Here is a 122,213-nt window from a genome sequence, read left to right on the forward strand (position 1 = left end):
AATACCCGGCTTTTCTCTATTAATATGGATAAAATACCCGTCGAAGCCCACCACAGTATTAGTAAAGTCGAAAGATACCACGCCCCATTACGCAAAGCCTATACTATCATCAATAAAGAAGTAGGCGACCTATTAACAAGGGAATAGAAACTATAGCTAGCTATTAAAGCCATTAATGATTCTACTAGGCCTAACGGCCTTATACCCACGTTACTAGTCTTTAGAGCGTATCCCCAACTCACGGATAACTCACCCCCTAGCCTATCAGTATCACAATATGCCTTAACATTACGAAAGGCTACTAATAAAGCTAGAAAATGCCTCGCTAAGCGACAGGTTCGCAATGCCCTTACCTAATAAAACGGCCTAAATATATAGCCTATCCACCGATTACCCCTATAGTCCGATATATAGGTATAGAGAGAAAAGGGTGGATAGCACGGGCCGTACTAGCTAATCAGCCTTAAAGGTAAGACCTATATCATACAAATACCACATAGCCCGGTTAAGTTCCGGTCAACGGTCGTCAAGCCTTATAACCACAACCTTAACAGCAATCCCGCTACCAATAATCCTAAAGATATCGTCTATACCGAAGGACCGGCCCGCCCCAGCAGACTAGAGGTCAGGATACCGGCTACAGCCCCACCGCCAGCACGTATAATATCTAACGTCATAATCAATAAGGACCAAAAAGAGGCTCTCGTTAATACTATCGCTTCTAATACCGTTATTAACGCCTCTTTCCTAACCGCTAAAGAGCAAGCCGACCTATAGCTTACTAACTAATTACGCCGGGAAGGCAAGATTATAACCCCTAGAGACCCTTTTAAGCAGTCGGACCATACAGAGATTAAAGCATTACAAGCCTGTAATATATTCCGATTTATCACCTTTAATATCGGTCAATATAGAGCCTAACGCCTATTTAACTTATGTATAGTACGAGAAATCAAGGGCAAAGGCACGGATATGCCGTACGAGAAGTCTAGGCTTATTATTCAAGGATATAATAATAATGAAAAGCGATTGATATTGACTTAGTCCCCTATAATCTAACAGGCTAATTAATGGTTATTTATATCAATAGCCCCTTCATTATAATACTCTCACGGCCTATTTCTTTGCATATAGGATATTACGCAGGCTTATATGCAATCTTCTATAACCCTTAATCGTTCAATTATCGCCAAGCTACCTAAGCAAATAGCGTATTAATACCCCGATAATACGATTATAGAAGTGGTAAAGCCACTATACGGAATAGCTGAGGCAGGCACCTACTGGTAGGCAATATACTTCCGGCACTATCGCGAGAAGTTAGACATAACCATATTAACCTATGACCCCTATTTGCTGATATCTGCCGGTAATAACTGTCACGGGCTCGGGCTACGCCCGCGCCACAATGTGGCTAGGACTCGGGCTACGCCCGCGTCTAGCCTAAGAAGGGCAACAGACAGAGTCACGGGACTATACTAAGACTCCAATACGTATTATAATCGGGATATAAATAGACTAGATAGAAGGTTCCTACTTAGTTCCTTTTCTTTCCTCTTTAGTCTATTTAATATATATTATTAACGCCTATTTGCAGTCGCCCTAGGGCCAGTCCTTCATATTTAAATAGACTCTCTCAGCCTTACTATTATAACTCCGTGTTATAGAACTAATAATGCAAGCGTTATATAATATCGAAATAAGCGCGCCCAATAAGATATAGGCAGACGGCACAGGGCAGCAGCGCCCCTGATGTAATACACATACCCAAATGCAGCAACTTTCCAAGGGCATACAATAGATTCAATCGCAGATAAACTCTTTATAGGCTTATCTCGCAGAGCAGGCGAGCAAACCCTAACTAGAATACCAACCGGTCCCGGTAATACAATAGGGCGGACCTATCCCCCCTACCACTCTCGATGCGGCTTATACCTAATCTAAGCGTAAGCCGATCCCAATAAGGGACCCCTTTAATGGTAAAAAGACAATATTTACTGCTTAGCGAATCTTTATGCAATATAAGCTTAAGGTCGATAAGGACTTTATTAGGGATGAAAAGATATAGTAGATATTTATCTTCTAAAACCTATCTTCTACAGTCTAATTATAAGTTATAGCCTTTTTTGAGAATAGCGAGGCCTATGATTATAATATAGTGAAGTTCTTTGAATACCTCTAACGTCTCTTTAAGGACCTATATTAATAAGACCACGCGATTATTAAACTTAAGCACTCTTTATGCTAAGGCCCTAAAGAACTTTTTGCTACTTTTTTCGTCTAATTTAAAGAAAAACTAGCGCTTATAGGAGGAATTAGCTAGCCTAAAGAAGTGAAACTCGAATACCTCTATTCCGCATTAAATGCCAGGATGGCTAATAAAATTATCAGACTTAGGGTCTCCCGTAATAACTACTATATAGTAGTCGACCGCTATTATTAAATTACTATTAACCTTAAGATTAGCCTAACCACTAGGCGTTACCCTAATCCTCCTCGCGATCGATAAAATAATAACTAGGATATAGAGGGTAATACGCGAATAATGGGTATTAACTAGCTTACTTTAAAGAGTAAGTAATATATAGCCGAATAGGTCTTATAGGAGGTCCTTAATAAGCGACGGGAGAAGGACCTTTATCTTTATTATAGTGCTTCTACCTATTATATATAGAAATGCCGTTTATAAAGGGCCCGCAGACCGGGAATAGTTAAGGTAGCTATAGTAGACTCCTAGGCCGCTAAGGATAATAGTAGCAATAACTCTTAGGGAAAAGACTAGCCTTTAAGCTTAGTCTCGCGAGAGGGCTTAAAGTATACGCCTAGAACCCTAATTGATTATAAAAAAGACCCTATATAAAAGAGATAAAAGAGATTATAGAATATATAGATAGGCACCCCTTTTTAATACTAATATTATATAAATCTTATACTTTTATTAATACCTTAATCGACTCGGGTTATAATTACTATAGCGCTATAAGCGAAAAAATAGTGCAATAGTTAGGTCTTTAACCTATCTGCCTACTATAATATAGGAAAATCAAAACGGCAGTAGAAATTTAGAGCTATTTAGGGGAATATAAAAAAGCGACTTCCTCTATTATATATATTATTCATATAGATATTAATATTGATAGTTAGCCTTCTATAGTTATACTTTATATGATCCCAGGCCTTACCTATAATATTATCTTAGGTCTCCCTTAAATAGAATACTGCAATATTATATTATAAGCAAAACAACATTAGATATAGATCGGAGCGGCGGGTAATCTTATCGTCTAGGAATTAGTAGTATAATAGTCTGGCCCTACTGCAGTTAATATTTTCGGTTTAATCTTCTATAGTATATTCTAGTAGGCAAAGCGTTCTAAAGACCAATCGACCTCTTTTATTACTATAAGCCTATAAGAGATAATGTATATTCTCCGTATTACGCTTTTACTATATTAAGACCCTATATTATCTCCGTAGAAGCCGTAGGGACTACCCCTAGAGTTATAGGAATTTAGTAACCTATTTAATAAGGAAAAGGCCTTTAGCCTTCCTCTATACTAAAGTATATTAGACTATTATATTCAGCTTAAGAAGGCCCTAGATAGAAGTATATTAGACCTACCTTAGGGCCTATTATATAATATACTATAGGACTAGCTTCTTAAGGTTTGGAGATAGGTAACCAACCTTATAGATAAGGGATAGATTTAGGCGAGTTCTTTATTGGTAGTAGCTTTAGTCCTTTTAGCAAGGAAGGGGAATAAAGTGTGGCATTTTTATGTAGATTACTAAGCCTTAAATAAGGTTATAGCCTAAGACTAATACCCCCTTTTACTTATTAAGGAGACCTTACGATCTTTATCCTAAGTAAAGTGGTTTACTAAAGTCGATATATATATAGCATTCTATAAAATCTATATCGCAGAAGGCGATAAACACCTTACTGCATTCTACACGCGATTCGGCCTCTTTAAGTGGCTTATTATACCTTTTAGCCTTACTAGAGCCCCTATAATATTCTAACGATATATTAATAGGGCCTTAGGAAATATACTTAGGGATTTTGCGATTATATACCTTAATAATATCCTTATTTATACCTTAGGATTAAGGGAGGACTATATAGGATGCATTAAAGATATACTCTAACGACTTTAAGATGCCGGTCTTAACCTAGACTTAGAGAAGTATAATTTTACTATAATAGAGGTCCGGTATTTAGGTTATATTATAATAATAGGAAAAGAGATCCGCCTAGACCCCGAAAAGATTAAGGCTATCTAGAACTAAAAAGCCCCTATAAAACTAAAGGGGGTCTAAAGCTTCCTTAGCTTTATAAATTTTTACCGCGATTTTATCCTTAACTTCTCCCGATTTACTAAACCCCTAATTAAGTTAATAAAGAAGGGGGTTCCCTTTTAATAGTTAGATAAAAAAGAGGAGGCATTTTGGGCGCTTAAATATCGCTTTATTTTATACCTAGTTCTTACTTAATAGGACCCTAATAAAAAGACGATTCTTAAAGTAAATAGCTTTAGTACTGCTTTTAGTGGCTGCCTTTCTTAAATTAAGGAGGATAAAGTCCTCCACCCTATTATATATTATTCTGTATACCTAATAGATGCCAAATAGAACTATATAATTTACGATAAAGAGCTTTTTACTATTATCTCTTATCTTAAGGCGTGGTTAGCTAAACTCCGATTAGTAGCCTCCCTATTTACTATTCTTATAGACTATAAGAATCTAGAGTACTTTACTCGACCCTATAAGATATTAGAACGGTAGGCTAAATAGGCCGAAATACTAGCGCTCTTTAATTTCTATCTTTAGTATAAGCTAGGGTCGTAGGCTTAATACCCTAATGCGCTATCTTAATAGGAATAGGAAGCCGGCGGTACGACACTAAGGATTAACTAGATCTTAAAACTACTATTAATCTTAGTATTCTATTTAGATTCGACTACCGAACCGGTTCCTATAATTATACCTTTAGGATTTAGCTTACCTAATAGCTTGTATATTTTCGCCGACTCTTACCTTTAGGCACTTTAGGATCATACTATAGCTAAGGATAAAACGTATAGGGTATACTAGGTAGTAGTAGCGAAAGGCGAAAGATACTTTCTAACCGAGGCTTCGATAAGGGAATAGATTGCAGATTATACCCTAAATGCCTATAGCGCGCTTCTCTACTAGGGGCGGATATAGCTCCCTTCTTTTGAACCCCTAACTACTATAGTTATATAGCGATATTATAAATTACCTATTGCGGGCTATCTAAAGAAGAATACTATATTCTAGTTGTTATATTAAGACTACTACTTCGATAATATATCTTTAGCGGTAGTAAGATATATCCGGAATTGCTAATGCCGCGGGGTATATAAGAGCCGATAATTGCGCCAGGGCCTACTGCAGCTATTACCTATCCTAGACCGATTTTAGTTATAGATTTCCATCGATTTTATAATAGATCTTCCTATATGCAATATATCCGACCCGCGATTCCTTATAGTTATTACTAATTGCCTATCGAAGTATATTTAGCTTAAGGTAATGCACTCTATAAAAGCGGAAGACTATATAGAATAGTTTTAATAGTACTAGTAGCGTTTCTATAGGTTCCCTAAAGAAATTATTAGCAATTAAGGATCTAACTAGGTAGGATAATTTTGGACTATACTTTGCAATTTAGTCGGGACCGAATAACTCCTCTCGACTATATATCACCCCTAGACCGATAGCGGTATAGAATGGATGAACTAAAAGGTCTAGGCTATTTTATATATTATAGTCTCTTTTGACTAATATAATTAGCTAAAACACCTTACGGCATACTAATTAGCGTTAAATAACCGGATATTATTAGTAACCGGTTTTAGTCCTAATTGGCTCCTTAATGGATTTAATATTCTAATAGTTATATCGCCTTTAGATATAATACTAAGTTTAACGACCCTAAAAGGGCGGGCCGCCCTATTCTTAGCTACCCTCTATAAGGGATAGGAAGTAGCCTAGGCCGCCATCGCTTTTGCATAATAGCGGCAATAGGACGCAACTAACCGTTCGCGCTATCTAGCGGAATATTTTTAAGTCGGGGATTAGGTATAGCTTACCTTATGCAATATTAAGATAAACCAGCCTTATAAGAAGCTCGACTAGATCTCGGTAAAATATATAGTTATAGCTATACTATCTCTGCTTAATATTCGACTCGATATCTTATAGGGTATTTACCTAGTTTTTTATATTAATCTAGTCGAATAAGTGGCTTCTGATCTACTACTAAATTAGGAGGTAACTAATATATAACCCAGTCCCCTATTTATACTACCCTAGGACTCTAATCGGCTATATAAGGAATATAAAGTAGAAGAGATTTTCGCTATAAGGAATGCCTAAGGTCGGGGGCAGAACTATAATATGCTTATTAAATAGAAAGGATACGATTTACTAATATAGGAACCCCTAGAGAACTTCTTAGAGATAGCGGCATAAGAGGTATTTAAGGCTAAATAGGGGGATATTTAGATGCATAATAGATTTATACGGCCTTAGGATCGGATTTCAGACTTATAACCTTAATATTGTCTAATAATATAAAAAAAAAAAAAAAAAAAAAAAAACTAATCCTTTTCGTTTTTAGTAAAATAATCTAGCAAGTTTTAGTATTTATCTTTTATTTCTTAGTAACTCTAGCCCTACTTTTATATTTCTTAAGTCCTACTGCCCCTACTACCCTTACCCTTATTGGCATTCTCCTGCCTCCCTATAGGATTTAGTAGGGGGGTATATAGGGGAAGGGGAGGGACTATAAGATAGTAGGGTAGGAAAGGTAGTAGCGGCATTAGCGGCATAATTAGCGGATACCAACTAGGTATAGTATGGCTTGGGTACCTATAATAGGGCGTGATGGGTCCGGGGGGATATACTTATAATGCTGGGCCGGTAGTAATAAAATTGGCCTCGGCTTATAGCGCGGTCATCGGGATAGAGGCCTAAAGCGAGGCTATATTAGTATATAGGGAGGATGCTAACTAAGGGGAAGTAGGCGGAGCATAAGGCATAGGCATAGTAGGGGTGACCTAATATACGAAGCTAGTTATCGCCTCTGCTATAATCCGTGTATCTTATTATTGCTTCGCGAGCAGTTATATAATAGGAGCTATAGAGTTGCCGCCAGCCTATTGGGACCCGGTAGATAAAGTAGAGGGAATAATAGTCGTTATAGGCATAGCGGGAGTCGACCTGCTGATGTTAGCAGCCGAAGCGTATGCAGAAAGGGCTATTATAATATGCTTTTATACTGCAGCCTATAGTTTATCCTATTAACGATATAGTATATTAAACTTAAGGCGAAGACGGGCCTTTCGGCCTAGGATATCTCCTACCTTTAGATAGGCAGCCTCCTTAATGCTTTATTTCTTTTATACTATACGGACGATATGCTTCGTTACCTACTATAGTTAGGGGTTTATCGATATTATACGCTTATACTAGATATATATCTTATATTTCTAATAGCATTAAATATAAGCCTAAGAGCGATTAGACTATATACAGACGATATATTCTCTAGTGTCTATAGTATACTATATGCAGGCGATATAGGTATACTCTACCTCTTCGATATTATTGGCATTTGATCCCTTAGAATCCCTTTAGACGAGGAACTCTCCTATAGTACGCTTCTTTTATAATTACTAATATAACGATCTAATAGTAGGCGAGGGCGGTATTTTCCTTATATGTAAAGGTATCTAGGGTATAAGTATAGATGAAGAGGGAGCTAATAGTGCTCTAGATGGGGTCTTAAGCGTAATAGCCGTCGAAAAAGAAGTTTTTATTAGTATTACCCCTATTAATAATAAGACTCTTATATAAGAAGGGGCGGGAGAACGCAAAGGGGATGATAAGGCCCCTACATTAGGCAATAAGGGCTCTACCGAACTCTCGTTATTATTAAAAATAATAATAAGCTTAAAGCTAGGGAGGGAAATATGCGACTATCCTAAAGAGGGTATAGACCGTAGCAGCCGCAATAGCGTTTCTAGCTAGGAACCTCCTCCGCGCCTAGCACTTCTAAGGTCTCCGGTAGATACTAGGGATAGACCTAATAGGGTTATAAGAGGGCCTTAGGCGATAGGCGTATTCCTATCTACTAGTCCTCCGGACGATATAGCGATGAATCTAATATAATAGCAAATAGGGGGGGACTTAAATACCTATTAGTATTAGACGATTTACTATACGGACCCGATACGAACGATCTAAGAACTTTCGATAGCGCAATTCTATTAGTAGGGATAATTCTCACGATAGTAGTAATACTGTAGACTTACTATTAAGAATAATGGCCTTAATAACGGTAGGTATAGGGATAGAGAGAGAGAGAAAGAAGTATAAAAGAGAAATAAATAAAGGAAGAAGCCTTAGTGCAGATAGATTCCTAACCGATAGCTAGCGATAAAATTTTTCTACTCTATAATAGCTATAATACGGTTCCTTCTAGCTAATAGCACTACGACCGGCTTCAATAAGATTCCATCATATCTACCTAAAATATACCGACTCTAGTCCACGCTATATTTATATCGGTTATATATTGGCATATCTATGCGCCCGATTATTATCCTATATATCTAATTAAGGTTATTTTCGAAGGCTATAAGATATCTTAATTAGGGGGCAATATATAAAGGGGATAATTTCGGATGGTTTATTCTTCTGACTCTAAGGAGGAGGAGGGGGGTATATTATAGGCTCGGGCTACGCCCGCGCTACAATATAGCTAGGACTCGGGCTGTGCCTATATCTAGCCTAAGAAGGGCAATAGATAGAGTCATAGGACTATACTAGGACTCCGATACATATTATAATCGGGATATAAATAGACTAGATAGAAGGTTCCTACTTAGATCTTTTTCTTTCCTCTTTAGTCTATTTAATATATATTATTAACGCCTATTTGCAGTCGCCCTAGGGCTAGTCCTTCACAATAACGATACTAATTATACTAGCAATACTGACCGTACTAATGTTCCTAACCGCGATACTACTATATACTTCGGTATCGTAGGTATACAGACTAATAATACCCTTAGCCTAAGTGACGATGCTTTCTTCTAACGGGAAGAATTAGAGCTTACTAAGGCAGGCTTTAATGCCAAGCCTAAGACGAGGCTATTACTAACCGTGCCCCTGATATTTAACGGATGTATGCTAATAGTCACTACCGACGGCATAATAATGTTATACCAGAAAGGTTAAAGTATAAAGATCATAACTATTGATAAGAATACGCCTACGGCCTAGCGTAATTATATCGAGTAACGCGCTCGCGGTGCTTATATAGCTACGGTCTGCCAGCCCGAGGCGTCTTTTAACCTATCTGTCGCAGTATAATACTAGTAATTTGACCCTAAAGATATCGCGAGGTTAAATAAGCGCCTTTAATAGCAGCTTAATAACCAGGATCGCGGCCTACGGTACATCAATTTGGCCCTTAACATAGCTAAGATCTTTGTATTTATTGATGGATCTTTTGCCAATAATAAAGATTTAAGCTCCTAGATTGGTTATATAATTATGCTAGGGAATAAGGCAGATACTGCGAATAACGCCTTCCAGCTGACCGGTAACATCATTACTTACAGCTCTATAAAGAGTAAGCGGGTAACGTATAGCGCACTCGCTTCAGAGCTGTATAGTATAGTGCAAGGGGTCGATATCGCATATGCGATAGGCACGACCCTTAATATAATTACCAGTAGGCTGGGATTGCCGAAGATCCCTATAATTGTATATATGGATTCGTTTTTGCTATACGAATGCCTAATCAAGCTAGGCACTACGAAGGAAAAGAGGCTTATAATAGATATTATGGCCTTGCGATAGTCATACGAGCGCCGGGAAATCTATAAGATTCGCTGGATTAATGGGAATAATAACCTCGCCAATATAATAACTAAGGGAACGCCAAATAAAACCCTTAAGACTTTTGTCGACCAAAATAGGGCTATTATACGTGTAGAAGAGTGGGTAAAGAGGCCGGTCAATATCTGACTGCGTTTAGAAGGTATTGGTGATATTATGGGTGGTAAGTGTGTGGATTTTCCTATGTTTAATGTTGTGTGCAATACTGCCCCTTTTCTGCCCTTTTGTTTTAGCTGCGATATTCAATATACCGGCTGTACGGTATGAGCCTGTTAAAATCCTATAGTAGCCTACTAGGCTGCTGGCCTAATACCCTACTGGCTTACTGACCTTCTGGCCCTTATACCGCCTCTTAGACTTACGGTAGTCTTACCAACCTTAGGCCTTTGCCTTTTACCTTAGGATTTTCAGTGGATTATTTACTGTATATCAAGTAAGGTAGGCCTTGTTAAAAAGGTGTGGCATTGCTAAATTAGCGTGGTGGGCCTACTAGTGTGGTGGCGGCCTACTAGCGTAGTGGTTAGTCACTAGCGTGGTGGTTAGTCACTAGCGTGGTGGCTAATTACTAGTGCGGTGATTAGGGTGGTTGGAAAGGCTGGATATAGTGGGGCTGCTGACGTATTATATACGTGGCATAGCGAGCATTACGGGGAGCTTTCTTACTGGCTACCTTGGATGCTTGGGCCCACCCCTCCTTCGTGTATATATAGGATAGCTTTTCCCTTTCTTTCTAGATAGTAGAAGGGTAGCACAATCGAGTCTATTAATGCACTATATGCCTCTTAACTTCTTACCTTCCCTGCGTTTTCTGGTTATCTTATATTTGCCTTGCCTTTACACTTGCCCTGCTTTATAGCACTTGTATAGTCTTAGGACTTAGTAAAAAATCTAGTATTATACTAAGATTAGTTCACAGGTCGCAGACAGTCTTGTGCCATCTAGCTAGCTAGTAAGGCTTTGCTTTTATAGTGACCTTGAGAATTGCAATAGGTTATGAGCCCGGTTTTTACTTCTTTGTTTTTACCCTACCTTTTGTATTCACCCCTTGGTCTCTTTTGCTTATTAGTACTACTAATATAGCTATCTTTTAGTATCCTCGGCTTACCCTTATTACCTTTGGCTTACCCTTTGTTACCTACGGCATTACCCTGCGGCAATCAACGGCGTACCTAACGGCAACTTACGGTATAACCTCACGGCACTTTTAGCGTAACCTTACGTTATTTTTGGAGTAACCTACGGCACCTACGGATTTTATAGTGTAATATCTACCGCACTATACTACTGTATAACACCTTTGCACCTAGTGCACGACACCTACTGCACTGCACAGCACCTGTTATACTCTTCCACTTATAGCACTTTTAGTACGGTACTTACGGCACCTTTTTATATTACGGCACCTATAGCACCCACGGCACCCACGGCACCTACGGCGCTTACGGCACCTTTATATTACGGCACTATATAAGCACCTAAAACACCAACGCTATAATACGGACTTGCATAACGCCTTCGGCATCTGTGCTTTTATACTGAGACCTACCGCTATACTCTGCGGTTACCTTTTATAGTAGGCTACTAGCTACTATATTTACTAGCTGTCCAGCTAGTTACTCGACTATTTTGCTAGCTATTTAGCTAGTTATTCATCTGTTTATATAGCTATTGGCACCATTTTTAACGACTTTTAACCATTATAATAGCATAGTCTAGGCCTTCCACTTATAAGGCCACTTTAGATTCCAACTCTAAAGCTGATCTTACTGCACGACTACAGCTAGATATAGACTATATAAAGTCCCAGATGAATACCCTAACTACCCTTATATAAGGCTTAGTTAGTAGGCGAAATAGTAATATTCCTACTATTATAATTAGCAAGGAACTAGTAGAGGCTACTAACCCTACTATCTCCGGTCCTACTAATATAAACAGCAAGGACTCTGTAGAGGCTACTAGCCCTACTACTGCTAATACCGCTTCTACTACTAATAATAGCAAAAATAATTCTACTAATAATAGGAAAAAGAAGCAGCAACAGAAGAAGAAACAGGACTCTAGCAGCAATTAGCAAAATGTTGAGACCTTTATTATAGGCAACTATAATACTCAGGATACTAATATATCTTATTCTTCTTCTACTATATCCACTGATATAAGCTATAGTGCTAAATCAGGCGGTAGGACCCCTAAGGATGCCCTCCTTTACGATACAGGCTCTACTTATCATATTATTAATAATAAGAAGCATTTCACTACTTTTCACCACTTTAAAAAGGATGATAAGCCTATTATTACTACTAGTGGTGGCCCTATTTCCCCTACTGGTTGGGGCACAGCATAATTTACTATTCTATAGGGCGTTAATCCTACCAAATGGGGTATTATAGAGCTCAAGAATACACTATATATTCCTGCCTTAGATATTAACATCATTAGCGGTATAAAGCACTATACCGCTAAAGGGGTACTAATTAAAAATCAGCTTTAGTCAGCAAGCCGTAAATGCATCAGCATTTTTAACTTCGAAAAATACGGCTTTTTTTTTCCATAAAAAGGAATAGACATACCACTACTGCATCAACCTTGCAGCCACTATACTAATAGTATAGTAGTAGAGGTCCCTAGCCCTACTAACCCTGCTGATTATAGTGATCCTGAGGATACCACTATTACCCCCGTTCCTACTATTGCGATTAGTAAGGAACCCGTAGAGGCTACTAGCCCTACCACCTAACCTTCCGCTATTACGACTAGCGAAGACCCTATAGTGGCTACTAGCCCTACTCCTGCCCCTATAGCAGCTAATATAGAATATTAGAAGCTATTACAATTAGCCGGCATTTGGCATATACGGCTAGGGCATATAGGTATTCAGCTACTTAAAAAGACCTATGCTAATACCTACCTGGTTTACCCTTTAAAGAAGAAGGATATTACTAAAATAACCTTTATTACCTTTATCTATTAAAATAAAGGTATAGGCCCTATTTCTAGTGGCTTAGAAGGCGATTTTCACAGAAGGCAAAATATAGGTTTAGAGGGGGTATCTAGCAGTAAAGAACCTACTATTTTACTAGATGACCTAGAAAGTATGCCGGACCCTACTAACCTTACTAATATTACTAATACTAATATTATACTGGATGACCTGGAAAGTATACTAGACCCTATTAATTTTACTAGTATTACTAATGCTACCCCGGATGATATTACTAATACTAATATTACTATGGATTACCTTCTTAAGGCAGAAGGTATTATACTATAGTCCCCAGCTACTGTAAAGGATGACCTTATAGATATCCTTACTAGCTTTAATCCTACCGACCTTACCGGCCCTACTGGCCCTGTTGGCCCTATTAGCCCTGCTAGTCCTATTGGCTTTGCTGGCCCTACTGGCCCTACTAACCTTATTAGTCCTACCGACTTATTCCCTAATTATGATTTACACCACCTAATATAGGATTCCTGCTATAGAGCGAAGCGTAAGCTAGCTAAAAATGCTAATGGCACGTCAAATAGCTGGAAGGATATGCTATAAAGCCCTAAAAAAGACCCCTGGATAAAGGCGTTATTTAAGGAATTTAAGCAATTATTAGATACTAAAGTCTTCCAATTTATTCCTAAGTCTAGCGTTCCTATTAATAGGAAAATCATATGCAATAGGCCTGTTTTTCGGATTATACAGGATACTAAACCTTAGCTAATTCCACTTTAACTAGGGATTCTAAATGAATCTAGTGGAAAAGACTTTAGCCCTACTGATCAAAGCCTTTATTAGAGCCTTACTAGCACTATAATGTGGCTTATAATGATGTCTAGGCCCGACCTAGTATTTCCTATCTAATACCTTTCTCGGTTTATGTCGAAAGCAACTAATATGCATCTAAATGCTGCAAAAGGCAGCTTTAGTTACCTTAAAGGTACTGAGAACCTAGCTATTTGCTTTAGTACTACTAAAAGCAACCAACAGCCTATTATAGCCGCTTATTCTGATAGCGACTTTGCTGGATGTATAGAAACCTCTAAATCTACTAGAGGCTTCTTGATTACTATTAATAGTAGTCCTATTAGCTAGTGTTTTAAGCGAGCCTCTTTAGTAGTGCTATCTACTTTAGAAGCCGAATCTAATGCATTACTTAAGACTATCCATAAGCTACTACCGGGCCCTAAATTTACTAGGTTCCGCAAGTTACTAGGCCTTAGGGCCTGCTAACTTATACTAATATATTTTTACTAAGGTTTTTCCTATGTTTTTCCTTAGCACTTTTACTATATTTTCTTTCCCTATCCTTTATACGATTAGCTTGCTACTATAGTAGCTAATCAGAGGGGGTGTTAAAATCCTATAGTAGCCTACTAGGCTGCTGGCCTAATACCCTACTGGCTTACTGACCTTCTGGCCCTTATACCGCCTCTTAGACTTACGGTAGTCTTACCAACCTTAGGCCTTTGCCTTTTACCTTAGGATTTTTAGTGGATTATTTACTGTATATCAAGTAAGGTAGGCCTTGTTAAAAAGGTGTGGCATTGCTAAATTAGCGTGGTGGGCCTACTAGTGTGGTGGCAGCCTACTAGCGTAGTGGTTAGTCACTAGCGTGGTGGTTAGTCACTAGCGTGGTGGCTAATTACTAGTGCGGTGATTAGGGTGGTTAGAAAGGCTGGATATAGTGGGGCTGCTGACGTATTATATATGTGGCATAGCGAGTATTACGGGGAGCTTTCTTACTGGCTACTTTGGATGCTTGGGCCCACCCCTCCTTCGTGTATATATAGGATAGCTTTTCCCCTTCTTTCTAAATAGTAGAAAGGTAGCATAATCGAGTCTGTTAATGCACTATATACCTCTTAACTTTTTACCTTCCCTGCGTTTTCTGGTTATCTTATATTTGCCTTGCCTTTATACTTGCTATGCTTTATAGCACTTGTATAGTCTTAGGACTTAGTGAAAAATCTAGTATTATACTAAAATTAGTTTATAGGTCGCAGATAGTCTTGTGCCATCTAGCTAGCTAGTAAGGCTTTGCTTTTATAGTGACCTTGAGAATTGCAATAGAGCCTATATAAGCCGGCCGCGCGGCGCGATAGCGTTATCGGCGGCATAACCTGCTGAGACCGCGCCGCACTTTTCTTTCTATGTGTGCGCCTTATATCCTAGCGATTCTGATGTTTGCTTTTATAAAAAGAGAAGCTGCTAGTATTAGAATCGCTATCGTAAGGTGCCTAATTGGGTATATTGCGATAGATATGCCGCGTATACCTGATGCGTACGATATAGCTACTTTGGCCCCTTTTGCCCCTTTACCCCTAAGCCCGGTAGGGTATGCGGGCAGTCCGGCCCGACCGCGCCAAAGCATGTGACTACAGTACGCACAAAAAGGCTATATTGTATAATTACTCTTTTGCTTCCTTTCTTTCCTTTTAGTTAGTTAGTTATAATCAAAAAAGTAATTATACCTTTAACCGGTGACCTCACGGTACTTAATACCACGCGCGCAACCCTACGTACAACTGGGTACCCCTTAATGTGATACTAATAAAATTAAGATAGAAAATCTAGATAAAACTAAAAGAAAGCTGCGTTAAAGAATAACCTTAGAAAATCCTATTGCAAGGATGTATTGCAGCTTGGTATAGTAGCTAGGTTCCTAAATCTAGGATGATCAGTCCCTTATTAGTAGATTTCTAAAAGGTTAGCTGCTAAATGCATTAAAATCCTAAGTTAGTATAAAAAAGTCTTAAGCTGGAAGCCTTGAGACACCGGGCTTATAACCTATTGCAAAATGGTGATTCAGAACACTATTGGAAATGTACTAGATACCGATAGTAGCGTATAAGGCGTTGCAGAATAAAATAAAGAGCTGGTTAAAAATTTAAAGCGTATAAGAGGTTAACTAGAGCAAAAATGTTAGGGAAATCTAATTCTAATTATTGGTGACTATTCTAGTTAGAAAGAGGGAATTTTGGGTATATTTCTACCATTTTGAAAAAGTGGTTGAAAATAATGAAAAACCGTAAAAATAGCGAAAAACCTGACGAAAAGTCGGTCTGCCTAATCGTGCCCAGTCTGTGCCTAATATCCTACCTAGTGCATACCCAACTAAGCCTAGTGGCTTATAGCGGTGTGCCGGATGCCCTATAATAGCCTGCTGTATGGGCCGGAAGCCCTATATCGGTCTGCCGTAAATGACCGGTGTAGCGGGTGACTGTATGTAGAAGGCCGAAAGTGCTGGTATTAGCAAGGTTTGCCTATTTGGTAATCCCGTAGAAATGCGCCGCCTGTTGTGGGCCCTGTGGCCCACTGTGACCGGCCGCTGTGGCTGGCTGTGGGGCGCTGTGCCGGTGCCGTGACCGGCGCTGTGGCCTACTGTAATCGGCGTTTTGGGGCGCTATGCCCCACCATAGCGCCTGGTATAGCCACCGCGATATCTCAATGCAGAGACGTCGTACGGTAGCGAGACTAGTACCAAAATACAGCTAAAAAGGCGCTGATTTTAATAACAGTATAGTAGGTCGGGAAACTCTTAATGATAATACTAAATAAATATCGGTTAAGTTCTGCCTTTTAGCAGAAGGCGGGGTAGACTTAGGCTATATCTATAATATAATTTGCCTTTTCTTCTTTAAAGGTAACGATTATATTACTACTATAAAGCCTATAGGCTGTAACTACTACTCTTTTAGTAGTAGCCCTATTAATTATATTAACGATTTTAATTAGGGTATAATTTTAGAGGATTCTGCTAATAATATTTCCTTTAATAAGGGTATTGCAATTCTTAAGGTCACTATAAAAGCAGAGCCTTACTAGCTAGCTAGATGGCATAAGACTGTTTGCGACCTGTGAACTAATCTTAGTATAAATACTAGATTTTTTACTAAGTCCTAAGACTATACAAGTGCTATAAAGCAGGGCAAGTGTAAAGGCAAGGCAAATATAAGATAACTAAAAACGCAGGGAAGGTGGAAGTTAAGAGGCATGTAGTGCATTAATAGGTTCGATTGTGCTGCCCTTCTACTATCTAGAAAGAAGGGGAAAAGCTATCCTATATATACACGAAGGAGGGGTGGGCCCAGGCATCTAAGGTAGCCAGTAAGAAAGCTCCCTATAATGCTCGCTATGATACGTTAGCAACCCCGCTATATCCGACCTTTCCAACCACCCTAACCACCGTACTAGTAATTAGTCACCGCACTAGTAACTAACCACTACACTAGTGGACTAGCCACTACGCTAGTAGGCTACCACGCTAATTTAGTAATGCCATACCACGCTAGTAGGCCGCTACCACGCTAGTAGGCAACCACGCTAATTTAGCAATGCTATACCTTTTTAATAAGGCCTACCTTACTTGATATATAGTAAATAATCCACTGAAAATCCTTAAGGTAGAAGGCAAAGGCCTAAGGTAATACTACTATAAGTCCAAGAGGCGGTATAAGGGCTAGAAGGTTAGTAGGCCAGTAGGGTATAAGGCTAGCAGCCTAGTAGGCTATTATAGGATTTTAATACCCCCTCTGATTAGCTACTGTAGTAGCAAGCTAATCGTATAAAGGATAGGGAAAGAAAATGCAGTAAAAAGTGCTAAGGAAAAACATAAGAAAAACCTTAGTAAAAGTAAGTTAGTATAAGTTAGTAGGCCCTAAGATCTAGTAACTCGCGGAACCTAGTAAATTTAGGGCCCGGCAGTGGCTTTGTAAGACCGTCAGTAGGCATACTATTAGTAGGTAAATAGGTAATTTTAACCAAGCCTAGCTGGGCTTGCTCCCTAATATACCGGAATTTTAATAGCGTATGCTTAGTGCGAGCGTGCTGATTAGGGTCGTTAGAATTTGAAATGGAGCCCTGGTTATCGCAGTATAGCGGTATAGGGCGTAAAATATTAATTTCTAGCTCCTTATAAAGGTTAGAAAGCCACTATACCTCGCGGATAGTCTTAAGTAATACATTAGATTTAGCTTCTAAAGTAGATAGTATTACTAAAGAGGCTCGCTTAGAACGCCAGCTAATAGGACCACTATTAATAGTAGTTAGGAAGCCTCTAGTAGATTTAGAGGTTTCTTTATAGCCAGTAAAGTCGCTATCAGAATAAGCGGCTATAATAGGCTGTTGGTTGCTTTTAGTAGCACTAAAGTAAATAGCTAGGTTCTTAGTGCTTTTAAGGTAATTAAAGCTGCCTTTTGCAGCATTTAGATGCATATTAGTTGCTTTCGATATAATCCGAGAAAGGTATTGGATAGGAAATGCTAGGTCGGGCCTAGTTATTATTATAAGCCATATTATAGTGCCAGTAAGGCTCTGATAAAGGCTCTAATCAGTAGGGCTAAGATCTTTTCCACTAGATTTATTTAGAATCCCTAGTTGAAGTGGAATAAGCTAAGGTTTAGTATCCTATAAGCCGAATTTAGCTAAAACCTCTGCTATAAATTGGGCTTGGTATAGCCACAATAGACCTTCCTTCCTATTTCGTATAATCTATATACCTAGGAAGAAGGAAGCCGGACTGCGGTCTTCTATAGTATAGACCTTATGGAATTTCCTTTTTAGCTGGTTAATATAAGTTATATTTAGACTAATTAATAGGCAATCGTCAATATAGGTAACAATAAAGGTGCTGGTTTGCTTATTATAAAAGACGGCAGTATTAGAAGCTAAAGGTAAAAAACCTTTACTAGAAATTAGGTCTTTTAGCCGGTATTGCTATTCGCGGGGTGCTTGTTTTAGCCCGTATAGGGCCTTCTTTAGCAAGATAGCTTGCTTAATAGAAGGGTTAAATCCAGCTTCTTTAAGTAAAGTTAGTAGCCGTTGGCGCTATATATTAGACCAAAGCTTACTATCAGTTAGTAGACTTTTTGTAAATTTAAAAAATCCGTTAGGGATATCTATATAAATAGTCTTAGAAAGTTCGCTATTTAGGAAGGCGCCTATAAAGTCGATCTGCTCTATTTCCTAGTTATTACTAGCAGCTAAAGCTAGTATAACCCTCTAGGTGGGTGGGATAGAGGTAGAAGTATAAGTATGCTGGAAGTCCTTTCCTTCGACCTGCATAAAGCCTTTGATAACTAATCTAGCCTTATATTTTATAGGCTGATTATTAGCATCCTTTTTAACCCGAAAAATAGGCCTATTGCGTATAATTTTCCTATCAATAGGAACGCTAGACTTAGGAATAAACTGGAAAACTTTAGTATCTAAAAGCTGCTCGAATTCTTTAAATAGTACCTTTATCTAAAGGTCTTTTTCTTTTTTAGGGTATTGTAGCATATCCTTCCAGCTATTAGGCGTACCATTAGGGGCCTTTTTAGCTAGCTTACGCTTAGCTGTATAGCAGGAATCCCATATCAGGTGGTATAAATCCTGATTAGGGAATAAGTCGGTAGGGCTAATAGGGTCGGTAGGGCTAGTAGGTATAGCAGGGCCAGCAGGGCCAGTAGGGCCAGTAAGGTCGGCAGGAGTAAGGCTAGTAAGGATATCTATAAGGTCATCCTTTACAATAGCCGGGGACTGTAATATAGGACGGTTATCTAAGGTAGGACGGTTATCCAAAGTAGCATTAGTATTAATAACGCTAGTATTAGTAGGGTCCGGCATGCTTTCCAGGTCATCCGGTATAGTATTAGTATTAGTAATGCTAGTAAGGTTAGTAAAGTTAGTAGGGTTAGGAATGCTTTCTAGGTTATCTAGTAAAATAGCAGGTTCTCTGCTAAATACCCCCTCTGAACCTATATTTTGCCCTCTATGAAAGTCTCCTTCTAGGCTATTAGAAATAGGGCCTATACCTTTATTTTAATGAATAAAGGTAATAAAAGTTGTTTTAGTAATAACCTTCTTCTTTAGAAGGTAGACTAGGTAAGTATTATTACCTAGAGTAGCAAGGAGCCTACCAGGCTCGGTATAGGGCGCTAATTTGCGGCTTTTTACACGCTTTTCGTGTGGTATAAGTACTTCAATAGCTGCTCTAATGGCCCTAAGGTTAATAAGATCAGGGTAGTGCTCCGGCGTAATATGGTTATAATCCTTTAATAGCTCCTAATAGGGGCTAGAAGGTCTATTAGTAACAGCTGTTATATTTACTAGCATAATAACGCCAGTAATTACAGTAGACCAAAGGTTAGATGGAAGCCTTAACCAGGCTATAGTAGCATGTAGCCTATCAGCTATAACCCTAATGGACCGCTTAGCTAGGCCGTTTTATTCGTGAATATAAGGGCAAAATGTATTAAAAGTTATACCCTATTCGATAAGCCAATCACTAAGCATTTTGTTAATTTTATTTCTACTATTATAGTGGAATTCAATAGGCGTTTTACTATATCTGACCTGTAGGCTCTGTATAAAGCTCTGTAATGCTTTAAATATAATAGTGCCTTCCCTATTAGGCAGTAAGTATAGCTAATAAAATCGGGATTTTCTGTCTACTAATATAAGGGCAATAGGTCGTTTGTTATATGGTATAGGTAATATAGCAAAAGTATCACCTTCTATAATATCCAGGCATTTAGCTGGATTTGGAATCGCATCTTTAGAAGGTCTTCTAACCTTTTTAGCCTGTATATAGGCTAGGCAGCGAAAATCAGCATTTTTAACCTTATTAAGGTTAGGAAGACCAGGGGTATTAGCACAAGTCTTTTTAAGTAACTGAATACCTATATGCCCTAGCCGTATATACTAAATGCCGGCTAACTGTAATAACTTCTGATATTCTATATCAGCAGCTATAGGGGCAGGAGTAGGGCTAGTAGCCACTACGGGATTTTCGCTAGTCGTAATAGCGGGCTCTTCGCTAGTCGTAATAGCGGGAGAGTTGGTAGTAGGGCTAGTAGCCTCTACAGGTTCCTTACTAGTTGCAGTAGTAGGAATAGGGGTAATAGTGGTATCCTTAGGATCACTATAATCAGTAGGGTTAGTAGGGCTGGGGACCTCTATTATTATACTATTAGTAATAGTATAATGGCTGTAAGGTTGATGCAGTAGTGGTGTGTCTATTCCTTTCTGTGGAAGGAAAAAGCCGTATTTTTTAAAGTTAAAAATGCCGATGCATTTACGGCTTGCTGACTAAAGCTGATTTTTAATTAATACCCCTTTAGCGGTATAGTGCTTTACACCGCTAATAATATTAATATCTAAGGTAGGAATATATAGGGCATTCTTGAGCTCTATAATACCCTATTTGGTGGGATTAACGCCCTGTAGTACAGTAAATCGTGCCGTGCCCTAACTAGTAGGGGAAATAGGGCCACCACTAGTAGTAATAATAGGCTTATTATCCTTCTTAAAGTGGTGAAAAGTAGTGAAATGCTTCTTATTATTAATAATATGATAAGTGGAGCTTGTATTGTAAAGGAGGGCATCTTTAGGGGTCTTACCGCCTGATTTAGCACTATAGCTTATATTAGTGGATATAGATGAAGAAGAATAAGATATATTAATATCCTGAGTATTATAGTTGCCTATAATAAAAGCCTTAACATCTTGCTGTTTGCTGTAGTTCTGTTTCTTCTTCTGTTGCTGCTTCTTTTTCCTATTATTAGTAGAATTATTCTTGCTATTATTATTAGTAGAAGCGGCATTAGCAGACCCTTTATTCTTAGAGTCCTTGGAAGCTTTGAGCTGTTTGGGGTTATTATTAGCAGCTACTTTATTAGACCCTTTAGAACGCTGTTCTTCTAGTAGGTCAACTATAAAATACTGGAGGTTAAATTTGCTGCTGTTAATAATACCTTGGGCGCTATAAGCCCTAATTATAGAGCGTTGGCGTTTAGTCTAGCGGGTAAATACCCCCTCTATAGCCTAAAGATACTAGTTAACTTGGTTAAAAGAGTCGATCTTAGAACCTAGGATTCTGAGGCGAGATATATAGCTGTTAAATTCGCTGTTAAAAGCCTCTAAAGTGCCTTTATAACCGGTAAATGTAAGGGTGTGAAACGTAGGGTATAAGTGTGCCTGCTGTACTTCTGGTGAGTGGCAGTACTGGGCTATTAGTAAAAGGTAGGCTTCCTTTAGGTTATTACACCAGTCTATAGCCTCTACAGCTTCTTCACTATAGCTATTTTTTAGCATTAGTAGTAAAAGTGCCTGCTCAGACTCATTAAAGTGCCTTACTATAGAGGGGTCGTTGATAAAATTAGCTATTTTAAAGGCCCTGAGTTGTATTGTAAGGGCCTGCTTCTACTGGTCGAAATTATAGGGGCTTTTTAGCTTTTGGGACTCCTTAAAGCGGTTGGCAGTCTTAGCTAATTCCTTAATAGCCCTATCACTAATTTGGTTGGTGATAGTTGTTGGTGGCGTTGTATAAATAGGCTCTTTACCTTTATATTTTATAGGAGTAGAAGGTTGGTCGATTTCTATAATATCAGCTTCACTATTATTATCTTTAGTGGTAGTCTTAGTGGAAGGTCCAGCTTCAGTGGCTTTAGTAGGCTTCTTATTAGTAGCCTAGGTAGCCTGGGTGTCGTTATTTTGCCTACTAACTAGGCCCTATATAAGGTCAGTTAGTATATTTATCTGGGATTTCATATCGTCCATATCTAGCTGTAGCTGTGTATTAGTATTAATTTTAGTATCGGATTTAGGGACCTTATAGGATCCTGATTCTGCTATAGTGGGCAAAAAGGGTTTAAAAATCTGTTGAAAAATAGTGCCGATAGTTGTAAAAATAGAGGAATAACTAGCTAAATAGCTAGCAAAATAGTCGAATAACTGGTAAAATAACCGAGTAACTAGCTAGACAGCTAGTAAATATAGTGGCTAGTAGCCTACTATAAAAGGTAACCGCAGAATATAGCGGCAGGTCTCAATATAAAAAAGCACGGATGCCGTAGGCGTTGTGCAAGTCTATATTATAGCGTTGGTATTCAAGGTGCTTATATGGTGCCGTAATATAAAGGTGCCGTAAGTGCCGTAGGTGCCGTAGGTGCCGTGGGTGCCGTGGGTGCTATAGGTGCCGTAATATAAAAGGTGCCGTAAATGCTGTACTAAAAGTGCTATAAGTGGAAGAGTATAATAGGTGCCGTACAGTGCAGTAGGTGTCGTACACTAGGTGCAAAGGTGTTATATAGTGGTATAGTATGGTAGATATCACACTATAAAATCTGTAGGTGCCGTAGGTTACGCCGAAAATAACGTAAGGTTACGCTAAAAGTGCCGTGAGGTTATGCTGTAAGTTGCCGTTAGGTACGCCGTTAATTGCCGCAGGGTAATACCGTAGGTAATAAGGGTAAGCCAAAGGTGATAATAGGTAAGCCGAAGTTAATAAGGGTAAGCCGAAGTTAATAAGGGTAAGCCGAAGATACTAAAGGATAGCTATATTAGTAGTACTAATAAGCAAAAGAGACCAAGGGGTGAACACAAAAAGGTAGGGTTAAAATAAAGAAGTAAAACCCGGGCTTATAACCTATTGCAATTCTTAAGGTCACTATAAAAGTAGAGCCTTACTAGCTAGCTAGATGGCATAAGACTGTCTGCGACCTATGAACTAATCTTAGTATAAATACTAGATTTTTTACTAAGTCCTAAGACTATATAAGTGCTATAAAGCAGGGCAAGTGTAAAGGCAAGGCAAATATAAGATAACTAAAAACGCAGGGAAGGTGGAAGTTAAGAGGCATATAGTGCATTAATAGGTTCGATTGTGCTGCCCTTCTACTATCTAGAAAGAAGGGGAAAAGCTATCCTATATATACACGAAGGAGGGGTAGGCCTAGGCATCTAAGGTAGCCAGTAAGAAAGCTCCCCGTAATGCTCGCTATGATACGTCAGTAACCCCGCTATATCCGACCTTTCTAACCACCCTAACCACCGCACTAGTAATTAGTCACCGCACTAGTAACTAACCACTATACTAGTGGACTAGCCACCACGCTAGTAGGCCACCACGCTAATTTAGCAATGCCACACCACGCTAGTAGGCCGCTACCACGCTAGTAGGCAACCACGCTAATTTAGTAATGCCACACCTTTTCAATAAGGCCTACCTTACTTGATATACAGTAAATAATCTACTGAAAATCCTTAAGGTAGAAGGCAAAGGCCTAAGGTAATACTACCATAAGTCTAAGAGGCGGTATAAGGGCCAGAAGGTTAGTAGGCCAGTAGGGCATAAGGCCAGCAGCCTAGTAGGCTACTATAGGATTTTAACAAAGGGCTTTGCGGTAAATATAAGGGGGTACTACTAGGGGAGCTAGGCTATATTAGGGTGGTATAGCGGCGGTATATTCTTATATAGCGATAAATACCTATATAATAGGGGCTAACGCAGTCTTTAGGAGATTCTATATTGTCGGAATCGCTATCGCAAGGTGCCCAATTAGGCACATTGCGATAGATGTGCCGCGCACACCCGTTGCGCATAATGTGGCTACTTTTGCCCCTTTTGCCCCTATGCCCCTAAGCCCGGTAGGGCACGCGGGCAGCCCGGCCCGACCGCGCCAATACATGTGACTATAGCACGCATAAAAAGGCCACATTATGTAATTACCCTCTTTTGCTTCCTTTCTTTCCTCTTAGTTAAATAGTTATAATTAAAGAAGTAATCATACCTTTAACCGGTGACCTTACAGTACTTAATACCACGCGTGTAACCTTATGTATAACTAGGTACCCCTTAATGTAACACTAACACTAATTAGTGAAGTTAAAGTTCACTTTACAGATTAGCTAGGATTAGCAAGAAGAGACGGTTTGATTAAATCGTGCTAATAAGGAATATAATCTAGCCTATTTAGAGGAACGGCTATAGATGTCACGAACTAAGGGATAAACTAATTGTATCTAACCTTCCCTACTCGTCTATTACGAGGAACAATCGCTAAATATCACACTAATAGTGTAACAGCTAGTGAATATAATTAGTAGGCCAAAAAAAAAAAAAAAAAAAACGCGGGTTCTTACGTAAGCGACCCTGAACCGCAATAATATCTACGGTAAAGAACCTATTTACTGGTGCATTTAATAGTCAAATAAGTAACCGGAACGCCTATAATACCTTGCCTAACTATTGCTTCCTTTTTTACTTCCTTCCTTCTTTCTTCTTATTAATTACTTCCTTCTTTCTTCTATTAATTACTTCTTTCTAATACCTACGCTAAACGCTCCCTCTCTCTCTAATATATATGCCTACCCCTATTAACATCACAATAGAGGTATTACTACCCGAAAGGCTTAGGCCTTACGCCGATACTATTATAGAGGACTGGGCTAATTTAAAAGGGCAGATTGACCCTACTAATGCTACGGACGAGCAGTTACACAATCGTATCGCCTACCTTATCAATAACTATACAATAGGCAATAAGATGGATGACGATCTATGGGAATAATTCCGTAAGGATTATAATGAGTAGACTGAAGAGCTATTCAACTGTATCAATAAACGGCTCCTACGGGAATTCCGAACAACCCTATAGGAACGTAGGGTATATATTAGAAGCATAGGATTATTAGCAGTTAAGACCCTTACCTATTGTCTCTAGCAAGAGTATATACCTGAGTGGCCTTAAGAGGAAATAAATCTCCAATTTGTATGCAAAACCTTTATATCCTGGTTAAATCCAGATAGGGAATAATCAGTCCCTACTGCTTACACTAAATGGGAGATGCAAATAAACTAGAATGCCCCCTTTATCATAAGCTTAAGGAATTTACTTCCTACTATAATTATTCGAATACCCTTATAAATACTATTACGAATACCCTGATAAACACCCTCGCGATTACCTTCGCGAAGACCTTTATAAGCCCCTTCGACCCCTAGGGACTTTATAATACTAATGGCATAATAACCCCTTATCCCCCTATCTATATCAAAGAAGGCCCCTATTCCTACTTATTGAAATCAGCGCCTTTTTAGCTGTATTTTGGTACTAGTCTCGCTACCGTACGACGTCTCTACGTTAAGATATCGCGGTGGCTATACCAGGCGCTATGGTGGGGCACAGCGCCCCACAACGCCGATTACAGTAGGCCATAGCGCCGGTCACGGCACCGGCACAGCGCCCCACAGCCGGCCATAGCGGCCGGTCACAGCGGGCCACAGGGCCTACAACAGGCGGCGCATTTCTATAGGATTACCAAATAGGCAAACCAGCACTTTCGGCCTTCTATATATAGTCACCCGCTACACCGGTTATTTACGGCAGACCGATATAGGGCTTCCGGCCCATACGGCAGGCTGTTATAGGGCATCCAGCACACCGCTATAAGCCACTGGGCTTGGTTGGGTAGGCATTGGGTAGGCACTGGGTAGGATATTGGGCACAGACTGGGCACGGTTAGGCAGACCGACTTTTCGTCGGGTTTTTCGCTATTTTTGCGGTTTTTTATTATTTTTAACCACTTCTTTAAGATAGTAGAAATATGCCCAAAATTCCCTCTTTCTAGCTAGAATAGTCACCAATAATTAAAATCAGATTTCCCTGACATCTTTGCTCTGGTCAACCTCTTATGCGCTTTAAATCTTTAACCAGCTCTTTGTTTTATTCTGCAACGCCTTATACGCCACTATCGGTATCCAGTATATTTCCAATAGTGTTCTAAATCACCATTTTGCAATAGGTTATAAGCCCGGTGTCTCAAGGCTTCCAGCTTAAGACTTTTTTATGCCAACTTAGGATTTTAACGCATTTAGCAGCTAACCTTCTAGAAATCTACTAATAAGGGACTAATCATCCCAGATTTAGGAACCCAGCTACCACACCAAGCTGCAATACATCCTTACAATAGGATTTTCTAAGGTTATTCCTTAATGCAGCTTTCTTCTAGATTTTTTTATCTAAATTTTCAGTCTTAATTTTCTTTGCATTTTTAAGACTTTCTAGTACCTTTTCTCTTCCTATAATAGCTAATTAGAATATTCCTACCGCTAATAACCTAGGCTACCAAGTCCCTAATACAGTAGAGGTAGAAGAATCTAATAATAACTAGGAAATTGCCTAGCTTAGGGAAGACCAATAGGAAATAAGAAAAGAATTCAACTATAAATTTAATCGAATTAATTCTAAAATCGATTTTTTAGCTAATAAGGTAGGCACCTTAGTAGATAGACTAATTAAGCCTACTACTAGCCTACCATCCTAGGATATAATAGATATAGATACCTTCTAAACCCTTATAGGTAAAGGAAATAATCTACTATTACTACCTAAAGCCTAGCAGCAACCCCTGCCGGTTCCATCCAGTATTAGCAGCCAAGTCAGCGCTATAGCTATTAAAGAACTAGCCAAAACAGCCAACAGATTCCAAAAATCCTAAAAGCTAAAGGGGGCATCTAACTTTAACTAATAGAAATAGGCCCTTATGATTCAACTTAAGGCACTTAACATCGCCAAATTTATCGAAAATCCTTCTATTGCTAATAGTTTTAACGATTCAAAGTAAGCACTTTTACTATTACTTATTAAGAATAGTTGCATAAAAGGACCAGCTGCCGCTATTAACTAATACACTAACCTAAAGTCAGCCTTTATATTACTCACTAAATAGTATTCTCACTTATCAGACGTATAGCAGACCCACCTATACCCTGCCTTCTATCAACTAAATTTTATAGGCTATAAGGGTACCTTAGAATCTTTTAACGCCTCCTTTAATAGCTACCTATCCAGGCTGCAAATTTTAGGCTCCCACATATAACCTTTCGACTAAATCAGCCAGTATTTACATACTATAGAAGGGGTCTTTTTTTAGTAGGTAGAACGGCACTGCACAATAATGAGAATCGCCTATACTTAGGAAAATACATCAAATATTAACCTATAATTTTATATAGTTGATTTACTAGAAGAATAATATATTAAAGGATTATTAATAGTAAGGGCTACTACCCACCTCGCAAAAGTCAAAGGTGCCGCTACTAATAACAATAGTAGCAAGCCAGCTAGTAATAACACTAGTAAGGGTAGTAAAAACACTACCACTAATACTAATAAAAAGAAACAGGGGTCTTTTTCTACCTAATAATAAAGGTCTTCTTTAGCTATATAAGGCAAGCTAGAAAATAAAAAGAAGAAAAAAAAGAAAGATTTAGCTAATAAAATAGATACCCTACAAAAGACCGACGAAAAGACTATTAATTCCTTTATATTAGGGAATTATAACACTTTAAGTCTTACACCTAGTTAGACAGCCTATTCTTCCTTCTAGGACTGCAAATATATATAATTTTTAACTACCAGCTATAGTGCATAATCCGGGGGGAAAACGCTAATAGATTCTTTGCTCTACGATACTGGTTCTATAGTATATATCATCAACGATAAGAAGTATTTTACCTACTTCTAATACTATACTGGAAATAGACCAATCATTAGCACAGGTAGTGGCCCAATTAAGCCCAGTAGGTAAGGCATAACGCGTTTTACCGTGCTATAGGGCACCAACCCACCTTAGTAGGGCACCTTAGAGCTAACCAACGCCCTTTTCATACCAGCTTTTAATATTAATATCTTTAGCGGCGTTAAATACTATCTAAATCATAGCAGTATTTAGGGCTAAAGCCTAATTAATAGCAATAATAAGTGCATTAGGCTTCTTAATTTTAAGAAGTATAGCTTCTTTTTATAATAGAAAGGAGTAGATTCGCCGTTTTTATACTATTCCAGCTAAAATCACCTGGCTTTATATAGTATCTTAGTCGAATTACCTGCCCTAGCTAACCCAGAAGAATATAAGGAATATCCCCTACTAAAGGATTTACCTACCCTACTACCTGACTCAGACCTTCTACTTCCACTAGCTAACTTACCAGCTAACCTACTAGCTAATCCTAGTTTTTCGGTAGTACCAATAGAGGCTGCTATTCCTAATACAGCCTAACCACTATAGAGGGCCCCAGTCACCCTTAACCTAGCCCTAGTTATAATATTAGCTACTAATATAGAATATCAAAAGCTGCTATTACTAGCCGGACTTTAGTATATCCGGCTTAGGCATATCGGAATCTAACTTCTAAAGAAAACCTATATATCAACTATAGGGTTACCTGATCTTAGTAAGGTAAAGGATTCTGACTTTAACTATATCGCCTATAAAAAGGCAAAATCAGTTCGGTGTTTTACATTAAAAGCTATACTAGACCTAATGCACTATTTAGATATTATAGAGGGTGATATTTTCTAAATTAATCCTCTTCCATACAATAAACGCCCTATTTGCCTTATCTTAGTTAACCGAAAATCACGCTTCCATTAGGTGTATTTACTACCCAATAAGGAAGGGCCTATAGTATTCCCAGTATTATAGGGGTTCTTCTAAAGTCTTTAGAATAGCTACGGTAAATCAGCTATTAAATTCCACTATAATAATGGTAAGGAAATTAATAATATCATTATAGCCTAGCTAGCTCTTAAAGGCATAAATTTTTTAACCTCTTCCCCTTATATTTATAAGTAAAATGGGTTAGTAGAACGCTCTATATAGGTTATTATTGACCGACTTAAAGCTATTATACTTTGGTCTCGGTTACCTTCTTACCTTTAGTCTGTAGTGATTCTTAGTATTACTACTTTAGTAAATCTAATAGTAGTCTTAAACCATTCTTTATCACCTTTTGAGGAATTAAAAAAGGACTTTCCGGAAATTATATATTACCACCTACCCGACCTTACTAGCTTTAGGGCTATTAGTGCGGCTATAGAAGTGCTAATCCCTCTAGAAAAACGGGTCATTAGCTATAAGCTAGCCCCCCGGACCGAGTTAGGTAGGTTACTAGCTACGCTAGGTAATAGTACCTACCTTATCTATATTCTATATCGCTAGGTCGTCACTAAGACCTCTTTTATTACTTTCACCTACTAAAATAAAGGTATAGGCCCTATTTTAAGTAGCCTAGAGGGCAAATTTAACTTCCTACCGTCTTCTATTTTAAAGGGGGTAAATAATAACTAAATAGCTCTAGAAGAGCCTATTTAAAAGTCGCCTCGCCTAAATATGCCTATTTCGTCTAAGACCGATAATATAGGCCTAGTCGAAGGCATAGGCCTACTATAGGCCATAGATCCAATACAGCCTACAGGCCCACCACAACCAATAGGCCTAATATAGCATATGGATCCACTATAATCAGCAGGCCTACTACAACCAATAGGCCTGCTATAATTAGTAGGCCTACCAATTAGCCCGCTATAGCACTCTGCAATATTTCCTAGCAATTCGCTGTCTTTTAATTCTAAATCGCTTTAGCCTAACTTAGCTTTTCAGCTTAGGTAAGATGGTCCGCTTTCACCGGCTAAAGAAAATATACCTTTTTCCTATACAAAAAGGCTATAAATGCTAAGAAATATAGAAAGCTCTTATCACTAGGAATCTCAACTATAGAGATTTTCTAAATCTATCACAAAAGTAGGCATAACCCACATAAGTGAAAATTCTGACTTACCCTATATAATAAATTTTCAATAGTCCGAATCTTAAAGCCCCATATATACTGATTTTCTGCGACTTTCCGATATAATAGATTCTGCCTTTTCGCCCGGCTTTTTAATAAACGCGGCATTTCACTATAGTAAAACGCTACCTATACTAGAATATCTAAAATTCGAGAGTCTAGATATCGCCTTAAATAAGAGACTATAGGAGAAAATATTTCGAGTATTAGAAAAGGTGCCTATTTAGCTATACTAGGTTAGGGCTACTAAGGGTAGAATTCAAGGAAGAATACCATAGATACAAGATATACAAAATATCCTAAGTTATAGATACTATAGGTTACTTTTAGACCTATAGGCTGACTAATAGTCTGACCTATAGACTAACCAATAGGGTACTTTCCTACCCACCCAGCCGAAAAACGACTAGATTTTCGGATACCTAAATAGCCCCCTAGAGGCTTCTATATAGGATTTCCCCCCTTCTTATACTTTTTACAATATTTACTATATAGTAAAGATTAAGGCTGTAAAACAGGCCCTAGAAGGTATGCCTAATAGCTAGAAGGAAGTCTTATATAGTCTATAAAAAGATAGCTAGGTTAAGGCCTTATTTTCGGAATTTAAGCAATTAATCAACTTAAATATCTTCCAATTTATATTAAAGGCTAATATTCCTACTAATAAGAAGATATTATGCAATTGGCCTATTTTTTATATAAAGAAAGATACGAATAATAACCCGGTTAAATATAAGGCACAATTAGTTATTAAAGGCTTTATATAGGTATCTAGGCAAGACTTTACGGAGACCTATGCCTCTACTTCGATCCTACTAATATAGAGGATTATCCTTACTCTTACTGCTATAAATAACTAGGAAATAGAGCAGATCGACTTTATTAGTGCCTTTCTAAATAGTAAACTACTAGAGACGATTTATATAGAGATTCTAGCTAGTTTTCTAGAATTTATAGAAAGCCTACTCTTACCTAACCTAGCCTTATAGTCTGACTAATAGCATCATCGATTTCTAGCCTTACTTACTAAGGTTAGATATAACCCTTCTGTATTATAAGTCATACTATTAAAGAAAGCCTTATATAGGCTAAAATAAGGCCCTCGCGAGTAGCAATTACGGTTAAAAGACCTTCTAATGCAAAAGGGTTTTAAGCCGTTACTTTCTAATACTGCCGTTTTCTATAATAAAGGAACGCATACCTTTATTATAACCTATATGGATAACTGCTTGATTATTAGTCCGGATTTTAGCTATATTAACCAGCTTAAGACTAAATTCCATAAGGTTTACGCTATAGAAGACCAAGGACCTGCCTCCTTCTTTCTAGGAGTGCAAATTATTAGGGATAGAGAAAAAGGCCTATTATAGCTATACTAATCGCAATTTATTACGGAAGTCCTTAAGAAGTTTAACCTTAAGGACATACAACCGCATCTAATCCCGCTACAGCCCGGTATACTTACTAAGGCTAACGATACGCCGCTAGATGCTAGTAATCAACACTTATTCCAGCAGCTAGTAGGGATATCGATATAGTTAATAATAATATTAAGACCTGACCTTGCCTTTCCAACGCAATACCTATCACGATATATACAACAGGCTTCCACTATATAATTTAATGCTACTAAGGGCGCCTTTCGCTACTTAGCTAGTACGGCAAATATAGCCATTTATTACCAAGCTGCTAAAGCTACTGTAGTATTAGCTGCATTTTCTAACAGCGATTTTGCTAGGTACCGGCTGACTTTAAAGTCCACTAATGGTTATCTTACTACCTTAAATGGTAGGCCTATTAGCTAGAGGTTAAAACGGTCTTCAACTATAGTTTTATCAACGCTTAAAGCCAAGTCTGATATAATACTTAAGGCGATTCGCGAAGTAGAGTAAATATCTAATTTATTTAAAGAAATCTAGGTCGATATTTAACGCCCGATACCACTATACTGCGATAACTAAAGGTCTATTTCTAATGCAAATGACCTAAATTAGTATGCCCGCACTAAGCATACCTTACTTAAATTCCGGTATATACATAAGAAGGCCTACGGTGGCCTAATAAAAATATCTTATTTACCCACGATAGATATACCTGCAGATAGACTCACTAAACCACTTCTAAGCCCGAAATTCCCTATATTTCGGCAGCTATTAGGGCTGCAATCCCTATAGTATTATCATCTTTTTTTTCTAATTTTTTATAGGGTTTCTTTCTTTTATTCTAACGCTAGGATTAGCTATATTGCTAATTAGAGGGGGTGTTGAAATTAGCGCCTTTTTAGCTGTATTTTAGTATTAGTCTCGCTACCGTATAACGTCTCTATATTAAGATATCGCGGTAGCTATACCAGGCGCTATAGTGGGGCACAGCGCCCCATAACGCCGATTACAGTAGGCCATAGCGCCGGTCATAGCACCAGCATAGCGCCCCACAGCCGGCCACAGCGGCCGGTCACAGCGGGCCATAGGGCCCACAACAGGCGGCGCATTTCTACGGGATTACCAAATAGGCAAACCAGCACTTTCGGCCTTCTATATACAGTCACCCGCTATACCGGTTATTTACGGCAGACCGATATAGGGCTTCCGGCCCATACGGCAGGCTATTATAGGGCATCCGGCACACCGCTATAAGCCACTGGGCTTGGTTGGGTAGGCATTAGGTAGGCACTAGGTAGGATATTAGGCACAGATTAGGCATAGTTAGGCAGACCGACTTTTCGTCGGGTTTTTCGCTATTTTTGCGGTTTTTCATTATTTTCAACCACTTCTTTAAGATAGTAGAAATATGCCTAAAATTCCCTCTTTCTAGCTAGAATAGTTACTAATAATTAAAATTAGATTTCCCTAATATCTTTGCTCTAGTTAACCTCTTATGCACTTTAAATCTTTAACCAGCTCTTTATTTTATTCTGCAACGCCTTATACGCCACTATCGGTATCCAGTATATTTCCAATAGTATTCTAAATCACTATTTTGCAATAGGTTATAAGCCCGGTGTCTCAAGGCTTCCAGCTTAAGACTTTTTTATACTAACTTAGGATTTTAATGCATTTAATAGCTAACCTTCTAGAAATCTACTAATAAGGGACTAATCATCCCAGATTTAGGAACCTAGCTACTATACTAAGCTGCAATACATCCTTATTATTATTATTAAAATACGCTAGAGGCTATTTAGAACTAAATAACCTATCTAATACTTTTATAAAGATAATTCAGAAAGGAAAAACCCGGTAGCCGGGAGGAAAACCCTTCTTACGTTCTTAATTTCTACTTTTTGTTGCCCTGCAGTAGGGGCGGCGGGTATCCGGTGCATAAGAGAGTAGGGTGCGTAACCGCTTAGGACTATATCTGGCGGTATTATATGGGAAGAGTGCGAGTGAGAAGTCCCAGAATATCGGGTCCAAGTCGGTAGTCTTATCGGGTAAAAGGTAAGGGGAGGGTAAGGCCGGGGGGGGTAAGGCTAGTGGCGCGCTCGCGATAGGCGTATTCTCATCGGGCGTGTATTTATAGTAGCCCGGGCGCTTCTTGGTATGCATTAATTTTTGGTTAGAAGAGAAAGTAAGCCGACTCTAAAGGTTAAAGTAGGCGGCCTTAGGCACTATATTAGTATATAGGTTAGTAATACCCCCCGAATTTAGTGCCTTTTCTTCCTTTCTTCTTTTCCTCTATAGCGCTAATTTTAAAGTATATAATAACCTTTTTATCGCGGTATAGGGCCGGTGCTGACCCTATTAGCAGAACGGTAATAATAGCAGCGATAATAATAGTAGCAATAATAATAACAGTAAGAATAATAATAGTAAAAATAACGATGCTTAAGCGGTCGGCGATACTAGATAAGGGGGTAAGTATGGATCTTGCGTGCGGCGGAACTATAGCTAACCCTTATGTAGTAGCCCGGCGAACTATATATATAGCCTTGCGGGCTATATCTAACGCGCTCGGAAGATCCCGAGTATAGATGCTATAGCTAATAAGGTATAGATTAGGTTATATCTGCTCTCTAGCGAGGCTAATATAGGTAAGGACTAGTACGGCCTACTATCCTTATGCCTTAGCGGGCAAGATATATATACCTTTAGAAAGGACCCCTAGGAACTAGGTCTTAATATAAGAACTCTTAGATATATAGGAGACTATTGCCGGGGGGATAGAAGTATATTTTCGATTCGTATATAGCATAGGTTATTAGCTAACTATTTTTGCCTTTTAGGTAGACGACTATAAGGCCCTCTAGTAGAGGGCCAAATAGGCGTCTACCTTTTAGGGGTATAATTAGGCGGCGGTAGTAGCAGCGGTAGCGGCGGTAGGGGGCTTTAGCGCTCTTAGGGCAACCTAAGAGATACTAAACCTCAAAGAGAGGAAGGTCCTTACTTTAGAATAATAGGCCTATACCTAAAAGGATATTATTATATTATTATAGGTTTTCCTAGCCTAAGAGGGGGAGGAGGGGGCTTTAGAGGGGGGGCAGGATAGGGACGATAGGGATAAAGGGGGGGAGAATAATAAGGGGAATAAGGGGGGGGAGGGGAAAGAAGATACCCCTAATACTAAAATAATAATTATTAACTAGTTTTAGCCTATAGGGCCTAAGAGACTTACTTATTCCTAGGGCTCCTTATTCGCACTTTAGGATTACTATAAATATTATATAGGGGCTATACGGGGGTATTTAGTAGCGCCTTTAGCTATGCTATATTAGAGGGATTAGGCGAGCTGGAATTAGTTAAATTAGTTGATACTAAGCATCTAGTAAGCAATTGTTTGTATAAAGCATAGTTTATTAAGTGCAATAGATATACTATATTGGTCGCGAAGTAAGTTAGGGCTGGGATTAGACCTAAGGAGTATATATTTTTATTTACAGTACTTTAGATAGGAGAGGATAATATAGTAGAGGTCTTCCGGGCCTTCCCTATAACGGTAGAAAGGTAATAGCACTAAAGGAACTTATTAGAAGCAGAGGAAGGAGTTAAGGCTAATTTTTTCTATATAGAGTTGGGTAAGTATCGCCGATTTATACTTCTATAGACCTTTATATAATTAGGTTATTTTCGCTATAGATTAGAAGTCTAATGCCCTTTTGGCTGCTAGGGTCTTATGCTAAGGGCGTCTTGCTTTTACTACTACCTAATTACTCTATTATCGGTTATATTAATCTTTTACTAATCGCTTTTTGGCTAGAAGTTAGCTAAGGTTAGGATTAGGGAATAGTATATAGGCTAAGGGTCTTTAGTAACCCTTCCTTTATTGGCATTAGAGTATTACCGCTACTACTACTAATATATAGTTAATCCTATCGGTTATGCCTATTTTATCTATTCTTTTAAAGAATCGCTAGTAGATATAGTTAAGATAGAGGTTAATTAGGGGTATAGCTGCCTCAGTCTCGAGGGTATTTAGTGGTATAGCTTTAAAGGCCCTAATAATTATGCGGAGGTAGGCTGACTATTCTATAGCTAGGGATTTTGCAATGCCTTTTACTACCCCTCTAGGGGCGGTAGGGGTATACTATACCCTTACGCTAAAGGTAATAGAGGTCCGGATAACCTATATATAGACTAGGCATACTTTTCGGTATTAGCAGCCCTAAGTTAAGGCCGCTATTACTATAAGCGTGAGTTACTACTGCTTAAGTTTTTTTGCGATCTTAATATAGTATTCCCTTTATTTTAGCTTATAGTAGATTTTGACTCTTAGGAATCTGGTATACTACTTTAGCTAGATTATTACGGTTTTAAGCCGTATTATAGTCTCATCTGCCTTATGTATATAGGTGAAATAAATAAGCTTGCTTTTGCTAGGGTTGAAGTTAAGTCTGGCTTACTTAGACTAGCTATCGCAAATAAACTATGCTTTCTTAAGTAGCGCCTTTATTTTCCCTATATCTCTCCTATAGGCTATAATATTTATATTATCGGCGAAGCCTAGTATAATAATTAAGGCTACCTTTTATAGCCTTTTATAGAGCGGCATAATATAGACGAGGAAGAGGATAAGGGAGAAAAGAGACCCTTATAGTATTTTAGCGGTAATCAGCAATTTTTTTATAAGCTATCCCTTAAAGTAGATCTATATTATTTATAAATCGGTAAAGCTATATACTTACGCTGCGAGCTATAGTAGGAGCCCTTTATTAAGGAGTAGGTAGATAAGGCAGATATAGTTGATTATATCGAATACTATTAATATATTTAATTAAAGGAGCGAGGCGATCTTATTATAGTACTAGGTCGTACGAACGATCTCTACTAGTATATTTAATACTATATCGGTTAACCGGTTTGCCTTATTATTTATTTAAAGATCTAGAAGGAGGTTGCCCTTTTTAAGGATAATAGTAAGCCGCCTTATAACCGCGGCTTTTATAACCTTCCCTATTAGGTTAAATAATAATATTAGTCTCTATCCTCCTGCCTTTAAGTATTCCTTAGGCCTTTTCCTAGGCTTCCGTAATACTACTACTCTAGCCTCCTAAAACTAGGCCAGGTAGTACCTAATATAGTATATTTCGTTAAGGAGGTATATTAGGGTTTAAACGAGTAGAGGGCTATATACTTTAAGGAATCTTACTAAAAGCCTATCGGGGCTTAGTGCTTTCTAGCCTGCTATATTGCGTAATACAATACATACCTTTTTGTATGTAAAGGAGTCTATAGAGGGGAATATAGCAGTAGTAAGCTAGGGGAATATCGGGTTAGGGATATTATTATAAATAGCCTAAGAGGTAGGGAAGAACTATTAGGCGAGTATTTATGCTTTCTCTTTATATATTATTACCTTTAAACTTAGATTACTTTATTCTAGCGGGGGGATCTCTCTTAATTTAGGCGGGAGGCTACTATATAGGCAGGCCTATTTCTCTAGAGACTATAGGTCGGCATTCTATACGGTTGCTTTATTAAGGGCCTCTTATTATAATTAGCGCTATTCCTTTTGGATAATATAAGATTAAGTCGCTTCCGCTTTTTAGGCGGCACTAAGGTTCTCTAGGGTATAGCGGGCTGCCTATTTTCAGTAGGCCTTTTTTGCTGCTATTTAGGCTATCTTAGCGCGGGAGTTCTACTAGGGCTCTATATTAGGAGCTTTAGGTGCCCTCTTTAGTGCCGCTATATCGGCGATACTCTAGAATTAGCTAGTAAGCTATTCGGCATATATATCTATCTTAATAGGGGAGCAGAGTGGGGCCCTAGCGTAATAGGTAGTAAATTGGTTTTTTGCTTTAGCTTAGGCGAGGTATCGATCGAAGGATTTTTAGCTATTCTTTAAGGGGGGGGCTTTTACGCAATAGTTATTAGTCTTAATGCGTATAAGCTAGGGGATATAGTTGGACTTAATAAGGTTAGTATTTCTAAAATATTCGATTATAATATCTAGTATGATTTATGCGTAATCGATAATACTACTTTTCTTTCCTAAGGCCCTCCTTATTATTTTACTATAAAGAGTGACTAGCTTAAGCCGCTATTATATTATAAGTTTAAAGAGAGTATTAATACCGGGCGAGGTTTAGTCTAGGCTATCCTAGAGAGGGTGGTATATATTAAAGTCCCTAATAAAGGTATTATAGGGGCAGGGTAGGAGCTTAGTAAGCGCAATAAGGGGGGTTATTTAATTTAGCTTATAGCCTAGGGAGTAGATAGAGTAGATATTAGTATATAGTAGGGAAATCTTATACTAGTTAGTTCTTTTATCGCTAGACTATATGCCGGGCCTATACTGCTTATAGATATATATCGCTATTCTTTTGCTGTATACTGCTAATATATATCTTTTAAGGCTGGGGCTTAATAGGGTCCGTCTAAGCGCGATAGGTTCTTAGATCGCTATAATATTAGGCTCGCGCTAGTAATAGAGTACTAGTCTTATAAGGGTGGTTTTTTTCTATATATTCTAGTAGAAGACTATTATTATACAGATAATCGCGAGGGGGTTAGTAGCAGCAGTATAATAAAGGTAGCTATAGGTTAGGCATCTAGGGTAGGCGCGGTCGTACTATAGTTTTGCGTAGAGGCGGCTTAGAGGAAGGCGGTAATACTATTATTAGCCTTAATGCGGGGGGTCCTATTAATGCTTCCGACCGGTCGGCCTTATTTCTAGGGGGAGGGCTTATGCGGGGGAGATCTGCTGGCTATATGGCGGCGGCCCTAGTCCGCGATTAGGATAGTATTAGTATTTAATACTATATGCGAGGCGAAGAGCCTCGGTCTATCGCTATAGGAATTTTTAGCTTTTTCCTATTATTCGTTCGCTATTTTATAGAGGCAGGATTATGCCAAGTGTAATTTATAATAGTTAAGGCAGGATTTACATTAGTTCTATATAATAGCTAGGCAGCTTTAATTACTATCTAGATAGCATTTAGAGCCGTATTAGCCGTAGTAAACTGCCGCTATATAGTATATAGCGATATAGCCGAATTTAAAGTAATTATAGTACTAGCGAGGGTATATGGTATCGTTATACGGTTCGGCTTTAAATATCTCTACTTGGTATATAATGCCGGCTTTATAAAGCTTATTTATAAGGTCGATAGAGTCTACCTCTATAATTAGGGGCGCCTGCATTATAGTCCCCCTAGGGCGGTAAGGGGAGACCCTAGTGAAGCCTTCTCTATTAGCTTTAGTAAGATTTAACTAGATATCTTTTATCGTAATATTTATAATATAGTAGGTCGGGAAGCTTTTAATAATAATACTAAATAAGTATCGATTGGGTTCTGCCTTTTAGCCAAAGGTGGGGCGTACCTAGGTTATATCTATAGTATATTTTGCTTTTTCTTTTTTAAAGGTAACAATCGTATCGCTATTATAGAGCCTATAGGCTGCAACTACTACTCCCTCGGCGGTAGCCCTATTAATTACATTAATAATTTCGATTAAGGTATAGTTTTAGAGGATTTCGCTTATAGTGTTTCCTTTAATAAGGACTTTACGGTAGATACAAGGGGGTACTATAAGGGGAGCTAGGCTGCATTAGGGTAGTATAGCGGCTATAAGCCCTCGTGCGGCGATAAATGCCTATATAGCAGGGGCTGCAGTAGGTTTTAGGAGATTCTGTATAGCCTTATTAATTGCGGTCTCGATTGTCTATATAAGGGTTCTAATAGGGGTATAGATATTGCCTAGGTCGGCCTCTTACCGGGCAGTCTCTACTATAAAGTTTATAGCCTCTCGTACTTTTCCTAGTACTACTAGGGGAATATAATCCTAAAGCTCTTTTATAAAATCTGTAATAATATCGGCTATTAGTTGCTTCTGCCTTTAGGTAGGTTCGGTCTCGGTCTGGTTGCACTATATGCTATTTGCGATCGTAATATTAGGGTTATGGCGGCTATATGCTATACCGCCCTTATTCCCTCTGTCGATATCTATTACTTTATCCGCGCCCGCCGCGCCTACTCCCTAGACGCGATACGCTATAGGTGAGGGGGGTAAACGGACGAGAAAAAGCGATTGGAAATATTAGAATTGATTTTAGAGGCGGTTCTATGCCGCTACCTAGGTGCGGGCGAAATCGCGAAAGTTTTTCAATATATCCTTATAATAGGATTTTCTAAGGTTATTCCTTAATGCAGCTTTCTTCTAGATTTTTTTATCTAGATTTTCAGTCTTAATTTTCTTTGCATTTTTAAGACTTTCCGGTACCTTTTCTCTTCCTATAATAGCTAATCAGAATATTCCTACCGCTAATAACCTAGGCTACTAAGTCCTTAATACAGCAGAGGTAGAAGAATCTAATAATAACCAGGAAATTGCCTAGCTTAGGGAAGACCAATAGGAAATAAGAAAAGAATTCAACTATAAATTTAATCGAATTAATTCTAAAATCGATTTTTTAGCTAATAAGGTAGGCACCTTAGTAGATAGACTAATTAAGCCTACTACTAGCCCACCATCTTAGGATATAATAGATATAGATACCTTCTAAACCCCTATAGGTAAAGGAAATAATCTACTATTACTACCTAAAGCCTAGTAGCAACCCCTGCCGGTTCCATCCAGTATTAGCAGCCAAGTCAGCGCTATAGCTATTAAGGAACTAGCCAAAACAGCCAATAGATTCCAAAAATCCTAAAAGCTAAAGGGGGTATCTAACTTTAACTAATAGAAATAGGCCCTTATAATTCAACTTAAGGCACTTAATATCGCCAAATTTATCGAAAATCCTTCTATTATTAGCAGTTTTAACAATTTAAAGTAAGCACTTTTACTATTACTTATTAAGAATAGTTGCATAAAAGGACCAGCTGCCGCTATCAACTAGTATACTAACCTAAAGTCAGCCTTTATATTACTCACTAAATAGTATTCTCACTTATCAGATGTATAGCAGACCCACCTATACCCTGCCTTCTATTAACTAAATTTTATAGGCTATAAGGGTACCTTAGAATCTTTTAACGCCTCCTTTAATAGCTACCTATCCAGGCTGCAAATTTTAGGCTCCTATATATAACCTTTCGACTAAATCAGCTAGTATTTATATACTATAGAAGGGGTCTTTTTTTAGTAGGTAGAATGGCACTACACAATAATGAGAATCGCCTATACTTAGGAAAATACATTAAATATTAACCTATAATTTTATATAGTTGATTTACTAGAAGAATAATGTATTAAAGGATCATTAATAGTAAGGGCTATTACCCACCTCGCAAAGGTTAAAGGTGCCGCTACTAATAATAATAGTAGCAAGCCAGCTAGTAATAATACTAGTAAGGGTAGTAAAAACACTACCACTAATGCCAATAAAAAGAAACAGGGGTCTTTTTCTACCTAATAATAAGGGTCTTCTTCAGCTATATAAGGTAAGCTAGAAAGTAAGAAAAAGAAAAAAAAGAAAGATTCAGCTAATAAAATAGATACCCTACAAAAGATTGACGAAAAGACTATTAATTCCTTTATATTAGGGAATTATAACACTCTAAGTCTTACACCTAGTCAGACAGCCTATTCTTCCTTCTAGGACTGCAAATATATGCAATTTTTAACTACCAGCTATAGTGCATAATCTAGGGGGAAAATACTAATAGATTCTTTGCTTTACGATACTGGTTCTATAGTATATATCATCAACGATAAGAAGTATTTTACCTACTTCTAATACTATACTGGAAATAGACCAATCATTAGCACAGGTAGTGGCCCAATTAAGCCCAATAGGTAGGGCACAGCGCGTTTTACCGTGCTATAGGGCACTAACCCACCTTAGTAGGGCACCTTAGAGCTAACCAACGCCCTTTTCATACCAGCTTTTAATATTAATATCTTTAGCGGCGTTAAATACTATCTAAATCGTAGTAGTATTTAGGGCTAAAGCCTAATTAATAGCAATAATAAGTGCATTAGGCTTCTTAATTTTAAGAAGTATAGCTTCTTTTTATAATAGAAAGGAGTAGATTCGCCGTTTTTATACTATTCTAGCTAAAATCACCCGGCTTTATATAGTATCTTAGTCGAATTACCTGCTCTAGCTAACTTAAAAGAATATAAGGAATATCCCCTACTAAAGGATTTACTTACCCTACTACCTGACTCGGACCTTCTACTTCCACCAGCTAACTTACCAGCTAACCTATTAGCTAATCCTAGTTTTTTAGTAGTACCAATAGAGGCTGCTATTCCTAATACAGCCTAACCACTATAGAGGGCCCTGGTCACCCTCAACCCAGCCCCAATCACAATATCAGCTACTAATATAGAATATCAAAAGCTGCTATTATTAGCCGGACTTTAGTATATCCGGCTTAGGCATATCGGAATCCAACTTCTAAAGAAAACCTATATATCAACTATAGGGTTATCTGATCTTAGTAAGGTAAAGGATTCTGACTTTAACTATATCGCCTATAAAAAGGTAAAATCAGTTCGGTGTTTTACATTAAAAGCTATACTAGACCTAATGCACTATTTAGATATTATAGAGGGTGATATTTTCTAAATTAATCCTCTTCTATATAATAAACGCCCTATTTGCCTTATCTTAGTTAACCGAAAATCACGCTTCTATTGGGTGCATTTACTACCTAATAAGGAAGGGCCTATAGTATTCCCAGTATTATAGGGGTTCTTCTAAAGTCTTCGGAATCGCTATAGCAAATCAGCTATTAAATTCCACTATAATAGTAGTAAGGAAATCAACGATATTATTATAGCCTAGCTAGCTCTTAAAGGCATAAATTTTTTAACCTCTTCCCCTTATATTTATAAGTAAAATGGGTTAGTAGAATGCTTTATATAGGTTATTATTAACCGACTTAAAGCTACTATACTTTAGTCTCGGTTACCTTCTTACCTTTAGTCTATAGTGATTCTTAGTATTACTACTTTAGTAAATCTAATAGTAGTCTTAAATTATTCTTTATTACCTTTCGAGGAATTAAAGAAGGACTTTCCGGAAATTATATATTACTACCTACCCGACCTTACTAGCTTTAGGGCTATTAGTGCAGCTGTAGAAGTGCTAATCCCTCTAGAAAAACGGGTTATTAGCTATAAGCTAGCCCCCCGGACCGAGTTAGGTAGGTTATTAGCTACACTAGGTAATAGCACCTACCTCGTCTATATTCTATATCGCTAGGTCGTCACTAAGACCTCTTTTATTACTTTTACCTACTAAAATGAAGGTATAGGCCCTATTTTAAGTGGCCTAGAGGGCAAATTTAATTTCCTACCGTCTTCTATTTTAGAGGGGGTAAATAATAACTAAATAGCTCTAGAAGAGCCTATTTAGAAGTCGCCTCGCCTAAATATGCCTATTTCGTCTAAAACCGACGATATAGGCCTAGTCGAAGGCATAGGCCTACTATAGGCCACAGATCCAATACAGCCCACAGGCCCACCACAACCAATAGGCCTAATACAGCATACGGATCCACCATAATCAGCGGGCCTACTATAACTAATAGGCCTGCTATAACTAGTAGGCCTACCAATTGGCCCGCTACAGCACTCTACAATATTTCCTAGCAATTCGCCGTCTTTTAATTCTAAATCGCTTTAGCCTAACTTAGCTTTTCAGCTTAGGCAAGACGGTCCGCTTTTACCGGCTAAAGAAAATACACCTTTTTCCTATACAAAAAGGCTATAAATACTAAGAAATATAGAAAGCTCTCATCACTAGGAATCTCAACTATAGAGATTTTCTAAATCCGTCATAAAAGTAGGCATAACCCACACAAATGAAAATTCTAACTTACCCTACATAATAAATTTTCAATAGTCCGAATCTTAAAGCCCCACACATACTGATTTTCTACGACTTTCCGATATAATAGATTCTGCCTTTTCGCCCGGCTTTTTAGTAAATACAGCATTTTATTATAGTAAAACGCTACCTATACTAGAATATCTAAAATTCGAGAGTCTAGATATCGCCTTAAATAAGAGACTATAGGAGAAAATATTTCGAGTATTAGAAAAGGTGCCTATTTAGCCATACTAGGTTAAGGCTACTAAAGGTAGAATTCGAGGAAGAATACCACAGATACAAGACATACAAAATATCCTAAGTTATAGATACTATAGGTCACTTTTAGACCTATAGGCTAACTAATAGTCTAACCCATAGACTAACCAATAGGGTACTTTCCTACCCACCTAGCCGAAAAACGACTAGATTTTCAAATACCTAAGTAGCCCCCTAGAGGCTTCCACATAGGATTTCCCCCCTTCCTATACTTTTTACAATATTTACTATACAGTAAAGATTAAGGCTGCAAAACAAGCCCTAGAAGGTATGCCTAATAGCTAGAAGGAAGTCTTATACAGCCTACAAAAAGATAGCTAGGTTAAGGCCTTATTTTCAGAATTCAAGCAATTAATCAACTTAAATATCTTCCAATTTATATTAAAGGCTAGTATTCCTACTAATAAGAAGATATTACGCAATTAGCCTATTTTTCGTATAAAGAAAGATACAAATAATAACCCGGTTAAATATAAGGCACGATTAATTATTAAAGGCTTTATATAGGTATCTAGGCAAGACTTTACGGAAACCTATACCTCTACTTCGATCCTACCAATATAGAGGATTATCCTTACTCTTACTACTATAAATAACTAGGAAATAGAGCAGATCGACTTTATTAGTACCTTTCTAAATAGTAAACTACTAGAGACGATTTATATAGAGATTCTAGCTAGTTTTCTAGAATTTATAGAAAGCCTACTCTTACCTAACCTAGCCTTATAGTCTGACTAATAGCATTATCGATTTCTAGCCTTACTTACTAAGGTTAGATATAACCCTTCTGCATTACAGGTTATACTATTAAAGAAAGCCTTATATAGGCTAAAATAAGGCCCTCGCGAATAGCAATTACGGTTAAAAGACCTTCTAATACAAAAGGGTTTTAAGCCGTTACTTTCTAATACTGCCATTTTCTATAATAAAGGAACGCATACCTTTATTATAACCTATATAGATAACTGCTTAATTATTGGTCCGGATTTTAGCTATATTGACCAGCTTAAGACTAAATTCCATAAGGTTTACACTATAGAAGACCGAGGACCTACCTCCTTCTTTCTAAGAGTGCAGATTATTAGGGATAGAGAAAAAGGCCTATTATAGCTATACTAATCGCAATTTATTGCGGAAGTCCTTAAGAAGTTTAACCTTAAGGACACACAACCGCATCTAATCCCGCTACAGCCCGGTATACTTACTAAGGCTAACGATATGCCGCTAGATGCTAATAATCAATACTTATTCCAGCAGCTAGTAGGGATATCGATATAGTTAATAATGATGTTAAGACCTAACCTTGCCTTTCCAACGCAATACCTATCACGATATATACAACAGGCTTCTACTATACAGCTTAATGCTGCTAAGGGCGCCTTTCGCTACTTAGCTGGTACAGCAAATACAGCCATTTATTACCGAGCCGCTAAAGCTACCGTAGTATTAGCTGCATTTTCTAACAGCGATTTTACTAGGTACCGGCTAACTTCGAAGTCTACTAGTGGTTATCTTACTACCTTGAATGGTAGGCCTATTAGCTAGAGGTTAAAACGGTCTTCAACTATAGTTTTATTAACGCTTAAAGCCAAGTCTAATATAATACTTAAAGCGATTCGCGAAGTAGAGTAGATATCTAATTTATTTAAAGAAATCTAGGTTGATATTCAACGCCCGATACCACTATACTGCGATAACCAAAGGTCTATTTCTAATGCAAATAACCTAAATTAATATGCCCACACTAAGCATATCTTGCTTAAATTCCGGTATATACGTAAGAAGGCCTACGGTAGCCTAATAAAAATATCTTATTTACCCACGATAGATATACCTGCGGATAGACTCACTAAACCACTTCTAAGCCCGAAATTCCCTATATTTCGGCAGCTATTAGGGCTGCAATCCCTATAGTATTATCATCTTTTTTTTCTGATTTTTTATAGGGTTTCTTTCTTTTATTCTAACGCTAGGATTAGCTATATTGCTAATCAGAGGGGGTATTAAAATTAGCGCCTTTTTAGCTATATTTTGGTACTAGTCTCGCTACCGTATAACGTCTCTACGTTAAGATATCGCGGTGGCTATACCAGGCGCTATGATAGGGCACAGCGCCCCACAACGCCGATTACAGTAGGCCATAGCGCCGGTCACGGCACCAGCATAGCGCCCCACAGCCGGCCACAGCGGCCGGTCACAGCGGGCCATAGGGCCCACAATAGGCGGCGCATTTCTACGGGATTACCAAATAGGCAAACTAGCACTTTCGGCCTTCTATATACAGTCACCCGCTACACCGGTCATTTACGGCAGACCGATATAGGGCTTCCGGCCCATACGGCAGGCTGTTATAGGGCATCCGGCACACCGCTATAAGCCACTAGGCTTGGTTGGGTAGGCATTAGGTAGGCACTGGGTAGGATATTGGGCACAGACTGGGCACGGTTAGGCAGACCGACTTTTCGTCGGGTTTTTCGCTATTTTTACGGTTTTTTATTATTTTTAACTACTTCTTCAAGATAGTAGAAATATGCCCAAAATTCCCTCTTTCTAGCTAGAATAGTCACCAATAATTAGAATCAGATTTCCCTAATATCTTTACTCTAGTCAACCTCTTGTGCGCTTTAAATCTTTAACCAGCTCTTTATTTTATTCTGCAACGCCTTGTACGCCACTATCGGTATCCAGTACATTTCCAACAGTATTCTGAATCACCATTTTGCAATACTACTAATACCGAAGAAGAAAGGGGCCGGCCGCTATAATAGAAAGGGAAAGCGCCTATTTACAATAGGCTGCTATTCGAGACAAAGGAAAGCTCCCAATAATAATAATAGCATATAACGGACGATAACTATAGCCCGACCGACCAAATACTATACCCTAGGGGTCATACCCCTAGCCGGGCTAGCCGAGGCGGCTATTCTAATGCCCTTCGGAATTATAGTATGCCCATAAGGACCAAAGGTCAGGTTATATACCCCGATAATATACTTCCCTTAATAGAGGGACCCGATAGCGATACCCTTAAAGTCGCCAATATTAATATCCCACGATTTACCGTTCCTAACAGCACCAGGCAAGCCCCTAATATTAATAAAACAGCTGCCCCTAATACTAAATATTACGAATTATAGTATCGCAGCAACAACCCATAGGCCCAGATGCCTCAACCATAGGCCCAGATGCCTTAACCATAGGCTCAAATGCCTCAACCATAGGCTCTAATGCCTCACCTAATAATACTAAAGATAGGCATAGCACCAGACCCCTCCCGGTACTATCGGCCTACTTAGGCCGATAAACGGACCGTTTTAATAGGAAGACCTGTTAAAATCCTATAGTAGCCTACTAGGCTGCTGGCCTAATGCCCTACTGGCTTACTGACCTTCTAATCCTTATACCGCCTCTTAGACTTACAATAGTCTTACCAACCTTAGGCCTTTGCCTTTTACCTTAGGATTTTCAGTGGATTATTTACTATATATCAAGTAAGGTAGGCCTTATTAAAAAAGGTGTGGCATTGCTAAATTAGCGTGGTGGGCCTACTAGTGTGGTGGCGGCCTACTAGTGTAGTGGCTAGTCCACTAGTGTGGTGGGTAGTCACTAGCGTGGTGGTTAGTCACTAGCGTGGTGGCTAATTACTAGTGCGGTGGTTAGGGTGGTTAGAAAGGCTGGATATAGTAGGGCTGCTGACGTATTATATATGTGGCATAGCGAGCATTACGGGGAGCTTTCTTACTGGCTACCTTGGATGCCTAGGCCCACCCCTCCTTCGTGTATATATAGGATAGCTTTTCCCTTTCTTTCTAGATAGTAGAAGGGCAGCACAATCGAACCTATTAATGCACTATATGCCTCTTAACTCCCACCTTTCCTGCGTTTTTCTGGTTATCTTATATTTGCCTTGCCTTTACACTTGCCCTGCTTTATAGCACTTGTATAGTCTTAGGACTTAGTGAAAAATCTAGTATTTATACTAAGATTAGTTCACAGGTCGCAGACAGTCTCGTGCCATCTAGCTAGCTAGTAAGGCTCTGCTTTTATAGTGACCTTGAGAATTGCAATAAGACCGGTAAACCTAAACCGACCTAGGTTATAGGATAACCCAGCCAGAGATCCCGCCAGCCTACCATAAGGCTACCAATAAGCCGTTCCGGAATACCCTCCAGAATACCACTAAGAAGATTATACCCAAAAAGCCTATACAGAGGTCGGGTTTAATAATATTTCGAAGAAGATATCTGACCTCTTATGCAGCTATCGTATAGAGGATAGATATAGCAGCAAAATAGATGACTTCCTTATATTAAAGGTAGTATCCTTTAAGAGTAAGTACTGCCTTTTAGGACTGCCCGATTATACATTCGCTAAAGCTTTTTAAATTATACTAATCGGCGATACTAAGATATACTACTTCGATAATATCGAACGTATTTATAATACCCTTACTTTTAACGATATAATCTGCAAAATTAAGAGCCATTTCGAGAATAAGAGCATAGAACAATTCTATTTGCACCATTAGAATAGAATAACGCTCCAATCAACTATCGCGAAATATCCTAATAAGTTAAAGCTAGAATGCCTTAATATCCTACTAGAGGAACTTCAGCGCCTATATTATAGTCTTTTTCCCCCCTTTATAGCTGATATAGAGCTTCATCGATAAGTGCTTAACGCTATAAGGGATACCCCTAAATATAGCCAAGCTATATATCGTTATGCCTCTATATTTAAAGGCCTTACTACTAACCTACGGCGATCCCTTTCTATCTACGAGACTACCTATATAACTCAATAGCATCAATTCCTTTAATAATAATAGCAGCCTTAATAATATCAGGATATTGAAGATGCTAATATTAATAATAATATGGCGTTATTCATAGATTGTAGATATAGTTAATCCCACAACTGGTATTAACGCCCCTAACGATACAGACCCCCTTAACGGCAATAATAGAATCGCGCCTTTCATCGCGCCTTTCTAGTTAGGCCCCATTAAAGAAGATACTTTATTTATAATAAATTAGGATATTAGTCATCCAACTATACTAATAAAGAGCAATAAGAATTAAAGGCACAATGGCTAAAGAACCGTTCTAACCATACTGCCCCTAATAAGAAGAAATTCCGCATTTTCCTATAGGAATACAAAAGGACTGCCGATTAAGCCCTTAAAGATGCTAATTTTAACGATATCATTAAAGATATTAAAGTCATAATAGCAGGGATTATATATTGGGATATAAAGGATGCTATCGCACCATAATTTATAGCTACTTAGTATTTCTTAGCCCTTGCATAAATAGAACTATTACTTTCTTCATCTATCGAGATATTGCAAGCCCTACAGGATGAATTATACTAATATGCCTTCCTGCAAATTAACCCCTTCTAAATACCTTTACCGAGTTCTGCCTTTCTAAAAGAAGAATATTATAGTGATTATACCTTCTACAGAATCCTCCTAGATACCGGCGCCTCCGGCCTATCTATAGCAGGTATAGGGCAAGTAAAAGCCCTAATAAGAGTAATAAAATCTTTAACGATCGAGTCAACTACTAAGCAGTATACTATTAATTTTAAAGCAGGCTCTACTATATCTTCTGGTATACTAAATATTCCGACAATATTCGGCAATATCCCCTTCTACGTTTTTAATAGTAGCACCCCCTTTCTCTATTCTATTACGGATATAGATAAGATAGGCGTGAAGCTAGATAATATCGATAACCTATTAATCTAAGGGAATATTAAGGTTCCAATTATTAGGAAATAGGGATATCTATAGTAGACTCTTAATACCATAGATACTACTGCCTTCTATCTATCGTTATAAGAAATCCGTTAGCTATATCGTCGATTCGGGCACCCTTCTATCAATAGGCTCTCCAAATTGCTTTAATAGGCTGGTTATAATAATATTAACCGCAATATTATCGAGAGTATTACCTATATATGCTATTAATACTAGATGAATATAAAGGCACCTAACCGGTTTAAATTCACCCTTAAGGATGACAATACTAGCCAATTTAACTATAAAATTATTATCGATATCCTTTATATTGATAATCGGCCGGTATTACATATTATGGATGCTGCAATAAGCTTCTAGGCAGCTAGATTCCTCGATCCATAATGATAGAAGGCTTAAGACATTTAGAATGCCCTTAAGGAATGCTGGATCGATATATATCTCGGCCTACTAGATTGGATAATTTACGATGCCGGTCTAAACTTCGCCTCTGCTAAATTCCGTCATAATGCCCGGCTTTTCTCTATTAATATAGATGAAATCCCCATCAAAGCCCACTATAGTATTAGTAAAGTCAAAAGATACTACGCCCTATTATACAGAGCCTATATTATCGTTAATGAAGAAGTAGGCAACCTATTAATAAAGGAACAGAAACTATAGCTAGCTATTAAAGCTGTTAATGATTCTGCTAGGCCTAATAGCCTCATACCCACATTACTAATCTTTAGAGTATATCCCCGATTTATGGATAACTCACCCCCTAGCCTATTAGTATTATAATATGCCTTAATATTACGAAAGGCTACTAACGAAGCTAGGAAATGCCTCGCTAAGCGACAGGTTCGCAATACCCTTACTTAATAGAATAGCCTAAATATATAGCCTATCTACCGACTACCCCTATAGTCCGATATATAGGTATAGAAAGAAAAGGGTGGATAGCACAGGCTATACCAGCTAATCAGCCTTGATAGTAAGACCTATATCGTACAGATGCCATATAGCCTGGTCAAGTTCCGGTTAATAGTCGTTAAGCCTTATAACCACGACCTTAATAGCGATCCTACTGCCGATAATCCCAAAGATATCGTCTATACCGAAGGCCCGGCCCGCCCCGGCAGGCTAGAAGTTAGGGTACCGGCTGCAGCCGCACCTCTAGCCGCAATATATCCATCGCCAGCTACTAGCCCTAATCAAATTAGGCTAATATTACTAGCAAGGGTGGTATCCAACGTCATAATCAATAAGGACTAAGAAGAGGCTCTCGTTAATACTATCGCTTCTAATACCATTATTAATGCCTCTTTCCTAACCGCGAAAGAGTAAGCCAACCTATAGCTTATTAGTCAATTACACCAGGAAGGGAAGATCATAACCTTAGGAAACCCTTTCGAATAGTCTAACCATATAGAGGTAGAAGCATTATAAGCCCGCGATATATTCCGATTTATTACCTTTAATATCGGCAAATATAGCGCCTAACGCCTCTTTAACTTACATATAGTACAAGAGATAAAGGGCAAAGGTATAGATACGCTATACGAGAAGTCTAGGCTTATAATATAAGGTCATAGTAATAACGAGAAGCAATTAATATTGACTTAATCCCCTATAATTCAACGGGCGAATTAAAGGCTACTAATATCAATAGCTCCATCACTATAATATTCTTACGGCCTATTCCTTTAGATACGTAATATCACGCAGGCTTATATGTAATCTTCTACAACCCTCAATCATTTAATTATCGCTAAGCTACTTAAGTAAATAGCGTATTAATACCCCGATAATACGATTATAGAAGTGGTAAAGCCACTATACGGAATAGCTGAGGCAGGCACCTATTGGTGGGTAATATACTTCCGGCACTATCGCGAGAAGTTAGGCATAACCATATCGACTTATAACCCCTATTTACTGATATCTACTAGTAACGACCGTACTGGTGTTACTAACCGTAATAGCGTTACTAACCGTACTAATATTCCTGACTATGCTGGCGATACTAGCATATGCTTCGGTATCGTAGGTATACAGACTGACAATACCCTTAGCCTAAGTGATAATACCTTCTTCTAATAGAAAGAATTAGAGCTTACTAAGGCAGGCTTTAACGCTAAGCCTAAAACGAAGCTATTACTAACTATGCCCCTAATATTTAACGGGTATATACTGACGGCTAATACTAACAGTATAATATTATGCCAAAAAGGTCAAAGTAAGAAGATCGCGACCATCAATAAGAATACGCCCACAGCCCAGCATAATTATATCGAATAACATACTCGCGGTGCTTACGTGGCTATAGTCTGCCAGCCTAAGGCGTCTTTCGACCTATCTATCGCAGTATAATACTAGCAATCTAACCCTAAAGATATCGCAAGGTTGAATAAGCGCCTTTAATGGCAGCGCAATAACCAGGATTGTGGCTTACGGTATATCAATTTAGCCCTTACTATAGCTAAGATCTTTATATTTATTGACGGATCCTTTGCCAACAATAAAGATTTAAGCTCCTAGATTGGTTACGTAATTATGCTAAGGAATAAGGCAGATACTGCGAATAACGCCTTCCAGCTGACCAGTAACATCATTACTTATAGCTCTATAAAGAGCAAGCGGGTAACACGCAACGCACTCGCTTCGGAGCTATATAGCATAGTGCAAGGGGTCGATATCGCATATACGATAGGCACGACCCTTAATATAATTACCAATAGGCTAGGATTGCCGAAGATCCCCACAGTTATATATACAGATTCGTTTTCGCTATACGAATGCCTAGTCAAGCTAGGCACTACTAAGGAAAAGAGGCTTATAATAGATATTATAGCCCTACAATAGTCATACAAGCGCCAGGAGATTTATAAGATCCATTGGATCAATAAGAATAATAATCTCGCCGACGTAATAACTAAAGGAACGCCTAATAAAGCCCTTAAGACCTTCGTCGACCAAAATAAGGCTATTATACATATAGAAGGGTAGATAAAGAGGTCGGTTAATATCTGACTGCATTTAGAAGGTATTAGTAATATTATAGGTGGCAAGTGTGTAGATTTTCCTATATTCAATATTATATGCAATACTGCCCCTTTTCTGCCCTTTTGTTTTAGCTGCGATATTTAATATACCGGCTGTACGGTATGAGCCTATATAAGCCGGCCGCGCGGCGCGATAGCGTTATCGGCGGCACAACCTGCCGAGACCGCGCCGCACTTTTCTTTCTATATATGCGCTTTATATCCTAGCGATTCCGATATTTGCTTCTATAAAAAGAGAAGCTGCCAGTATCGGAATCGCTATCGCAAGGTGCCCAATTGGGCATATTGCGACGGATGTGCCGCGCACACCCGTTGCGCACGATATGGCCACTTTTGCCCCTTTTGCCCCTGTGCCCCTAAGCCCGGTAGGGCACGCGGGCAGCCCGGCCCAACCGCGCCGATATACGTAACTACGGTACGCACAAAAAGGCCACATTATATAATTACCCTCTTTTGCTTCCTTTCTTTCCTCTTAGTTAGACAGTTATAATTAAAGAAGTAATCATACCTTTGACCGGTGACCTCACGGTACTTAATACCACGCGCGCAACCCTACGTACAACTGGGTACCCCTTGATGTAACACCAACATATATAGCCTTATTAATTATAGTTTTAATTATCTATATTAGGGTTATTGCAATTCTCAAGGTCACTATAAAAGCAGAGCCTTACTAGCTAGCTAGATGGCACGAGACTGTCTGCGACCTATGAACTAATCTTAGTATAATACTAGATTTTTCACCAAGTCCTAAGACTATACAAGTGCTATAAAGCAGGGCAAGTGTAAAGGCAAGGCAAATATAAGATAACCAGAAAACGCAGGGAAGGTAAGAAGTTAAGAGGCATATAGTGCATTAACAGACTCGATTGTGCTACCCTTCTACTATCTAGAAAGAAGGGGGAAAGCTATCCTATATATATACGAAGGAGGGGTGGGCCCAGGCATCCAGGGAAGCCAGTAAGAGGGCTCCCCGTAATGCTCGCTATGATACGTCAGCAACCCTGCTATATCCGACCTTTCCAACCACCCTAACCACCGCACTAGTAATTAGTCACCGCACTAGTAACTAGCCACCACGCTAGTGACTAACCACCACACTAGTGGACTAGCCACCACGCTAGTAGGCCACCACGCTAATTTAGTAATGCCACACCACGCTAGTAGGCCGCCACCACGCTAGTAGGCAACCACGCTAATTTAGCAATGCCACACCTTTTCAATAAGGCCTACCTTACTTGATATACAGTAAATAATCCACTGAAAATCCTTAAGGTAAAAGGCAAAGGCCTAAGGTAATACTACCATAAGTGTTGATATAAACTCGGGGTACCCAGTTATCCGTAGGGTCGCGCGCGTGGTATCATGTACCGTGAGGTCACCGGTTAAAGGTATGATTACTTCTTTGATTATGACTGACTAACTAAGAGGAAAGAAAGGAAGCAAAAGAGGGTAATTACACGATGTGGTCTTTTTGTGCGTGTGCTGATGTCACGTGCATCGGCGCAGTCGGGCCGGACTGCCCGCGTGCCCTACCGGGCTCAGGGGCACAGGGGCAAAGTGGCCACATCGTGCGCAACGGGTGTGCGCGGCACATCCGTCGCAATGTGCCCAATTGGGCACCTTGCGACAGCGATTCCGACAATAAGTCCAAGAGGCGGTATAAGGGCCAGAAGGTTAGTAGGCCAGTAGGGCATAAGGCCAGCAGCCTAGTAGGCTACTATAGGATTTTAACAAGGGTTCTAATAGGGGTATAGATATTTCTTAGGTCGGTCTCTTGCTAGGCGGTTTCTACTATAAAATTTATAGCCTCTCGTACTTTTCCTAGTACTACTAGGGGGATATAGTCCTATAGCTCTTTTATGAAGTCTTTAATAATATTAGCTATAGGTTGTATCTGCTTTTAGGTAGGCTTGGCCTCGGTCTAGTAATATTGTATGCTATTCGCAATCGTAGTAGTTGGGTTATAGCGGCTATATGTAATGCCGCCTTTATTCCCTCTATTAATATCTATTACTTCGTTCGTGCTTACTACGCTTACTCTTTAGATGTAATGCGCTATAGGTAAGGGGGGTAAACGGACGAGAAAAAGCGATTAGAAATATTAGAATTGATTTTAGAGGCGGTTCTATGCCGCTACCTAGGTGCGGGCGAAATCGCGAAAGTCTGGCTATTATGGGCGTTCGCAGTGACCTATTTCCCCTTTTAAATTATTTTCACAACGGCAACCCGGCGTGGCTGCGAGCCTGCCAACACCGTGTCTCGTATGACTGACTGGCTACGAGACGTCTTAGCTCGGAATAACTGACGCCACGCGCCGACTAATACCGTTGGGAAGAATGTGAGTCATGAATGGTTCAACATGGGCTCAGCATCGACTCGGGAGCCAAGACATAAACCGGTTTACCTGCGCACAGCCTGCCGCTACCAGAAGCAATGGATTCTTCGTTGGGATAAAAGACGTTCAAGTCGGGTGGAATCATACTGGAGTGGGCAAGTCGTGATTGAGTATGCCAAAAGTGATTGCGACACGTGCTTATAACGCAATGATACACAGTGACCCGACATACCTTTTCGTCGGAGTGAAGATGGGAAGTTTGCATACGCTGTCACGGGTCGTTGAGGGTGATGAATCCGGGGGAAAATGGCTTACATGGCATCTCAAAGCCCCTATTCAGTATTGTTCCGACCGAGGTCCCTTCTTACCCTCCAAACGCGAGATCCTACCGGCCTCTTCTCACTACCCTTCAAGACTTCTATCCAGGGTACCGTCGATACCGCATGGGCGCCTACCGCGTGGGCTTGTGTAGTAGTCCTATGGCTGCTGTCATCTTCGCCGCTGGTTTCCCCGTCCGATGTCTCGGCTTCGACTTCCTTGTCTGCCAATTCATCTGCATAAGATTTATCGTGCAGATCCTCAGCATATGCCCAGTGAGGACTGTCGAAATGGCCGTGAATCAGAACTACGCTTCTACCGTCGGACCTGAGCTGCTCCATCTTTGCCAGTGGTAGTGGAGTAATGACTTGCAGGCACCGAGCCTCGGTGTCGATGCCTCGGACAAGAACTAGCCCGATAGTTTTGCAGTATCTAGGGTCCAGCGTCCCATCCGATGGATTTTCCATATACGGCAACCCTTCTCTGGTCCTCAAGACGGTGATGTCTGCGGCCATCGATGGCCCGGCGTCTCCTACTTGTCCCGAAATGCTGCCAAGCCCTTGAAAAGCCGCGGCCTCCTCTATCTCCACTACCGCCAATATAGAGCCGTCTATGGAAGCTGCCAGTAGATCCGGCGAGGACTGAAAGTCGTACATGAGAAGGCCCAATATGCCGCTATTCTTGCCTTGGTAGCGAACGCTGTACGGCCGCATTGTGCTCAGTGGCCGAGCCGACCATTTGATCGAAGAGCAGCTTGTCGGCTTGGCGCCAATCGACGGTTGTGAATGGAAATATGCCATGGCTTGCATGGATCGAAAGTGTGCAGCAGTCCGGGACATGAACTCTGAAGGCTGAGACGGGAGAGCTGTGAAGTTGGTCCTTGTTGCGTCCCGCAAAACTTCAACCACATCGGCGGGGCCGTCTTCCGACATGTAAATGACTTCTGCCGGATGAATCTTCGTAATCAGCTCCACCAAAAGATCTAGGCCAGTGCCGAGAATCCATCCAGGAGTATTAATGACTAGGGGACAGTCGCGCATTGATCGGTGATGAGTCTCGTATAAATCGATGGCGCATGCAAGGAATAGATCGGGCGCCGAGGCGGTTGTCACCGACGCTAGAGAGTGGCATCTCACGATTAAGTTTCCGGGGTCGTCAAAAGCGGCGTGAGTGAAGGGGACTCCAAAGTTGGGTCGCGAAAGGCTAACTAGCGAAACCGTTCCAGGAGGGGCAAACTCGGGTTGCCCCGGGTCAAGATCGAGAACAGCCACTCGCCTTGTGGTTCTTGAATCTCCCAACGAAGTCAGGAGGCGATTCGTCATGAATCTTGCAAACGTGGATTTTCCGGCCGACTTTGGGCCACAAACGAATGCTGTCCACGGCCGCCCTGCCGAGATTGCTGGTGCCATGGAAGCCAGCATCTTGTTCCATGCAGGCGGGGAGGCCAACTCTTGGATGGCAGATTTATTGGGAACATCGTTTGCGCATCCAATCTACCGTCATGTCAGCGGTACCTTCATCTCTGTAACGATTCACACAAAACACGAACAAACTGAAACGACCTATTGGCAGCGGTCGCATTGTCCTTCCCCGCTCCTTCGTTCCATATCCTCCTAAACAATGGAGAGAGGCGGCCCAACCTTCTCAGGTTGTTTGAATTGGGGTCGTTGTGTATTTCCAGCGTTGAATCCTGTATGGTTCGAATAACCGGCAGAGCCAAGCATTGCGGAGCTTGAGCCCAGTAGATAGTATCGGAGGCGCGCAGAATTGCTCCGGCCATGGTGGCCGCGCCGCTGACTACTCGTAACCCAAAACTTCCAAGCATCAAAAACCGCTACGGCTCATGATCAGCTGAGCCGACTAGATCGGAATGGGAGTGCCAGTCCATTACCTCGCCCTCATTAAGCATCAGTTCCAAAACGCCATCAGCATTAACTCGATGGTTGTTTTTTATCAGTTGGAAGGACGAATAGCTTATGATCTGGGGTTGAGACGCAGACGATTGCGATTTCTCGTCAGGAGATTCAACATCTGCTGCTCGGCTTTTCTCTTCTGATCAGCAAGTACGGTAGATTGAGGAGGGCCATTTTGAGACGCTTCACCTTGTGCTCTTCAGGGGCGTCAGAGTGCTTGGCTGATCCGCATCATTGCGCCGCGAAGAAGCTTGCAGGCCACCCTTTTTAGGACATCTGGCCGCTTGTCTGTTGGGTTTGGGAGATTGAAGGGCACTGAAAGAGTTTGTGCTGGGGCCCAATGACTGCGCTGGCGTTTCCTTGTTCTGTACGGCGGACGCGGCAGACGCAGCAGACGCACCAAGACGCCGACGAGCTGCAATCGCACTGACGGCACTGACGGCACTGACGGCATTGGCTGGGGCTAAGGCTTGTATTAGACACCTTGTCTGGTTACTTCCGGAACAGCGCTCTCTATCTTATGCAATTGCTCAACGAGAAAACAGACGGGATCAGGTACTCTGAAAAGAAAGGAGCAAAACATACAAGGAGGATGTCCTTGTCCATCCAGCTTTCGTCGTTTACTGCTAGACATGATAGGTTGAGGAGGTAATCCGAGCCACTGCTAGCGACACTTGCGCGACGACGACCATGACATGACGCAAGAGGCATTTGAGGGGTCAAGGACTCGGAGGGTTGCAAGTTTATCTGGTGCTTCAAGACGTATGTTCGTGTACGGAAGAAGTAACAGTTGATACATACTACATACCAACAGGTTGGACAGCGACCGGGGTGAGAAGAAAGTCAAGTGAAAAAGACTTGCCCGATAAGATAAACAAATATACAGTACGTATGCGCACGTCGCGCGAGGGCAGGCGCGAATGTGGGGCCCAAAGCAAAAAAGTAATTTCGCGACTTTCGCGACTTCCCAAGACTTTCCGCTTCCAGATCTTCATCTTCATGAAAAAAGCTTGGGCTGCGCACTGTGATTTCACAACGGCCACGAGCCTGCCAATCAATTGCTCACAATGCCTCCCAAGGGGCCTTTCAAGGTACACTCCCTGAGCAAGCACATCGAGGACACCAAAAAGGGCCTCGGCGCCGAAGCACAGTACAACAAACGACCCGCCGCCAGAGCAGCACCCGTGATCAAGAAGGAGCGCGGTGCCATCAATAAGACCATTTTCGGTGGCGACAGTGAGGATGAGGACGGTAGCGTCAGCAGCAGCAGCAGCAGCAGCAGCAGCAGCAGCAGCGACGATGAAGGAGGCGCCGACTTTTTGCGGAAACTAGCTCCCCCAGCTGCGGCACCATCAAAGGCCAAGGCCAAGCCCAAGGCCAATCCCAAGCCCAAGGCCAAGCCCAACAAGGCGGCCAGGAACGACGAGATTGCCGACAGCGACGACGAGCGGAAAAGCACGGCTAAGAGTCGCGCATCAGTCAGCACTGCTCTGTCGGTGAAAGGGGAACAGTCATCCTCGGATGGCAGTACCAGCCGTTCTGAATCCGAGTCCGAGTCCGAGTCTGATTCAGAGCCGGGGAAAGGTGAAGAGAAAGGGACAGCCAACAAGAAGCCGCTCAAGAGTGCATCCAACCCCAGCTCCACTTCCACTTCCACTTCCACTTCCACTTCCACTTCCGCATCCGCATCCGCATCCGCATCCGCATCCGCATCCGCATCCGACTCAGACGGGGGGGAAAGTGAAGGCGGTGATACCCCCGACGCAGATAGCGAGTCCAGCGAAAGTGAGCGAGACTCCGAAAGCGAGAAGTCGAGCGAGAAAAAGGCAGATGCGGAACGCAAGCCTGCCAAACGATCGGCTGATGGCGATGCAACGAATGGCGCTTCAGATACTAGCTCTAGCGAGGAGAAGAGCGACGATGATGAAACGGCTCTCGTCGCTAGAAGGAGCGGCAAGAGGAAGGACTCTTCTTCGGGTGACTCTGACGGAAATGACGCCGATGAATCAATGCACATGGCCGACCGGAGAGACGACGGTCCAACCGCTCCCCAAGATTTCATTGCCCCTGATTTCGTCCTTCGCAAGAGCAACGATGGAGCCAATGGGCAGGACGTGGCTCGAATCTGCAGCCAGGCCAATACGCAAGGAAAGCATGTTTGGTACTTTACTGTGCCTGCTAACCTGCCGATTTCCGTCGTCCAGAATATGGAGATACCGTTGGATCAGTTCAACCAAGGCGATAGGATTTTCTCGCACGCGGGGGAAGATTACGGGATTTCATTTGACAATATGACGCCTAAGAGCTCAATCCAAATTCTGATTCCCTCTGCGGACGGGGTTCGGTACCAATCTGGTACGCGCTTCTTTTTCTTTTTTCCATTTCTTCCTCTTCTTCTTCTTCCTCTCCTTTCTCCTTTCTTCTTCCTTTTTCTCTTTGTTCTACTCACTCTCTCCCTGGTTTTGGAAAGGGATGCCGATGCCGATGCCGACGCAGACGCAGTGAGAATATGGCTGACCATTTTCCCCTATAGGACCCAGGCCAGTTGAGCAAGTGATGCATGTCAAGAGAATCACCCAACTTGGGGATACAGTCGCAAGCACCTCGTCCGTTGGGTCAGCGGCCTCGAAACAAGCCGGACGCCCGCAACCAAAGGGCCTGAAGGCGAGATACCAGCCATTTGGTGTCAGCACGTCGATGGGCCAGATAGGAGATGATTCGACTTCGGAGCGGGAAGAGGACACCGAAATGCCGGATGCTCATGTTCCTGCTGCCAGATCATCATCATCATCATCATCCAAGCCCGCACAAGCAAAGGGGGTAGGGAAGGAGGAAGAGGAGAAGACGGAGAAGAGGAAGAAGAAGAAGAAGCGCAACGAGGAATCGGATGCGACTCGAAAGGGCAAGAGAAAGCTTTCGTCCGAAGACGAGGCCACGGCCGCAGCAGAGCAACTGAAGGAGGAGAATCTCTCTGCAGAGAGCAAGGCAAAGAAGCAAAAGACGCTCAGGAATGCCAGTCCCGATCTTGGTTCCGACGAGCGCTCATGCTCGACTGTCAAGAGACAAACACCCGTGCTCCCGCCTACCATTCCCTGCTCGCAACCGGCTGCGACGACAACACCGGCAAAATCATGCAAGTCGAAGAGCAGGAAGATTGCCACGCCAGCCACTGCGCCGAGGCGGACAGCCGCGCCTGCGCCGTCAGTCCCGGGAAAAGTTTCTCCTGTACTCGTGCCCACTCGTGTCGTGCCGCCCAAGCCTCTGACAGACAAGAAGGAGGATGGGAAACCGAGAAAACGAAAGGACAGGACGGCCATTGCCGAGACTCAGCAGAGCCCTCCGCCAAGTGCCCAAGGCGCCAAGAGCTCGAAAAATAAGGTGACACCAGTGCCGGCTCCGGTATTCAAAGCATCGGGCTAGGGCAGGGGGGAGAGAGGGGGGGGAGGTGAAATATGAAATGGTGTATATGGGAGTGGGTAGCCGATTTGATTGGAAATGAACGACAGAGGGACAAGAAAGGCTACTGGTTTTGGGTCAGGAATGGCTCATGACTTGGCAATATCACAGACTACTGTAAGAATTTCGGACCGGATCTGGAAGGTTGGAGAGATGTTTCTCGCTTGGCTCTTACAGCCATAAGCTTCTTTTTGTTTTTTTTTGTTTTTTTGTTTTTTTGCTTTTTTGCTCTTTTTCTTCTCATTTTCTTTTTGGCTCACTGCTCAGGCAGGCGGAGTTTAGGAAAAGCAGTCGCTTTGCATCACTTGCTTTTGTTGTATCTGTTGCATCTGTTGCATCGGGAGGGGTCTCGTCTGTCCGGGGGCGGTACTCGGTAACGTACGTATGTACTCCGTACCTCGTGCAAGAAACGGACACGCCAAGGTCCTTGGCAGTGGCAGTGGCAGTGGCAGTGGCAGTGGGCTGAGCACACGTGACAGGAGATGAATGAAACTCGAGATGAAAACAGAATGAAACCAATTAAAATTAAAATTAAAGTTCAAAGACGAGAGGAGAAGAGAGAGAGAGAGAGGGAAAGAGAGAGAGGCGCTGGGCGAGCGAGCTACCCTTGCCTGAAATTACGGCTGGTTGAAACATCGCAGGGACGGTTTGGTTTGCCGGCAGACTCGGAGCGGGGATGGTTGTTTGTAAACGAGCCGTTTCATCGTGCATATGGGAAGGCAAAGGCAATGGCAAAGGAAAGGGACAATGATGGTATCAGGGCGAGACGACTAGCTGCCGGCCGGCAGCTGGCAGCAACGGGCATGGCAACTGGCGTGGCGGCTGGTTGGACAAGCCCGATGGCCTCGCGACCTGCATAGCTGACAGCCGGCGCGAAACTGCCTCTGCGTTACTCTCCGTATGCTACGTTTTTTCTTTCTTTTTTTGTTTTTTTTTTCTTCATCTCTTCTTCTTCCGTCTCGTTCGAGCATGGTCAGTCATTGGAGACGGAGAGGTTTGCGCCAAGCGGCGCTGGGCGCGTGCGGGCTCCGGAGTGAGGGCCGAGGCGGGTGCCGAAATCAAGAGTGGGCTGGGCGTCTGCATCTCCGTACGCTACCGAGCACAATACCACGCGTTCTCTGGTCTGACTGATGGCATGGCATGGCATGGCATGAAAACTAACTCCGTGCTCGGCAAGTGGCAGGATAATCTCCCGTGCGACCAATAAACAACCGATAGACTGCCAGCTAAGCCGTCCTGAATGGGCACGCCGCACGAGGTGGTGGGGAACACCAAGCCGGGGCCGGAAATTACATCGAGGCTGGACGGGGGGAAGAAATGGGTGTTGGGGGGGGGGGGGGGGGGGGGGGGAAGCAAAAAAAGAGTTGGGGTTTTAAAACAAAAAAAAAAAAAAAAGAAAGAAAGAAAAAAGAGAGCCATGCTGCTCGAAAAGAGGGAAAAAAAAAAAAAAAAAAAAAAAAAAAAAAAAAAAAAAAAGGGCATCGGGCCATTTCCCTCTTGTACGGTCCCGCGTGCCTCTTGCCCCTTGTCCCTTGCCCCTGGCCCCTTGCCCCTTGCCCCGTGCTGACTGACTGACTGTCAGATTCTCACGATGCTTTTCCACTGTCCACCAGCCAGCCAGGCGGCTGAGTTTGTGAAATGAGACAAAGGAAACCCCCGGGGGCGTGTCGTCGCAGAATCGCCTCGCGCCAACAGCTCCTTGATACCGCGTGGAAATTTGGTGAAAAATGTCGTAACACCAGGTTCTATCGTTTCAACTTTTCAACTCCAAAAGCTGATGCGCTGGCCTTCTGGCGCTCACTCGAGGGAAACGGCGGGTACCTACGAACATAACATGACACGACACGGTACGCCGTGCTTGGGCGCAGGGTGCCTGCAGCTCGGAGTGCCGTGTATCGTGTACCCCGGGCGGACTAGCATCCCTCGAGGTCGACGCCAACTTCCAAGTACCAAGTACATGCGGAGTACCCAGCCCGCAGCGCCTCGGTTGCCGCCGCCGCATCGCTGCTTCCAATTCCACCCGAGGCGACTTCTCTGGCTGGCTGGGGATTTCTGGGGAGCTTACATGCATGTGAGCTTTCTTCCGCTACCTCGTTCAGCTAGCTGTTCGCTGGCTCGACTCACATGATTCCCCCCCCCCCCTCCCCCCCCCCGGCAAGTGTTGAACACCATGCAACGGACCCTTCACACAGGGGAGGGGGTCCCAGAGTCACCAGACGGGACGGACGGACGGGTTGGAGTTGCATCGTCGTGCTCAAGGGTGACTTGCCCCACCTATGGAAGAACCCGGCTCCCATGACAATGCCATGATCGCGTGAGGTGAGTCTTGTCTCGTGCCTGGGAACAAGCAAAGTAAATAATCCGGGGGAAGAAAAAGAGTACCGAATCGACAGAGTATACATAGAACCGCAGCGGTTCTGCCCAGCAAAAAGTCGTGGCTGGAAACCTGGTTGACCTGTCCCGCTTCGGCATGCTCTATACCTAAGCATTAGTGACTGTGGCACATTTACGGAGTACTGGACGCAACAATTTCCCTTGAAGCAGGTCACGAGCCCATGGATCGATTCTTCGCACCTTGGTATTTCCCTTTGGTACTTCTAGCATGGTTCAATAGTTGGCAGTGGATTCATGGCAAGATTCCCAAATTCCCGCCTGGGTTCTTCGAGACAAGAGGACCGACCTACTACCTACCTCCTAGTCATGTCCATGGGCCACCCGAGAATCTGCGGCGCTGAATGCCTGCCTGCCCGACCGTTCCGCTTCCATCCCACGACTTATGAGTTGGGGGGGGGCTTGACATTGATTAACCAACCACCTGCAATCTCAGAGCAGTTTGGCTAACGGACGGGGCGAATCCGAAGGCGTGGCGGCTCAGGCTATCCAATAGCCGGCAACCACCACCGACCCCGTGGCTTTTCATCTGCACGTCAACGGCTTGGAGATGGGGTACCTCCGTTCAAACGAAAAGGCCTCGGTCGCCAGCGGCCGGTGCTCAATGCTTGCTGGCCATCGTCGGACGAGGCAAACGCCGGATGGCTCGGGATCAACTACACGCAGCTGATGTGCGGCTAGTTCGCGGTTTGTCCGGCCTGGACATTGCCAGCACACCGCAACTTATCCCCATTGCGCTACTAGCATGGTCGACTATCCTCCCGCACCCTTCCCGAGAGCAAAGGCAAGAAGATCACCCGACTTTCGACACCTCTGCTCCCTTTGCTGCAAAACGGTGAGTGATTTCAAGCCATCCGAACCAGTGGAGGAGGGTGGGCGGCGGCGGCGGCGGAGGCGGCCACACGACTGAGCGGAGGTGTCAAGGTTGGATCGTTCAGTCAGTAACCAGACTCTTTGTGTTGTTGGCCTGCCTTGCGTCCATCTGCCGTCCATCTGCCGTCCATCTGCCGTCCATCTGCCGTCCGACTTTCATCACCTCGTCATGGCGAACTGGCCGGCTGATGTAAAAACGGAGTCGCGACAGAAACGAACATGGTTGCCGACTTTGCCGGCATGACGGCGTCGATGTTGACGGCGGAAAAGCTTGTTGAGCACGCGAACCTCCGCTGCCGATCCACCGACGACGGATCATGGCGCACTAGCTTATAACTGGGTGGACATGACCGTTCCGTTCCAAAAGGGAACTATGTACTCTACTGGCATGCCAGTCATGACGATGCGTCCCCCGTGCCTCTGGCGCAGGCTTCACGACCGCCTAGACGACATCCTTTTCCCCAGCAAACGAGGGGTGCTCCGGAGAAGAATAAGGACGGACAGAAGGGGGAAAAGAAAAGAAAAGAAAAGAAAAGTGAACAAAAGAAAAGAAAAGAAAAAGCTAGTGTATTTCCTATTGTGGTTCTTTTTCTTTCAGTCCGGACGTATATCTGGAAGCGCGATTTCTGCCTCGACTCCCAAGACAACAGATTGGTCCAATCCCAAGTTGGCAAAGGGAGGAAGCAGGAAGCAGGAAGCAGGAAGCAGGAAGCCATGACGCGTGCGACCTACTCAGCTGAGGGTTGTGGAGGAACACCTTGCCCAAGCAAGTACGGACGTCTCTACAGGTAGTACAGGTACCTTAGCAGGCTGTGGGAGGTACCTAACCTATCCGTCTAGGTACCTCTAGGTACTAATCACCTCCGAGGTGTGGAGTAAAGGCCTGGTCCTAATTCCATACTACGGAGTACGGAGTAGATGCTGATGCAATCGCTCATCGAGTCTGGAGTCTGACCTCAGCCAGGTGCCTTGCGTCTGGTGACACAATCGAAGCATCCGCTGCTAGCGCAAGCCCCAGAAAATAAAACGGGCGAGTGCAGATCCCCCGTTTGTCTCTGGAATCTATCTGTCATCCGTTGGTCAAACCAAACAGTCAGATTGCACGCATGTTGGGCATCGCGGCCAAGCGCACATTACAGTTGGCCTTTGTGTGTTCCGTCCTCCACCCAACCGTGGCGCGCCCGGCATGGGGTCCAGGGTCTAGGGGGTACACGTACCTAGGTACCTAGGTAGGTATCATAGGTACCTACATATCTACCTTAGGTACCTACCTTTCTGGTTGGAGGTACGCTACTTGTGGCGACTTGCAAAACTCTTGTGAGCAGGCAGTGGTGAATGGGGTACCTTGAACTCCGTATCCAAGTCCGAAACCCCCACCCCCCAGTGCCTGCTTCTTTCGATGGCTCCCTCCTGGGCTGATGCCCACTGCAATTTCCAGCCACCATGCTGCCACTGAATGAGTGGGTCCGTCTGGTGTCTGGGTTTTGCGACCACCAGCACTTGCTCAACATAGTTTAGTGCCGTCGTCTCTCTCCAAGCTTTCCCCGTCGTTAGTTGTGTGTGTTTTTTTTTTTTTTTTTTTTTTTTTTTTTTTTTTTTCCCCTGCGGCTGTCTTGCACTAATTTCCCAGGTAGCCCCAGCCGGCCGCCCCAAGAGGAACCAGCGCAGGTGCCAGAGGTCAGGCCAGCAAGTAACATTGAAACCTTCTGCTGACAGAGCGCTCGAGGCGCTAAACACCCGCTGAGCTCCGGCCCAAAAGCTGCACACACGGCACATGCCTGGCAGCTGCAGCGCCCTGACCGTAGGGCTCGTAGCGCTGGTTCTGGTCTGGTTTGGTCCAGCTGGTCTGGTCCGCCCGCTCCACGTCGCCTACCCCAAATTCCTCCTCGCCTCGCCCTCGCCCTCGCCCTCGCCCTCTGTCACCTGGTCGCTTTTGCGCTCGCACCCCCGGAAAGGCGATGAAAACCCCGTCTCCGGGTCGAGGTCATCGTCCCTATCTAGGTACTCCGTACATAGGTATGTATCTGCCTGGCCAGACCCGTCTACCCACCTACGAGCCTCCCACACACCAAACGCCCACCAAACGCCCACCAAACACCCACCACACGCCGCCCCCTTCCCCCCCCCTCCTTCCCCCCCAGGTACCAGACATCACCCAGAGGCCCCCCCCCCCCCCCCCAAGGCCAACTCCCAAAGCCCGCAGTGCTTCTCAGATCTAATCCTGGCCACATGCAGCCAACTAATCTCCTCGTCTCCCATTCCTCCTTCCTTGGCTCCCTCACATCGTCCGCTTATTCTCGTCCTCTCCTAGTTCTCTCCGTCGCTCTTCTCCTCCTTCAAACCCCCCCCCCCCCCCCCCTTTAACCTCCTCGCACCCACGACTTTCCACTTCCTTCCCTTTCCCCCGGTTTCTCCCACACGTGTCTGGAGTCGCTGCTCGAGCACAACTTCCACGACGACAACAGCGATTTCGACGACCGTGACCGTGGTACGTGCCCGAGAATACCACCGCCGGGGATATTTGTATTTGCTTCGCCTCCCGCACGCATTCGAAAAGCCCCAGTACTCGCTTAGCTTTGGATTATGAGTTAGAATTTGGGTATCCTTTTTTTTTTTTTTTTTGTTCTCAAAATCTCTTTGGAGGCCTGGAGTACCCACGAATTCCACGACACAGACACCTCGACGGTGCCCACCGTCGACCATTCCGCCCGACGTCCCGCGCGCCATACATTGTCGCTATATTCGCTGTGACCTGGGCGTCAAAATTGCGTCTTGGTCGGCCGTCGGTCGCTTTCAGGTCGCAACCCTGGCTTCCTCTCCGTCGATATCGTTATCATGAAGGATCTTGCTGGGTCTGCTCCGGGAAAGCCGGTTCTGCCGTCGCTATGGACTGAAAATCTCACCATCGCGTTTCTCAATCGCCTCCCCAATCGCTACCACGTCAGCAGAAGACGTCCTCGTTCCAAGTCAAAGACCATCACCCCTGGGGCCGAGGACATCACCACCCTCCATACCTCCTTCAATTTCTGGGACGGCCTACGGGATCTGCAAAAGCACAAGTGGAAGCAGTCAGACCTGCAATATGTCTTCCTCCTGGCCCTGACCCTCTTCTCCCTGTGGATAGCGCCACCTGCTCCTGCCCTCAAATTCTTCGCTTTGCTTGCCGCTTCTTGGATATTGCTCATGCCGGCCACCCGGCAATTTTTTCTGCCCTCTGTGACGATATGGGTCTGGCTCGTCTATTTCTTCTGCAGCCGGTATGTGACGTTGCCAGGTGTTTGTTCATCCATGATTGATTGCTTTCCGAGATGCTAGTCCCTGCTTCGCACGTTCGCTCGCACCCTTCAATGCTGACATGGAAACTCCGCCAGCTTCATTCCTTACGATTACCGGCCCCATATTTGGGTTCGTGTCCTACCAGCTTTGGAGAACGTCCTGTATGGAGCCAACCTCTCCAATATCCTCTCCGCCCATAAGCATGCCGTCCTGGACATCCTTGCATGGCTCCCTTACGGCATCATTCACTTTGGGGCTCCTGCCATTTGCGCCCTGCTCCTGTTCATATTCGCAGCTCCCGGAACAGCCCCTGTTTTCGCGCGCACGTTTGGTTGGATGAGCATCCTCGGCGTCACCATTCAGCTTGTTTTCCCCTGCACGCCGCCGTGGTACGAAAACCAACATGGGCTGGTCCCAGCCGCCTACGGCATGAAGGGCTCTCCTGCTGGCCTGGAGGCGATTGACAAGATCTTCGGCATCGACCTCTACACTACCAACTTTTCCTCGGCCCCGCTGCCGTTTGGCGCATTCCCTTCCTTGCACGGAGGATACGCGGTGCTCGAGGCTCTTTTCATGAGCCACTGCTTCCCCCAGTTCCGAATGTTCTTCATTGGCTACGTCGGCTGGATTTGGTGGGCAACCATGTACCTCAGCCATCACTATGCTATTGATCTCGTTGGTGGCGGTCTGATTGCCGCTGGCTTCTTCTACTCGGCCCGCGCGCGCTACTTGCCCCAGCGCCAGGCCGACAAGATTACGCGCTGGGAGTACGAATACGTTGAAGTTGGCGATCGCCACCGAGTTGCCGACGAAGAGTACGGGGACCAATACTTTAGTCTTGGCCTACTGGACCATCGCCGAGAAAACTCCAGCGACGGTTGGACGCTCGGGAGCAGTTCCAGCTGCAGCTCAAGTAGCGGCACCCTCAGCCCGACCATTTCGGACGACACAGTCCCAGGCATGATGATCATGGACATGTCAAGTAACGGCCATTTATGGGATGGAAGCGCTCCTCCTCGAGACGTGGAGCTGAGCGAAGTAGTGGTTGTCCGCCAACCACCAAACTGAGAGCTCAGAAAGTCGAACAACAATTTGACAGCAATTTGATCTCTCAAGTCAAAACGCCCGCGCGTTATTACACGGTCCAGCGACTGCACAAGATCCATCATGATCCCTTTGGCAACCATCTTCCTCTTGACGTGTGCCTCCTCGTCTTTTCTATTTTTTTTTTTTTTGGATTGACGACCAGCCTGCTCAATGACTCTCGGCATACCACCATTACCGAACACAAAATGTCGCATAAATAATTCTCCAACCACGCTGTTTTTTTTTTTTCTCCACACAACATCTTTGGCATTCATCGGCACAGCGATTAGGCGCAACACGGTGTTTTCACTCGGATTCTTGCTCCCTTCCCGAAGAAGAAATTGACGATCGCCTACACCACGCGGGGTTCGATTGTACTTTAATAAGAGGCTGAAAAGGGGTCGTCTGGGTTGGGGGGGGGGGGGGGGGGGCTTGAACCAACGTACTGCATATAATGGCTACGGGACGGCTTTTGCAAATGATAGAGTACGTAATGTATACATAACAGGTAATTCGTGCATATATGGGTTTTCAGGGAATGGGGTCGACATGCACCGATACGCTCGCTAGAGAGCCTAGCAGTGGGCACCAAAAGAGGCACTCATGATTCAGGATAAGGGATAGGGTTGGGCAATGGTCCCCAAGGCCGCTGCCGAGGGCAAACGGAAAGAGGAGAACCGAGGAGTCTGGTGGCTTTTGGCAAATGAGATTCAACGGGGGTGGTACGTGACAGACGAAGCACTGCCTCTTTTCCCTGCCTCATGACCGTGTGGAAGTGTTTTTTTTTTCTTTTTTTTTTTTTCCCGGGGAAGTCAAATACCAAAGATGCCACTCGCTAGCAGTTAGATTAGAAAGGAAGGATGGACTCGAACCAATGAAAAAGGAAGCCGAAAAAAAAAAAAAAGTTCAATTATTCTCCACAGCAGCTGGCAACCGTTTTCGTGACGTGGATTTGCTCTTCCTTCGCCGTGTTGCTGTGTATGTATATGAATATGTCAATGGAGTTGGCAGTCAACGCCGTCCCGCATACGTGTCGGGGAGTCGAATACCCCGAAGACCATGATGTGTGTACTCGCAGCACACGGGGCTTCGCTTTCGATCATGGTACCGTGGCCGCTGAGAGGAAGGATTGCAGAGCAGACAGCAGACAGCAGACAGCGACGGCCGTACTCTGGTACCAGCTCATATATATATATACCTTGGGTATTTATATATATAAAATAGATTGAAAAAAAAAAGGTAGGGGATATAATATCTCTCGACAGATGCTTGTCACATTCTCGGCGGGCTAGGCAACCCTCTTTGTGCGTACAGCGCATTGCCGTTCTCGAGGTCCGCCAGGGAAACGTGGGCTGGTTATATATGTGCGTACATGTCCAGACTAAATGGCTAACCAGAGCCTTGCTGCGTCAGGTTGTGAGGGTCCGTACATGCCGATCCACGGAATATACAATGGGGGGCTGTGAGGTCGGGATCCAAAAAGCGGAGGGAGCGCAAACATATAGTTGTATATATATATATATATAAATAATTCATATATGTAAGTACATATATTCAGAGGCTGGTCTTGGTTGGCGCACGCGGAAACGGGGCCTATCTGTTTGACGTAGGGCTGCTCCATAGGCCCCTGCTCGTCTGGATAACCTTGTTTGCTTGGTTGCCGGGCTGTAGCGAGGCGGGCACAGTCGTCGTCGTCGTCGTCGTCGTCGTCGTCGTCGTCGTCGTCGTCGTCGTCGAGGGGAGCGGTGTGGAATGGGCGTCGCGCATGGCCACGTCCGAGTCGTGCTGCGTGCCGTACCCGCTGTCTTCCTTGCAGAGAGGCACGTCGGCGTCGGCGTCGGCGTCTTTGCGGTGCGGCGCGGACCCGCGATCGGGTTCCCGGGAGCGGGCGCCGTCCATGAGATGCTGCGCCTCGCGCAGCTTGTTGATGGCGCGGACGGTGTCGATGGCGGCGTGCAGGGTGCGGCGGGCGTTGAAGTTCTTCTTGATGGTGGGCAGCAGGTTCTCGCCGGCGCCGGCCCCGTCGGCGGGCTGCTGGCGGGCCACAAAGGCGTGCTGCAGGGCCTCGTGGGCGGTGATGCGCCTCGCGTGGTCGATGGTGAGGCAGCGGCGGATAAAGTCCTTGGCGTGGCCGGAGACGCCGCGCCAGTACTCGACGGGGGCGAAGCTGTACTCGGCGCTGAGGATGGCCTGCATCTCCTCAAAGTCCGAGTCGCGGTCGAAGGGGGTGTAGCCGCAGAGGAGGAAGTAGGTGATGACGCCGAGGGCCCAGAGGTCGACGGGCTTGCCGTGGCCCGTCTTCTTGAAGATCTCGGGGGCCATGTAGCCCGGCGTGCCGCACGTCGTCGTCAGCACGTGGAACTTGTGCTCGTCCATGATGCGCGACAGGCCAAAGTCGGCAATCAGCAGGTCCGCGTTGTCCTCGGGCGTCCTGAACAGCAGGTTCTCGGGCTTGAGGTCGCGGTGGACGATGCCGTGGTCGTGCAGGTACGCCACCGCCGAGAGGGTGGCGCGGATGAGGTCGGCCGCGTCGGACTCGTAGTACGACCCCTTGCGGCAGATGCGGTCGAAGAGCTCGCCGCCCAGGGCCAGGTCCGTCACCAGGTACAGGTTGTTCATGGTCTCGAAGTAGTCGACGAGGGTGAGGATGTTGCGGTGGCCCATGGAGACCTTTTTGAGCACGGCGATTTCGTTTCGAACCTGGGTTTTTGCCAGCCCCACGGCGGGCGGTCGGGCGGTCGTCAGCGAGTGCTGCTTGCTTCAACTTGATTTGATGCCTTCAATGTCTCCTTCCCTGCTTGTCTTGTTGCCGTGCTCATCTCACGGCTTCACCCACGGCCCCCCCGGGGGCCCAAAAGTCAGACGTACCATGTGCTCACGGCCTGCCATCAGTCGCTTGTTAATCACCTTGGCGGCATAATACCGGCCAGTGTCGATGTGGACGCACTCCTTGACCACGGAATAGGAGCCAGCTCCCAGGGTTTTGCCAACCTTGTACCTACAGGGCTGGATCTGCGGGAGCGGGGGCTGCTTGCTGCTGTCAACGTCCATTTTTTTTTTTTTTTTTTTTTTTTGCCTTTTTTTCGTTCTGTAGCTCCGGGCTCCGAAGATACGGGCTGACTCTCTCGTTCGCTTCCACGTCGCTTCCCAAGCCTGGATTGATGTGGGTATATGTATATCTCGGGGTTATTGTTCTGCTTGGCGAAGACCCCCCAAACAAAGGATTGATTGTACTCGTACTCCCGCTGGGTCGATAATCCGAAAGGGCCGCATATGTTTTACCTGCGACGGTGTATGTTGCTTCCCAGGCAAGACAAGGTCGGGCCAAGGGAAGTAAGTGGCTTGGAGAGGGAAAAGGTGGGGGTTTTTGGGGGATGATGACTGGGAGTGCGCACATACATACATACATACGTTTGGGTGAGGGGGGGAGGGGGAGAGAGCGGGAGAGAGGGGGGGAGAGGGGGCTGGCTGAATTGGGGATCCCTTCATCGTACAGAGGACCTCGGCCTGGAACCGCAGGATATATGCCTACCTACCTATTAATACATACTACTTGATAAATACTAGGGCACGTCAAAGCCGCGTCTTATTGCTCGGCTGTGCCTCGTCATCCTCTGGCATAACGGGTTTCGCTTAGATGTTTTCTATTCCATCCCTTGCTACAGTAGCAAGCCAAGTGCCGCGCGGGGGAGAGACCAGACGCCTGCGAAGCGAGCCAGAGCCTAACTGATGTCATCCACGTCAAGCTCACAGTGCTATTTCCTCGTGCCTCCTCCTGATAATTCAGTAGATTTATTCCCCCTTGATGCGCCACCACGTTTTGGCAAGTCCCCAGCATGTCCTGTTGGGGAACCCGGGACGCGTCAACTTCCAGATTCGATACCGCTCCGAGTGTCCCGGCAATATTTGGACTCGAGGTCTCGTTCATCCAGGGCAACGTAGCCAAACCTTTCAAAAAGGTACGCATATATCCCTGCTTGGCTTCCAGGTTGCATGAGCCGTGTCCGGCCTGCAAGCTTCGTTCCCCAGGCTGTTTGTTCACTGCCTGCCTGTTCACTGCCAGTCCACCAGAGCAATCTGGTTGGAGCACCATCTGGTCAACATGGCAAAAAGCCCTGAAATACCCATGCACGGAACGCATTTCGCGACTACGACCCCTGCCTGTCGCCTTCTGATTGAAGGGGCGGGTACGGAGTACTCGGTACTCGCCCACGCCCGTACGCAGCTCGCTCAGCTCGGAGGACCTCTTCGGGATTGTTTCTTGGCGCTGGTGAACTTCTTTTGCGCGAGGCGCGATTCGTGGAACCGTTTCTCTCTGCAAAAGGGAAATCACACCCCACGGTGAGAAAATGGAAAAAAAAAGTTGCCCTTCACAACGTGGACTGCACTGCAGTCACGGCACACACAAAACTCACATCATCTTATGCTTGTTCTTCTTCTCGCCGCTCGTCTCTGCTGGCGTCGTCAGGCGGTAGATGCGAGCGATCTCGTCAACCAGCTTTTGCCGATTCTCGTCTGCATTCGCGCTCCTCGAGCGATGGCTCTGATTTTGGAACGTGAGGGAGTCGTTGCTGGCGACGTAGTACTTGGAAGATCGCACAGCCCGGTGCAGGTTTTCGGGAAGGCGTGACAGCAAATCCTTGACGCTGTAGACGGTGGTGGCCTTTGTTTCCGTCCTGGAGCAGGGCTGCCTTAGTTGCCGAGCCTCAAAATGCCCATCAGGGACGGAGACCGCGCGGGGAAGGGGGGGGGGGGGGGGGGGCTACGTGTATGTACCGTACTTGTTGACGTGCTGACCCCCAGGACCGCTGGATCGAGCGTACGTTGTGCTCCCTCTGGGCAATGTAGAGGCGTCAAAGTTCTGGAACCAGCTCCTTGCTTCTGCCAGAACTTGTTGGTCGAACTGCGCATCAAACGCATCGTATCTGATTAGCCGGGCTGGGGGGACGGAGACGGAGAGAAGAGCGCTGCGAGAGGATTGTGCTAAACGCAGCACCGGGCGTGATGGTGTTGATGGCGAGCGAGAAATCATGGCCAGGCCGAATTCAACGCGAAGAGCCGCCAAAATCGGTCCAGCCATGGCATGGCAGGGCAGGGCAGGGCATTTGCTTGCATGGGGAAAAGAAGTCGTGCGCCCCGAGCTCTGTTTGTTTGTGACGAAGGACAGATGCATCTGACCTGACATCGAGGCAAGGCAAGGTCAACAGGCCCCCCCCCCCCCCCCCCCCTGGCCCCACAAGCACAAACCCTCGTTTGACCATCAAAATGCCTGGCACGAACCGAAACCCCCCCCCCCGTCGTCGTCAAGTTGCCACCGAAAATTCCCCTCTCTCAGCTCGGAAACGCCACCTTTGCTTCCCTCCGGAATCAGCTTTTTTCCCTCTTCTTCTTCTTCCTTTACTTCTTCCTCTTCTTCCTCCTTCTTCAACCCTCACCTCGACCTTGGCTCGAGCTTTGCACCGCTTTCCAACGCATCTCGGACCAGCCAGACCTGCCTGACCTGCCTGACCTGCCTTGACCCCTGGGTGCCTGCCTGGTCGTGCCTGTAAGCAGCCAGTCACCAGCTCCAGCGGCCACCGTAAGGGGCCCAGCAGCACCCTTTACAGTGCCCGTCGTACGCCGACCAGGCTGGTGTTCACCGGCAGACTCTGGCAGAACCTACCAGACACCAGACACACAAACACAGACAGGCCACAGCCAGACGCAGACGCAGACGCAGACGCAGACGCAGACGCAGACCAGACAGAGAGACACGTACCAGGCAGACCAAGTCCACATACACATACCAGACAAGAGTCACAGACGCAGACAGACCAGACTCTTTCGACTTCAATGGCTCCTTCCACCCATTCCTGAACTCAAATCTCCCCCTGCCCCACCAGCCCCACCCACCCCCCCCCGCATGCAACACCTGGCAGCCAGCCAGCCAGCCTTTGCCTTCCGTTGTTGCACCCGTCAAAGTCTCTTTCTCGCATAACCAGCAGCTGTCACGCACCTAAAAAAAAAAAAAAAGGAAAAAAAGGGAAGAAAAAAAATAGGGTGCCATATTCACGCGTTTGCTCATTCCTCTCTATCCCGAGTTTTGACTTCAAACCCCCCCCCCAGAGCCTCCATGATAGAGCCCGAGGCCGAGATGCAGGCTAGTGCCAGTCTGTCTCCCGTCTCGCCGTCGCCCGTGCACACGGCTGATGCGCTCATCGTCCCTGCGCTCCAAGATACCGTCGACACCATCAACGCCTTGGTCGCTGACGCTGCAGGTGCCCCCGAAGGCTCTCCCGACAACATGGCCCTCGACCCAGTCCTCGCCAATCCCACTGGCAACCACGACGGTGGCGTAGATGATGACAGCCTCAACGACCCTTACTCCGACGACGCGGACCACGTCGCGGACCACGTCGCGTCCCGACAAATCCACGCTCAGCCCGAAGCCTCAGATAGCCCCGATGACTACGCCAAAACATTTGACTCGCCCATGGAGCCAGAGGAGGAAGATGCGCTGGACAATGAACCGCATGTATCTTCATCAGACCCCCCTCAAGAATCCTACCAAGTTGCCAATGCATCCCAGCCGTTGATGGTCAATCACGCGCCAGAAACCCCTCCAGCCGTCGCCCATGATCCAATTGCGACGTCGTCGTCCACGCTTGCTGCGCTCATGAACCAGCAATCTACTCCTCCTACCGCCGCCGCCGCCGCCGCCGCTGCTGCTGCTGCTCCTCCTACCGCTGCTTCTGCTGCCGCTGCTGCTGCTGCTGCTGCTGCTGCTGCTGCTGCCCAAGCTGAATCTGTTGTCAACCCGCCTGCCCCAGCCTCTGCACAGCCTATAGAGGATCAAGGACAGAAGCAGGACCACCAAGCAGCAACCCATAGCAAACCCATAGGCGGTCCAGAGTCCAGCGTCTCGGAGTCGCGCCCGCAAGTCGCATCATCATCATCGTCGCCATCATCCTCATCGTCGTCGTCCTCGTCGTCCTCGTCGCCTCTTGATATTCAGAAGCTCGTGGCTGACCTCACTGCCCAAACCACCGAGCCCATGCTCGACCTTGACCCATCCGTCATCACGGTACAGGCTGAACCGCCCACGGGTTCTGCATCTCTGCCGTCATCGACTGCATTGCCATCTCCTTCGTCCTTGCCTCCAAGACCCCCCCAGCCTCACTCCGCCTCCCCGTCGTATGCATCGCAGCATCCTCTTGTCGGAGCAGGTTCCAGCACGTCAGCGAACCCTGCGGCGGCGCATCCTGCGCATCCTAATGCTGGTCAAGCAGCCTCATACCTTGTCGGCAGTGCTCCTGGAACGTCCACAACAGATCCGGTTGCCAGTCTTCCGCCTCCCCCTGCCGGCCTGACCGCCCCACCGTATTCGACCCAGACGGCCGCGGCACCTGGGTACTCCAACGACCAAGGCCATGACGGCGACTACCAACGCCAATGGGACCAGTTCATGGCTGACGAGAGGCAATACATGTCTGAAGCCAAATGGGATCGATTCCCGGAGGGATCCCGTATCTTCATCGGTATGTTTTCTTCTTCTTCTCAACCGAACTCTGTCGGCGGGTGCCTTGACTAACGTGGTTTCCCCGTCTGCTCCCTCCCCCAACCCTCCAAAACAGGCAACCTGTCAAGTGACAAAGTGTCTAAGCGCGATGTATTTGACCTGTTTCATAAATATGGTAGGTTGGCGCAAATATCCCTCAAATCCGCGTACGGCTTTGTGCAGTACCACACAGTGGAGGAGGGTCAAAGGGCCATGGAAAACTTGCAAGGCATTGAAATCAGAGGCCGCCGCATTCGTAAGTTGGAAAGCCCCCATCCACACACCACCTGGCCCTTTGCACACACCCTGGTGTTGAAGCTGACCTTGGTTCAAAAGACCTCGAAATATCTCGCGCACAAGACAAGTCCAAGAAGGACCGTAACCGCAGTCCCGACAGAGGCCGTGGCCGGGACGGCGGCCGACGAAGCGACAAACACGGCCACACTGGCCGCGATGACTACCGCCCAGGGCGAAATCACTCGCCTCGCCGCAACGACTATCACCATTCTAGTAGGGACGATGGTTTTTCGGGTCGAGATCGAGGCTACGGCGAGTCTGGCCGAGGCAACCGGGGAAGATCCCGATCTCCCGGGTACGGGCGTCACGATCGTGACAGCTATCGGAGAAGAAGTCCCAGCCCCCATGGACGATCTCGTCCGGAAGCCGAGCTAGATCTCCCCCGGCGATACGGCTCCGACGTCCCCGACGTGCAGATCATCCTGCAACCTGACGTGAACCGGGACTTTGTGAACTGGGTCGACGGCGCTTTCAAAGCCAAAGGCTTGAAGACGGAGGTCATGTTTCTGCATCCACGCTTCCCCAAGGATCAAGTCATACAAAGGCAGGCGGCAGAAGGCGTGCATGCCGTCGTAGATTTGGACATTCGCGCTCAGAGCTTGGGCAGGATTCCCGCGCAGGTGTTTGATCGGTCAAACGGCAACAGCAACGTCCGTTTCGACCAGTACGTTGACCTGGACCCGGGCACCGCTGCCGAGGTGATACTACGAGCCAAGGCTTCCGCAGCGGCGGCAGCAGCAGCTACTGCGGTCAACTACAACCAAGGATACGGCACCGGCGCCGCTTATCCAAACCCGTACGGTGCGCAGCATCAGCCTGCCGGATACAACGGAGCCCAACGCCCCGGGGCCTATCCTCCAGCCCAGCAGACGGCTCCGGCATCTGCGGTTGAAATAGCCAGTCTCATGGGACAGGTCGACAATGCAACGCTCCAGCGACTGCTCTCGACCATGCAAGGCCAGGGATCCGCTGCGTCTGGAGTGGGAGGCTTCCCCCACGGCGCGACCGGCGCCGTCCCTCCGCCCTCAAATTCGCAGCTGGACATACAGGCTCTCATAGGTAGCTTGGGAGGAACGAACGCCCAGCATCCCGCGCCGCAAGTACCCTACGGCGCTGCTTCGTACGGCGCCCAGCCGGCGCAACACGCGGGTGGTCATTCAAGAGCACCTGCGAGCAACGGAGACGCTGCAGCCCAGGTGCAGAACATCATGGCCCAGCTAGCGCGCTACAGGCAATAAAGCGCGGACGCTCTCGATTCATCAAAGATTGCATGTGTGTTTTGCGAAATGTTTTTTTTTTTTTTTTTTTTTTTTTTTTTTTGGGTGGGGGAGGGGCCATGGCGCAAAGACGAGGGGGGACGATTTTATTATGCTACCAGTAGTACCTTTTTTTCCACTGTTTTTTTTTTCAGCATTGGTGCCAGGGCACGGGGGAGGGGCAAAATTCCATTATGGCTTCACTCGTGATGCGACTTGGCATGGGGGAGGAGAAAGGTTCTAGGCGGCCCCCCCCCCCCTCTCTTACTTTGACGTGCTTGACAGTTTGTGGGGGAAACAAACGATGAACAGATAGTAAAGTACTCTTTCTATTATTAATTGAGCATTATGCCAGGGCATGGGGAGGGGCAAGTTCTGTTATGGCTTCACTCGTGATGCAACTTGGCATGGGGGAGGAGAAAGGTCCTAGGCCCCCTCCCCTTTTACTTTGACGTGCTTGACAGTTCCTGGGGGAAAGACACGATGCAAAGGTGACCAAGCCCGCCGTAGATGCTGCCAGCGAGTAAAGGTTGCGCACTGCCAAACAGAGGTGCAGACAGAAGTAACCGCGGCGGCATACGCATCTAAATGTAGATGGAGTCATTGACGGGGGGGGGGGCATTCGTTACCAACCAAACGCCTCGCTGTGCCACCAGACACTTCGTCCCCTCATGACCCACGGCCTCACTCTCAGCCGGACTTCCCGCACCATCTCCTCGGGCCCGCAGACGAGCACGGCTACTGATTCGGCCTGCCCGTGGCGAAACACGTCATCCACCAGCTTCTGGATATTGGGTCGTCTTCGGTTGTGATGAGCGGAGAGGCGGCCGTTGTTGTTGACCCGGCGCAGCTCGAACATTTCCACCGCACCAACACCACCACCACCACCACCACCAGCCGCGTTGTCGTTGTCATCGTCGACACCCATGTCACCAGTCAGAAAAATATGGACGTCGGGGTCGTCGAGGAGGCCTTTTCCGGAGGCGCTGTTCGATACAGCCCAGGTGGCGTCTCCGGCGCCGCGGATGGACCACACGAGCTGGGTCTTGGCAGCGGGATAGTCGTTTTGCAACGCTTGATAAGTCGGCACGATGAAGGTGGCGCCGACCCCTCCGGCCACAAGAAGGACCCTGCTTGGTCCCCAGAGGAGCAGGTCCTTGAAGCGGGAGGTCATGGTGCCGTAGGGGCCGTCAATGCACAAGGCGATCTTGCGGGATTCCGCTGCGGGGGCGGTGGGTGCCAGCGACATGGCAGAAGACAGGTCGGACAAGGCACTGGTCATGGGACCGTTTCTCGTACGAGAAATCAGGCTAATGGTTCCTTCATCATCATCGACCGCAGCCACGGTGAAGGGGTTGAACAGAAAGTCAAAGACGCGGGACTTGGACGAGGGGACAGCCATAGTTCGGGACGACGGCGGGATGCTCAGGTAAACGTGGGATCCGGGAGAGGTGCGGAACGAAGCCAACCTGTGGGCCGGGATCGAGCAAGTGACCTTGACAAGGCTCGTTCCAGGCACCGTCTCCAGCACTGACGGTGCATACATGGCGGTGATGCGGCGAACGGCCACATCGATGGCGAAGACGACCATGGCCTCGACAACGTACAGCCTGGTAGAGGAGGCGTGTAAGAAGAGCAGGATGGGCACCGACAGAGCCACAATCAAGTGCGTGATGAAGAACAGCCGGTACGAGTACTGCCTGACAGCACGCACCGCGGTGGCCGTCATGCCGTGGAAGCCGAACGAGGCGAGCAAGCCGAAAAAGACGACGGGGTTGAGGAGGCGTCTGGGCCAAACACCGGCTGCGATGAAGTAGGCATTGTACAGCAGCAGGTGGGTCAGCAGGAAGCCGTAAATGATGCGTCCGAGGACTCTGTGATAGCGATTGACGTGCTCGTGGGAGGACCTGAAGATCCAAGCAAAGGGATTCAGGGCCTTGAGGCCTAGCAAATTCTGGATCGGAAGCTGGGAGACGGCAATGGCGCCGAATCGCTTGGTGAGATGGAAGTAGTCTGATTTTCTCTCTTGTCAGCCATGAAGGTCAGGTTCTGGGGCACAAGCCGGCCCAAAGGAGCTGCAGGTAGATATAGGGCCGTCGTCACATCCCGCGAGCGAGGGGGCGAGGGAGCGAAGGAGTGCCACACCTTTTCCCGTTCCGCTGATGGCCAAGACCAGTAGCCAGCCGGTCCAGAGAGCACCGAGAAGCCACTCGTCTCGCTGGCCCCAGTGACAACCAGCGAGGACGACGTCATCTCGAAGCCACCATGCAGCCATTCCCATTCGGCGGGCCGTCTGTCCCAGCAAGCCATGCTGGCCTGCTTTGGCGGTGGGGGATCCAGGGACGGCGGTATAGCGGCCTTGGTCACTCGAGGCCGAGCCATGCCTGGCGCGTTCGTGTTTCACGACACGTTGCAGGATGCGGTACAGCAGGAAAACGACGGCCGGGACGAGGGCCGAGTAATGGGCGATGCAGGCATAGAGGTCGATAGACTGGCGGCGCAGCAGGGCCTCCTGATGGGTGAGGCGGGTGAGGAACTCGTAAGGCCAACCCATTGCCGAGGGGATTGCAGGGAGGGTTTGGTTTGTTGTTTGGGCAAGTTGAGTTGGTCGAGTCCTCGAGGAGCTTGCTTGGGAAAGCGTCAACTGTTAGGTACGGGAAAACGTCGTCACGGCTCGCGAAAGAAAGACAGGGCTCTGGAGCACGAAACGGAGAGACGTGGCATATGAGACTGTAACTACAAGAAACATTTCTGGAAAAGAAAAAACGAAAAAAAAAAAAAAAAAAAAAAAACCGATGAGCAGATAAACAAAAGAGTTCGCTTGGGGCAGAATGCTGCAACTCTGCGACTTGCGGGCTGCAGATGCTCGTTGCATTTCATGGCGCTGACGATGCCGAGCGGATTCCGCTTGGCGTTGATTGGACAGAGTCTGGTCTCATCTGCATGCCGACGATTTCATGTGCCCAAAGCCCAACGGACGAGGAGCATGTAAACACGCAGTAGTACGGTGTAAGTGATTCAGCACCACAGTAGCAGCTAAGCCTAAAACAGAGCTTGTACCTTTGCATAAGTTGGCACACTTGCCTGCCCCCAGTGGAGTGTGTACATTTGCATACACTTTTCTACTAGCAGCTACATGCCGCATTTTCCTTCCTTTCCTTCTACGGATACTCCGCACCTGTTCTCCTTTCTACTCCACACACTCCACACAATATCTCGACTTTTGTCCACACGATAGCCTCAGAAGCGACTCTTATCACGATGCACTAATTAGGATTGCAAGACGACCAAGTGATAAGCTTTTTATAATATATAGGGCGCACGCCGGTTACTGAGGTACTAGGTGATTTATAGTTCATATTTAATATTCCTCTTACTACGATGCCTCGGACTATCTAGAGAGAAAGGGGCACTAGACAGCGAATATGAGAAAGGTCACTGCTAATAGAAAAATGTGTGCTGGCAGGTTTTCCGTCACGCCGCTTTCTATCTCGCCTGTGCGTTTATGAAACTGAGCGCGCCCCTTTTTTTGTGGCTTCGTTCCACATCATGAATCCACGCAGGAATAGCCCCTTTTTTTATGACAAAGATCAGAGCAATAACACCTGTCCTACCCACGTTCTTCATTGCACAATCGTGACGAATATAACTTGCTCATGGGAAAGCGGGCGCGCTGCATTAGCGATCCTCTGACGGAGCGTCTGGCCTTCATCAACGCTGGCACATCACCGCTGCTGTTGCCTTTGACAGCAGACAACCTGCTCTTTTTCGAATCCTCCGCCCATCTTCCACACCTTCAATGTCGGCTGCCCGATATCCATCTCCAACGCGCAAGGATACGGCCATTACCTACAAGAAGCAGTTGTCTGCCTACAACATAACTGTGCGCCAAGGGATTGAGCTTCCGGAGGTGCTTGCCAAGTTTGTGAGCACACTCCAACAGAGCCGTCAACAAGGCGCTTCGCCGCATGCGCAAGCCATATTGGATACACGGAGAGCCGCGGCGCTGGAAAATGAGACTACGGCGCGCAAGATGCTGGACGAGAATATTCTCTTCCGAGGCGAGGCTCACCCCGATGGCATCAAGGGCCTGACACTCAAGGATCAAGTAGATCTAGTTGGAGATTTTCCCTTGCTGGGCCGCCGCGTGCTACAGTGCCAGAGCGATGGGGCGTACTCGCGCAGCCTCAACCTGACAGTGGCATCGGGCATCGTACAGCCACAGAGGCGGCAGCACGCACCCGCCAGCAATGACCATGCCGTTCACAACGTGAAGAGGACGATGTAGCAGAATGGTACGTCTTGGGTAGTCTCTTGTTGTTGCTGTTGCCGCTGTTGTTGTCCCCCGACTAATGCAGCTGCAGGTACAATGTCGTCCACAAGGCCGATACGCACTTCCCGCCTCCTCACTGCTCGGTGGAAAGCCGGCCTTTCCGGTGAAAACCAGGTTCATGCCGCGCTACAGGCTGCCCGCGACGGTGCGCTTATCGTTAACTACAAGTGCCAATTCTACCTGCGCGCATACCCTGAACGTTGCCCGTCACAGCTCGAGACCTGCCATTTCTCCGCAACGACTGAGACGTATACATGCATACTGTGGATACACTGGCGGGAGAGTGGCCCGAATGACGACGAGGTGTACTTGCGCATGGAGGAAGTAGAAACGGCACGCATGAATAAGCTGCATGACTTACAGGAGTTGCGGAAAGTGCTGCATAACTACCTACTGTTGAATATGCCTTGGGTGAGCGGCTGAGGTCGATCAAAGAAGCCCTCCATGAGTTTTGGCCGAATCGGCCTGAGACGAAGGTGAAGAAGACGCAGTCGCAAAGCTCCATGACCGACAACATCTGCACTTGCTATGCGGTTCTTGGACAAGCCTTTGACGCCTTCAAGTAAAGCTGGGATCTCCATCAAAGAGAACAAAGCGCGCGCTGCACGATCTATGTACCACAGGGTAGCCAATCTTTGACTTTAATAACCTAGACTAGCATATACCTAGAATCGCCAAAACGCAGCGGAGAGCAAAATTGGCCAAGAACACGCGAACCCGCGAATCCGCACTGTCCTCAACGACCCTTAGACTCTTATCACGATATGCCAAGTAGCATTTAAAAACCAGCCGAGGGATACCTTACTATAATATATAGGGCGCGCACGGGGTACGAAGGTACTAGGTGTGTGCTGCGGTCACGTGTGCGCGATTTCCCTTACTGTATGGCATAAAGGTGGATAAGCATTATAAGCTGGACAAGCCCGACAAAGCCAAGCCGGCTCCCTTCCTCTTCGAAAGTCGGAGGGGCCAAGATTTTCGGACGTAGCACGATGAGCGGGGTAGAATCTGGCCCCGTCTCGAGCCGGTGGCGGAGCTGCCATTCATCCGGTTGCCAGTTCGAAAAAAAAAAAACGAAAAAAAAAAGCCTCATTGGGGATTTATTTTCAGAAGACGAGATTTTGCGCTAGGTCATACGCTTTCACGGAATCGGTACGGAGTACGGAGTACTTCTGTCCGTACATCGGACATGGGGACTTGGCCAGGCAGGAAGGAATAAAGGGCGGAGGAAGTCGCGACCCTCTCATCCTCTCATCACCCCGACGGGCCCAATTTGCGACATGTACGGAGTACATGTCCGGACTTTCATCAACTCCCTGCTGCCTGGCCCTGCTGCATGGCCCTGCTGCCCTGCCTTGAGGCCATTGTCCATTGTCCATTGTAGGTACTAGGTACAGGTAGGTGTGGGTGGTCACAGAGTCACAGACCTAGGAGGTACCTAGGTCAGGTAGGTACCTAGGTACCTGCTAGCTCTGGGCTCTGGACCATGCCCACACCAGTAACCACCCCCACCGCCTCCCGCCTGGCCCCGCCAGGTTGTTTCTACTTGGCTCGGACCAGATCAAATTGATTGCACAAATGTCCGTCCGCTGTCCTGTGCAGTCTCTTACCACGTACCCTTTTCAAGCCACCTCTCGAAAAAGCTTTTTTTTTTTTTTTTTTTTTTTTTTTTCCTTCTTCTTCCTCATCCTCTCCTTCTTTCCCGCCTCGCAAGAATTCCGCCTCGTTTCTTGTACTGTTTGTCAACATCCGGCACCCGTCTCATCTCCGTACCCTTACCCACAATGTCTTCAGACTACGCCCTGTCGTCGGCTCACAAGGAGGTTTGTCGCTACCCCTGGATGGCTCCGTCGGCCAAGATGGCCTCGATGGTTTCTGTGCCTCTGCCTACCGGAAGCCTGTCGAGCTAACAAATCACGCCGTGTTCAGATGCTCGAGAAGTCTCTTCTCGACTCCGATCCCGAGGTCGCTTCCATCATGGTACGTACGTTCGGGCTTGAGCAGTTCATACCAAGCAAAGAGCCGTCAGCAGCTTCAGTCCCGCGCCGCATCCTCTTCCATGCTGACTCTCCCGCCACAGAAAGACGAGATCCAGCGTCAGCGCGAGTCCATCGTTCTCATTGCTTCCGAGAATATCACATCCCGCGCCGTCTTCGACGCCCTCGGCTCGCCCATGTCCAACAAGTACTCCGAGGGCTACCCTGGAGCTCGTTACTACGGTGGCAACCAGCACATTGACCAGATCGAGTTGCTCTGCCAGCGCCGTGCTCTCGAGGCTTTCCACCTCGACCCTGAGAAGTGGGGTGTAAACGTTCAGTGCTTGTCCGGCAGCCCTGCCAACCTGCAGGTCTACCAGGCTATTATGCCTCCTCACGGGCGTCTCATGGGTCTCGACCTTCCCCACGGTGGCCATCTTAGCCATGGTTACCAAACTCCACAGCGAAAGTAAAGAACAAGACTCTTTTGCACTGTCGATGGTCATGTTTGCCCAATCAAATCGCTCAAGTCTTTTCTCTTCATCATTTGCTGCCTTCTCGTCCTGTAACTGATTCGTTGTTCCCTGGCAGAATCTCAGCCGTCTCCACTTACTTCGAGACCATGCCCTACCGCGTTGACCTCGAGACTGGCATCATCGACTATGATCAGCTTGCCAAGAACGCCATCCTCTACCGTCCAAAGGTTCTAGTTGCTGGCACCTCTGCATACTGTCGCTTGATTGATTACAAGCGCATGCGTGAGATTGCCGATTCTGTTGGTGCTTATCTTGTCGTCGACATGGCGCACATTTCTGGCCTCATTGCGGCCCAAGTCATCCCCACTCCTTTCCAATACGCCGATATTGTCACCACCACCACCCACAAGTCTCTTCGTGGCCCTCGTGGCGCCATGATCTTCTTCCGCAAGGGCGTGCGCTCGGTGGACGCCAAGACGGGCAAGGAGACGCTCTACGACCTCGAGGGCCCCATCAACTTCTCCGTCTTCCCCGGCCACCAGGGCGGCCCTCACAACCACACCATCACCGCCCTGGCTGTCGCTCTCAAACAGGCCCAGACCCCGGAATTCAGGGCTTACCAGGAAAAAGTCATCTCCAACGCAAAGACCCTTGAGAAGACGTTCAAGGAGCTCGGCCACAAGCTTGTGGCCGACGGCACCGACAGCCACATGGTGCTTCTCGACCTCCGTCAACACAGCCTGGATGGCGCCCGTCTCGAGGCTGTCTTGGAGCAGATCAACATTGCTTGCAACAAGAACTCTATCCCAGGCGACAAGAGCGCTCTTACCCCTTGCGGTATACGTATCGGCACTCCTGCCATGACCAGCCGCGGCTTTGGGGAGAAGGACTTTACTCGTGTTGCTCACTACATTGACGAGAGCATCAGGATCTGCAAGCAAGTACAGTCGGCTCTTCCCAAGGAGGCCAACAAGCTCAAGGACTTCAAAGCCAAGGTTGCCAGTGGCGAAGTTGCCCGCATCGCGGAGCTCCGCAAGGAGATTTCAGCCTGGACCAGCGTCTTTCCTCTTCCCGTTGAGGGCTGGCGTCTAGATGCGGGCATTTAAAATGGATGGCAATTCCAGCTGACGTATGAAGGAATGTGCCTGAAAACATGAAGAAAAAAAAAAGGGGGGGGGGGCGGCTTGAGGAACGTTTTTTGGGTTTAGAGCCCAACCACCCACCTCTGGGGAATTTAACATGGAACGGGGATAAATGGCGAATGTTCAACAACTTGCATTTCCACAGGCTGGCGTTTGGGTACCTTTTGTCTGATTTTCTTTTATCTTTTATTTTTTTGTTTTTTTTTTGTGGTTTCAACAATGTTCGATATTCTTCTGGAGGAAATCATCCTACCGTGTCACGCACGCACGCACACACACACACTCTCTCTCTCTCCCTCTCTCTCTCTCTCTATCTTATTTTTTGTTTCTTTTTTTTTTTTTTTGTAGTTGGCACAGCTTTCACAAAGTAGGACATGTCGGTGGCAAAGTGATTCAACCTGGGAAAAAGGGGAAACGGGTCATCAAGTCGCATAGACCAAAAGTTACGGCGCTCAACGCTCCAATCGAGAAACAGCTTGCTCCCACCTGACAATTGGAAGAGTGCACACTCACTTCCCGTGCAAATGGCAGACTGGTCGTACGATTCGTTACGATTCGTTCGGCAATCTGCTCCTCAAGTCAACTAAGAAACCTAACTAACGCCTTGCCGCTTTCCCTAGCCATACACATGAGGTAGGTAGCCAGTAGTAGCCAAAAACCGCGTTCGCCAAGTCCAAGTATCACTGGGAGAAGCGGCCGCCGACCGACCACAGCCAAGTCGGTATGGACAGCTGCATTTATCACAAGAGCAAAACAAAGCAAAGGAAAGGAAAGCAAAGCAAAGGAAAGCGCGGACGCGGTAGTATCAGAACACGATAGGTATATAGTACTGCTGCAGCACTAGGAGCACGGAAGAAGCAACCAACCCACTCCATGCGCCGATGGGTGTCCGTCCCTTTTGAAATCCCCTCCTTCCCACAAGTCAAAGAAACAGATCGGTATATTTCCACCAGACCATGATGAGCTGCCAACCGAGGAGAGACAAGACAAGACACGAGGTCCCACGCGGCGAACGAAGCCGAGAGAAAAATGAAAAAAAAAAAAAAAAAAAAAAAAAAAAAAAAAAAAAAAGGAAAGAAAGAAAGGAAGGAAGAAAAGGGACAGGATAAAGAATAGAGCAAAACAATTAATTGAAAAAAAAATAAAGGAAAGAAACAGAAAAAGAAGAAGAAGAAAAGAAAAGAGAAAAGAAAAGAAAACAGGCCTGTTGTTTGGCGCCATGTCCCTCCCTGGGCGGTTGGGCAAAGCGGCAGGTGGTCATCGCCATGGGGCCGCATCTTTTGCGCTGGGAAAAAGACTTTGGACACATTGACGCCTTCTATACTATGCACACTTTACATCTCTGTCACGTTTGGCGGCTTGCCTCCTCTGCGCCGCCTGTCTGAGAAAAGGAAAGCAAGTTGTATAAAGAGATGGATGGTAAAGGAAAGGACGAAAAGGGGAAAGAAGAGAAAAAGAAAAGAAAAAGAAAAAGAAAAAGAAAAAAAAAGACGGACAAAGGAGCGAGGAAGCCACGTTCTTCTGAAGAGTGTTGAAATAGACAAGTCAGGCGTTTCGTTTCGTTTTCGTTTTCGTTCCCTTCCGAGGCACGGCGTCGCGGCTCACTGGGCGATACTCTCCGGACTCATCATGACAATGGTGTCGTCCTTGTCGGTCTGGCTTGTGGCAGCGTGGCTTTGCGCGCTTTCGCTCCTCTCCATGCTGGAGCCGAGAGCCAGCAGGGCTGGGTTGGGAACCGGCACGGGCGTAATGGTCATGGGTTTCTTCTTGGCCGGCGTGGTGTTGGCCGACCCTGCGGCTCCGGCTCCGGCTGCCGCGCCAGCACCAGCACCGGCACCAGCACCGGCACCAGCACCGGCACCGGCGTTACTGCCTCTGGCTTCCGCCGCGGCCGCCGCGAGCTCCATCTTCTTCTTCTTCTTGGCGAGGGCCAGCTGCTCCCGCGGCGGCCGCTTCTGCGCGGAGATGATTTTGCCGCTGGCGCCGAGCCTGGGCCGCGGCTTGCGCTGCTTGACGGGCAGTTCCTCGTCCTCGACGAGCGCTTGGTCGCCGTTAGCGTGGAGCTTGGCAAGGAAGAAGTTCTTGACGAGGCCGATCTGCTCCTGTATGCTGTTCTTTGTGACGGGCTCCGAGGCCGGCGGCGGCTCGAATATGTCGGTGGATTCCGAGCCCGCGCCGCTCTGCGTCTGCATCTGGTACTGGTTCCTGACCCTGCTGTGGAGGAGGTGGAAGGGCACCGAGAAGGAGTCGAGGCCCATCTCCCGATCCAGGCCGAGCGCCCGGAAGCCGAAAAAGTCCTCGCCCAGGTCGTCGGCAAAGTCGCCGCTCATGAACTGGTCGCTGCCGTCCTTGAACGCCCCGGCGCCGTCCGCTCCGGCGTCCGGGGCCACCGCCGGCCGCAGCAGGTCCGTCAGGTGGAGCTTCATGCGCTCGTGGAGCACGCCGAGCCTCGAGCTCAGGCGGTCGACTTCGTCCCTGACGTACAGGTCGAGCGACGCGACGTCGTGGCCGCTCTCGTCGAGCGTGTGCAGGATTACTTCCTCGGGCGTGAAGCGGGCCTGCGTCCGCACCCCGCCGGGGGTCCGCACCGTCATCCTGTCCGCCTCGCGGTACGTGTTGAACGTCCTGACCAGCTTCTGGAAGTAGTCGGCCGCGATGCCTGTCAGGGTGTCGATGGCCGACGGCTGCAGCTCTTCGAATCCGGTGTGGTAGAGAATCTTGGCCACGGAACGCTTCAGAGCATTCTGGCAGACGTCGGCCGCCATCACTGGTCCGTTGTCCGAGACAAAGTGCGGTTCGATGTCTTGCTCCACAAAGCTTTCCGTGTTGGGCTTCGGAAACTGGTTGGTGTACACCTGAGACTGTACCTGCATCTGCTTGATGACTGATATCTTGGTCGCGAGTTTCCTGGTTTCCTGGATCTGGCGGATGTTTTCATCCATCTTCCTTGTCAGCCGGCTCTTGGGGGCCACGAATGATCCGCTGGGTACGAGCCTGAGGAACTCCTCGTGTTGGTTGATTACCTGGCCGTCGCCGTCTTCGACCCACTGCAGGTTGGCCTTGATGTCGGGCACGCTGGTCAGTGGGCTGTAGTAGTCGGGCATCACTCGCTCGGCCTCCTCGTCGATGCCCTCGGCGAGGGTTTCCGGCTGCTTGTTTGCCGAAAGCTCCTGGTCTGCGCCGACGGCGAGTCCAGAAATCGAGCCCGCCGAGATTCCCAGTGCTTCGGCTTCTTTGTGGTGCTTTAGAAACCATCGCATGCCGGCCCGGTTTCTCAAAAGCGCCGGGGCGTCAGCATTCAGTTTATTGTCCATGAAGAGGAGATGGCGCTCCTTTGCGGCCAACGCTCGGTCCCTCTTGGTGGTCTGCTTCCAAATCTTGTATTCTTCGTCCTCGTGCGCTTGCCCCTCGGCGTCACCAAAAGCCTGGTTTAGGGCCATGCCATTGAGGCTAGGCCCATCGATATCCATGGCGTCAGCGTTGCTGGCCATGCCCGAGAGGCCATTGAGAGCACCCAGCGGAGTCGCAGTGCCGCCCACCGGCGGGGTTGAGAGTCCACTGCCATCGACTTCGGACCCTTCCCTGCCCGCCTTTCCTAAGAGTCCATTGAGTTGCAGTATTGGCTTTTGGTCTACGACAGGAGTGTCTTCTTTGAGATCGTGTGGCGCGGTGCGCGATTTGGTTCCCTTGGTTGTAGCTTTGCGACCACGAGACGACATTATCGGCTCATCATCAGAATCCTCAGCACCGTCGTCTTCACCACCATTCTGCTTCCGTCTCTCCTCAGCCTCCACCTCGGCCCGCGATCGAATGACCAAGTCAGGTATCAGGGGAATCAACTTTTCGGCCTCCTTACGCATGCCGTTTGCCATTCTCCGGAAGGGGTGATTCATGTCTTGGTTGTACTTTAAACAGTTGTCCCAGATGAGGTTCAGATCTGTCACAAAGTCCGTTTTCGACTTGTACGACAAGGCCTTGAGCTTCTTGGTCATGGTTCCAAGATCCATAGGGTTTTTGATAACTGGTGAGAAAGAAGCTGGGATTAGCAAGGACTGGATGATCCAAAAAGTTTGTTCAACAAGGCAGTAACAAACTGGTTTTATGTGTGTATGTGTGTGTGTGTGTGTGAGAGAGAGAGAGAGAGAGACTAACAACTGAGATAATCGGGGGCATCTCTCTTGTTGACTCTAGTTAAGAACGGGGTGGAATATTCCGTATGTGCTTTGAGCTCTGTCAAGACCTTCTCCACGGCCTCATAGAGCTCTTCTTGATTAACATTCTCCTCGCTCGCCCACTTGCTTCGGTTTTTGCGAACTTCGTTCATAAGAAGTCTTAATTCAGCATCCGAGGCACGAACCTGATCGCGCTTCATGTCGATTCTGGCGATGAGATGCTTGAGGGTGAGGCTCGAGGCACCGAGGTTGGCACTGCTGAGCGAACCTTGGTAGCTTGCTTGAGCGCCGCCAGCACCGCTGGACTGGTTGTTGTCCATCTCGGCCTGCAGCTGCTTCTCCGAGTCCTCCAGGCGTTGCTGTTCTAGCATGGCCGTGCGATCGTTTTCTAGCGTGTATATTATGGTGTGGAAGCTTCGCCTAGCCGCTGCCTCGGTGGCTGATCGGGCTTCTTCCAGCTTCTTGATGGCATCGTCATCGTTGCCTGCAAGCTTTCCTCTTGCTTGCGGGTCTTCTTGGCTTGGTTTCGGCTTGTCTGCGGCTCTCCCGGGCGAATGAAGGGATTGAACGGGAGAGCTGCCGGACTTGGACGGAGACAGCAGGGGGTTGGTTGCGGCTGACGTTGCAGAGCCCTGAGGCTTGGCTGCAGCGGGCGCATCCGGTACGTCGTCTTGTTCTTCGTCGTCGTCGTCGTCGTCGTCGTCGTCGTAGTCGTCTTCATCAATGGCGCGTTTGGCCCTTTTTAGAGGAGGCTCATTGATGGGTTCGTGGTCCGTGGTCGGGGGAAGTGTCACGGTCGCGGTCGGTGTTGGCGCTCGTCGCTTCAGGGCCGCGATGGCGTTGCAGTTGTACGATCCATCTTCGGCGAACAGAAGCGCCACCTTTTCCTCTGTTTTACGATACAGATCCGCAAAGAGGGCTCGACGATTCTCCTCATCTATATCGACCGGTGCCTCAGGCAGCATTCCTGCAGCGTTATCGACGGGGGTTTGGGTGCGCGCCGATCCATCGTCGACGTGGTTCAGAGACCTGCTGGCATGAGAATGATGCACTGCTAAAGGTTGCCAGGTTGTCTGGCCGTTGGAAATAGACATATTGGGCCCGTGGCGATGAAAGCGACAAGCAGGCGCGATGTCGCCATGCGCGGTAAGGTGCGCTCGCGTAGGGCCAAGCCAAGGGCACTGGTAAAAATTACAACGGCATGGGTCGAAAGAGCGGCATTGGGAATGATGGGGGACGCCGTTTCGCGACAAGAAAGATGGCGATGGCGATGCTTTGATGGATCGCGATCAGGGCGATTTGACAGCGGATCGTGAGGTGAGGTTGAGGTTTTGGGGGGGGGGGGGGGGGGTGGGAGCGTTGTACCGCACCTTGTCCCGAAGCGGGACTTTCTCCCAAGGTTAGGAACTGGATAGGCAAGACCTTTGGGGGGGGGGGGGGGGGCCAGCCAAGGGATGGCAGGTACAGTCAATACCCACGCCAGCTACGCCCTCGGGGATCCAGGAGCACTTCTACAGTGCACTACAAGTGCTGTTACAGTGCTGTCACGGTCTGGTATGTGCCGTTCTCCCCAGCTGGCAAAAACCAGACTGCAGTTGAGGCAACTCGCGTCGCCAATGCCCAGAGCCCGGCCAAGGATACATTGATTGGTACATACTGAAGCAACAAGTAGCCAGGTACAATCACCGTGTGCTTTCTGGTAAAGCCCATGACATGACCATGACCATGACCGCGACCATGGGGCCATAGCTCTGTCCTGGCATCATACCACGTATGCATAGGTACCAGGTACCTACCGGTAGGTTAGATCGTCGGTACCTCCCAAGGAGGTGGGTAGGAGGTAGGTACGTACCTAGGTAGAGGTAGGTTAGGTACCTACCTGGTAGGAAGTAAGCGCTGGCTTTTTCCGTCGCAGGTGGATCAGCATGCTAGGCACGTGACTGCGCGACGAGTTTGACATCTGAAACAAAGATGAAAATCTCAACTGGTCTAGGATGAATATCAAATGAGTCGGCACTCCTTGGTATGCTGGGGTTGGCAGCTTTTCATCACTGCCTCAACTGTTGCGTCTCAAGTCCAATGGGGTGACATTCACTAGGTACCTAGGTATGTATCGGGTGTTTTTTCTTTTTTTAGCTCGGGTGGGCGGGCACCTGAGGTACCCCATTGGTGGTGCCAACCCAGGTGTACCGAGGACATGGATTGATCATTGGCACTGATCTGATGATGAGTACAGTATATCGTATGTACCTACATACCTCCCTCATACCTGTCCTCCACCAAGCCTCACATGCCATTGAGCCCGACTCGCATTTCAGGTTTTCTGAGTAACCTCACCTCGCTGCTCCTGCATCTTCTCAGCCTGCTTACCATCCTTTGGCCTTGCCATCTTTTGGCCATCCTACCATCCATCACCTGGCGTGCATCCTGCCGAGCTCCGTGTGTTGGCGTCGTTGCTAAAAAAAGTAGCTTTTCCACAACTAGGAAGCTTTGCGCAAAGCTGCCACCCAAGCCCCAGCCTCCTCTGCCGCCGCCTGCAATCTCATTCCCATCTGTCTACGGAGTACACCGGTCTGTCTACAAGCCTGCTAGCGATTCAATCTTCAACTTGCCCGGGTTTTCCATCCAGTTTTGACCTGAACCAGCTTATCATCATGCGTATACGTCTACCCTTCGCTGGTATGTTCTTCCGAGTCAATTCCAAGATATTGCAGCGCGCATTGCTGACCATTTCTGATGTTGCAAGGAGTTTTCCTGCTCTTGCTTCTCGTGGCCGGATACGCCGGGCTTTCGCAGCTTCAAGTCGAACATTACGTCAACGACAAGTTCATGCACGCCAGTACCTTCTTCCTTCTGACCGTCGCCTTCTACTGGGTCGTCGACACCAGCCGCCGCCGAACGCTCCACATGACGCTATTTGTTTGCGCACTCTGTCTTGGGGTAGGCTCCGAGTTCGTGCAGAGCTTCCTCCCCAACGATCGCGACTTCGATCTGTACGATATTGTTGCGAATGTTGTCGGCAGCTTGGCAGGTGTAGGCCTCTGTTCTTGGTATCACAAACGAATGCTGGATCGCAAAAGGCAACGGAAAACCTACAACGCCGTTCCAGGGGATGATGCGGAAGATCTGGAGCTGGGTGACGGTCAGGAAATCGGTATTACCAGCATTGAAGCTGCCGCGTCTTCCCAGGCACGCACATTGGAGCAAGAGGTTGACAACTGGGACGAGAATGCGCCAGATGAATGGGAAGATGAAGATGGGGCAGGGTCATCGGCGCCTCCTCCCTACAAATCCAAAGAGTCGGGAGCAGCCGACACTGGGGAGGCCAAGAAACGGACAGATTGAAAACACGCGATTGGTCCGAGGGCAGATGGGAATTTCCATGCGGTATCGACATTGGCCATTCAACCTTTGTCAGCGTGTTGGCGTTGTAGATGCAGCGTTACAATTACCCTTAGCGAATTATGAGTATGGTTATAATTTACAGAGGCCACAGCAGTTCCTTGCCACCCTGCTTCAGCTCTGCACTGCACTGTTCTTGTTTCGGGAGAGCCTTGATTAACAGGACTCTATATATGCCGAGCAAGGCTTTGACTTGAGAGATCTGCTGACTGGGCCAGCTGCAGACTCGGGTGTGGGTTGAGCATATAGATTGACAATGCGCTAATCACTGCAGGTCTTTGCATCGTCTGCTGGACTGGGCGCCGGAAGATCATGAATCCGACACGGACACCGGTGCACTAAGGCTAGCATTTTCGGGATCTTGTGGCTTGTCTTGATCATGCGGAGGGTTACTGTCAGTCTGATAGAAGGCCAAACTTGACTGCTAGGAAGTAGGTATGTACCCAAGGTAAAAGGGTTGCCTGAAGCATACCAGGTAGCTGACTTGGACAGCAACGAAGCAACGAAGCAACGAAGCAACGAAGCAACGAAGCAACGAAGCAATGAAGCAAACAACAAGCAAACAACCCGCAACGGGGTTGACCGGCGATGTCTAGGGTACGTCTTGACTGACGGCTGGGGAGTTGAGGTTGTTGGTTGCTGCCCCTCAGTACCAGTGTGGCAGGTAGGAGGTACGTACATGCGGTACATACTACGCCCCCCACGTTGGCCTGCCTTGTACCCACCGATGTGAGTTAAACCCACCGACGACATGTTATACCTCGTCGGGCGCAAAAGATCCTCCTCTCTGGGCTGCAAACCAACATTGCCTCGTCGGAGGAGAGCCGGAAAGAATGGCGAGCACCGGTAAGGCGCCAGCATCAAGGTAAACCCTCTCGAATCTTGCTTCCCCCACTGCTAAAGAGCTCCTTGCCAACTCACAAGTTCAACCAAGCGCCGCCACTGAGCCTACTCCTACCAACCCCCGGGGCATTCCCAGCGCCCCTTTCGTCGATAATGTCGAAGATTATGTCGCTACGAGGCAAGATGTCGAACCCACATTACGGAGCTTCCAGGAGATGATATCGTGAGTCTGGCACCAATGTGACTCGTTTGATGCACCATGGAATTTTTTCAGAGTATCAAAGACGTCTGTTTGACCACCAAGCAAAGGCGGACATTCGCTAACGCATTTGCGCAGAAAATATCAGTTCATGGAACTGAATCTCCAACGGCGAATGGCAGGTCTCAAGGGGAAAATACCCGAAATCGAAAAGACTCTGGATACTGTCAAGTTTCTCAAGCTCAGAAAGGTAGCGTGTGAGACAACCCGAGACTGAAGGAGTTTAATTTTGCTGACAGATGTATCGTCAAGGATGCAACGGACGCGATAGAAACAACGTTCGAGGTTAACGACACGTTGTACTCGAGGGCGAAGATCCCGCCAACTGATGAAGTTTACATCTGGCTTGGAGTAAGAAGAGCTGCCGCTACACAGCCATATACAAACTGATGGACAATGAATGACTGATACAGTTCGAAAGGCCAATGTGATGCTCTCATATCCCATGGAGGAAGCAGAGGAGCTGCTCACCTCCAAGCTATCCACGGCACAAACCAGCCTGTCAAATTGCGAGGAAGACTTGGATTTTCTACGAGAGCAAATCACAGTATGCCCGTCTCCTGAGCTCTAGTTGGCAAAACATGTACTAACATGTTTCAGACGATGGAGGTAGCAACGGCGAGAGTTTACAATTGGGAAGTCGTACAAAAGCGGAAGGAGAGGTCAAGTAAAGAGTATGAAGAGAAAAGTTCAAGTACCTAGTGTGCCAAGGAGGGCTTCTCACAGTTTCCGTCGGGCGGGCGACATGACGATAGCTACCCGTGGGCAACCGGATATTTATCTAAGAGAACCGAACCTTTGCGAGTTTTACGTGGAAAATGTGCAGTTTTCCCGCTTGGAGTAGGGGTTTTTTTTTTTTTTTTTTTTTTCCGACTTCTTGATCTGCGGCGATTCAATGTTTCGGAAAGTGACACGCACGTGTCTACTACTGTAATTGAAAATGTTCGGCTGGCTGTGGCTATGATGATGGAAGTGCTGGGGTTTTGGGAGAATTGGCTGGGCAATCGCAAAGCCCCGCTTCGTGCATGTGAGCCAGTTAACTGCATACAGACATAGACATGTACATGCTCCGTACCTGCTGGCAACTGGGTTCCACCCATGGTTGAGGCTCCGAAACATCATTTCAGCATGTCGCAAACATAACATGAACACACTTGGAGTAGCTGGAGGTATCAGGAGGCATGCTGCGAAATGCAGCAAGGAAGCTTCGACCTAGGCCAATTCTACCGCCTGGAGAACCAACTTTGACAGTGGTATGCCGAGCCCCGGCCTCTTCGTGCTTTCCAGGCTAACCTTTGTGCTGATTCATAAATTCGATCGTTGCTCGACCCAGTCGTTTTCACCACGAACCTCTGTTCCAAATGATGCCGCGCTGTTGAACACTCCTCCGGAGATCATTCCAAATAGAGACATTACTCAGCACCGAATCGTGCTCCATGAGAAGACTTGTCCAAATGCAGCAGTACATCAGCGTGAGAGTCGCCCTCGCCCGAAAGCTAAATTGCCGTGCAATCCGAGGCAGGACTATTCAAAGGTGTCATTGGATTTCTTGCCCGCAAGTGTCTTGTTGCAAAAGGTGCTTGGGGAAGGACAAGATGCCGAGATTTGGAGAGAAAGAGTCGCCAGATTCCGCAGTGTCAGACTGCCAATTGTCCTGTTACAGGAGATGATGCGCCAGGGGCCTCTCGGAGTGACGTCTGCAAGTAACTTTGACGAATTCTTACCAACCCAGGGCGAGATAGATTCAGTGTTGAAGCATCCGAGCTACGCAAAACACAAGCTAAACTACTACGTATACGTACTGCGCGGGCGTGATGATGACGAAAGATGCAGGAGGTACCTAGAAAACCCCCCTGCGAACCCGCTGTTCATATTTCATTTCATTGCTCGACCTAGTTCGAAGATCAGCAGCATGGGCATTTTGCATTCTTTGATCGAGACTTGCCCCTTGCATTTTAGTGAGGGAGTCTTGACGGAGGAGATTCCACGCGAAGGAAAGAAGAAATCGACAAAGGGACCCAAAGTCGACCAAATGAACTTCCTCTTGATTATGCGACAGCTTCTTCAGCACTGCCTCAGGATCGAGCCTAGATTCGTTGTCAGACTGGCAGAGGTGGCTTCCCGGTACATTCGGCACATACCGACATATCCTCGTCCGCAGAGGAAGTCGTATCTGCTACAGTGCGGTGTTTTCAATGCATGCCTTCATATCTTTCGGCCGCAGTCCCGCCTTCAGGCAGTACAGAAGGCCATGCCTAGCGCATATTTTTGGGAAGCGCAAAGGGTTCTCCTTTCCATGTCCGCCGGGCTACAGCAACCTCTGCTCGTGGGACGTGACGGGTTTCGCGCTATAAGAGATGTCTTGTCCGGCCAGCCAAAGAACTCCACAGAGATGTATAGCTCAGCACGACATGCACCGGGCTGGCCCCCGTACTTGCAGCCAAGTCATGGCATGGACGAACTAGCTGACCCGGAAGATAACTGGAGCCGCACCGTCAGCGCGGGAATGCTGATGCAAGAGGCAGGATTTGCCAAGGACGACTTTGACGATGCAGTGGACATTATGCAAGGCATGGCTCTGGATGGGGCACCCACGATTCAACAAAGGAGCTCGCTTCCTACGGGCCGAAATATCGGAATCTGGGATGCGTCCATTAATGCCACGAGAAACGCTCAAGAGGCCTGGGAGCGGTTCAACAGTCCGCCTCAAGAAGGGATGAAGCCCGGGCCCTCCGAGTATGCCTCCATGTTCAGAAAGCTTGTGTTGCGGGAAGCTGAGCCAGACCGCTGGCTATTACCGGGTGATAAATCCCTGAACTTTCCCGCGCAGAACGAAGCCAACTTGGCAGAGTTCGAAAGAGCACGTGTGCGCCCGCCTAGCGTTTCCGAGCTTTATCAACGCATGATGCTGGATGGAATTGCACCCCAAGGCACTTGTCTACGTATCCTGGTGGCGAATGCCGATTCCATGGAGACCGCCGTGCAGTATCTGCGCGACAGCCCCGAGGGGAGCAGAGCGGTACGGGCCCTGGCTTCAGACATGCCCGACTCGCAATCCTTGAGCATGGTCTCTCTAAGTCTCTTCGCCGCCTACATACAAGTGTGCCTACGAGTGCATGGACCCCGAGGCAAAAATCAACTTGCGCGTGCTATTCGTCTTGCTAAGACGAGACTGACCAAGGTACACTCTCGTTGGGTATCGTTCATCTGGGGCCTCATTCTCAAAGACCTGTCCCAACACCACAAGGCGCTCAACATGTCCTTGGCGGAACAGCTCTCCATGATATTACGTGTCAGCGAAATCATGGAAGAGGATAGCGGTGTGCAGTTGGCGACGTTTACGCAGTTCAACAAATGCATCCGAAAGGCCACGCGACGAGAAGTCGACAGGGTCTTTGCAGGGCATGCCGAGCGGCCCAGTCAAACAGACGTTGGCTTTTGGCAAGCCCTGTATTACCCCTGTTCCGGCGTGAAATCGGAAAACGCTGCTCAGAGCCGGCACGGAGGAACTGTTGACGAGACCGACGTCGGCGAAGAAGGCAAGTTGGCAGCGAGAAGCATCCATCTTTTGAAGCAGGCGGGGAACAAGATGAAGAAGACATTCCAGATCTTGGCCGAAAGAGAAAAGGACGTGCAAAAGTATCTGGAAACCTGCCAAGTAACGCCGCTGGAGCGGTTGAACTCTCGGAGAGATGCAATACGTAGTGACGATGCTCATGAATACATGTTGACACTTGGTTACTTGGGAGAATTCGCAGAAATGGGCCGGCTGCTGGAATGGCTGATGGAGGAGTGGGCCCTTTCCGATGTCGTGTCAACGCTGAACGAGTTGGATGAAGCTCCGCCGTATGCCGACTTCTGCGAGACGCTCTGCGTATTTCGGTTGGTGGCGGAGCCGATGCTTGGACGGAAGACGGTGGCATTGCTCACGCAGAAGATGGCGGATTCGCGGCTGGGCTGGGTATGGCCAGACGACGAAGCCATCAAAGCATATGCGGACCTGCATGGTGACGAATCGATCAGCATGCTAGGACGTCTCGTACAGTCGGCGGGAGTCGATGCCGGAGTCAAGCAGGGGGCGGCGAGCCAAACCTGACGGCGCTGCGACATGCGGTGGGAATAAGAGTGCGTGATCCAACATGCCCGTGAGCAAGTCGGGCAAAACGTTTCAGATGCAGGTTCGAGCCTCCTTGGGGCTTACCATACTAGACGTCAGTGCATGAATTTGGGCATTGCTCTGAGATGGCGACGACAGGCAAGAGTAGGAAAGCGCAAGCAGAAGCTCGGAAGCTCGAGTACTGGTGGGATGCGGCAGCCCGGTGATACCCCCTTTGCAAAGATGGGTTGCTCATGTGTATTTATGCTATATCTATGTACGGATGGAGCAAAGTAAAATAGGCGGCGGGACGTTTGAATCGAGCGCGAGTCTTTGCTCTGAATCCGCATTTTCAGGTCTGTCTCTCTCTCTCTCTCTCTTTTTTTTTTTTCTTTTTTTTTTCCTGATTCCTTGTACTGATTTTTTTCTTCCCGAAGCGAGGGGACAATGAGTTGCATCAAGATGATGACATCCCTTATGGGCGTGTTGGGTCTCGCGAGGTGGTTCCGTCCAGTCGTTGGAAGCCGACTGGAGCCTTCCAACCAGCTGCATAAAAGCTCAAGCTTCAGCCAATGAGCAATGCGAGGGTTCAGGCGGTTAGCGGCCACTGGATTCATCAGCGGGGGATCTGAGCCACCTGCAGGCGCTATGCGAACAGCTGGGCAGGAAGAGAAAAGAAGAGAAAAGAAGAGAAAAGAAGAGAAAAGAAGAGAAAAGAAGAGAAAAGAAGAGAAAAGAAGAGAAAAGAAGAGAAAAGAAGATAATAGAAAAGAAAAGAAAAGAAAAGAAAAGAAAAGAAAAGAAAAGAAAAGAAACGAAGAGGGTGGGCCAATAACAAAGAGGTCTAAGCAACCGAGAGGTGAGCAAAAAGTGGCAGCAACAATGAATGCCGGGCACTTTCCTCTGTATGCAGGATGCAGGCCAAACCTGATCTGGTCTGGTCAGTCAACTACCAAATACCTTATCCTTGTATAACTAGCACAGCCGTTGCAGAATCTGTCGTGCATGCCTGCTCCGTGCCGTTCGGACTGCGGGCTGCGGACTGCGGACTTGCGAACTAGCCAGTTTTGTTGGAAAGGGGCAGAAACCCGGATCGTCCCTTCCAAACCTATGGATCGGGGTGGTTGGCGTAAGTGTACCGACACCTGGCTGGCAGTCTTGGGCTCTTGGTCAAGTTCCAGTCGTCTGTAACAGGTAGCAGGTAGCCGCTGTGGAGCGGCAGTGATTGGCCACGAGCATCCACGAGGGCTGGTTTTGGGGGGGAGAGGGGGGTGGCTGGCAGCAAGCGGCTAACATCCCTGTCGGGATCACCCGCGCCAGCTGCCAGCTGCCAGCCGTCAGGCGTCGGCGGCAGTCTGGTGGGGATCATTTGGCGATGCTTGCCGCGCGCATGTCAACCAGCCGCAGCAGAGCAGCCGCACAGCAAGGCTTGTCAAGGCAGGGGCAGGGGCAGGGGCAGGGCAGTAGGTCGCCGTGGTTCGCGGAGCTTGGCCGACCAGACGATGGACGACAAATCACCGCGACTGCAGTTGGTTGACCTGGATGGAAGCTGGCCCTTGGAATCGGCCTCTGCACAGGCAGGCGGTCCAGAGAAGCTGTTCGTTCTTTGTGATGCCAGCGTGCATGGATGCCGGTGGCTCGTTGTCCTCTTGGCCGGCTCTGCTGCCGTCTGGTTGGCCCAGCGCTTCCCAGACGTAACGTCAATGCAGGCGGGCGTCTTAAGAAAGCAAAGATACAAAACATGGACGACGCATCGTCCGCCGCCTTCCTTTCTCGCTTGCTTTTCCCTTGTTCAAACCGGCATTTTTCGTCTGACCATCTTTTTTTTTTTTTTTTTTTATTCCTCCCTTGTTTCTTTTCTTATTTCCCCTTTCCGTCTCGTCTTGGCCAGTAGTGTTTTTTTTTGGTATCCCGCCCGTCTCTCACGTTGGAGCTCTACTTTGATCTTCATTTCCTTTTTCCATTCCCTTTTTCCTCTTGGATATTTTTAGCCCTCATCTTGGTCTTCTTCTCATTGCGTCTTTGCTTTCTTACTCTGTTTCTGGGGCGGCTCGCTCGGATTCTCATTGCTGGGTTCCTCTGGTTTTCACTCCCCCCCCTCTCGCCCCATTCATTTGCCATTTGTCTTTGTCGTGGTCTCGCGTCATTCTCTCGCTCTCGGTCTATTTTCCTAGCTTTGTTTGTTTTGCCTGTTCACTACTGGGTGCTCGAGTCAAGGCTTTTGGGGAAGGATACCGCCAAGATTGGGCACCTGTATGGCCCAGGGCGTGATATCCTGCAACCTCTCCTACCTACGTACTACCTCTTGCGCATCTCCATTGCCTTCTTTTAGCCTTTGTAATCGAACATTTTGCTGCATTCAAGCGACTTCTCACCTGACACGCTGATCCGATCACTCGTCTGTTGAAACATCCGCCCTTTGCGCTTCCAAATCCGATCCACGACTCAACACCAACAGACGTCTATACGTTCGAAAACATGCTCTTCAGCTTGGAGGTCGCTGTGACGACCTATTGTCTCCTGGTCGCCGGTTTTGCTGAGGCAGGTCCTCTCAAACGAGCCTTCAACGTGTAAGTCGGGCAAGTTTTGTCTTGACGGTCTTCTGCCGAATAGTAAAAAGCATCCGTCCATTGTGTCTGCCTCTAACTCGAATCCGTCGTCAAGAGCTCGCCGTGGCGACATGGTTGCTTTTGGAAACTCCTCTTATTCATCCAGGTACGATTTCTGTATGAGCAGAGGACATCAACTGTGCTCACATTGAGCAAGACCGAAAGTTAATGCGTTGGGAGTCCAGTGCCAGTGCCAGTGCCAGTGCCAGTGCCAGCACCGGAACGACAGTCCCAACTGCGTCTGGTCCGTCGCCGATTTTCGAAACCTTGACCGGCACGACAATATCCATTCCCGAGTCTCTACTGCCGGCAGCTCACGGGAGGGCTAGTTCGGAAACACAAGGCTCGTACTCGGGGCCGTTGAGTGTCATCCCGGTAACCCTGCCGTCGATACCACCCACCGCCGGCCAAACTTTCACAAGCTCCGCCGCCGCTTTGTCCTCCTCTTCCACGACGGCCGCAGAGCCGCCCTCGTCAAGCCGACTTGCCGGACCGGGCGTTTCAACTAAATCTGCCGCAACAGGAACACAAACCACAGACACGAGCTCCAGTTCTTCGACGGCCGCGCCAACTAGCAGTCTTTCACCGGGAACCGTCTCTTCATCTGCAGGAGTCAGCGTCACAGCATCCACGAATGCATCTGCAACTGCATCCTCAGCTGCATCCTCAGCCGCATCCACTACACCTCTGAGCGTGGGTACGACCGGCCTGTCTTTGACCACGTCGTCTGCCTCCGGGCAGAATGCGAGCGCTTCTTCGTATCCGGGCACAACTACCAGCGGGAGCTCGGCGGTGACCTCGACACCAAGTGTGGTAAACAGTTCCAGCAGCACTACGTCCGACACTCGGATTGCAACGAACCCGGCACAGTCTACCGCAGGACCATCAAGCGGCCCAGCGACGACTGCATCGACCAACTTGTCCGTTTCCACTTCATCGTACGCAACAACAGACACCATAGCCGCTCCTACTTTCACATCTCGGACCCCTTTCTTCCGCAATACAACAAGCACTAGCCCGCTCACGAGGGATCGGGGCAACGCCCCTTCGAGTACCTCTGTTGCTTCCTCTCTCCCAGGCTCCCCCCCGGGGACCGAGCAGCAGCCACCCACGGGCTCGACAACGGCAACTACAACCTCCGCGTTCACCACACTCTCGCCAAGTGTGGCACCCGGAGACGCAACCAGCCAAACTGCTGGCGTCTCGGAAGCACCGCCAAAAAATGTCGCAACTACCCGGTCGAATGTCTCGACTCTTACCCAGCCCCAGCCCCAGGACACGACCGCTCTCACAACATCATCACCATCCTCCAGCTCATCGTCAAGCCCAGTCATTGACACGTTCACCCCGACCGGAACACCAAACGGCAACGTCCCTACCGCCATCACCAGCCTACCTACCGGAACCAGCACCGTTCCATCCGAGATTTACGCCAGCAACATTTCCCAAGCAAGGGACTTGAACAAGCTGTATTCATCTCTTACGCCTCAGTCAGCTTGTGCCGAAAGGCAGATGGCCTGCATCAACGGCAGGATGGCTCAATGCAGCGGCGGCGGGTTCAATCTCACCGACTGTCCGGGGACCCAGAAATGCTATGCGCTGCCCATGATGAACACGCAAGGCGTCAAGCTGGGATGCAGCGACCCTGCAGAAGCGCAACGGATTCTGGGAAATGGCTTCGACTTGGGCGGGGGTAGCAGCAGCAGTAGTCGGAGCTCTGCGAGCCGCGCCGTCCCGACGACTCTCAGGACAGAGAGCAAGAGGCCGGTACTGACCCGAACGCGCTATGTGACTGTGACTGATTTGTCGTCAACGTCTTCTTCTGCTCAACCAGCGGATTTGCTGCCGTCCACGACGGAACATGCGCCAACATCGACGGCAGCAGCTGCAACAACATCCACGTCAAAACTACCTCCGCCTCTTCCTCCGCCTCCGCCTCCGCCTGCGAGCTCGACATCATCCACCCAGCCAGGAAGAATCGTCATTACTCAGACATTTAGTACTCCTGGCCAGGCGCGGACATCCCAACTGCCCAGCACTACGAATGACGTCCTGCCAACACCAAACCCCAACAGCCTGCTCCTCATCCCCGTGGAGCTTAGCAACCTGATACCCAAGCCTGCGGCTCCAACGCAAGAATCCAACCAAGTTGCCGGGAATGGTGGTGGTGGTGGTGGTGGTGGTGGCGGAAGCGGCGGCGGAAGCGGCAGCTTGAATGGTAATCCTAGCAGCAGCATCACCGGAGCTCCTCGAACGACAGTCGTTAGCAACGGCACGCCGACCGTGTCTGTGTTTTTTACCGTCACGGTGACGGAGAAGGAGAGGATCACCGAGACCGTCACGGCGACGTTGACTCTACCGGTCGCGACTAGTGGTTAATCGTCCCAGCTGGAGTTGTTGGTTCACGGTATCTATCAGCTTCCTCAGCGGGTAGCTTGGCCACTTCCCCAACCTTCGGTCTTTGACCCTGTAGGCCACAGGCAACGTCTCGACAAGCTGGTCCGACATTTTTTCTTTTTTTTCGTACTTTTACTTTTTCTGGTGTACACTAGGGACTAAGACGTAAGAGGCCGACGGCGGGGATGGGATCTAGATGCTTTGCAAACGGGCCTCGGCGATAACCTCGTGTCAATGTATATAGAGCTGGCTTCGACTTGCCTTTTGCGAAAAGCGCGCCATTTATCTTGCGCACATGATTGGAAAATAATTCCGAGCTTCGCGTTTTTTCCTCGGACGGTCTTTTTCGCGCGTCATTTGTTTTGCGCATCACGTTCGGGTTTCCTTGACTGTCTTTTTTTTATAATGTTTTACTTGTATATTTCTTTTGGTCTCGTTTCTCTTTTAGGACGGTGTACATGTCGGATTAGCTTCCCAATAGGTAGGCAGCCTCCAGTAGTCAAGTCGATGCCGTTCGGGTTTCCAACGTCAAAATTAACGCTAGCCGTCTATACAAGTGTGCCGCCGCGCCAGATATGCCAGTCCATGTAATGTCCCCAGAGACGCACTACGAAAGCGAGCAAAGCAATAAAAGAATACAACAAGAGAAGAAACAAGCAAGCAAGCAACCAGCCAACTAACAAACAAACAAACAACCAAACAAAAAGAACAGATACACGGGGGTGGAAGCTAACATAGATCAAAGTATGCCTCCCCCCACCCCGCCATGCCCTGGCCGTTATCGCTGTCCTGCTGTCATCTCCTGTACATGACGGTAGAGCTGCCCCTGGGACTGCGACGGACAGCAGCCAGCTGCTCAACTCGCGGCATCGTCTCGGCTGCTGCCTTTGCTCGAGGCTAGATTTTTGGAGACGGGGCTGCCGTCCCTTTCGTCGGAAAGGGCCCCCTCGGCCACTTCCAGCCTCTTGGCCGCGGGCTCGCCGGTTCCCGTGCCGTCGGCATCGCGGCCCTGAGATAAGGCAGCGCCGTACCTGCCGAGCCACAGCTTCCGCATGACGTCGTAGAGAAACCGGTACTGTGTCTCGGACTGGACCATGTACCGGCGTTGCTGCCGGAGATTGTCCACCGTGCTGTAGATGAGGTCCGGCAGCTTGCCGGCGTCCGTTTCGTTTGTTTCCAGAGTGCCGGCGTCCAGTTCCCGCATCAGATGCTCCAGGCAGATAAAAGTGCCGGTGCGACCCACGCCGGCGCTGCAGTGGATGATTCGTGGGTGACGAGGCTCGTTGTGCTCTCGGGAAATCTCCATGAGCGCAAGGAAGCTGTCCATGTCTTCCAGCGTCGGCACGCCAAAGTCGGGCCACCGCGTGTACAGGAAATGCCATACTATCCGCGGTTCCGCCTCTCCCTCGACATGCAGGACAAGCTTGCGCTTCTCGATGGCGCCATCAGCAAGCTCTTGCCGCGAGTCGTTCGTGACTCGAGCCTTCCAGCCGTCATTCCAGACGTCGTCCTCGTTCAGGTTCCAGACCGATTCCTCGGCGTCGTCGGGAAAGTACTGGTCGCATTTGACGGAGCCACCTTCCGTCATGCTTGTGAGCTGGACAATGACGGCCGGGCAAGCTGTTTGTTCCGCAACCATCCGCCAAACGTAGTTGAACGACGGCATCGTCGGGCCCTGCATGGCAATGTATCGCAGCGGTGCCAAGGACTTGTCCGACAACGGTTCCAGTGTCACTGTGGACGCGTTTACATAGTCGAGCTCGTCCTCGGACACGTTGAGCTTGACCCTGTTGTGATTCCACGGTTTGACATTGATGTAGCGATCCATGATTCCCCTCTGAGGGGCATCGGTTTGCCTAAACAAGCCCCATCTGACGTTGCCAGGAGCATCGGCATCGGGTCGAGCGCCTTGGGCAAGACGACTGCGTTCGGCCCATGTGAGTTCAAGAAATTTGCTTTCGATTTCTTTACAAGTCAGATGCAAAAACTTTTGCTGGTGTAGTTGGGCTGGAGGAACAAACCTGCGGGGGAGAGGTTCAAGAAGGTGGGCAAGACGGGTCTAGAGCGAGCCCTCGACGCCGAGGCTTCCTGCGTGGTAGAGCGAGGAGCTATGCCGTCCTGGCTAAAGACTGCAGCTATCGGCGAGCTAGATGGACGCGCAGCGGGGGATTGCGTCCTCGCGCGCTTAGCGGTCACACGCAGTTTGAGGTTCCGCAGAGGAGATCTCATCGTAGTCGGTCTCGGTTGTGGTGCTAGACAGGCTGCGACGTCGGCAGTCATGGTGCTCTCGCCAGCCTCGCTGCTCGTGCGATGGACGGACGTTTCGATGGCCGGCGGTTTCGGTTTCCTGCGGAGGCTGGGCAGCCTATCCATACTGAGTGCTCTCTTCGGTTTCCAAGGTGGTCTTGGCTTGAACCAAGATGACAGCCACGAGGCGGAGGCCGGGGAGGGGGGGCGAATCACGGGACGACACCGAGATGGCGCGGCGCAAGGCCGCGAGACGAGGGTTGGACAGAGCCCAGGTGTGAGGACTTGGGTGCAAGATATCTTGCTAGGGATGGGGAGCTGCAAACTGCTCAAGGTCGGTTTACAACAGGTCAGCGGTCAGCGGTCAGCGGTCAGCGGTCAGCGGTCAGGAAAAGGAAAATAAAAAAAGACTTGTTGCTTCCAAGAGGATACGCTGGGATGCCTCACGAGGAAAGAACGAGGAAAGAACGAGGAAAGAACGAGGAAAGAACGAGCAAAGAGAGAACAGCTTAAGCGGTTCGATGCCTGCTCCTAGCCAGCGGAGAGGTCTGTGTTTCGGAGGAGGTCAGGCGGAGGCCTGTCCATGTGATTTGGGGTTTACGACGGTAGCATCGGCCAGACCAAGCGGCCAGGATGTCTATCAGGATTCGGGATTCGGGATTCAGCCAGCTATTGTTGGAGAATCACAAGCCGTGTTGATCGCCAAGGCATCCGAACCACGAGCTGGCCAAGCCACCATTTGAGCCACTTGAGTGAAGTGGGGGTCGCGGGGTCCTGCATGACGCTGGACGGGCAGGTGCGGCACGTGCGGCACCACGCAGGGAGCCAATCAACGCCTGCCGCCGGTCTTGGGCCACTGGTCCGCGAGGCTGGCTGGGTGATTCCAACCAGCTTTGACCCAGGACAGGGCTTCCAAAGACAAGACCGAGAGGGGAAAAAAAGAAATAAACAAGGCATATACCGGAAAATCAGAAAACGTTAAAAAGGGGCTGCCAGATGCTCAAAAGTAAACCGGGTGAAAGACGGAAAATGGAACTGCGGAGCGTTGGCTGCACTTTGACGTGACGTGACGCGACGCGACGCGACGTAAGCCGGCAGTCGGCAGTCGGCAGTCGGCAGTCGGGATCACAACTACTCCTCCTGAGCCCGGGCATGGCTTCATGGCATGGCATGCGTCTATACGCGTCTATACCTCCAAGCGCCAAGAAATGATGCGGGTCGTCGAGGCTGTCAATGTCGGCCATGAGCTTAATTTGGCTCCCTCTCTTGAATTCCGGACCAGGATACCCGCGGCGGCTGACCATGCTCATGCTCGCAAGTTCCCGCCGCTCCCGACAACCAAAAGTCGCCGATCCGGCATCTGGCTGACCACCGCGGACCCAAAATAGAACCCAACGCCAAAGTTCAAACATGGCTCCACCCGTTCCCTGATTGGTGCACGGTGCGGTGCATTCATGGTGATCGGCGTTGCTTTGCATTTATTAGAACCGGGAGATGCGACCTGTGTTTTTCAAAAGCAGAACCACGTACATGACATGACACATAAACGGCCCCAAACCACCAGAATACTCGACACATAGCGTACAGAGGGGATATCCGTAACCTCGACGGAACAAGACAATTCCCATTTCTCCACTTGCTTTTGCGCTTCTGCGCACTCCTCGCCCGACAAGCGCGCAACCAAAAAGTCAAGTCGTGCGTTCTACACGGCCGAATACACAGCGCTGACCAACTTGCCGCACTCCACCTTCTGCTCCAACGTGGCCTTGCGTCCCTTTCCGCTTTCCCCGATGCGAACGGTTTGCCTCGGCGTCAGGCAGAGCCGATGCGTCTCGCCTTTTCTACCGTGGTCGGCATCCCCCAGCCCTCGGTCCAATGGCCCGATGTACGTTGGGCTGTTGAGGTTGGCTCGCTTGCCAGTGCCGAGTTGATAATGTTCGTTGCCTCCCCAGAACAGGACATCGGCGCCCCAGTTGGTATCGTTCTCGGACGTCTCGGCCGAGGCGTCTGTTTTGGTGACATTGTCCATGACGGCGGCGCAATGGGTGCTGCCGATGCTCAGAGCTTTGAGCCTGATGGGAATGTTCTTGTTCGTCTTCTCGTCAAACTCGAAACGGGAGGAGAATGCCTTGACTTTGGTGGGGCCCGACGACACATGAGTCCATTTCCCGGTTCCCAGCGTCCCCTTCACGCCTTGGCCGCATACCCACACGTCACAAACAGTTCCCGGCATGCGCCTCGCTGGGACCATGGTGCGCGATTCCGCTGCGGTAGTCGGCGACGCGGCATCAACGGTGAAGAAGGTGTTTGCGCCCCCGGCTGCGATTGACGTGACTCTGGGCGCCATGCCGCTCGAGGCGTAGAGCCTGTCGACGGATACCATGAGCGGCGTCGCGGAATAGGACACTCCCGGGTCGGACTCGAAGCCCAGTTGGCCGAATGTGTTGTCGCCGAAAGTAAAGACTCTGCCAAGCTTGTCCAGGATTACCGAGTGGTAGTCGCCCGTGGCGATGGCCTTGGCCTCGAAGCCCTGAAGCGACTGGATCTCCTGGGGCTGGTCATAGGGCCCTTTGGGTCGCGTCTGCCAAGTCAAGCCAGCGATTCCCATCTGGCCCCTTGACGGGTATGCGGCCGCGGTTGCCACGGCTGTGAAAACACGACCTTTCGAGGTCAAGAGGAGGCAGTGCTCCAGCCCGCTGCTAATGTCAGTGACCGCCTCACCCCAAGCCAGATTGAGATTGGTAGGCGTCAGGGTGCGGAAGTTGACAGCCTCCTTGCTGCTGCCAGAGTTCCACAAGGACCAGTAGCTGCGTTGCTGGTTCTGCTTGACCCCGCCCTCCAAATCGTCTCTGGACGAGGGGACCGAGTACACGTCGCCCTTTCGAGACAGGGCAATGATGCGGTCGGCCGACACTTGGATCTTGACGAGATCTTTTCCCTTGAGGGTCGTGGTTGGAGTCGGGTCAGCCTGAGAAAAGCCAAGACCCCACTGAACCAGGTTTCCCTGCTCATCAATGGCGGCCGCGAAGTTTTGCGTGAGTTTCAGATCCCTCAGAAGTTGATTATCGAAGTAGGGAATGCGCCGAGGCAGCTTGATGTACTTGTCCTTGGAATCGGGGTCAATGACTCTGCCGGTGTTGGAGCCCCAAGCATGCACCCCTGGATGTTCCCAGCTATTCTTGACCTGCAGATGCTGAGAGCTTATCATTTCCCGGTTGTCTTCTTTTGACACTGGCTGCTTGCGAGCCTTTTCAAACTTGGGCTGGGGCTGGGGCTTTGAAGGCTCCGATGACTCGCCTGGGCTTGAAAGGCCATCTTTGAGTTTCGGATAGTAATAAGTCGCAGCTGCGGCAATACCAAACACGCCGGCGAACGCGGCGGCTTGCGTCAACCGGTTGCTCTGTCGGCCTTGGCCACGCGTGCCATCGTGCTGCGTGCCATGCGAGTACCTTGCCCTTTGGCGACAGACGGTCAAACGTTGACGGCGTGATGCCCAGCGAAGGGTACTACTACCAGCATGTCTGAGAGGCAGCATGGAAGAGGTCATGGCCAGTTTTCTCCTCCTCCTAATAATAATAAAAGAAAAGGAAAAAAAAAAAAAAAAAAACTTCTTCAAGCTGGTAGAGAATAGAATAAACGGGAACAAGGGGTCTTGGGAAGGGGCAGCTCTCCAGTTGGGCAGAAGAGTTACGGCAGGATGCAGGGAGTCGGGGACGTAGTGACGGGCTCGCCTAGGAGGTACCAGGTTGGTAGGTGCCTGATGAAGACGTAGGTGACTTGACTCAACAGGAGTCAAGGATGAGCCTCTTTTGTAATCTTGTCGTCTACGAAGATGACGACCACCAAGTTGAGGGAATGTAAACTCGTTGGCTGAGGTACAGTACCTGCGGCCATGACGTGCAGACGTTGAAACCTGAAGCATCGAACGCTGGACGATGGCCCGTGCGCCGCCGCCACCCGCGCGGTTTGTTCCAAGTACACACCGCGCATACGGTGCACACTGTACAGCATAACTCGGCACAACTCAGCATAACTCAGCACAAGGCCTGCCTCAACGGCACTGCGGCAGTACTGTGCCTCCGCCGTGGCCCCTCCGCAATAACCAATCAATCAACTTCCCACCAAGTCGCCTTGCGACTGAGTGGTTTCTACAAGTCCGCGACAAGTTCGCGGTTGCTTCGCTGGTCGATTGGTCGACAGACCTCTCTCGCCCGCCATGTATGAGGATTCGTGGTATAATTTTATGCCCGAAATCTCCAAAAAGCCTGCCGCGCCAACGCAGCCTCAGACCCATACCCATCGCCGCAAGGAATCCTTGCTGCTGCAGCTGAATGTTGGTCCCTCCGGGTTTTCTACCGCCGGATTCCTCCCCAAACAAAGCTTGGCCCTCTGTTGCGTAGCTCATCCCGGCTTACACACGATCCCAGGGCGACGTGAAAAGCGACAGCCGGCTCGAGCGGCTGAGCAATGTTCTCGACGAACCGGAAGACGCCAACAGTCCGCCCAAACCGACAGTCGTTCGTCGCGCCGCCTCATACTCGGACTTCTATCACGTTCTTCCAACGCAACTGTCCAAAGGCGACCGACCAAGGCGGAGGAAGAAGCTGGGCAAGAATGACAGATCGTGGGAGGCCCTGCTCCTGCATGGGGAGGCCGTCCTCGATCGAAAGCCTTCCATAGCTGAGCCACGAGATGATGGATTGGATAAGCAATTGCTAGACGATGCTCAACACGACTATCTGTGCGTACGGAGCCCCCGCGTCGCCGGAAGCTGAAGTTGAACTGACCTTGGCCAGCCTTTACCATGACCAGCTCTCAATCATTGAACGCCACCTTGACGGCCTGGTTGGCGATGCAAACGATGCTTTGGCGCTGCTGACGTCATTGTCGAATCAGTTCCAGGCAGTCGAGGCGCAAACAACAACCTTCCAAGCCCAGTGCGAGGACCTCCTCCAGGAACAGGGGCGCTTGGAGAAGCTTGCCGAAGACGTTGGAACTGATCTCTACTACTACGTCTATCTCGACACTGCGACTCGGCGCTTGAACGCTCCCGGAGCTAGTCGTCTCATCGATGACGACGGCTTCGGCACCATGATTGACAATATTGAATCGTGCATTGAGTTCATGGATGAGCACGTAAGCCCTGACACATCTGATCCCTTTCAAATCGTCCGCATCGTTTGCTACCAAATGGTATCTCTGCAGTGCAAAGCTGAAAGCGTGAGCGTATTTGGCAGGAATCGTATCGAGAACGCGACACCTACTTGGCCCGATACAATGCCTTGCTCACCAAGGCACTTCATCTGCTGGATCACGGCTTCTCCGCCCGGCTGGACAAGTGGTCCTCCGAAGTTGCGCGTCAGATAGCGGCAGCCACAACGGACTCGGCCCGCCACGCGCTGGCCTACGGCCGTTTCGCCGAAATGATCACCGATTCGTATGCCTTGCTCCCAAACATCCAGAAAGTCGTTCGACGCGCGTACGACGAGTACGGAAGAGCTGTTCCCGCGAACCCGTCAGCAGCATCCGTCTTCGCCACCTCTGCAACAAACATGTTTCATACCTACCTGACCACGCGAGATCGGGACCTGAAACCCCTGACGCAGCATGACTTGGAAGACTACCAAAAGGCCGTCAAGAGCCTGCCCGTCGATACAGCGTCGCGGAACTACGTGAAGCAACTGTTTGAGAGAATGTACCACGAGGACGCCCTGTTCTTCAAAATCTTCGGCATCGAGCCCGTGTGGAGCACGGCCCCCAGCTCGGCCTTTCAAGCTCTCAAGGCCATCAACACCACCATGGTGCACCCAGGCCACGTGGCGCCGCTGGCCAGCAGCCTGCAAGCCGTGCTGCGACCTGCCAAGGTAGAGACGGTGTGCAGCGTGGTGGGGTGGCTGGCAAACGAGTTTTCCCTGTCGGAAGACGATGAAGACGAGACGTATTCGGCCAGGAAATACCGCGAATACGCCGCAAGGCTGCTCGTCGACCATCTCTGGCCCTTTACAGACACCGTGTTCGAGGCGGAGATTGCAAAGTCCATCACCAAAGCAGTGGTCCAGGATGGCGATCTGAAAATTGGCCCGGTCGTCGACGGAGCCGCGTCGTCTAATGCTTATCCTTTGGTCAAGAAGGCCATTGAACTGCTGTCAATGTTTGACCAGGCCATGCCAAAGGAACGCTCGGTACGCAACAAACTTTCCCCAAAATCCCCTTGCTTGCAAAAAAAAAAAAAAAAAAGAAGAAGAAATAAACCCGTCCCTTCGTGGAAGAAAAGCCAAGACGCATCGCATCTGACAAGGTTGCCACCAGTCCAAGAATAGCTCGGTGGTGTTCAAAATCGTGCGCGAGACTATCCAGGTGTTGCAGAAGGCGGAAGCAAGAATCCGGTCTCTCAAGTCGGCGGCCGATCCGGATTTGTTCATGGTGAAGAACCTGCTCATTGTCAAGAACGAGCTGGTGTCTCTCGAGATTGGCGACATCAGGAGCCATCCGCAGTCGATGCAGCACTTTGTGCACATCTGGGACACCCTGAGTCCGGCCAACTGGCTCGGCTTCTTCGGAAGCATCCTGGGCGGCTCCATCTGGTCTCGTGGCGCGCCGACCGTCACGGCCAAGACGCTTACGGAGGAGGATATGAGCGAGCAGCTGGATGAGCTGCTTCGGCAGTCCATCTATGCGTTTACGAAGCGGTGGGCGACTCTGATCAACGACGCGCAGAATCGCAAGCCGGGGGTCAAGCCCGTCGCCAAGGTGGAGGCTGAGCTGGAGAAGCTCCTCGATACCGCGTTCAGCAACCAGCCCGAAGTCATTGCCAAGCTCAAAGAGGCTATTCAGCTTAATGCGCAAGCCCAAACCAATGCCAATGACGAAAAGAGGGGAGCAAAGCGTTACTAGGGCCCTTTATCTCTTTTAAGCGGTAGCTGCCTCTCTCTTTCTTTCTTTTTTTTTTCCCCTATCCGTGACAGGTCAACGGTGGGTTAGACCTGGTCCCATGATGACACTGCAAGTCGAACCGTTTTTGTATTTGATGGCGAATGTAAAAAGGCGTGCGCAATAGAATCCACTTTTTTGAGTCGACGGAAAACAAAGGACACGCGATTGATGGGAAGTTAAAAATGACACCGCTCTTCAAAGGGAACTGAAACCTCCCCAGAGAAGAAAATCTATTTTGCCGAGGGTTGAGCGTATTCCAAACAGACCCTTTCACATTACTCTACATGATGCTTTCCAGGGTGTCCCGAGCCTTTTAGCAGGGCCAGCATTCCCCAAGACCATCGGAATCCAGCTTGTCGACTCTTGGGCTGCGTAACTCGAGCTCAAAGGACGCGACTTGATTGCGAGCCAGACCAAACACCCCCTCCCCCAAGATAAAAACCACCTACTTATAGGTGCAGCCGGTCTGGTCAGTTTTCACAATCTTGTCCGGGCTTGTCCCTAGTTCTCCTGCTCTCTCAATCCAGCGCTGTAAACAGCAACATGTCTGATTAGTTTCATGTAACGAATGTTGCAAAAGATGGTACTTGCCGATAAGGTGGCCTCGTCAACCTGCGGGCTTCGACTTAGGATGAAGACATTGGAGAAATTGCTCGACTGCACAATGGCGAGATCCTTCTTGTATTCTTCACGCGAGCATGTCAGTGCAGGGTTCACCCTTGGAGGGGGAAAAGCGGCGCGGCAGCGACTGACCTTGAATGATGTAGTTGGGCCCGGGACAGGTCGAAGGTCTCTGGTGTGGGAAATGCACTTGGAACACGCCGGTTTTGCCATACCTGGCATCAGCCAGCGTAGCTACGCCCGTGATACTGCCGAGCCGGCCGTTCCTCTCGCAGATATTGACGACTTTGACGCTGCCATCCTTCTAAGTTGCCGTGTAAGCGGGTTACACCTCTCATGGCCGAAGGGCGGGGAGGGGAGGCCTTGGAGTCAACCAACATTGACGGAGTACTGGGCGTGGATGCACCTGCAGCCGGCGGTGAAGGTGGCCAAGGTGCCAGCCACTTGGTACCAGGTGCCGGCGTACGAATCCAAGGTGAAGCCCTCATCGGCGACTGGGTAGAAGCACGAGCCGTCCCATAGGGCTGGGGCGACGGCGGGCTGCGGTTTCGACAGGACGGCTTGGTGCGACAGGGCGCACGTGGCGAGGAGCAAGGTAAGCGAGAACCTCATGATGATGTCTGTTGATGGCGATTGCATCTTGTTGGGCGGGCTGCAAAGGCGACGGCGAGACGTTGTATATGAGGAAGGGTAAACTTGGTTTGAGCTAGGAGTGAGCTATTTAGCCGACGTCATGGACCCCGGGGAATGCGAGAAGCTAAGGTTTGCCCGCCTGCAGCTTGCGAGCGTGATGGCGATGGGACAGCGGCATTTATCCATGGTCTTTGGGAACTCGGCAGCCCCGGACTGACAATCAACAGTCTAGTTGAAACGGACGGCCTCGTTGCTTTGGAGCCAAGGAAGAGGGAAAAGCTTTCCAGACGTGAGGCAGCTGCTCTGGGCTGGTTCCTTCCTCGGATGTAGGCCCAGAATACTAGTGTCCAGTGCCTGGAAGGTACGACGGAATCACTCCAGTCACTCCTCGACTGTTCTGTACCTTTTCAATCAGGAACGGAAGCAGGGAAAAATAAAGGAGCAGCTGAGACGAAGCATGCTCTGCACGCAAGACGCAAGACGCAAGACGCAAGACGCAAGACGCAAGACGCAATCTGAGCGCGATGTTTTAGGAAGTCGATTTGCATGTCCTTGATCATACGGTACAAAAGTAACTCGCGCGGAGTACCTAGGTAGGTTAGGAGGTAGTTGCTATCGCAGTATATAATACCCAATAAAGTGGCATATGGTGTGGCGTCACACTGGTGCAGCAGTTATAAGTCTGGAAGGAAAGGCCTTACTTCCTAATATCTGTGACAGAGTGTCTGTGACGTGGGTCAAAGCTGGAGGTTCGAATCCTGGTCAGATCGCTAGTAACCACACCCATATTGAACCGACCTGTGCTGAGCTACTTTAGAAGTGCTATAATAGGGTTATGCACTTGGGAAAAAGATTCCCTTTTAGTGAAGTATCTACAGGCTTCCTATGTGTTGACCAAGCTAGCAATTTTCGGGGGTGTTTGTCAGTGTATTTGACCCAATGAAGTCACATGTTGTGTGGCGCCACACTTTTTGTGCAACGGTTACCTTGGGTTGAGGTTCCAAAGGAACATGCACTGACTGGTTCCTGGTCTGTACCAGAATGTCCCTGAATTTCTTTTCCCCCAATCGGCCCAGCTTAGGTAGTCAACATCCCCGCTGGAACAAGTCTCGTTTCTCTCTTTAATTTTTTTTTTATTTTTTTTTGTTTTTACCCCCAAGAATAACGCCATCGCCCCCCCTTTGGCGGCAATTGTGGCTGCGACCAGCCATCACCAGCGACTGTCCTTGTAATCTTCCAGTGCCCTTCCGTATCTGGGCTTTTTCGAATCAATGGAACTCATTTCACACAATCCTCCGAAGCCATCTCCGTACGTGCAAAAAGCTCCTGTGATGGTTCGTTCCTTGACCTGCGTTTGGACGTTACACACGAGAATCCAGTGCTGGTCGGCACCTTCACCAGCCACAACAGAGGACGCCTCTTTGCCAGACACGAGCTACACGAGCTGGGTCGATATATAAAAAGCACGGCGCCGCCGAACCTCGACTTCGGCTTCATCGCTCTTGTCCTCCCGTCCCCGCGCAGCAGCACGCACCGATTGGCACGGGCTGCCTCCCATTCTCCCCTCCAGCATCTCCAGCATCTCCCGCATCTCCAGCATCTCCTGGGTCGAGTCACACCAGCCACCAGCCACCAGCGACGGCAGGACTTGGTCGCCGTCTAGCCTCGGCCAAGCTCTGTCTGTCTGCATAATCTGCAAGCTGCCCGCCCGCCGCAAGCCTCATGGCGACTGTCGAGATGGAGGTGCTCGAGGGCGGTACCCTCCAGACTGCCAAGGACTTGTTTTCCGGCGCTATGGGAGGAATCGCGCAGGTACTGATTGGTAGGTCATCGTCTTTTGCGCGTCTTGGCTGGCATCGAATTGCACCGATTCGAAATCACGCCTGATTCCGCCAGCTTGCGACAACAACAATCAGCTGCCCCCCCCCCCAGGTGGCCGGCCGTTGGAAACCAAGCACGTGGGCTCCTCCCATCAGGAGACGTGGGCTTTTGTCCCCCCATCTCTCTCTCTCTCCCTGTGCCGGATCTCGTGCAACGGAAATGAAAGAAAGTCAGGGAAACGAGAGAATCGTCGGGCCATCGTGGTTAACCCACCGTTGTCTCTCCAATCTGCAGGCCAGCCCTTCGACATTGTCAAAGTCCGACTCCAAACCACCAACCAGTACTCCGGAGCCCTGCAGGCCGCCACGTCCATCTACAAGCACGAGGGCGCTCTCGCCTTCTACAAGGGGACCCTCACGCCGCTCCTCGGCATCGGCGCCTGCGTCTCCGTCCAGTTCGGCGCCTTCCACTCGGCTCGACGATGGTTCGAGGCGCGCAATGCCGCCGCCAGCCCCGGCCCCCACGAGACGGCGCCCCCCCTCGCGTACAGCCAGTACTTTGCCGCGGGCGCCTTCGCCGGCCTTTCCAACGCCGTCCTGTCCGCGCCCATCGAGCACATCCGCATCCGCCTCCAGAGCCAACCTCACGGCCGCGCGCGCCTGTACGACGGGCCCCTGGACTGCGTGCGCAAGCTGGCCGCCCACCGGGGCGTGCTGCACGGCCTCTACCGCGGCACCGCCGTGACCCTCTGCCGCGAGGCCACCGCCTACGGCGCCTGGTTCACCGCCTTTGAGTACATGATGAACGCGGATGCTGCCCGCAACCGCATCGATCGCAGGGACGTGCCCGCCTGGAAGATCGCCTTGTACGGTGGGCTGGCCGGCGAGGCCCTCTGGCTGGCCAGCTACCCCTTTGACGTCGTCAAGAGCAAGATGCAGACGGATGGCTTCGGCGCCCAGCAGAGGTACCCGACCATGCGGAGCTGCTTCGCCGCCACCTGGCGAGCTGATGGCTTCCGAGGCTTCTGGAAGGGCATCTGGCCTACTCTGTTTCGCGCCATGCCCGTCAGCGCAGGGACTTTTGCCGTGGTGGAGATGACAATGAGGGCCATCAGCTAACGAAGCATCCCGTGTTTGTTTTGATTTCTCCTCTTCCCTAAAAAGCCTGGAGTTCAGCTGCCCTGCGACTGGTCTATCAAGAGGTAGTAGTCTTCTCTCTTGGTTTTTTTTTCTGTTTTTTTTTTTTTCGGGCAGGCTAAGAGGAAATGCCATGGGAGTGTCCGAGGCAGAATTTCGCTTTGGGGCAACGAGTTTATTTGGGCGTTTCTCCTTTTCCTTGTCCTCTATCCTCCGCCAGACATCTTGAGCCGCTTGATGCAGGAATGCCATGGTCTACATTGGCCATACAGGGGCATGTATGCTGCTGATCCGTATTCCAAAAGTCCAGCTTCAAACACGATGCATGACCTGCAACCGCATCACCACCCAATGTTTTCGTTGTTCTCCACGCGTCGCTGCAGGATGCTTCTCGCATTGACAGGAGTCAGAGCTTCCAAGCCCAGCATTCCCAGTACTTTTCTGGCCTCATCATTATCTGTAAAAGCCCTGTCGCTAGCTTCTTTGAGCGTAAGGCCAGCTGCGCCTCCATCGCCATCAGAGTCGGCCATGCCCGCCGTGGCTGCCGGCAGGTTCAGCAACTGCACCCCCTCGCGAAGCAAGTCGAAGACGCCCGATCCGCCGCTTATGTACCGTTCAACCAGGGAAAAAATGGCGCCGCAGTCATGGGCAAACTGGGCGGCTCCTAGCGCCGTAAACGACTGCTTGAGGAGGACGCCATTCCACAACAGGTCCTGCAGCTTGTCGAGCGCGGCATGCCAGACGCGGCGGAATGCCGCCGTCGAAAGCGCCCTTTGGAGGAAGTCGAGATTACGTTTCAGAATGCGTAGCGGCTCATCTAGCTCCGCAGTGACCGAAAGCTGGGCTGGGTCGTCTATGTGTGATGATCATGTCAGTAAAGCCATGGGCTTGGGGTATTGAAGCCAGACCAAAGTAGACAAGCACAGATTGATTGGTATGCGTACCTAAAACGGCAGCGTCACCGACCGTGGTCCACTGAACCTTGTTCACATATGTGCGGAGTGCTTTGGCGTGGGAATCTGCCAATGCCTGAACAAGGAGTTGCTCGGCCGCTTTGCGTCGTGACGAGTAAGCGGAAACGGTCTCGTCAAAGATGCCACTGTCGTCAGCGTCTTCGCCGAGCGAGCTGGGCACACGGCCTACAACGTTGCTTGTCTCGATGCCGCTGGCGGCACTATTTCGTTTGCTCCGTTGGGCGTCCCGGGCCTGGAGCTCCTGCCATAAAACAACGAAAAACTATTTTTTTTAAGGGGCAGAAAAAATTAGACAAAACACATGAATAGAATCAGAGAGTTAGGGCGTTTTGTTCCAAGATTCACATTGGAAAAGCACAATGACGCAGCTGTTAGCTTACCTCTTCGTCGCTCCACTCGTTCAAGCAGTTGGCAACATGATCTGAGCTGCCAATCACCTTGCACAACGTCTCCAACGCACCGGTTCCCTCCAATGCCACCATTTGCTCCTTTGTTGCACCATGCAAAGTTCTTCCAAGGGTGGACGTGATGGACTGGTACACTTCAAGCGATCCACGCAGTCTGTCATGATATCCGTCGAGAATGTCAAGCTGAATGTCGGTGAGGAACCGGATCTTGTACTTTAGTTTGCGCAAGCGCTCGTACTTTCCCGCGACGGCCCTCAGAAGATCAGTGACGCGCACGGCGGCATATGTCGGCTTCATTTTGCCGAGAATGGCGTAGTCGTAGTCGATTTTCCGGCCGTCCTGGGATTCAAGAATCTGCTCAAACCGTCCGAGCGCCATTTCTCTTTCGACCTTGAACCATGCGTCGAAATGACAATTCAGCACGTCCTCGGCAAGGCCGTGCCATCCCTTGTCTCCGTCACTAAAATCGAAGTTGAATCGGGAGCGAATATTGTCGTCCAGGGCCATCAGCTGAGAGATGAAGACGCTGAGGAAAGCAGGGGTCTTGATGGCTTCTTGGGCGACTTCGTGAACCTTTTCGCGCATGATGGGCAGCATTGAGGTGACGAAGGCGCTCACCGGGTCAAGGTGCACGGTACGCTGCTGAGAGACCTGTGTCTGGCTGAACTTTGCTCCCAGCAAATGGCCTAGGTTGTCACGGAAGAAATCTTGCCACTTTTCGATGGTCGCCAAGAACCAAGGGAAGCAGTGCGTTCCAAACGATTGGGGGCTGCTGGTCGGCTTGTCACTCAAGAAGTGAAATCGGAATTCAGCAATGAAGATGGCAGCCATGACGTCGAAGGGAAGGAGGGATACAACGTCGCTGCTGTGGATAATCTCGGGCATCTGCAAGTCGATGAGCTTCTCCACGCAAGCAATCCACTCGTCGTCCATTTCAGATTGGGGGTCGACTCTCGGCCAGTGTCTCTGGGCGAGGACGGCCTCCAGCTCTTCCGACATGGTCCTTTTCATCTCATCCCAGAGGGACTCGGTTACGCGTTGGACGTGGTCCACCAGATGAAGCGATTCATTGCCCGGCAATGTCCTCAGCTTGGTTGCCAATGCCTTCAGCTTCGAGTATGGTTCCAGGGCGGCTTTGGGGCTTCCCGGCAGATGGGATCGGGCTTGTGCTTGAAGCTTGCCCACGTCTCGCAGAAGGATCAAGTACTTTTGCGCGAGCTCTACGTTTTTCAGTTTCTCCATAGGACGCTGCAACCGGGCAATGGCCTCGTCGGGGGCATCAGAAGCAGCGGCTATCTTGACGCGGGTGTCAATGCTCGCCTGCAGCTGATTAAACTCGACAATCTGCCTTTGAAGCGAGACGTGCCGGTCATTGGCGGTGCCGCGCGCCTTTTCGAGCTGCTTGATGGCATCGTCGAGCTGTGATTGCAGCTGGTTGCGTTGCGTCTCGACACTTGCAAGGAGCTCATTCAGTGTATCAAGATCAGCTGTCGTCTGAAGTTTGTCGTCCAAAAAGTCCTCCACTCGGGTATCCAGAGATTGTCCTGCGTCGAGGCGGGAAGCCGTCATGTTACTCGAGCAGAGCGCAAGCACAGTACAAGCAGAATAGAACGGTATGCTCTCAGCACCGAGTACGGTGTACCTCGTTTGGCGACGCAAGACGGAGCTTCAAAGTTCAGAGGTTCAAGATGTTGGTTGACGTGGGATGTTTGGCGGCACCAGACCAGACCCTGTGGGCGACCCCACCGCGCCACGTGCAGGGGACACCAGTGACACCAGTTGACGGCTGGGGCAGACATTTCGAGTTACAACGCTACATGTACATAATGCTATTTGAGCTGCCGACAAATGGACACTGAACGGTACTCTGTGCATGACAAGATGTCTGGTTCCAGTCGGCCAGCCGACCATGCATAATCTGAGAACGCCCACTCGCCATCACTTGATCCTCGGAAGCGTCTAGACGGACAGGTACTCTTGCCGTGGTGCAATCATCCCTGGACAGGAGGCACAGGATGCTTTCACCCTTCGCGGTCGAACCATTGGAATGTAACTATGGGCTACCTGTTTGTTGCCAAGGTGCGTAACGCCAACTTCTTTTGCCCAGTTCCCTTTTCGAATTTCTTCAAACTCCCAAGGACTCATCAGCAGGATAGGACCATCCCTCCGCGTTACTGCCGTGGCGGCAATTCGACACGCGTGCTGCGAGGTAGCGTGATGCTGGGCTGGTTCATTCACCTCTGCTAGCAAATCTTATGAACCTGCTTCCCTGCGTTATTTCGTGTCATTAATCATACGTAGACAACCGACATGCCGCTTCTCTCTGCGCGACAATTTCTAGCTGTAGCAGTTCTGCTCTATTAGTGTTGGTCGTCAGAGGACATGACATTGAACATGTAGTAGACGCAGTCAAAAGGAAGGGGTGGGGGGGCAGGATGAAGTAATATTAATGTCCATTGCGCACCGCATAAAATGGAGCGATGTGGTGCAATTAACAACCCGACTAAACCGGCAATACGAACTATCGAAAACTCGACGATGCCTTGATGATTCCACAGCTGGGCTTGTGGGCAGTATACTTGGGTGTCCTTGCTGTAGGTCGGAGGCAGGAAAGTAGCTTCTGATATCGGGTGGTGTAACCTCAAGCTTTCCAAGACTCTGTTGTGGTGTTTCTATTCCATAGGAAGGTAGCCAGCGGCCTTCGAGCACCCAGCCATGTCCTTGGGCCATTCTGCATTCTGCAGCGAGCTGTAAGGTCGTATCTTCCTGTATAATAAGACACCGCAACAGAGCGCGACAGAGTGGACTATGCCACATCAGAAGCTATTTTTCTGGTCCTTAGCCAACAATGACGTGGAGCTCTCTCGAGCTTGGAATGTACAACCCGACCCGCTGAAAAGCGATCTACCGGCATGGCATTGTCAAACGGCCCGAAGAAAGTATCCGGTGGGAGCGCAAGGCCCCAAGTATGGTGACCAGCTTTCACGACGGAATCAAGCACCCGATTCGCCGCTTCGACGTCTCGTTCTTTCAAAGAAGCGTAATCCTCGCCGTTGACTTGTTCCCACGGTGATGCATGTTACGGGTCTTGTTTCCGGAAGGGAGATAAAGAAGGCATCGAGCACCGAGGATCGGCATGCTCATTGACGTATCGCTGCACCGAGGCTTCTGATGGCTTCATTTTCGTGCCGTATTTGGCCCGCATTTGATCAAGGCATGCAACATCATTGAAGCTGAGGTGGATTTTTTCTTTTACATCACATAATACCGCAACGGCTTCGCAAGGGGAGGGTATGGGTGAAGTTCTGGCATCGTAGCGGCCAAGTGGCTGTTGTTGCACTGGAGTGCGGTGATGTTGATGTTGTTTGCAAGGTTGCTTGATGCTTGAGGTGGGGCTCTGGTTTTCTTTGGGAGCCGTAACTGGCGGTGCCTAAAAAATGGCCTTCACCGCCTTAGTCTGTCAATTCGTCGGGCAGCGGTACTAGTTCGAGAGAGTGGCAGTGCCGTTGGCAGGGATCAAGGGGAATGAATGAGCAGCTGCACAAAGACATTGAACAAAGATAGTGAAGCGAAATCTGATTCTCCATGCAAGCATGTCGTCAAGCTTTCCCAGCATGAGGGAGGGAGTCACACTCGGTCGGCTATGCGACTCCGCACGGCTGGAGCGTGAAATGGTTGGCTGACATACACTGCTCCCAATCAATCAAGGCGCAAGGTACGAATAAGGTACCTGTGCTCCATGCGGAGTCGGTAGGCACCAAGACCTCTCGGGCCCCACTTGCGGCAGCAAGCCCCTGCCGTCGCCCAGTCAACCGAGTAAATAGAAAGGACGTGGCTGGGCCAACCACAGTGCCTCATCTTGCCAGGCACAACCTTGGCAAAGAGTCCCCCAAAGGTCCCCAGGCCTCTACGCCTCGAAATTCGGATGGTTGGTGTACCCTGCTGCCACCGAGACAACTCATCACTTCCGTCTCCTTCCCTCCAGCCATCGCCTTTTTGCACCGAATCACGAAAAAAACTTGGCAAAGCTCCACCCGACCAGCCCGAGATCGATTCATCGTGTCCAGTGGTTAGGAAGACAACGACGAGCCTGCTGATTCCTCCCCTTCTTCCCCTCTTGATGCATTCCTCAAGTCTCACAAGTGTCAACATCTAATCCAATCTAGGGTCGCTAACTTGTCCATCGTCACCCTTCTCCTACTTACCTCTCTACTTACTTGGCAGTGCAGCACAGGGACCAGAGTCTGGACCTCTTCAACCTTGTTGCATTCCAGTTCCTCGCGTTAGCCCACGCCGGCGCTTCGAACCGACGACCGACTGACAGCAGAAACGGAAGAAGACGGGAGTTGGTTCCCTCTCATTCCTCGCCACCAGCGCAT

General features: G+C 47.7%; 21 protein-coding genes across 21 annotated transcripts; 12 read left to right on the top strand and 9 right to left on the bottom strand.

Annotated features, from left to right (window-relative positions):
* Positions 1–55,286: 55,286 nt before the first annotated feature.
* On the bottom strand, positions 55,287–57,819 carry UV8b_05423 (uncharacterized protein; the record flags this gene model as incomplete). The annotated part of the gene is made up of 5 exons (XM_043142920.1): positions 55,287–56,765; positions 56,822–57,106; positions 57,164–57,314; positions 57,375–57,648; positions 57,771–57,819. The coding sequence occupies 5 exons, from the start codon at positions 57,817–57,819 to the stop codon at positions 55,287–55,289; spliced, it is 2,238 nt and encodes a 745-aa protein (XP_042998853.1).
* Positions 57,820–58,252: 433 nt separating this feature from the next.
* UV8b_05424 (uncharacterized protein) lies at positions 58,253–60,605 on the top strand (the record flags this gene model as incomplete). The annotated part of the gene is made up of 2 exons (XM_043142921.1): positions 58,253–59,540; positions 59,719–60,605. 2 exons carry the CDS (start codon positions 58,253–58,255, stop codon positions 60,603–60,605), a joined length of 2,175 nt encoding a protein of 724 aa, XP_042998854.1.
* A 3,068-nt stretch (positions 60,606–63,673) lies between these two features.
* On the top strand, positions 63,674–64,241 carry UV8b_05425 (uncharacterized protein; the record flags this gene model as incomplete). Its single annotated transcript, XM_043142922.1, has 3 exons — positions 63,674–63,703; positions 63,777–63,867; positions 64,117–64,241. The coding sequence occupies 3 exons, from the start codon at positions 63,674–63,676 to the stop codon at positions 64,239–64,241; spliced, it is 246 nt and encodes an 81-aa protein (XP_042998855.1).
* Positions 64,242–66,740: 2,499 nt separating this feature from the next.
* On the top strand, positions 66,741–68,249 carry UV8b_05426 (uncharacterized protein; the record flags this gene model as incomplete). The annotated part of the gene is made up of 2 exons (XM_043142923.1): positions 66,741–67,162; positions 67,277–68,249. The coding sequence occupies 2 exons, from the start codon at positions 66,741–66,743 to the stop codon at positions 68,247–68,249; spliced, it is 1,395 nt and encodes a 464-aa protein (XP_042998856.1).
* A 1,611-nt stretch (positions 68,250–69,860) lies between these two features.
* UV8b_05427 (uncharacterized protein) lies at positions 69,861–71,318 on the bottom strand (the record flags this gene model as incomplete). The annotated part of the gene is made up of 2 exons (XM_043142924.1): positions 69,861–70,967; positions 71,136–71,318. The coding sequence occupies 2 exons, from the start codon at positions 71,316–71,318 to the stop codon at positions 69,861–69,863; spliced, it is 1,290 nt and encodes a 429-aa protein (XP_042998857.1).
* Positions 71,319–72,497: 1,179 nt separating this feature from the next.
* UV8b_05428 (uncharacterized protein) lies at positions 72,498–73,347 on the bottom strand (the record flags this gene model as incomplete). Its single annotated transcript, XM_043142925.1, has 3 exons — positions 72,498–72,582; positions 72,683–72,943; positions 73,049–73,347. 3 exons carry the CDS (start codon positions 73,345–73,347, stop codon positions 72,498–72,500), a joined length of 645 nt encoding a protein of 214 aa, XP_042998858.1.
* Positions 73,348–74,379: 1,032 nt separating this feature from the next.
* UV8b_05429 (uncharacterized protein) lies at positions 74,380–77,339 on the top strand (the record flags this gene model as incomplete). Its single annotated transcript, XM_043142926.1, has 3 exons — positions 74,380–75,784; positions 75,881–76,060; positions 76,141–77,339. The coding sequence occupies 3 exons, from the start codon at positions 74,380–74,382 to the stop codon at positions 77,337–77,339; spliced, it is 2,784 nt and encodes a 927-aa protein (XP_042998859.1).
* A 643-nt stretch (positions 77,340–77,982) lies between these two features.
* On the bottom strand, positions 77,983–79,911 carry UV8b_05430 (uncharacterized protein; the record flags this gene model as incomplete). The annotated part of the gene is made up of 2 exons (XM_043142927.1): positions 77,983–79,370; positions 79,503–79,911. The coding sequence occupies 2 exons, from the start codon at positions 79,909–79,911 to the stop codon at positions 77,983–77,985; spliced, it is 1,797 nt and encodes a 598-aa protein (XP_042998860.1).
* Positions 79,912–81,156: 1,245 nt separating this feature from the next.
* On the top strand, positions 81,157–82,256 carry UV8b_05431 (uncharacterized protein; the record flags this gene model as incomplete). The annotated part of the gene is made up of 4 exons (XM_043142928.1): positions 81,157–81,570; positions 81,646–81,652; positions 81,722–82,101; positions 82,167–82,256. The coding sequence occupies 4 exons, from the start codon at positions 81,157–81,159 to the stop codon at positions 82,254–82,256; spliced, it is 891 nt and encodes a 296-aa protein (XP_042998861.1).
* Positions 82,257–83,474: 1,218 nt separating this feature from the next.
* On the top strand, positions 83,475–85,248 carry UV8b_05432 (uncharacterized protein; the record flags this gene model as incomplete). The annotated part of the gene is made up of 4 exons (XM_043142929.1): positions 83,475–83,513; positions 83,620–83,670; positions 83,771–84,135; positions 84,258–85,248. 4 exons carry the CDS (start codon positions 83,475–83,477, stop codon positions 85,246–85,248), a joined length of 1,446 nt encoding a protein of 481 aa, XP_042998862.1.
* Positions 85,249–86,885: 1,637 nt separating this feature from the next.
* UV8b_05433 (uncharacterized protein) lies at positions 86,886–90,550 on the bottom strand (the record flags this gene model as incomplete). The annotated part of the gene is made up of 2 exons (XM_043142930.1): positions 86,886–89,305; positions 89,437–90,550. The coding sequence occupies 2 exons, from the start codon at positions 90,548–90,550 to the stop codon at positions 86,886–86,888; spliced, it is 3,534 nt and encodes a 1,177-aa protein (XP_042998863.1).
* Positions 90,551–92,110: 1,560 nt separating this feature from the next.
* On the top strand, positions 92,111–92,801 carry UV8b_05434 (uncharacterized protein; the record flags this gene model as incomplete). Its single annotated transcript, XM_043142931.1, has 2 exons — positions 92,111–92,135; positions 92,203–92,801. 2 exons carry the CDS (start codon positions 92,111–92,113, stop codon positions 92,799–92,801), a joined length of 624 nt encoding a protein of 207 aa, XP_042998864.1.
* Positions 92,802–93,691: 890 nt separating this feature from the next.
* Positions 93,692–94,662, top strand: UV8b_05435 (uncharacterized protein; the record flags this gene model as incomplete). The annotated part of the gene is made up of 6 exons (XM_043142932.1): positions 93,692–93,723; positions 93,793–93,924; positions 94,039–94,150; positions 94,213–94,311; positions 94,382–94,507; positions 94,561–94,662. 6 exons carry the CDS (start codon positions 93,692–93,694, stop codon positions 94,660–94,662), a joined length of 603 nt encoding a protein of 200 aa, XP_042998865.1.
* A 479-nt stretch (positions 94,663–95,141) lies between these two features.
* Positions 95,142–98,056, top strand: UV8b_05436 (uncharacterized protein; the record flags this gene model as incomplete). The annotated part of the gene is made up of 2 exons (XM_043142933.1): positions 95,142–95,213; positions 95,294–98,056. The coding sequence occupies 2 exons, from the start codon at positions 95,142–95,144 to the stop codon at positions 98,054–98,056; spliced, it is 2,835 nt and encodes a 944-aa protein (XP_042998866.1).
* A 2,478-nt stretch (positions 98,057–100,534) lies between these two features.
* UV8b_05437 (uncharacterized protein) lies at positions 100,535–103,044 on the top strand (the record flags this gene model as incomplete). Its single annotated transcript, XM_043142934.1, has 5 exons — positions 100,535–100,626; positions 100,721–100,771; positions 100,851–101,163; positions 101,241–101,589; positions 101,744–103,044. The coding sequence occupies 5 exons, from the start codon at positions 100,535–100,537 to the stop codon at positions 103,042–103,044; spliced, it is 2,106 nt and encodes a 701-aa protein (XP_042998867.1).
* Positions 103,045–103,918: 874 nt separating this feature from the next.
* UV8b_05438 (uncharacterized protein) lies at positions 103,919–105,435 on the bottom strand (the record flags this gene model as incomplete). The annotated part of the gene is made up of 2 exons (XM_043142935.1): positions 103,919–105,027; positions 105,084–105,435. 2 exons carry the CDS (start codon positions 105,433–105,435, stop codon positions 103,919–103,921), a joined length of 1,461 nt encoding a protein of 486 aa, XP_042998868.1.
* A 1,576-nt stretch (positions 105,436–107,011) lies between these two features.
* On the bottom strand, positions 107,012–108,856 carry UV8b_05439 (uncharacterized protein; the record flags this gene model as incomplete). The annotated part of the gene is made up of 1 exon (XM_043142936.1): positions 107,012–108,856. One exon carries the CDS (start codon positions 108,854–108,856, stop codon positions 107,012–107,014), a length of 1,845 nt encoding a protein of 614 aa, XP_042998869.1.
* Positions 108,857–109,525: 669 nt separating this feature from the next.
* Positions 109,526–112,203, top strand: UV8b_05440 (uncharacterized protein; the record flags this gene model as incomplete). The annotated part of the gene is made up of 5 exons (XM_043142937.1): positions 109,526–109,642; positions 109,737–110,050; positions 110,106–110,445; positions 110,547–111,491; positions 111,619–112,203. 5 exons carry the CDS (start codon positions 109,526–109,528, stop codon positions 112,201–112,203), a joined length of 2,301 nt encoding a protein of 766 aa, XP_042998870.1.
* A 484-nt stretch (positions 112,204–112,687) lies between these two features.
* Positions 112,688–113,475, bottom strand: UV8b_05441 (uncharacterized protein; the record flags this gene model as incomplete). The annotated part of the gene is made up of 4 exons (XM_043142938.1): positions 112,688–112,771; positions 112,834–112,928; positions 112,996–113,167; positions 113,242–113,475. 4 exons carry the CDS (start codon positions 113,473–113,475, stop codon positions 112,688–112,690), a joined length of 585 nt encoding a protein of 194 aa, XP_042998871.1.
* Positions 113,476–115,218: 1,743 nt separating this feature from the next.
* UV8b_05442 (uncharacterized protein) lies at positions 115,219–116,435 on the top strand (the record flags this gene model as incomplete). Its single annotated transcript, XM_043142939.1, has 2 exons — positions 115,219–115,318; positions 115,612–116,435. The coding sequence occupies 2 exons, from the start codon at positions 115,219–115,221 to the stop codon at positions 116,433–116,435; spliced, it is 924 nt and encodes a 307-aa protein (XP_042998872.1).
* A 359-nt stretch (positions 116,436–116,794) lies between these two features.
* On the bottom strand, positions 116,795–119,403 carry UV8b_05443 (uncharacterized protein; the record flags this gene model as incomplete). Its single annotated transcript, XM_043142940.1, has 3 exons — positions 116,795–117,306; positions 117,398–117,689; positions 117,808–119,403. The coding sequence occupies 3 exons, from the start codon at positions 119,401–119,403 to the stop codon at positions 116,795–116,797; spliced, it is 2,400 nt and encodes a 799-aa protein (XP_042998873.1).
* Positions 119,404–122,213: the final 2,810 nt, after the last annotated feature.

The sequence above is a fragment of the Ustilaginoidea virens genome, chromosome 4, assembly GCF_000687475.1.
Source record: "Ustilaginoidea virens chromosome 4, complete sequence".
Lineage (NCBI taxonomy): Eukaryota > Fungi > Ascomycota > Sordariomycetes > Hypocreales > Clavicipitaceae > Ustilaginoidea > Ustilaginoidea virens.